At 40.0% G+C, this 144,179-nt stretch overlaps 5 protein-coding genes and 1 pseudogene across 6 annotated transcripts in view; 5 read left to right on the forward strand and 1 right to left on the reverse strand.

Moving 5' to 3' along the window:
• Positions 1–4,001: 4,001 nt before the first annotated feature.
• Positions 4,002–10,075, forward strand: LOC139475324 (carbohydrate sulfotransferase 15-like; annotated as a pseudogene).
• A 3,413-nt stretch (positions 10,076–13,488) lies between these two features.
• On the forward strand, positions 13,489–47,551 carry LOC139475325 (carbohydrate sulfotransferase 15-like). The gene is made up of 8 exons (XM_071258550.1): positions 13,489–13,500; positions 17,487–17,717; positions 20,117–20,336; positions 42,670–42,795; positions 43,070–43,226; positions 46,696–46,846; positions 46,995–47,142; positions 47,370–47,551. The coding sequence occupies exons 1-8, from the start codon at positions 13,489–13,491 to the stop codon at positions 47,549–47,551; spliced, it is 1,227 nt and encodes a 408-aa protein (XP_071114651.1).
• Positions 47,552–51,351: 3,800 nt separating this feature from the next.
• LOC139474001 (multidrug resistance-associated protein 1-like) lies at positions 51,352–80,001 on the reverse strand. Its single transcript, XM_071256861.1, has 26 exons — positions 79,857–80,001; positions 78,135–78,199; positions 76,824–76,958; positions 75,193–75,519; positions 73,829–74,006; positions 71,705–72,025; positions 71,002–71,139; positions 68,384–68,530; positions 67,956–68,040; positions 66,536–66,602; positions 66,271–66,397; positions 65,828–66,004; positions 63,905–64,066; positions 63,105–63,288; positions 62,259–62,325; positions 61,785–61,935; positions 60,473–60,719; positions 59,205–59,515; positions 57,681–57,880; positions 56,515–56,641; positions 56,221–56,322; positions 55,888–56,034; positions 54,827–54,985; positions 54,448–54,614; positions 53,221–53,415; positions 51,352–51,852 (listed from the first exon to the last, which is right to left on the reverse strand). The coding sequence occupies exons 1-26, from the start codon at positions 79,878–79,880 to the stop codon at positions 51,738–51,740; spliced, it is 4,125 nt and encodes a 1,374-aa protein (XP_071112962.1). The 5' UTR covers positions 79,881–80,001; the 3' UTR covers positions 51,352–51,737.
• Positions 80,002–91,752: 11,751 nt separating this feature from the next.
• Positions 91,753–124,648, forward strand: LOC139474646 (multidrug resistance-associated protein 1-like). 2 transcript variants are annotated; one of them, XM_071257741.1, is made up of 26 exons: positions 91,753–91,881; positions 96,307–96,371; positions 96,902–97,030; positions 97,880–98,089; positions 98,366–98,543; positions 99,699–100,019; positions 100,781–100,918; positions 101,809–101,955; positions 102,845–102,929; positions 103,510–103,576; positions 103,759–103,885; positions 104,375–104,551; positions 105,449–105,616; positions 107,279–107,441; positions 107,783–107,828; positions 108,905–108,986; positions 110,416–110,647; positions 112,497–112,807; positions 114,735–114,934; positions 116,232–116,358; positions 117,451–117,552; positions 118,624–118,770; positions 119,466–119,624; positions 120,363–120,529; positions 121,461–121,655; positions 122,114–124,648. In XM_071257741.1, exons 1-26 carry the CDS (start codon positions 91,864–91,866, stop codon positions 122,223–122,225), a joined length of 3,873 nt encoding a protein of 1,290 aa, XP_071113842.1. In that variant the 5' UTR covers positions 91,753–91,863; the 3' UTR covers positions 122,226–124,648. The 2 variants fall into 2 exon arrangements, with proteins under 2 accessions (XP_071113842.1, XP_071113843.1); XM_071257742.1 differs by having other exon boundaries at positions 91,864–91,881; positions 96,910–97,030.
• Positions 124,649–126,210: 1,562 nt separating this feature from the next.
• LOC139474358 (uncharacterized) lies at positions 126,211–131,704 on the forward strand. The gene is made up of 3 exons (XM_071257344.1): positions 126,211–126,454; positions 129,391–129,607; positions 130,550–131,704. Exons 1-3 carry the CDS (start codon positions 126,251–126,253, stop codon positions 130,945–130,947), a joined length of 819 nt encoding a protein of 272 aa, XP_071113445.1. The 5' UTR covers positions 126,211–126,250; the 3' UTR covers positions 130,948–131,704.
• An 11,386-nt stretch (positions 131,705–143,090) lies between these two features.
• Positions 143,091–144,179, forward strand: part of LOC139476092 (carbohydrate sulfotransferase 15-like) — a 5,394-nt gene continuing 4,305 nt past the window's right edge. Inside the window, exons 1-2 of the mRNA XM_071259343.1 lie at positions 143,091–143,312; positions 143,899–144,118. Of these exons, the coding sequence (XP_071115444.1) occupies positions 143,094–143,312; positions 143,899–144,118 (439 nt within the window). The 5' untranslated portion in view covers positions 143,091–143,093. The remainder of the gene's footprint in view (positions 143,313–143,898; positions 144,119–144,179) is intronic.

Raw genomic sequence — 144,179 nt, forward strand, 5'->3', positions numbered from 1 at the left:
CTAAGGCGCCGCGATTCGATGTGCAGAGTTGCGTCCCTTGGACACGCCAGAAACCTATGATTGTGGGTTCGAATCCCGATTATGTTTCTAGGTTTGTCAGTGGTAAACGTCTGAGACCTGCATCACTTCGGGCTTTCCTCCCACATTAAGCTGACACGCCGCGATATAACTGGAATACTGTTAAAAGCGGCGTTAAACCCAACTCACTCACTCCACTATTGTAAAGTAATGCTGTCGTTTGAAACATCAACATCTTCGTGTATGAGTGCGGAAGTAAAATATTGCTCACAAAGACAAGACAATTGTCATCGTGGGAATGTACCAAAGAAGAAGTAAGTGGACTGAAATGAGTTTCAGTGAATACTGGAAAGTGATCACTACCAAGTGCATCGTCTGGGTTACATTTAGATGCTCATGAGGATGATGCCATGGGAAGGTCCAAGTGAGTGAGTGAGTGAGTGAGTGAGTGAGTATGGTTTTACGCCACTTTTAGCAATATTCCAGCAATATCACGGCGGGGGACACCGGAAATGGGCTTCACACATTGTACCCATGTCGGGAATCGAACCCGGGTCTTCGACATGACGAGCCAACGCTTTAACCACTAGGCTACCCAAGGGAAAAAAACCCACCTGTCTCCTCAGATCCACTTTACCATCATTTAATCTACAAGTCAGATTCATCCAAAACCTTTTCAGCAACTGTTCCGTTGTAGTCTGTTGTATTACTTCCCCATCAAACACTGTGACTGTTAAAATTGCCACAAATGAATAAGAGCTCGTGACATCCTCTGTTAATATCATATAATCGTTAAACTCGCCCACCAGTGTCGTATACATTCATCACTGTTATTGATTTATTCATCAAAGTAAATCTTAACTGTATTGACTCCAAAAACAGTTTTTGGCAACTTGTGCACTTTGAAGGAAAAGTCCGATTTTACAAAAATTACACAGCCTCTGCTACAAGGATTAACGGCATTTCGATGGATCATTATTCAACCCTGTCGGAAACTGGTGTAACCCTTGATATCAAAATTACTCTCTGGCCACATGAATGTGCCCGGTGTGAGGTGAGGTGAGGTTAGTTGAGGTTAGGTGAGGTGAGGTGAGGTGAAGTGAGGTAAGATGGGATTTAAAATCGTATTTAGTATTTAGATGAGCTTCAGCAGCTGAAAAAATCGAACTATTTGATCTTCCTTGAACAAAAAGGTCATGACTGATATTGAGGAAGTATCAAAACAGTGACTCTGACGTCAGTTACCTCAGAAAAGGGGCGGTCGGGTAGCCTAGTGGTTAAAGCGTTCGCTCGTCACGCCGAAGACCCGGGTTCGATTCCCGACATGGGTACAATGTGTGAAGCCCATTTCTGGTGTCCCCCGCCGTGATATTGCTGGAATATTGCTAAAAGCGGCGTGAAACCATACTCACTCACTCACTATCTCAGAAAATGTCAGCCACTGCCCCATTTTATCCATGGGAATGGCATAGCTCACCATGGCAGCGCGTACATATAGGCTTTGCAGATAGTATCATGTTGTTGGTAATAAAAATAACGGCCTGAAGTTTCTAAAGGACAACATTTGCTCGATATGGAATTCCTGAACAAATAGGGTATGACAAAGGACCTCGATATTTTTCGCCTTAATTTTCTGACTTTGTCATGAAAAATGGTATCAAGAAAACTTCACCATACCATTCAGCATCAAATGTATTAGCTCAACGTTTTGCCCACATCTTGAGTGAGTGTGTGAGTAAGTTCGATTTAACGCCGCTTTTAACAGTATTACAGTTATTTCGCGCGTGTCAGCTTTATGTGGGGAGGAAAGCCCGAAGTGATGCAGGTCTCAGACGTTTACCACTTCGGTGAAACCACGAGCACGGGGTATGGTGCTGACAAACCTAGAAGTTGAGTCTCCGTTCTATGAAGTTGGAGAGTGAGACAATGCAGAGTAATTCCTCCTGTCTTATAGGAATTCAGTCTACCACTGTTGAAACATCAGCTCGGGTGGATATGAACAGACACCCGAGGAATCGTTTTTCTGCGGCAGAATGTGTGACAAGCAACGTCGACCTCGGTACTTCGGAGTTCGAGAGAAAGTTCCCGTTCCAGATTAAAGAACTCGTGGACATAAAGTGACACCCTGAAGTGGACACCTTGTGTTGCAAGCACTTGAGATGGTCCGCTTTCTTATCAAGGTGTGTGTGTGTGGTGGGGGGGGGGGGGGGGGGGGGGGGGGGGGGGGGGGGGGGGGGGGGGGGGGGGGGGGGGGGGGACGGGTGGCCCAGTCGTCTAAGGCGCCCGCGATTCGCTGTGCGGAGTTGCGTCACTTGGGCACGCTCCGTGGGTTTCACCGAAGTGGTGGCCTCTGCGCCATTATTTTTTAAGGAATGGAGAGTTATACTCGGACATTCCCCTTTACGTCTCAGTGGTTTAATGGAAAGAATGTCTACCCAGAGCAGAAGGTCGGGGTTCGATACCTGGCCGCCTCATATCAAAATACGCCAAAGGATGGTACTTGTTGTTACCCTGCCCTGCCCCGATGGCAACGGGGGCTAAAACAAGGATTGGTCAGCTCTGAGTCAGTATACTGTGTCTGAGTGTAGTATTATGTGGCATGGTATCTCAGTGGGCTGGTACTATAAAAACGACAAAAAAAAGCTAGTACAAGCAGCCCCAAACACATGCACGTGCGCGCACACCACACCACACACGCACGCACGCACGCACACACACACACACACACACACTCAGTCACTCACGTGAATCACGTCGCTGTATACGTGCAATAATCTTTAACGCGAAATTAAACCCCATTTCACCTCACCCCCATCTTTAATTGAAGTACATTTGTTCATCTTAATGTGGGGCGGTCCGGGTAGCCTAGTTGTTAAAGCGTTCGCTCGTCACGCCGAAGACCTGGGTTCCTATTCCCGACATGGGTACAATGTGTGAAGCCCATTTCTGGTGTTCCCCGCCTTGATATTGCTGGAATATTTGCTAAAAGCGTCGTAAAAACCAAACTCACTCACCCATCTTAATGTTCTGCTTACTTAGCTTGCTGCTGGGGTACGGGCTGGAACGCCATGCAATGGAACAGAGGTATTTTAAGTCTCCATGGTCACAAGCATGCCAATCTACCCATGGTTGCTGACGATCTACATTTTTTATTGTACTGTCTAGAAATAATTACATCTTAATAATGATCTAATACCTGCTTTACCTAAAATCTGTGACATTCAAGTTATTATACTGTCCATCGTCGACAGGGTTTAATATGTTATTACTTAATCACTCGTTCTAGTCACGATATATGGCTGGAATACTGCCAATGTGTCACTCGCTCATTCACTCCAATATCATATCCGAACATGGATCGGGGGGCCAGCGGTGGCCCAGTCGTCTACGGCGCCGCGATTCGATGTGCAGAGTTGCGTCCCTTGGACACGCCAGAAACCTATGATTGTGGCTTCGAATCCCGATTTGTTTCTAGGTTTGTCACACCATACCCCGTGCTCGTGGGTTCTTCACCGAAGTGGTAAACGTCTGAGGACCTGCATCACTTCGGGCTTTCTTCCCACATCAAGCTGACACGCCGCGATATAACTGGAATAGTGTTATAAAAGCGGCGTTAAACCCAACTCACTCACTCACTCCCACTATTGTAAAGTAATGCTGGTCGTTTGAAACATCAAGAACTTCGTGTATGAGTGCGGAAGTAAAGTATTGCTCACAAAGACAAGACAATTGTCAAACCCAACTCATTCACTCACTCACTCACTCTAACATGGATCTCTTTCCAGCAAGTCATTATGAGGTTGGCATCAGGACGGATGGGTGTTATTGGATGCTGTGTCTGTGTGTGTGCCTTTGGGCTTGTGGCACGGTATAACAGTCGAATGGACCATTATGAAATTAGCACGAATATGCGTTCACATGGATACGTGGTCGGGATCCAATACAGCGAAGCTTGACATTCAGTGTGTGGGAGCAGGACCGCGATGAGGCAGAAGATTCTGTTCTGTATGGTATGTAAAGGGTTTGGTTTATTTCTGCAATCATATCAGTGAAGAATGTCTACACTTTCTATTGAGGAGATTGATGGCTGATACGATTCCATTCCAAAGATTCGTCCAAAACCTCTAATAATATATTCATTTTAACTTTGCAAATATATCCATCACTTGCTCAAAAAGTGCTTTATGCTTTTCACACTTTATTTTAAAAGGCCATATTGTTTTAATCATTTCATTCAGATTTTGAAATTAGCTTCTATTTGATTTTTTTTTTTATAATCGAGTCCGATTTCCAACAATATAACATGTAAGGTGAGGTGAGATAGGGCTTAATGCATTTTTTTAAAGCGTTAGCTATAGTGTGGATGCTTGTACTAGTCCGGGCTAATGCCGATTTTATATAGTGCTAGCCCACTGAGATACCGTGCCCCGCAGTTTAGTATGAAAACACCCCACTCAGACACAGTTTACTGACCAGTTCTTTATGTAACAAATGTCATATTTGGGATAACACTTTCTTATTAAAGTACAGATTCTCGTACTTTTTGGGGTTGAGGTCCCGTCCGGGATTCGAACCCGCACTTGCCAGAGTGAGGGCACCTAATCGCCTAGCACACAAAGTCAGCGATCTAACACACTCAGCCACCGAGGCTTCCACAAAAATGAAAGTTCTTGTTTTGGCCAATTAATGCCGAGCACCATGCAAGGTAAAAAACAAGTACCATATTTTTGGAATGACGCGGTTGGGGATCGAACCCCTGACTTTCGGTTCTCCGGGCGGACGCTCTACCATTAGACCACGTAGGCTCCTGAACAATATAACAGTGATCACACTGAAACTGAGAGTAGATAATAATAATAATAATAATAATGATAATTATAATTATAATTATAATAATGATGACAATAATAATAAGTTATTTTAAAGGCCTAAGATTCTTTGAGTTGTGTTTGACACCCACTTTGTGCACTTTCGCTATTATTGGCAATACTTATCGAAATAATGAAATATTGTTAATCAGAAACTAGATCTACTTTATCAAATTTAAAATCACATTAATTGCGGTCATCAAATCGCTGTTTGTGGTGGTAAGAGTACATATTCTTGTTCATTTTCTTGTACCCAGACAAAGATTAGTTGTTAATTTAGAAGAAGTGTGTTGCACACTTGTTTGAACCGCCGAAGAATAAGAACAGCATGTGTTTTCAGATTTACAGCGTTGTGAGGTTTTCAATTTCACCTGGAACCAAAATTGTTATATGCTAAGCGTCCATGTGTGTTTGTTTGTATGATGTTTAACGCCCGCACTCAGGCAATATTCCAGCTATATGACGGAAGTCTGTAAATAATCAAGTCTGGACCAGACAATCCACTGATTGACAACATCATCATCGACCCACGGCAATTGGGATCGATGACATGCATCAAGCAAGTCAGCGAGCCTGACCACCCGATCCCGTTAGTCGCCTCTTACGACAAGCATGGTCGCCTTTTACGGCAAGCATGGGTTGCTGAAGACCTTATTCTATCCCGGATCTTCCCGGGCCCTAAGCGTCCATGAAGTGGATGCCTCCTTTACGAATCATGTCATATAAATAACATGATATGTTTTTTTGTAATACTGTCTTATATCATAGAAAAGACCACGACATCTGCCGGACTTTAAGAACCCCTGCTGGTACACAAAGGAAGATGGGAAGTTACGTCTCAAGTGCATCCCTTACTACATATTCTGGGGGTGTGCAAATCGGGGACCACCGACCTCGCCTACCGCATAAGGGGCCATGAAGATGTCCTCGGATGCAATAATTGTCTCGGGAAGAAGGAATGTTTTTACCTGGTGCCGCAGAAGATATGTAATGCTGTCATTAAATTAATACGGCTGTGTATAGATGGGTGTATGACTGGAAAGGATTTTACGTATATTGACTTTCAAAGTGTATTGGAGCATACATGCCAGAACATTGAGTGAGTGAACTAACATGGTACAAATCACTCGATATTTCAAATCGCTGACGTTTCCACAGGTTATGAATTTTCCATGAAAGAGAGGACACCCTGCAACTTCAGCTGCTTTCAACAAATGTTTGCTGACGCTGCGCAAAAGATAGAACGGACAACTACGGAAACAGGCTATCACAATATGATTACAGGTAAGTGCCCCTGAATATATTTCCGAATTATTTGACACAATGAAAATTCTCCATAATCAAGACATTTGACAGAGGACACCAAAAGACGGTCTGAAACAATTCTGCTTATGTATAGAATTCCACATCCCATCGATTATATTTCTTCTACATTTAACTTGATACATATAAATTTATAACGTCAAGGCCAGAGAATAACCAGTCTCAGATATCTGAACAAAAAATCAATTGGGCGTAAAGGGAAAAATGACTGACTGACTCATATAGGAGATTAAACGTGCGCTTTCCTACTGTAGCGTATTTCGCACACGGGCTTGGCCGGACCATTCAGTGTATTCCGAAAAGGGTGAAAGTAGTGTGTGCAACCCAAGAGGGAGCTTTTAGGGAGTTGCTTATATTGAATTTTTGGAATTTTTAAATTTGGAATAAATTAAAGGGAAAATACAGGGTGTCAAATTTATATAAGCGGATCACTTAAAAATCAGTGATGACACCAGGTTGTTCGCGAAAAGGGTAAGCTTACCGCGCCCCTACCGTTAGGTCCCGCCACTCTCCAAATTTGCTCTAAAAGTATATGCTTGCTGCCCCGACACCGCACAGCAGTACGCCACCCATGCGACGGGTGGCAGGTAAACAAACCCGATAAACAAGTGATGGACCAAAACTCCAGTCACACGATAGAGAAGTTTTAATGTGTCGGCCAAACATTTCTTTTATAGTTGTCTCAGCATAACTGATAAACTGCTCAGGGTTAGACCACCAGCAAAAACATCGACCCAGTTCAAATAAACATAAAGCGTCAACTCCAGAGAATAACCAGTTTCGATTATCCAACGGAATATAAAATCAGCGGTGAAAACTTATGAATGGGATGACTGAAAGAGCTAAGTGATGATAAAAAATCTGTTGAATCAATATTGTACTTATCAAAAGCCATGTACGGAATTTGCATGCCAGAAACCTATGGTTGCAGGATCGAATCCCGGTTCTTGTGACGATTATGTTTCTCCGTTTGCCAGCATTGTTCCCCTGGGTTTAGCAAAGTGGTAAACGTCTAAGACTTGCATCACTTTAGCCCCCCCCCCCCCCCCCCAAATCAAACTGACACGCCGTGATATACATGATTTCAACAAACTCGTAAATGCCTTTGACTTGCATCACACTAAGATCGGGCGGCCTCCAGCATGTAGCTAATTAATATAACTAATAATATAACTAAAATATTGTGCTCAGCGGCGTTAAAACAAACTACCTCACTCCATCACTCTCCCTATTCGTCTAGGTGATGCAACTCCTTCAGATTTTAGTGATTTCCGAGGATGGCCAAAAATACCACAAAATGCAGGCTTGGAGAAACCAGCGGTTTTGACACCCCATCTTATGAGACACGTGTATACAGATCCGAAGTTTATTCTCATCTTCAGAAATCCAACTGACAGGTAGGTACCTGTTTTTTGTTTGCAGACACAGTCTTTTTTATTTTTTACAGTCGCATACTGCAGTGTAAATGAGTTAGTGTATGATGTTTAATGCTGAAGTAATATTCTCTGTTGAAATGCGATTACCTGTTAATAATCGATTGGTTGGTTGGTTTGTTGTTTAACGTCGCACTCAGCAATATTCCAGCTATATGACGGCGGTCTGTGAATAATCGAGTCTGGACCAGACAATCCAGTGGTTAATATCATGAGCATCGATCCACGCAATTGGGATACAATGACATGAATTGAGCAAGTCAGCGAGGCTGACAATCCTATCCCGTTAGTCGCCTCTTACGACAATCATAGTCGCCTTTACGACAGGAATGGGTTGGTTAATAATCGAATCGCGGCAAGGCTAACTAGTGTCCGGAAGCATGAGCAAATATGCATGCCATGGGTTCTAATCAGCGAAGTCACAGGGACTCACCACATGAACCCCAGAGCAAATACGCACGCAATGACTTCTAATCAGTGAACTCAACAGGGACTGACTCCCAGAGCTAATATGACTTCTAATCAGTGAACTCATCGGGACTGCCTCTCAGAGCAAATATACACGCCATGGCTTCTAATCAGCGAAGTCACAGGGACTGACTCCCAGAGCAAACACGTATACATAGACATCTAATCAGTGAACTCATAGGGACTGACTCTCAGAGCAAATATACAAGCCATGGCTTCTAATCAGCGAAGTCACAGGGACTGACTCTCAGAGCAAATATACACGCCATGGCTTCTAATCAGCGAAGTCACAGGGACTGACTCTCAGTGCAAATATACAAGCCATGGCTTCTAATCAGCGAAGTCACAGGGACTGACAAACTGACCCCCAGTGCAAATATGCACGCCATGACTTCAAATTAGCGAAGTCACAGGGACCGACTCTCAGAACAAATATGCACGCCAAGATTTCTAATTAGCCAAGTCACAGGGACTGGCCCTCAGAGCAAATATGCATGCCATGACTTCTAATCAAGTATCTGATCCTGATTTGAGTTGACTCTTACAAGCATCAGGATTTATTCTGAACCGGAATCCACAAAGGGTAACTGTATGCAAACATTGGAAACAAATATTGAAATGTGACCTAAGCATGCCTATTTTTCTTGTGACGTATGCGTTGGGACTGTAACTACAACTTACCTGTCATGGACAAACACAATTCATATTCCTTATATTCATAAACGGGGCGGTCGGGTAGCCTTGTGGTTAAAGCGTTCGCTCGTCACGCCGAAGACCCGGGTTCGATTCCCGACATGATTACAATGTGTGAAGCCAATTTCTGGTGTCCCCCGCCGTGATATTCCTGGAATATTGCTAAAAGCGGCTTAAAACCATACTCACTCACTCACTATCTCAGAAAATGCCAGCCACTGCCCCACTTTATCCATGGGAATGGCATAGCTCACCATGGCAGCGCGTACATATAGGCTTTGCAGATAGAAAGCCATAGTCACTCACACACTCACTGTTCAAATGCGTAAAATGAGAACTTGAAAATGTCAATGAAATAAGATATTTATGTTTTTTGGAAGAATGGTTTGAACAAAAAAAAATACTTGTTCATAACATCCAGACCTCTCAAGTCGGCTTCCGTACTGGTTATTTACGTGCACGCGTGTGCCATGTGATATGATTGCAGGTTGTATTCTGACTACATGATGCTGGGCGGAAGATCAGCTGAGGATTTCGACAAAACTGTGAGAAAAGATATCAAGACCGAGGAGACCTGCATGAAGAACCACACGGTGGAACAATGTCTGTACAGCCTGGAGATAGCACGAACACTTCGGGTAGGAAAAGTTTGTTATTACATAAGTCTGAAGCACATTCTCACAACTGACGAAATGTTATCGCATATTACAATGGCTATTCTTTTTTCACAGACTCGGATTTTCTTAGGGTGCTATTCAGTTTACATGCGAGAATGGCTGAAGGTTTTTCCAAGAGAGCAATTCCTTATCTTGCGAACAGAGGACCACGATGAAGATCCAAAAGCTCAGCTGAGAAAAGTGTACAACTATCTGAAACTAAGTGAGTTTTTATCTTTTTTTCCCGTTCCGTAAGTAAAATCTTTCCAACTATTGACCCAGAAGAGCGATGCTGAGTTTCATGATAACACAATCTTTATTTTATGTTTGGGATACATCAACATCCTGGATCGGCGGATCAACTCTATCAATACTATCATACACATATCCCTTCGTCAGGACAACTCATTCAAAGAGCCATTGTATTTCAGATTATACAGAAGACTGGCTGACGTCCATCGCCAATATGCCCCATATGCGGGTCAGTTCGAAGAGCATTAGGGAAGGACCTATGCTTGAAAAGACCCGTGTCTTGCTGGACAATTTTTACAGCAGATACAAGCAGGATTTGGCAAATCTGCTACAGGATAAGAGATTTCTGTGGTTAACAGTTTAAATGATATAACATACAAACAAGCAGTTCAAAGGAATACACCCTTAAAACAATTATTACTAATTCGTTTTATCGTAATGGTGGAATAAACATTTTTACAGCCAATACAAGCAAACGGACCTGGGCCTGGTTATCTGTTATTCACAACAGGATATCTTAGCCTCTCCGTTAGGGGCGTACTTGAAACAGTCCACCTACCAGCAGCTTGCGTGGATGATGATGCAGCAAAGACAGTGACCTACTGGAGTATCCTGAGGCCACTTGGAAGATTGTTCATTTAACCAATCAAGTTTATTGATTAAGCTTCGGCCCAGAACAAAAAATATATATATTATTGGCTCAGGCCAGCAGATGATCAAAGGTTATTCTTTTACATGCATTTCAAAAACGCTTAAAGTATTTTACAATCTCCTCGAATATTTAAAAACACATTCACTTGGGTATAGGCAAAACCTTTGGGTATTGACTCGTTTGAAAAGATACATTTTGAGGGACAATCTAATTACGTAACGTACATGTATATATCAATTTTGCAGTGTAAACATTGGATACTGGATAAATCTTACCTATGTTAGGACATGAGGACCAGAAGGTCATGGACTTTCAAATTTGCATTCTGAATAAGCAATCCATTTGTTTAAATGATACGAATTTGGTTGGCCTAAATTACACAATAGTGCAGTTTGAGATGCATCGGTTGTGAGGATGAAGGGTTGGTTTTGGTCAGGCTATGCAAGAGCGGGGGAAATTGTAATGGATTGCTTTAGGTTTTCTAATGCCTGTTCACCAATGTCAGACCCTTCGGAAGATGCGTCTTGTTTTAACATGTTGTGTAGAAGGGTGGGCGATGCCACAAAAGTCTTTCCAAATTTGAGATAATAAGTTGCTAAACCTAAGCAATGAAGCCCCTCATGGACCTGTTCAGGGAATGGGATTTGATTGACTGTATCTATGTTTGAAGGATCTGTACATGTGCGGGTTTAGGCCTGCTGTGTAAGTGAGGCCTGCTTCTTTGATCGTTTTGAATATTGCTTTGATGCAGTTCAAAGTACCTAAATGGTTTGCGAGAAGATCATGTTAGCCATATACATGTATATGGAACTATAACGCCAAACCATTTCTATTGCTTGATGGATTGATGACGGGCGATTTGTGGAGTGGAGTGGAGTGGAGTGGAGTGGAGTGGAGTGGAGTGGAGTGGTATTTTTCCAAAAAAAACCACAAGCACAATCAAAAGCGAAAACAGCTATGGATACAAAGATGGCATTAAGCACACATCATAAAGGGATAAATATGTTGATCGAGTTCGAATATCCCCACAGTAATAAAGATTAATGGAATACAGAGTTATGGCCCTTAATTGTTTTACAAGGTGCACAATACAGCCAATTTCTCGGTAAGCGCAACAGATAAATCTTTGGCCATGGTTACCCTTTTAAATGACATTTTCTGGTGCTAGTCCTTTCGTTATTTCTCAATAAAACTTTGCAAATTTGTAGGGGGAATTTGTTTTAATGCCTGTCATTATCGCAGAAATCAAAGTTACAATTGTAAGCATGCAAAACACGTATTCAGGGGTTCTTGTTGAACGACGAAGCAATAATATACACACAGACTCATTTGTTTGCTTATAATAAAAACGCTTCCCTAATTTTCCCTATCTATTCCAAGAGCTGCATCATCGACCATCAAAAGGTTCGACTGAAGGTGTTTCTGACACTGTTATCTCCTGAAATAAATAATATCTTAAGCACGATTTATGTCTTTTCTCATCCCTGACTGTCCTTGCTGATATTTGTGCTCTGGGTTTGTCCCCTGTACTTTGTGCATCGAGCGACAATAACTAAAACGTTCAATCAGAGTTATGCACATATTTAGTTGTCAGAGATGTATGTGGCAACAACAGGGGAAGACCATGACTCTAGCTGATCTGAATGCCGCTACCTTGTACAGCAGTATACAGCGGCAATCTGTCACCAAGTGATCATGCAGTGATAAAGTCTTGGAGCAACACAGACACATCCTGTTCACGGACCCGTGTTGCATTTCATGCGTGCTGACAGGTAAGTTTCATTATCATATAATGGGTAGGTTTCTCGGCAGGATAAAGCCAACAGATAAAAATGATATCCGTTGGGATCATATGCGGATAAAGAAGCAAATATCAAAGGTCAAGTAGGGACTACTTTCACTGTTTATAAACAAACATGGCGTCGCCCTCGTCATTTGGCGATCGAGGCAGAATTAACCATCGGGAATCTGGATAAACTACAGGGATAATTGCTATCATTTTCAAAAGAACAGTCTAATGTACTGAAAATCAGTGTCTAACTGTGACGTATCTAAGGCATTTTCTAAGTTTGGGCAACTTTGGAGATATAAATTTCGAAACAATTTTGCGAGGGCACGAGGCCTAGCCAAGCGGGATCAGTAGCCATATCTGTGCTTGTAGACCTCTGCGGCTTGAAACCTTCTCTACAAATTAAAATAGTTGGATTTGGAACCAAATATGTTTGAATTGTTACCTTGTTCCGTTTTGTCGCTGTGTGTATATCTGACTACACTTCTTAACGTTATGACAGACCGACTGTCAACAACGTCTGACCGTGGCCGTGACGTCTCATAGACTAGGGTTAGAGTAGCTTCCCTTTGACAAAGGGCAGTTACTCTAGCGGACAGACAGATGGATTGCCGCGAAAGGAAATTAAAAAAAACTGTTGTTTTGCGTATATGTTACTTCGCCACTGTATAAGAAACAGATTTCAGTTGGAACTATATTTGCTACTGTCACTGTCCGACTGACACATCACTTACCCTATGACGTAACATATATTAATGCGCGCATTCCAGGAAAACTCGCAATGTTTCGGTAATGTTTGTGAGAGAGGGAAAGCGATTTTGAAGCACAGAATTAAAGAATGACATTATATGATAAAGAGGTTATCACACTTGTGTGTTTGGGGATGGTAAATATCCTGTATTAGGAATAAACACTGTGTATTTAGCTCGCCAAGGCTCGCTAAATACAATGTTTATTCCTAATGCTGGATATTTACCATCCCCAAACACACTCGCGTGATAACTATATATATCTATTCATGCTTTAAATTAAGTAAAGCTTTTTATTCAATCTGGTAAAGGTACTTTGTAGCACAAGATAAGGTGTATACATTTTCAAGTTGAAAAATTAAAGTCTGGGAGTATTTGCAAAATGTTTGCAGATACACGATGTATATACTGAACCGCAAAAGAAACGTCAGCATGGATAGATATATGAGAAACCTTATTTGTCCAAACACTGTAAACACACTTTGAGACAATAATAAACAGATGAAGCTTGGTAGAGCTGATCATCAAGGTTGAAATTATGATGTCAAATGTACTTAAAGTGAAACACAACACTAGTCTCTGGGAAAATGGCATTACAAGTCAGTATCTCGTGTGTCCTCCATGTGCATTGATGACTGCCGTGCAACGTCGATACATGGAATGGATGAGGCGGTTGATGAAGGCCATAGGCACTTGAGCCCACACGCTGAGGAACGCCTGACGCAGTTCAGCTGCAGTTGTCGGCCTTCGTCGGAAGCTTGACCTATGAAACATATTATCGGCGTGAATGGTCGTATTCATAAACACTATTGTCATGAATGCTGTGATCGTATTTACAAAAGAAATCCAAGCATGGCTTCCGAAGTTAGAACCCAAGTAAATACTTGCTCAAAGCGTATTTCAAATGCAGTATTTTTGTGATATGTTCGAAAATTTGTTACCGCTTTCCGTAAGGTTTGAAATATGAGCATTTTCTTAGCCGGAGAAACACTTATTAATTGTTCACTTCGGATTTCATGGGTATGTATTTGAATAGTTTTTATATGCTCCTATTACCCGCCGTAAAACAAGATGATCACAGATGAAGAAGGGAGATAGTTCTATGGATATACGACTTCTTTTTTTTACAACGAATGCGACGTTTCGTTGCAGATACCAACACCGTCAGCAAGTCACTTCATGCATATAGAACCGCCCCCGGGGTACTCTAGTGACGTATTGTATTAACTAGGGACCCTCCTGAGCACACGTCCGTCACCATGGTACTCTAGTGACTTATTTTATTAACTAGGTACCCTCCTGTATACAGGACTGTCACCATGGTACTCTAGTGACGTATTGTATTAACAAGGTACCCTCTTGTACACAAGACCGTCACCATGGTACTTTAGTGACGTATTGTATTAACAAGGTACCCTCCTGTACACAAGACCGTCACCATGGTACTTTAGTGGCGTATTGTATTAACAAGGTACCCTCCTGTACACAAGACCGTCACCATGGTACTTTAGTGACGTATTGTATTAACAAGGTACCCTCTTGTACACAAGACCGTCACCATGGTACTTTAGTGACTTATTGTATTAACAAGGTACCCTCCTGTACACAAGACCGTCACCATGGTACTCTAGTGACTTATTGTAATAACAAGGTACCCTCCTGTATACCCGGGGTACACTGATATTCGTCCTTACAATGATTGTATGCATTTCATGTTAAGCATTTAAAAAAAAACAATACTTAATGCTGTCAATTTAGTTCAAATCATATTGATAAATCTGTCAAAATAACATGTTCCATGTAATAGATGTATTGACAAGCACTGCTTGGAAGCCTAGACATCCGATGACCTATGTCGATCATGCATCTCTATCATTCACAGCTGACGATGTTCTTGACAGTTAGTGATTCATAACTTCACCTTTTGAAAATCCATTATTGAAAGCTGACATTGGAGTTCACATCATATTGATCACTATCTAGCTAGTTAATACTTCAGCATGCGCGTGGAATAGGTAACAAAAGTACAATACAATGTGTATTAAAACCATAAATACAAAAGTTCCATGTCACATTGTTATATACTATTTGGAAGTATGTACATCACTATCATATTATATTTTTACTGAAACGACTACATAATCTGCATGATGAGTGAATGTTCTGGTTCGCCCAATTTAGCTCTGTACCTGCTGTGTAATGTGAATGTTGAGTGAACGATCCGGTTCGCCTCATTTAGCTCAGTACCTGCTGTGTAATATGAATGTGAAGTGAACGATCCGGTTCGCCTCATTTAGCTATATACACGCTGTGTGATACGAATGTTGAGTAAATGACCCTGTTCGCCTCATTTAGCTCTGTACATGCTGCGTAATATGAATGTTGAGGGAACGATCCGGTTCGCCTCATTTAGCTATATACACGCTGTGTAATATGAATGTTGAGTAAATGACCCTGTTCGCCTCATTCAGCTCTGTACATGCTGCGTAATATGAATGTTGAGGGAACGATCCGGTTCGCCTCATTTAGCTTTGTACATGCTATGTAATATGAATGTTGAGTGAACGATCCGGTTCGCCTCATTTAGCTTTGTACATGCTATGTGATATGAATGTTGAGTGAACGATCCGGTTCGCCTCATTTAGCTATATACACGCTGTGTAATATGAATGTTGAGTAAATGACCCTGTTCGCCTGATTTAGCTATATACACGCTGTGTAATATGAATGTTGAGTGAACGATCCGGTTCGCCTCATTTAGCTATATACACGCTGTGTGATATGAATGTTGAGTAAATGACCCTGTTGCGTTCATTAAGCTCTGTACATGCTGTGTAATATGAATGTTGAGTGAACGATTCGGTTCGCCTCATTTAGCTATACACACGCTGTGTAATATGAATGTTGAGTAAACGATCCGGTTCGCCTCATTTAGCTCTGTACCTGCTGTGTAATATGAATATGAAGTGAACGATCCGGTTCGCCTCATTTAGCTATATACACGCTGTGTGATATGAATGTTGAGTAAATGACCATGTTCGCCTGATTTAGCTCTGTAAATGGTGTGTAATATGAATGTTGAATGAACGATCCGGTTCGCCTCATTTAGCTATATACTCGCTGTGAAATATGAATGTTGAGTGAACGATCCGGTTCGCCTCATTTAGCTATATACACACTGTGTAATATGAATGTTGATTGTGAACGATCCGGTTTGCCTCATTTAGCTATATACACGCTGTGTAATATGAATGTTGAGTAAATGACCCTGTTCGCCTCATTTAGCTCTGTACACACTGTGTAATATGAATGTTGAGTGAACGATCCGGTTCGCCTCATTTAGCTCTGTACCTGCTATGAAATATGAATGTTGAGTGAACGATCCGGTTCGCCTCATTTAGCTATGTACTCGCTGTGAAATATGAATGTTTAGGAAATGACCCTGTTCGCCTCATTTAGCTCTGTACACACTGTGTAATATGAATGTTGAGTGAACGATCCGGTTCGCCTCATTTAGCTCTGTACCTGCTGTGTAATATGAATGTTGAATGAACGATCCGGTTCGCCTCATTTAGCTATATATTCGCTGTGTGATATGAATGTTGAGTAAATGACCCTGTTCGCCTCATTTAGCTTTGTACATGCTTTGAAAGATGAATGTTGAGTTAACGATCCGGTTCGCTTCATTTAGCTATCACTAACAAATAGTGATAATACAAACATGTGTTCACCATCCGGTCGGAAATGTTGCCTAAAGTGAACCTTTACCGGTTATATAATATTAACGTAGCCCCCTAGTACTAAAGTACTCATGGAAATAAAAAAAACACCTGTTTTGCTGGATTTAATAATCGACACAAAGCACTACGTAGATGTAAATACGAATAAACAAAACAACTGGAAAAGAACTAGTCTGGATTTGCTAGTTTTATCTCAGTGCTCAATACAAAATGTACTTTACACGAGGTAATTTGTAGGCACATTCAACATTCAAAAATATAACTAAGTCCAAATTGACATGGCAGAAACAGGCTATAGGCATTATGCAAATTAGCCTGGAAAAAAGTTATCAAAACAACAATAAAAATAACAGCTATGTTAATGTACATGATAATAATGACATGTTAGTTGTTGTTTGAGAAGGGAATATGTTACTTTTACGTTCTGATATTTTGACGATGATTCAGTATCCAACAATGCTACTCACAAATCACTAACCACTGACACGTGAGTTTCAATCACCTGTTTTCAACTGTCGTCAAGGTGTCATAGGTCATGGACATTCGCCTTGATCTACTTACACCTGGTTATGCTCAGTTTCACAATAGTCTGTTTTGTTCATATTTTTACACACTTTTACGTGTAAAAAGACATAAAAACCTTTGATACGCTGTATTTGTGCCAAGGCCCAATTAGTACTAATTGAGTTGTTTGAATATTTATATATTTTGTATATTAACTGCATTTATGTAAAATCTGAGATCGAAAAAACAGTTTATTTCCATTTCCGTGAGTACTTTAGTATCTTAGGTGGGGAAACATATTTAAACATATTTATAAATTCACAACATGTATCTCTTTCCAGCAAGTCACGATGAGGTTGGAATCAAGCCGATGGGTGTTATTGATGCTGGGTCTGTGTGTTTCATTGTATCTTGTGACACGGTATGGCAGTCGAATGGACCATATAATCAGCCCACACATGCTTTCGCATGGATATGTACCAGAAGCAAACAGAGTAGACGACACATCAGTGAAACTTGACATTCAGTGTGTAGGAGCAGGGCCACATGAGGGAGAAGATCTGTTCTGTATGGTATGTAAAGGGTTTGCTTCGTTGCCACAACCACCTGGAGAAAATATATCATAAGTTTCTATTGAGGAGATTCATGATAAAGAATTGTGTGTTCACTAATCAAACGCTATCTAGTATTTTACAAGAGGTGCTTTATGCCCATGATAATTACTATCTTAAATTTCCAAAACGACATTTAGATGTAAAATCTTCATCTTTTTTTCCTATAACTGAAAAGAATGTCCGTGTCTAAAAATATCACACTGATCAAGCCAAAACTTACTTTGTTCGCTTTGGCTGTTATTGTCTAAATGAAATATAATCAAATGCACTGATGGTTTCACATATTTGTTACCATACACAATTCTTTTCAAATTCATCAGAAATCGTATGTCAGGCTAGACTGCGTGAATAATGAAATATATAAAGGGATAGTTGACCACTGGAAAGTAGAAGTGATCCCTCTTGTCTGCACGAAGGTGTGTGTGTGTGTGTGTGTGTGTGTGTGTGTGTGTGTGTGTGTGTGTGTGTGTGTGTGTGTGTGTGTGTGTGTGTGTGTGTCGTCTAAGGCGCCGCGATTCGCTGTGCAGAGTTGCGTCCCTTGGGCACGCCAGAAACCTATGATTGTGGGTTCGAATCCCGGTTCGCCCCAATTATGTTTCTAGGTTTGTCAGCACCATACTCGTGCTCGTGGGTTTCACCGAAGTGGTAAACGTCAGAGACCTGCATCACTTCGGGCTTTCCTCCCACATTAAGCTGACACGCCGCGATATAACTGGAATACGGCGTTAAACTCAACTCATTCACTCACTCACTGCACGAAGGGGATCCTAGTTGGTGCCCATGCAGATGCCAACTTATTGCCTGAATGTCTTGCTCCCAAATCATGACACAGATGTTATCAATGAGAAAGTTCAACATTTCACATATTGTTTTATCAGTAAACTTCCTGATGACATTTGCTTTAATTACTGACAAATTGTCCTGAACCCTTGAAGACAGATATGTAACTATATCTATCATCCTTATGTTTAGTAACAACTGCCCCATGGATCAAGGCATGGAGTGTTTCCTTAAGTGTGTTATGTGGGATAGTGGTGTACAAAGTTGAACAGAATTGAACTTGGTTCTTCTCTGAGATTTCAAAAATTAAAGCAAATCCTGGGAGCTTTTGAGACTCCACATGGTATTAATTCCACTTCTTTTGTCCTTCCTTTGAGACAGGGAGTTGGTACATATGCGTGTTTTTTTGTAGAGCTTTGGAATCCAGTACAAAAGAGGAATGGACTTATCGTCAGTGTTTAGAGTCAAGCATACGATTATGGTACTGATGCATGGTTTTGTCAGGTTTCTCACTCAGTTAACATACAGGCCTTAAATGTGGCATTATTATCCCCCGCCACAAAGTACCACATTTCTTCACCCAACTTGGCACATAGATAGGTCTAGTGGTAAACTGGTGCCTTTTGATAGTTTGGGATTTAAAAAAAACATTTCGAGTTTCCATGGCAACGACTTTGACTCAGACTGAAAATGGCGGTGGTCCAAGTACATTTCCTTTCTTGTTGGTAAGTTCTGCATTGCTTGAGCGTATGTTCCTCCAAAAGTGTCATGGACACAGTTGTTGCATTCACTGACTAACTTCATGCAGAAACACAACTCATTACAAATACAACAGTGTAACTGATCTTAAACCTACTCAATTGTATAAACACTGCCTCCTATCCTGTATATATTCTTGTCAACTATACTCTGTACTTCACTTGCTTGATAATGGTGTTAGAACCTACACCGAAACCATCGCTCCTAATTGTAATAAAGAAGTCGTTCGTCCATATGTCTCATCCTTACTCATATAAATACAGTGACATATTCTATCATAAACTGCAGATGGCTCAACAACACCAGTAATAACTTTGTTTAGTGCTGAAATTAGGCCATTTACAAAAAGGCCCAGTGAACATAGTTTACAGGAGCTAATGCATTGCATGTCATATTGGCGGGGGATACTAGTATGAATATTTCATGCTTGTTTGATATGTCACGTATGTCGAGTTGTTTGATCAAACGATTCATGTTGTGATGTTTACATATAATGGTCATGCTCTTTGAGTTCTTGTCAGTGGCAACAACTACCAAGATTCCGTGTAGGGCAGCCAGACTTTGTATAACAGCCAGCTGGGACAGAATGGGTTTATTCCAATTCTGTTTCCTCTTTTTCAGTTTGTGCATTCTAACATTTACAAGATCATTCTACCATTTACTTAACCCACACATGAAGACATTCAACAGGTTCCTCTTCTATTTTGGCCCATTTTCTGGCATATGGTTTGACAGCATCCATGATGACTTTAAAGTTACCAATTGAAAATAAACACATGAATGATCACCGTTTTGTAATGCTCTGTTTTAAATCATAGGAGAGACCCAAATATCTGCCGGAATTTAAGAACCCCTGCTGGTACGCGAAAGAGGATGGGAAGTTACGTCTCAAGTGCATCCCTTACTACCATATTCTGGGTGTGTGCAAGGCGGGAACCACCGACCTCGCCTACCGCATAAGGGCCCATGAAGACGTCCTCGGATGCAATGATTGTTTCAATCAGAAGGAAATCTTTTACTGGTGCCGTAGCAGATATGGTAATGCAAGCATTATATTAATACTTCTGTGTGTGGATGGGTGAATGATTGACAAGGGTTTTAAGATCACTGATCATGTGTATTGGTACATATAAACCAGTAGGATCGGTCTTTACAATTTATTTGTTTCACTTTAGACATACCTCTCAGACAAATGTTGGTATAGGCGAGTACCCAAAGGGTCACGGTTACGACGACTTAATTTGAAAATACACTGGCCAAAAAAAGAAACGCACAACAGAATAATCAGTGTTTCATTACATGTTTAATGAAATAGGACTACACAATACATAATGAAGATACAACAGCCAAATCCTACACAGGATGAGACACATGTTTCCTTCACTACAAACATCCTTTTAATGTTCTAAGGGACATCTGTGTCTGTGATAGCACTGTCCCAAAGTCAGTACCGGGTGTTACCACCACGAGCATCGATCACAGCTCTGCACCGTCTGGGCATGGACTGTATGAGTCGTCGAATCTGGCGTTTTGGAATTCTTCTCCACTCATCCTGCAATGTATGGTTCAGCTGTTGAAGCGTCTGTGGTTGAGGCTGTCGGCGTCGTACACGTCTGTCTAGCAGATCCCACAAATGTTAGATGAGGTTTAGATCAGGCGATTTGGAGGGCCATGGCAGCACAATAACATTGTTGATGGCAAGATAATCCATGGTAACACGTGCAGTATGCGGTCTTGCGTTGTCTTGCTGGAAAATCTCTTCTGACGTCAATGGCGGGAATAAGGTGACGTTGAAGGATTTCATCACGGTAGCTTACAGCATTTAAATTTCCCTGCACTTGCACCAGAGCTGGCCTACCAATCACGGATATGCCTGCCAACATCATTACACTTCCACCACCGTATCGGTCGACTTCATGAATACAGTGTCGAGTATAGCGTTCATTTCTCCGTCTGTAGACATGTATCCTACCATCATGGCGATACAGCATGAACCGCGACTCATCACTGAACCATATCCTTCTCCAGTGCACTAGGGTCCATGGTAGAACATTTCTGCTCCATTGCCGATATGCACGACGATGATGTTGCCGCGGAACGGGCGTTGTATATGGTCTCATTAGCCGTATCCCATGCTGTCTTAGAGGATTTCTGATGGTTTGCGCTGAGACTCCACGAAGACCAGGAACATTGTTAGCTGTGTATGCTGCACTGATTGTCCGGTTGCGAAGATGCAACACCCGGATGAAGCGGTCCTGCGCCACAGTTGTGACTCTGGGTCTTCCTATTCTCGGTCGATCTCTTGTAGAGTTGTCGAGTCTGTAGCACTGCCACATAGGAGAAATGGTACTCTGCCTCGCGTTAAAGTGCCTGGCTACTGATGTCTGACGTTCTCCAGTTTCTAGACGTCCAATGGCTCTGTTTCTACAGTCTTCATTCAGTCTTGTCATCATGAGAGTCAGAACATCGGAGAGTGATTCGCAGCAGGACTGCCAAATTTTTATACCCATCGGTATGAAGGTTAATAAGCCGTATTTGCACGTGCAGCTTTTTCTTCATGCAATGTCTACCAGTTTGGTTTCAAGATGCTGTATTTTGGCGACAAGTCACCAAATGTTGTGTTCGGGTGCAATTAGTGTAAGGTCAATAATCACAGTTAGCAATGACATTTACATTGAGTTCAAGCCTTCATCTTTAAGAACAGTCAAGTTTGAAAAACAGATTTCAGCTATGCGTTTATTTTTTTGGTCAGTATATTTTCAACAACACAAATGGTCTACACGGAGATAACTTAAAATTTTCAGAATTGTAAAATATATTAGTTTCTTGTAACTGTTGTATGGTAATAAGGAATGAATTGGGAATGCATCATCCGCCTGCAATTGTGTCATGAGGTTGACATTGGCTTGACGTTTATTTCGACGTAGCCAGACACGACCACGCCTGTCAAAGATGTGCAGAGTGAATCGGAAAGTTATGTGTTACAGACATCAACGATCTTGCATAGTATTTTGTCATCAACAGTTATCTTTGATCTAATTCTTGGTATTAACATTTATATTTCAAGATCCCCTTTTTAAAAAAAGAGAATGATGTAAATTAAATGGGCAAAATCATATCCTTAATCGTAAAAAGTTTTGCTAAAAGTAGAGTCGATTGCAGGAGTCCGACTATATCATGACCAAAACACGTCTTTATGAATCACTATGAATGTGGGATAACACCAGGTGTCTCCATATCCCTCTTGCAATACAGTCTTGAGGATAGTGTTTTGTCACTCTGAATTTTTATGCACAGATCTAAATATCAAACAGGGCTCATTAAGCCTTGTTCAGGTGGGTAAATCAGTGGAAGGTAATTGGCTATTTCACCATTCTAGAACGATATACCTGAACAACTTCTTGTTCTTCTTGTGAAAGTTCAGCATTTCACATACTGTTTTCTCGGTTAACTTCAGGTGACATTTGCATTTGAAGTTGAGAGATATATATCATTGGTCACCGTGTTTAGTGACAAATGTTTGTTTGTTGTATATACATTTATATACCGCAGACATCCAGGTACTAGTTTCTTTCTAATACGGTTTTATTTGGTCCCCGACCAGTGGGCCCGTTTGCATTCTCAACTCCCTGGGGAGTATACAACCCTAGCTGCTTGGCGGCGCTCCAGTTTTTTTTAATTCATCAATTTACATATCTAGTACCTATTTCCTGCTGGGTGAACAGAGGTACATTTAAACAAAGTCACCAAGGGTGACATCAGACGTTTTGACACTTGTGTTTCGGGTAAATGTACGTATTCGTGTTTTCACCATCTAGTCATCTACCATTCGACGAGTGGGTTCTTTTGTATGTCCTGTACACTAAGGGTATTGACAACACTGTAAAGACCTGTTAACATTGTTGGTCCCAAGGCTGATTAACGTCACTATTTTGATACGATCTCAAGACCTGCCGCTTGCTGGCCTGGCGCTTTTTACCCTACCCGCCCAAATCCCCCATGAATCTAGAGCTGATGTCTTCCTTAGGTTTGTCGTGCTTGATAGTGGTGTACAAACTTAAAAAATCAAATGTTTTCACATAACTGAACTTGGTTCCTCTCTGAGATTGCAGAACTTCCAGGGGATTGCCTCAAAGTCAGGCCAAGAAAAGTCGGGCCGGGCCGGGCCAGCGGGTAATACTAAAAATGGATTGTAGAATAATACTTACTTACTTACTTACTTACTTTGGAGATTTAACGTGCGCTTTCCGACTGATGCGTATTTCGCACACGTGCCAGGCCAGGCCATTTAATGTGTTTCCGAAAGGGGCGAAGGTGGTCTGTGCAACCCAAGAGGGGGCTTTAGGGGTTGCTTATATAGAATTTGGGAATTTTGAGATTTGGAATAGATGCCGACGGGGTTGGGGAGGAGAACTAAGGGAGCTGGGTATGGTGGATGATTGTTTGTTTATGTGATTTTGATTTGGTAGGTTATTATGGTTTTAGATGCGTTTTATTAGTTCCGTTTTTATTAAGAATACGCCTAAGTCCTTGAAGTTTTCTAGTTTATTTTGTGGGTTTAGTATTGCTTCTAGCGTGAGAGCCTTTAGATTGAGTGTGGTTTGTAATGCGGTTCGATGTGTTAGGTAGTGTGTGCAGTGGATGAGTGCGTGTTCTGGGGTTTCTGGTTGTTTGCAGTGTGGGCAGTTACCTGTATTGTGTTTTTTAATTTTTTTTAGGTGGTTATTTAGGTTGGTGTGTCCTGTTTGGAGTTTAGTGATTACTCTGTCGATTTTTTTTGATGGATGGAGAATTTTTGGTTTGGTTAGTGGTTTGCTGAGCACTCTTTTGATTTGGCTATTTGAGTTTAGATATAGGTTATGCCATTTTTTTGTGATTTTTTGTTTGTTTACACTTTTAATTTCTGATTTTGAGATGGGTAAGTTTAAGCTTATTTCTGGGATTTTGAGGGATAGTTTAGCTGCTTTATCGGCGTTTTCATTACCGTATATTCCTACGTGGGCGGGTATCCACAAGAAGGTTATTTGTTTGCCTGCCTTAGTTAGGTCGTTGGAGCTTTTAAGTATTTGATTTATTAATTTAGGTCGGTTTTTGGTATTTTTGTTTTGGAGGGCTTGTAGTCCACTTAGGGAGTCAGTAAGTATTAGGATTTTTTGGTGGTTTTTGGATACTTGATTGTGGAGGGCTGAGGCCATGCCCATTAGTTCTGCCGTGACTATTGATTGGTTATTTGGGAGTCGGAAGGATTGTGTGGTTTTAGTTGGTTGTACGGTATGGACTCCGAAACCCGTGTGTTTGGAGGTCGGATCTGAGGATCCGTCCGTGTAAATGTGACACCAATTTGGCCAATTTTTGTGTATGTATGCTAGTGTGGTAGTTTTAGCTATGTTTGGGTCGGTTTGTTTATTTATTTGGCTAACTAGTGTTGTGTCTATTTTGGGTATTTTAAGTTTAGGGGTGAAGATATTTGATTGTTTGCAGTTTTGTTTAAGATTTTTAATTTGGTGTTCATTTAGGTAGTTTGTTATTCTTTGGGATATTGGGGTAAGTAAGGGGTGTTTACGAGCTAGAGCTTGGTTTTTAGGGCTGATGTTTTGGTTTATAAAGTTTTGGATGAGAGGGTTTGATTGGGACGCGGCCCAGAAATTTAAGCTTAGCTGTTCCCTGCGTCGACTTAGTGGCATTTCTCCTGTTAAGGCCTGAAGTGAGGTGTAGGAGGTGCCATGTTGGGTGCGTGTAATGAGTTTGAGAGCCTGATATTGTACTGGGAGTTGTTTAGGGTGTTGTATATGGCGCAGCCGTAGTCTAGTTTTGATCTAATTAGGGATATGTAGAGAGAGAGGAGAGTATCTTTGGAGGCTCCCCAGTTAGAGCCAGTTAGGCATCTTAGGGTGTTTAGGTCTTTACTACATTTAGTTGTTAGGTTTTGGATGTGAGCATCCCAGGTGAGATGTTCATCGAAAATAAGTCCTAAGAATTTGGTTTGTTTTTTAAATTTGATTGTTTGATTGTTTAGCTGGAGGATTGGGGAGGCGGGTTTCATGTTTTTATGTTTGAATACTATTCCTGTTGTTTTTTTTCTGAGTTAAGGGAGAAGCCCCATTTGTCCGTCCATTGTTGTATTTTATTAAGAGATTTTTGGAGTAGATTTTGGCCATTTTCATGCTTTTAGTGCGGATCCAGATGGCTCCATCATCCGCGAATTTTGATGTGTTTACTTTAGGGGATAGACCCTCGAATAGATCGTTTATCATTATATTGAAGAGGGTGGGGCTGAGGATACTGCCCTGTGGAGTGCCATTTTCTAGGGGACATTGGTCCGATAGAGTTCGGTCTATACCCACGGTTATTTTACGATTGTTTAGGAAGTCCTGGATGTAGTTTATTATCTGACCTTTGAGTCCTATTTTTTAAGTTTTTGTATTAGCCCATCGTGCCATACCATGTCGAAAGCTTCAGAGAAGTCTAAGAAGATGCCTGTGGTATATTGTTTATTTAGTTGTCCTGTCTTAATGTTGGTCTATATGAGTTAGCTTGATTAGCTGGTTTATTAGGTTTAGGGATTGGTATGACTAGGGCCTGTTTCCAGGGAGTAGGAACCTGTCCGTTTAGGTAGATGAGATTGTATAGTTTGAGTAGTGCCTGGAGTAGTTTTAGGGGGGGGGGGGGGGGTGTGTGTAATTATTTGGTAAGAGGTTAGGTCTAATCCTGGGGCTGGTTTGGACAAAGAAGAATGGGAAAACGGGAGGGCTTCCGAACACCTATTTATTCGATCTGATGACGGAGTTCTGAAAACAATTGACAAATAATGAATCTCTTTGTTTTAACACCAAATATTCATACAATCACTAAATATATAAAATACACCTCTTAGTGAAAGTCTCTTGGCATTAAATTAATTACTCTCAATTGTACAATGACTCGGTGTTACTAATTTTCTCTGAAATGCCTTATATTATTTATGAAATAATTATCAAATAAATATATAAAATAGTGTAACAAAATATCAGGAAACCCATAATATATAATCTCTTTTGCACTTACTCAAAAATAAAGTGCACGCAAAAATCTCTGGAAGCTTTCATACACTTGTTGCTTACAAAAAAAAAACTCAATTGAAAATTCACTTTTCTTACGAAAATAATTGCAAAATACTCGGAAATATCTTTAGATATTCTATAAGATACCAAAATAGCGAAAGAATTAACGCTTTTGAATATATAACAACATTTACCTGACTCCAAAATGTAAACAAACACTGAAACTAGTGTGACACTGCCAGTCGGCCTAATGCCGAGATTTGGACTAATCTATTTTACTCGAGGGGAAATTGGTTGTGCGCTCAAGTAAATGTACTCAAAAAGGAAAGCCTAACAAACGCCTAAATAAAGCGAATACGCTAAACATTACAAATATTGGAAAGAAATTGAAAATAGAGTGACTTTGGCTCTAATAAATGTACATTTAAGAAAACATCCCTACGCTAGAATATAATGGACTGTTCCATGAGTCAACAGTTGTCAAAATCCTACACTTTTCCTTCAAATATGCATAAATATTAAATTACATGAAATAATACATGAAAAACTACTCTAAGCATTAATAAACAATATAAAGTACAATTAATTACCTGAAGAGTAAACCTCCCATATTTTTGACATTCTCTCTCGCTCGCTCGCTTGACTCTTTCTGTTGGAAAGCATGTGATCAAGTGCTCGTGCCGCACGGGCGGAAATACATTGAGTTAAAAAATACTATCTACCCGAAACAATCGTTATAGTTAGAATTTATTGATGATTCTCTGTCGACAAAAGAAATAATATGACTTTCGACCGAGAAGTACAAAAAGACAACTTAAGCTTTTAAAATAGAAAATGTATTACAAAATTATAAATTGAATCTTTTCTTAACAAAATTAATTCAATCCAGGGGCTGTGCCCTTTTTCCTGTTTTGGATTACGTAGAGGAGCTCCTCCATTGTGTAGAGTTGATTTATTTCTAGATTGTTATTGTTTGGTTCTTTTGTGGGTTTGTTTTCTGTTTTAAGTTTATCTTGGAATTTTTGGCTGAAGTTGCTATTACTGCTAACGGCCGAAAAGTGGTTGGCGAGATTATTTGCTTTTTGGGCGGGGTTGGTTGAGTTGTTAATGTTAGGGTTTTTTTTATGTCGTTTTAAGCCTCTAATGAGGTGGATTTTGCGCCAGACCATTCTGGCATCTGTACGGTTATTTATACCTTCGCAGAATTTTTTCCAGTCTCTACTTTTGGCTATTTGGACTAGTTTTTGAACCTGGTGGTTTAGTTCGTGGGCTATGTTTAAATATTTGTAGTCGCGTTTTGCTTTATTGAAGGCTGATTTACGTTTTCGTCTAGTCTGTTCTATTTCCTGATTCCACCATGGTACCCTCGGTTTGCCTGTCTTAGATGCTAAATGTCCCTGACCGTTTTCAGGACAGATTCACGTTCTCAGGAACTAAAAACAAAGACATTATCAATTATGGGCTCAAGGCATGCTTAAACGCAAACAGCCTCAATCTAGCCCACCTAAGGCTAAAATGGTACAGAAAAGACAAAAATGGTCTCATCAGAATCAAAGACACAACAAAATAGAAGACCACAAACCAAATGTGATAAAGTAGTCTTTAGCGCAGACTACTCCCAAGATCTTAATAAGATCCTAACAGCTCAAGATATTGCCAAAGAGCTGAAGCACAAAAATATTATTCGAATAAATAAGTGTGGAAGAGGGTGTGTTGTTGTCGGGGACAACCTCACAGAGTCAATTGATATGCCCAAAAGCATAAACGGGATCAAACTAAAATGGGATACCCCAAAGTGGCTTAGCAATGTCAATCAATCAATCTTTATTGTATGAAAGGCCATTGGCCCATATACACATACAGATAAACAATATTATTTACAGCTGTACAGCGCATTTTATAATTATTTGATAACTAATATGATGCTTGACATATAATAAAGGTATTGTAATAACATTGGTAATAACCACAGTGGCAGCAGTAGTAGTAAAAAATACAAGAGGAATACAAAAGGAATGGAATGGAAATATGAAGTTTTACGTCGCAAAGGCTTTCAGCCATAGCGCGACATTCAATACAAAAGGATCTATCAGAAATATACTCATCATGTCAGGACAATTTGACAATTTAAATGTATATGCATTTCTAGTAGAAACAAACAGACACAAATGAAAATGTAGATACTCCTGATCTAGAGGAAAAAGTGTCAAAACAACTTATTATTTCTGGACATATCGGATTTACTAAGTAGTTTACTACGCACTCGTAGACTTTGATAGATGTATTGTAATATCTTAGTTAATTTTTTACTAGAGATACCATTAAAAGATAATATTTTGTTCATGGAATAGTGGTTCTTAGTTATATCAGGCATATATTTCAATCTTAGGTTGTCGTAAATTGGACATATAAACAAAAAAGTGTAATTCGTTTTCAATATGGTTTTCGCAGAATGGACAAAACGCATATCCTTAGGAATAGAGGAGAAAGCGACCCCTAATGCACATCAAATCATGTAACCCTAGCCTAAGTTTAATAAATGTGTCTCTAATTTTTCTCTCTGTTATAGTATGCAGGTAAAACCTCTGGTGTTAGACAATATTTAAAGGTTTTATAAACGTCGTAGCGTGTACTGTTATCTAGTGACGACCTCCATTTTGAGTAAACATTATCAATTGCTACCTGCTTAAAAGAGCTAAGAAAATACATTTTGTCTCCAACGCTTTGATTAAGCCAAACATATCCTAAATCCGTGAGAGAAGAGTAAATGCTTAATGTTTGATGCCCAGGTTACGTAACCAACACTATCACGATAGACAAGCATTTCGTAGCATTTGGGGGGGGGGGGGGGGGGGGGGGGGGGGGGGTTCATTCCCGCGACATCTCTGTTATTTTGAGCCAGTATCTGGGTAAACGTAAATATGAACAAATATATAACGGGTATCTGCCACATTCGCCATAGACCATATGATTTGGAGCCGATTTAGAAACATTTAGAAATCTTTTACATGCAGTTAAGAGCACCTTTTCAATATTGTAATAGGTTTCAAAACCCCAGACCTCTGATCCATATAATAAGATTGGTTGAACTTGAGCATCAAACATTTTGAAGAAGATAGTAGGTGAGATAACACGCAATTTATCGTAGAACGACAAACAGATTTATTAGGGCCTTTTTTTGCTCGTAGGGCGAGATCGTTAACGAGATGTTTAAGATTAAGGTTAAACGGTAAAACAACACCGAGGTATTTATACATTATTTGTAACATTTATAGGTTGGTTATTAATGAACCATTTATCTCTCGATGCAAGAGGACCTCCCCTCCTAAATACGATAATATTAGTTTTTTTCCAAGTTAACAGATAGCTTCCATGTAACAGTGTAACTGTATAGTATATCAATTTTGTTTCTACAAAATCTACAAAGGCAATATAAAGTTTTCGTTTTCGGCATCCGAGATATCTCTGAACAATAGCATAAAGTGTGAAAAATATTATCAGCTGGTGAATATGATTTTCTAAAGCCAGCTTGAGTTGGTGGGATTTTGTCAAAAACATTAGCCCAGGTAGAAAGACGACTGTTTAGAATTTTAGCAAACAGTTTACCTAAGATGCTTGTTAGAGAAACTGCTCTATAGTTATCGGGGTTAGTCACGTCTCCCTTTTTGAATACAGGCACAATGACAGATCTAGACCATGCATTTGGGAATATACCCTTTCTGAATATTTCGTTAAAACATTTGTGCAAAAAGGGAGTAATGATATGTTTTGAACTTTTTAACATTTCAGCTAGGACATCATCGGGGCCTGGAGATTTACCTGTTTTAAGTGTATTTATGGCATCGTGTATTTCAGCGACTTCAATTTCCGATTCTAAAATATCTCGCTCAACATCAGATAAAATTTACATCATTAGCAACATCATGGATGTTATCGTCGAAAATATGGTTATTTCCAAAAAACCTGTTTGAAATGGAGAAGCCATTCAGGACCTGTAAAATTATTACGTGCAATGACTGGATTACGTAGAGATTTTATCTCTTTCCAAAAAAGCTTTGAGTTGTTTAATGAGTTGGTTAATTTATTCAATTTCAGATGTCTTAAAGAGTTAAGGTGTTGTCTGCATTCTGTTTTATATTTGTTTCTCAGTTTACAATAACTTCTTCTATTTAGTTCTGATCTATTTCGACGAAACTCGCGAAGTGCTCTTCTGGCTGATCTCTTGTGTTCTTTACATTTACCGTTTAAACTAAACAGCTTTATAGGAACTAAATTTGAACACGAGCCTCGTTTCATACAGATGTGCGGTACATCTAGACAAAAAAATTAATGACGACGAGCTTTATCAAATTGTCTGTCAAGCTTAAAAGAAAGTCACTCACCCTACAATATCCTGTCGGCATTCAGGATCAAATCAATGGGCACAAACAACACACGAGTAGTAATACTCACATTACTTGGACAGTCCCCGGCCACCTTAATCTAGGTGGTAAGGACATAGAAACCATGCCATACAGGAAAAGACCAACCCAATGCACAAACTGTATGCTCTATGGACATACGAAAACATCATGTAACCAGCCACCCAAGTGCAAAAACTGGTCCCGAGCTTCTTGCAAAGAAAACTGCAACACATGGTGTACAAACTGCAGGAAAGAGGGTCATTCATCCTTGGCGCCGAAATGTCCTAAACGCTTGCTCATCAGCAAACGTATAAATAAAATACCTACTCAGCAATCTGAATCCAAATCTATTCAACCCACTGAGGTCGAAAAAACCCAAGCGACTACTGATCACTCTACTGAGCAAACAATCGAATCTGTGAGCACTGAGCAAACAATCGAATCTGTGAGCACTGATCCGCCTGCTCACAGGCACAAAGCCACTGCAAAACGCAAGAGGAAAAAGACCCAAGCTCCCCAATCAAACCCCATGCCTTCTAATCCTCAAACTGAGGAACACAGCAAACGAATCAGTCAGGCAAAGAAAACACCAGCTCATGGTAAACAAAAGGCTCAGAACACAAACAAAGTTGTAGAGTTCATTGCCACGGCATTGATCCAAATTACAAGCAGAAAAACGAGTGTCAAAGCCACCTGCATCCTCAAACTGGCTTCCAAAATAATGAAATACAAAGGAACAAAGAAACAGTTCCTAAATAGGGTATGCCCTAAAACTCAATAAGCGCTCATCTATAAATTATCATGGACTTGCTTTTACTAAAATCTCTCCTTTATTAATCGCAGTCCAAGAAACTAAATTATCTCCCAAAAAGACCTTCAAAATCCCAGGCTATGTTTTCATTCAGAAAGATAGACCCCGACCCACTAACTGCCCCGGACCACCACACGGTGGCCTGGGCATCTTCATAAAAAAACCATCTTGATTATGACACAATAGATATTCCCACCCCAAATCTTGAATGCCTGGCCATCAAAACAACCATAAACCAAACTAAAATCAGTATAATTAATGTCTACCATAGTAAATCAAAACCCTTCACAGGTGAAGACCTTAATGTCTTAACCAAATTTATTGACCAAAACACCATCTTTCTAGGCGATTTCAATGCTCATCATCCACTGTGGGGCACAAAAAACTATACAGATAGATTTGGCAAACTAATCCAAGAATGGACAGAATCAAACAATCTTATTTGCTTAAACGATAACCAACCCACTAGGTACCCCACAAGCCATCTTCATTCCCCCACAGCAATCGACCTTACCTTCACCAACCCCCATCTCCACTCTAAACTCTGCTGGGAGGCCCACTCGGACACATGGGGCAGTGATCACACGCCCATCAAAATTTCTTTATCCCTACCCACCCAAATCCCACCCCTATCCCAAACCCAAACCCAATCCCAATCCGCCCCCCCCCCCCTCCAGACCACACCCCCCAACAATCCAAATTCAATCTTAAAAAGGCTGACTGGAAAACATTCCACACACTCTGCAATCAAATAAACACACACCATATACACAACATCGACAACGACATTTTCAACACAAACTTTACAAATACAATACATAATATAGCCCTTAAATGCATCCCAACAGTCAAAATCTCACCGCACCATATCACTGTCCCCTGATGGAGCTCAGAAATAGAAAACTCTAGAAAACTTACGAAAAAAGCACTAAATAAAGCCAAGCGGGACATAACCAAACTCCCCTTGGCAAAAAATCTCAGAAATTCAACTACACAACTTATAAGAGCAGCCAAAAGAAAACATTGGGAAACATTTACCAGCTCCTTGAAAATGGGGGGAAAAAAAATACCAAAATTCTATGGAAAAAACTTAAAGCCATAAAGGGCACTTCAAAAACCTTCTCAGACCCATCTTTTCCTAACCTAAATACCGACAAAGAAAAGGCTAATGCCATGGCTGCTCACTTCTCGGCCACTAGCAGCTCCGCCAACCACACTCCCATCATGCAAGACACTATTAAAAACCACCCCACCTACTCTCACAGACCACCCCTCACAGGCATGTCATACAATAAAATAATAAACATTTATGAACTACAAACAGTCATCAATAACAAAAATACAGCCCCAGCCACAGGCCCAGATAACATTAGCTACACTATCCTTAACCACCTTCCCCTTAAAATTCAAAAACTCCTTCTTCAATTATTTAACCAAATCTGGACTTCTGGCTCCCTCCCCCATTCTTGGAAAACAGCCCTAGTGGTACCGGTTCTTAAACCAGGCAAGCCCCCCAAAGAACCGGATTCCTATCGCCCCATCTCATTAACTTCCCATATTTGCAAAATAATGGAATCCGTCATAAATAACAGACTAAAATTCCAAATTTCATCCCAAAAATTACTCAATGAGGACCAGAGTGGTTTTATGTCTAATCGACAAACTTTAGACCACGTTTTACATTTAGAACATGACGTAAAAACAGCACTCTCCCAAAAACAATACACTGTGGCCATTTTCATCGACTTTAGTAAAGCATTTGACATGGTTTGGCATCATGGCCTAATCCAAAAACTTAAAGCAAAAACCATAGATGGTAGAATTTTAAATTTCATACACTCTTTCCTAACAGACAGAAATATTACAGTTAAAACCAAAAACACTCTATCTGACCCACATCCTTTAGACAACGGCACCCCACAGGGTAGTATAATCTCTCCAACACTCTTCAATTTTATGATTGACGACATTTTCCCATCTAAAACTAAAAATATAACCACTGCAAAATTCGCAGATGACATTTCTTTCTGGACGTCGTCAACATCTCTAAAACAGATTAAAAAAAAGAATTCAACCCCTCCTTAAACATATAGAACTGGGGCAACCCAGTGGGGATTCCAAATTAACACTAATAAAACCATCGGCTTACTCTTCAAAAACAGACATATGCCAATTTGTACACCCAAACTCACCCTTAATGATCAAACCATCTCATTTAAAAAGGAAGCTAAATTTCTGGGAATTACTTTTGACCAGCACCTAACATGGGCCCCCCATATTCATAATTTGGTCACATCTTGTCAAAAAGACCTAAATCTAATGAGAGCCATCAGCGGCACTGATTGGGGCGCTGACAAACAAACATTACTAAATATATACAAGTCATTAATTCAATCTAAGATTGACTATGCTGCTCCAGTCCTCAACTCCATATCAGAAACACTAAATAATAAACTAAACTCCATTCAATATAAAGCCCTTAAAACAGCCCTGGGCACTAGAACCGGTACAGCCCTAAACACTCTCCAGCTAATATCAGGAACCACTTCCATCCAACTCCGGCGCAACCAAACCATTCTCAACTACTGGGCTGGGGCCCAACAAAACCCTACCCTAAAACAAATCATCACTAAATACAACAATCTTAGACCTGCGACCCTAAAAAAATTCAAAAACAATCACACACTAGCCCCCTATCTCACACATCTCTACCAACTTATTAAAACCTATAAGCTAGAAAACATCAAACACCCCCCAAACATATTCATAAATGACAACCCCCCCCCCCCCCCCCCCCGAAACAGATCTCTCACTCCATAAAACATTCATTTCACACCCTGACCCCCAAAACCTAGACAAAAAAGTAATCTCAAATAACTACACCAAAACTGGCCCAACCATACCCATATCTACACCGATGCATCACAGACAAATAACGACATAACAGGACTAGGCATACAGATCACATAACCTACACCAATCAACACAAATTTCCATTATACCAACTACACACATATCATCACAGCGGAACTACTGGCTATACAATGTGCATATCACTACATTAAAATATCTACTGACTCAAACTTCCTTATAATTTCAGACTCATTAGGTGCATTAACTCAAATTCATAATAAAAAATCTAAATCAAGGCAAGACATAATAAACAATATCATAGACATTCACACAAAACTCACAGAATCCAACAAAACAATAACTCTCCTATGGGCACCTGCACACACTGGCATAACAGGCAACCAACTAGCAGACACAGCAGCAAAACTAGCCACCACCCAACCATCACCAAGTATTAACTTCACCACCAGAAAAGCCGAGATAAAATCACTAATCAAAAGAAATACATTATCTCAAAATTTCAAAACAAATATTCAAAACTGTAAGTCAATCCTGACAAAATCCCTTCTCAATAAGCCAGTCACAAAGTGTCGGAACTTCACAAAGTCTATTTTAGCAGATAAAATCATAAATAGAATGTTAAGCTGCCAAACTAATTTACACGAAACACTCCACAAACAAAACAGACACCCACATCCAAACTGCACACACTGCAACACACCTGAAACCCTAGACCATATATTCAACCACTGTTCACAATATAAACAACAACAAGCACAACTATACAACTCTCTTCCCCCACAGCTCAAAAACAACATCCAACTGCTCCTAGACCCTTTTAACCATACCGCTAAATTCTCCCATATAGCTACATTCCTTAAAACAACAAATCTAATAAGCAAACTTTAGAAAAATCCCAACAAATTACAGCTTAACTACTACATCTAAAATCCACACTTTTACAATTTAGGATCGGGATCCAAATTCTCAGCGCGGACCGACTTCTCCGACGTCCGCGCGATAAATTCGCCCATATCCATACTATAATAAACATGACCGTTCAACCAGCTACCAACCCAAGCCCAGCTTCCACGCTCACGGCCAATACTCACCCCACCCCCTCTCCTGACTCCCTACCCCAGCCAGTAAGCCCAAACTTTTTATAATAGGTTTCTCACCCTCCCCACCGTTATTTTTCATTTTATAGTACATATTATTACATAGCATATCAGCTTAACTGATTATATACTATTCTAAGTCTCTACATTAGTTACTTCCCTTAGACTAGGTTTCTTACAGCTCTACATCTCCACTGCTAAACCTCTCTCCCCTTCACACCCCTTTACTATATTTCTTTCTTCTTTAACCCCCCTAATTTACATTTTTTGGGGCCAGCCGATTACTTACGTATTTCCCACTATTGTTTATTACTGTTTAACCCGTCTGGCCCCGACTGCGAAATAGCCGACGGCTGAAGCGGTCGTAAAATCATCAATACTACTACTACTTTACTACAGTGGAACGCAAATGGCCTTAAGAGCCACGGCAATGAACTGACTGCAATCGTCAAAAAAAAGGTGATCAAGCCTCATGTCATTCTAATACAGGAGACTAAACTCAGTGAAAAAGCCAAATTCACACTACCTGGGTACACCCAATATAGAAAAGACAGGAAAAGACTTATGCCTGGCAATAAGGGAGGAGGACTAATCACCCTTGTCCACGACGGCTGTACCTCCAAAAATATTGAAGCAAACGTAGGAAACCTTGAAACCCAAGTAATCTCCCTAAAACTGGCAAATGGCAACGAATTACGCATAGCTAACATATATCACACGGTTACCCATGAAACGAACATGGAAGAGCTAACAAGACTAGCTGAAATAGTAGGCAAAAATGGGATAATCCTTGGTGACTTTAATACCCACAGCCCTCTATTGGAAGACAGGAATGATTCATGCAAATACGGCAAAATGGTAGAGAAATGGGTTGAGGACGACAATCTCATAACTCTGAACAACGGCAGTCACACACGTTATGACCAAGTTTTCTTTTGATCTTTTTTGCCAAAATCTCACCTCAGCAATTATTGCCGCAGCTGAAAAATCAATTAAAAAAAAGACCACAAAACTGGCAAAACGCCGGTACCATGGTGGAACAGGGAAATAGCAAAAGCTAGGAGAGTGAGAAAGAAAGCCCTAAATAGGTCAAAAAGGGATAAATCAGCCTTTGCCAAAGTCCGAGCAGCCAGGAAGAAAGTAAGACAACTCATAGACGATTCTAAAAAAGAGTCATGGCAGACCCTCTGCAAATCCCTTAATGAGAAAACAAATGCTAAAACAGTCTGGAGCAAAATACACGCAATCAGGGGTAAGCGGAAACCCACAAAAATTCCCAAGTTAGCCAACGCCCATACAGTCAAAGAAAAGGCCAACATTCTAGCTGGGAAAAATGTTTATGCCTAAGATCTCAAAACGGCCGCTAAGCAAGCATCTGGTATACAATATACCATTTACTGTGACAGAGTTTGATGATGCGATACAACATAGAAAAGGCACAGCACCTGGTCTTACCACAACCAGCTACGAGATATTGAAAAACCTACCTGATCAAACCAAAGGCTTACTCACTGAGTTGTATAACACGATATGGTCCAAAGGAGAAGTCCCAAAAGCATGGAAACATGCTGCGGTTATCCCGCTGCTAAAGCAAGGGAAAGAAGAAGCCCTACCAAACTCTTATCGACCGATCTCACTCACCTCAAACATGTGCAAAGCCATGGAAGCCATGGTTACACAAAGGCTCATGCATCATCTTGAAACTGGCAATCACATAAAACCTGACCAAAGTGGCTCCAGGAAGGGACACTCGTGTCTAGATCATATTCTAAGACCGGAAAATGAAATAAAAAAAGCCCAATTAAACAGACAATACCTAGCCGCAGTATTTCTGGACTTCAGCAAAGCCTTCGACATGGTATGGCATGACGGACTCCTCTCAAAACTAGCACAAAATGGAGTAGAAGGGAACATGGCAAACTTCATAGACAGCTTCCTGCAAGACAGGTCACTATCAGTTAAAATAGGGAACAATCGATCGGATCCTATGGCACTGGACAATGGCACGCCACAAGGCAGCATCATAAGCCCAACCCTGTTTAATATCATGATCAATGATCTTTTTGACCATGTCAACTCTCCTACCCAAACTTCTAAGTTCGCTGATGACGGAGCAATATGGGTAAAGCACAGAGATATCTCACAAATCAGAAAAAAACTCCAGTCAGCCCTGGACGGAGTAGATCAATGGTGCAATAAATGGGGATTCACCCTTTCAAGTGAAAAAACGGTTGGAGTTCTATTCAAACGCCGGGGGAAAGATGCTATGATACCCCGTGTCTCCATAAAAGGCAAACCTATCAAATTCCAAAAATCTGCAATATTTCTTGGAGTTATCCTTGATCAACACCTCACTTGGCGCAAGCATATAGAATATGTGGAAAACAGATGTCAAAAAGACCTGAACGTATTACGGGCAATTTCAGGCACATCTTGGGGCACATCGAGGGACACTCAGCTGGACCTCTACAAAGCTCTTATCAGATCAAAAAATGACTATGGTTGTGAGGCTTTTCACTCAGCATCAAATACTGTCTTGAGGCGCCTAGACAGAATACAATACAAAGCCCTAATGCTGGCCACAGGCGCAGCGACAGGCACCTCACTAGAAGCACTACAAGTAGAAACGGGAGAATTCCCATTGAAACTATGAAGAGAGCAGGCAATATTATCGTTCTGGGGACGAACATCAAACCCTTTGGTTAAAAAGATATGGCAAGACAAAAACACTCGAGATGAAGCCCTAGCTCGAAAAAATCCCTCACTAAAGCCATCTGGGATATTAGTACGTGAACTCATTCGAAGTCACAATTGTCATGACATTCAGCCTCCAGAAAGTCACTACAAAGGGTTACACCCTCCCTGGACTTTACAAACTCCCAAAGTTGACACTGCTTTAACATCAGAAGTCACTAAAAGAGAAAACCCAACCCTACTACGATCAGTAGCTATCACTAAAATTCAAACTACCTGGGACAGCTGGGCCCATATATACACTGATGGATCCAAGAATCCTATCAACAACAGTGCTGGTTACGGGATCCATATCCACAGCTCCAAACCCCAAGCACATTCAGTTCGCTTGCCTGATGGTCAGTCAGTATTCACGGCTGAATTGGAGGCAATTGATCATGTACTCAAACTCATACCGGAACTCCCGGAAGCAAAGGCAGTCGTCCTATCAGACTCGCTAAGTGCACTTCAGGCCATCAGTGGGAGAAACTCAAACTCCAGGCCAAACACAGTCAACAATATTCTATACGAATATACAAAACTATCGGACCAAGGGCAACAGGTGGAGCTGTGTTGGATCCCCTCTCACATAGATATTCATGGAAATGAAAAAGCAGACTCACTGGCGAAGCTAGCTCTCGACAAAGCGGATATACAGCCTATTCCCTTTAGTAAACTAGAGATAAAAAGCAAAATCAAAGCCTCCATAGCAAAAAGATGGCAAGCCCAATGGGACGCAAGTAAGATCGGCAGATGGCTTTACAAAATTCAACCCAAGGTCCAACAAAAGCCAAACTCATACTCAAATGGTCACAAAAAGCACTATGACAAGGTTTGTTCATCTTGCAATCAGGCTGAAACCATTGACCACCTGTTACTAGAATGTCAAGACCATGCCCCAGCCCGGGCTAGGTTAAAACAAGAATTGCAGTTAGATCCGCTATCTGTCATAGATCTCCTAAAGCCAAGATATGCCATAGCGAAGGCCAAACTAACTCTATTTCTGAGAGATGGACAGCTGCTCGAACGTATATAAACAGAGCAGCCAAGGATAAAAATGAAATGATATCAATATAAAAAATAGAAATCATATCAATGCAAAAACAGAAATTATGTGAACACCGAACTCACAATAGATATGTGAACCCTTCTCACACTCAGGACTCCCAAAGAGGGACAGGTCAGCCGAAATTGCCTAGGCAGAAGGCGACCTCTTAAACACCTAATGCAACAACAACAACAACCCTCACTCAGTCTTGCTTGACAACGGTATAAGGATCTATACCGAAACGTCGCCTTTTACAGTATTAAAGAAGTTGTTATCCATAAAAATTGTGTCTATCTTGCTCTTTTACATGTTACCTAGATCAGCGACGCTTACACACAGCTCCACTTTCTGGATTTCAAGCCATTTACTCCGAATACCTAATTATGTTTTACGTTTTTTGTTGGTGATTGTTCATTAATGTCTTGTGTGTATGTTGCATCAATAATATGTAGGTATGATCGCCGATAATGAAGTAATTAGCCAATAACACTTTGGCCCGTCTTGGCCCGGCCCGACTTTTAGGCAATGCCAACTTCCAGCCCCTTTTAAGCACTGGGGCACGGGTGGCCCAGTCGTCTAAGGCGCCGCGATTCGCTGTGCAGAGTTGCGTCAGAAACCTATGATTGTGGGTTCGAATCCCGGTTGGCCCCAATTATGTTTCTAGGTTTGTCAGCATCATACCCGTGCTCGTGGGTTTCACCGAAGTGGTAAAAGTCTGAGACATGCATCCCTTCGGGCTTTCCTCCCACATAAAGCTGACACGCTGTAATATAACTGGAATTCTGTTAAAAGCGGCGTTAAACCCAACTCACTCACTCACTCACTTTGCCCAGTGCTGAAGGGATTCTATCGGAAAACACCGATTTTTCTGCCTGCTTCCAACACTATTCCCGCAGCTCCTGTCTCATCCAGAACATTCAACTGTGACTTATGCGTGACTATTGTGTAATAGGCCCTAACATTGTATTGTCGAAATGATTGTAAGCCTTATCCTGTGTATTTCAAAATAATTTGTCGATTGTTTATTGATCTTGTGTGGTAATTTACTGGTTTGACAATTTAGTTCTAGATGTACCGATTTCGAGTTAAACCTTCGCGTTTCAGTTTCGGAAGCACCACCAACAGATGTCACCTAGATGCAAGAGGTAAACTGATTGCACTACAACCATATACTGGATATACATGATAGATCTCATGAATGCCTATAGGAGCGTGTCAGAAGACCCGGACTTTTATCAGTCGCTAGGACTAAAGGGGAAATTTAGTGATTGTGATACTCTACGTAAATGTTTGATACCTTTTGGTGCGGTTAAGATTCCGGAGATATTTCAACAATTAAAAGGTATGGTGTACCTTGATGACTTTCGAGTAATCGTAGAAACAACAGCAGACGAGTGTGAAATAGCTGTGGAAACTCTAGATTTCACAGTCAACTTTGCACCCCTTACGCAAAATTGTGTATTTCTTGAGATAGAGATTGATAGCGTTATGCAAAATCTAACCTTGCTCTAAGTTATGTGAATCAAAGACGGGCAAACTCAACTTGGTGACGTACGTTTCTGCTCTGCTCAATGCACCTCTGTAACAGTGTTCGATACAAATGTCATCATGTCAATACGGCAGCGAAGTCAGATATGCTTTAGTACTGTTGTGCGGCGTCAGGCAATAAACACTTACTGTTTTATGCAAAAATTATGTCTATTGTGTGACTATTATGTGAGTGCTTGTGCCACCGGTAGGACAGGATGTGCTTATCCTATTCGCGAACACCTGGGGTCATCACTGATTTTCAGTGTTCCAGTCATAGAATTTTCACAGCTATTTTGCCCATTACACCAAATGTGACTTGGGGTCACACATTGTCAGGTCGACATATCATAGCCTATATATACATATAATAGTGTTATATGTACAACACCAATAAGGGTTCATCACCCAACCCATATGCCGTTGACATACAGTAAACTACGGTTATAACGAACACGCTTATAACGAACTGACGGATATAACGAACTTATTTTTTGGTCCCAACTATTTGCTGTAGTTATGCTGTATATATGCTTATAACAAACTACGGTTATAACGAACTAAAATTAGTAGTCCCTTTGAGTTCGTTATAACCGTACTTTACTGTACTGTCATCTGGTTTGTTTGGAAAGTGAATATTGCATATTGAAAGATAACTGGCTCTGGAAAATAATATGGTAACTCGTGTATTATGTGACCACATGTCATTCGCTTCGTTAATCCAGCTGACACTGTGTAGACATATCTACCCGTCAGATGATGAAGTTGTCATGTACAAGAGATTAGCACATGCGAATAGAACCAAGCGGACAAACTCTTCCAGGATGACAACATTTTCAGATTCTGCCTATACTTTGGCTTTACACCTGTGCGGACAACAGTGTCGACAGTGCATCAATATTGTTGCTTGTGCTGCTAGATCATTGAACCTATGGCCATGGCAATGCATTGATCGAATGATCACTGGCTTGGTCAAGGCATCACAGGACGTAAAGAAAAAAACCTGTTCAAAAGCTGCCGATCGCACCAAACTCTGTTTAGAAATGAATTAAAAACTGGACTTTACTAATCCCCTTTACAGTTTTTGGTACACCTGTCCAGTTGCATTTAACTGCATTCTCCTACAACGAACCCTACTACCACCCAGACGTCATAACTCTATCTCAAATAAACAGATCTACATACAAGACCTGGAATAGCAAGATGGCAAGTGCGGTTGTGACTATTACACAATAAAACTATCAGTTTGGACAGCGTGTACTCTCCATTCCTCTCTCTGAGACACCGGGGTCGCCTAAGACACCTACAGCATGATCTACCTGTTAGTAACCACCTGATTGCCTGTGCTGACACCCAGCATCAGTGAACTTCTAACGAATGACATGTTTTGAAGGCCTTGAAAAGTGTGCTTCAAATATGTGGTTACTGTGCCACTGCACATATATTTATGTTGGAGGGACCTCAGCTCTTCTGTCCTTAGCTTGGGGGTTTACCCATTTATTATTGAATTGCAGGGCGACTGGAAATCTAGTGCTTTTGAGAGGTACATAACCATTAACATGTTGTGCACTATACAGGACTTCTCAGCGTTGGGGATTGTTGGAGGTTTCTGTTTAAAATTATGATGTATTTGCCTGTACTCCCAACACCTATCATGTTATCTTTGTTAATTTGATTTGCTATAATTCATTAGAAAAGGTACATACAGGAAAAGTGGGAACAGTACCGTCAATGTTATTGACCCAATATGGAAATGCGGTAGAACATGTTTGTTCATGATGAAAGATATCGTTGCAGCCAATGAACAGTAGAATATAAATCATCTGACATCTACACAGGTTATACACATGGCATGCGAGCACGGGCACCATGCAACTTCAGCTGCTTTCAACAAAAGTTCGATACTGCTGCGCTCCGGATAAAACACACAACTACAGAAACAGGCTACCACAACATGATTACAGGTAAACATACCTGATGAATATATTTAATGAATAATTTGAGTCGCTATATGGCTGAAATAATGCCGATGCGACACTCATGCATGAATATTTTGACAATTTAAAAATTCCCTGTTCACAGTACGATTATATTTCTAGGTTTGTCAGCATTATACCCATGGGTTTCAACAAACTGGTAAATGTCTAAGACTTGCATCACTTAAGCGTCAGGTTTCCTCCAACATGAAGCAAACACGCCGTGATATAACTCCCTCTAGCACTATGTCTATTCGTCTAGGTGAGGCAACTCCTGAAGATTTTTGTGATTTTCGAGGATGGCCAAAAATTCCACAAAATGCAGGTTTAGAGAAACCAGTGGTTCTGACTCCCCATCTCATGAGACACGTGTATACAGATCCGAAGTTCATTGTCCTCTTCAGAAATCCAACTGATAGGTAGGTACATGTTTTGTGTTTGCAGACACATGGTTATTTTTTTAACAGTCGCATAAATGAGTTAGAGTATGACGTTTAATGCTGAAGTCAGTAATATCTCTACTCTCTAAACACTGCCTCCTACCTGGAGTGAGTGAGTGAGTGAGTATGGTTTTACGCTGCTTTTAGCAATATTCCAGCAATATCACGGCGGATGACACCAGAAACGGGCTTGTCACACTGTAACCATGTGGGGAATCGAACCCGGGTCTTCGGCGTGACGAGCGAACGCTTTTAACCCCCTCCTAACTGTATATATATTTGTCAACCATACTCTGTACACCAGTTCCTTTATTACGGTGTTAGAACCTACATCGAAACGTCGCTCCTAACTGTAACAAAGACGTTGTTCATCCTTGTATCTTATCCTTACTAATACTCCAACTTCTAAATGCCTCTCAAAGAAGTAAGCCTCATGTAGGGACCAACTTATCCCCAGATTAAATATGCATTCCGTGACTTCAAAACAGCTTAGTTACAGGGACTGACCTACTGATCCCTGCAAGCAGACATTGTGTGTTTTAGGAAAAGGAATATTGAAATGTGACCATATGCATGTCTTTTTTTCTTGCTGTGTATACATTACGCTGCAGATATGTATGTTATTGGTCAAATAAAATGGATAATAATATTACATTTTTTTGGTTAGGGTTTGATAGCTATAATTGTTATCTCAATCTCCATTGTGTCGTTTTCACGTGTTTAGAAACTGTTCATAACAACTTTCTTTATGAAGACGTTAGATGTTAGCTTTTACAAGGCTTCAAGTAATATAACCATTATAGTTAAGCATCACAGCGTAAATTGATTGATCAAAGAACTTGGTATAAATGACATGTCAAAGACCAGTATGTTTACTGAGAAGGAAATCTGCAAAAACAACCCATCAGTACAATTAGTACTTTTGGTCCGATGCTGAATCCTAAAGAAAAGTCCATTAATATGTATTGATGGGTCCATCAACTGTACCACCTGTCTCGAAGATTAACCATATTCTTTAATACAATCTATGAGGGTTCTTCTGTATATTCACAGAATATATTTTAGACAATTCAATTTTGTCAAAATATTTGATATTCCAACTTTGTGCACACCACACGAGAAACTTAAGGACACGCATACTTTCTTGATCCATGAGGCACCAATACGTGGTGACCATAGATCTAGTGAAATCTCTATCTCCAAAGGTTCAGGACAAATTGTCAAAAATGAAAGTTTACTGAGAAAAAATATATGAAATGTTGAGACTTCCTCATTGATAAAATCTGGTAAAATTTGAGGGTTAGACATCTTGACCAGAAATAGGCACCAATTGTGCTCCCCTTCTTGCTGATCTGTTTTTTTATGCACATGAATCGGAATTTCAAAACAAGGTATTCTGGCCAAGACGTTTAACTTTTGTCAGGTATAGTGATGATCTGATATGCACGTCGTTCAATAACCTTCAAACAGCCAGTTCCCTTCCACTGACTTACCAACATGAACAAGAAACAAAAGCGATACGTGAGATCGCCTCGTATGTTTCATGTTTAGATCCATGCTTAGATTCAAAGTGACAAAAAACCTCTTCATGAGACTGTAAGCAAGAGATGACTTCAACCTTCCAATTGTCAGACCCGTGAAGATTCCGGGGTAGAATAGGTCTTCAGCAACCCATGCTTGCCCTAAAAGGCGACTATGCTTGTCGTAAAAGGCGACTAACCGGACCGGGTGGTCAGGCTCGCTGACTTGGTCGATGCATGTCATCGATCCCAATTGCGTGGATCGATGCTCATGATATTAATCACTGGATTGTCTGGTCCAAACTCGATTATTTACAGAGTGCGGCGTTAACCAACAAACCAACCAACCAACCAATCCAATTGTCAACTTTTCCTTTATTTCGAGCAGTATTCTAACAGCTCCAGCCCACATTTCACAACTTTTCAGATTCAATTGAGCATGCTCTTTATACCAAAATTTCAAAGTGCGTCATATCATTCTTGTTAAAACCGTTCTTTATCAGGTTTATACAATTCAAGGCCTCAGTAAAGATTGAAAATAATGTTAAGGTAGATCGCTAAATGATAGTGATTAATAAACACATGCTTATGGTATGGTCGGAATCACAGAAAGGATTGTTTGAGCAGAAATTTCAGATCTTTAAAACTATTGCTTATTTCGCTTTTATTTGAAAAATAGCTGGATTTATACTTATTTGACAAAGGGTGTGTGAATAACGGTTGTCTCTCCAGGCATATGATCTAAAGACTTTAAAGGTCATGGTCACTACGCATGAAATTAGTACACAAACAGCTGATGGACTTGAGGTTTTTTAATTTTAGCATAATCTGTAGGCATACGTGACCTCTAAGAAGGGGTATACAATGGTTGTTTGTTGGTTTGTTGTTTAACGCCGCACGGTCTGTAAATAATCGAGACTACACCAGACACGCCAGTGATTGACATCATGAGCATCGATCCACGCAATTGGGATCTATGACATGTATCAACCAAGTCAGCGAGCCTGACCACCCGATCCCGTTAGTCGCCTCTTACGACAAGCATAGTCGCCTTTTACGGCAAGCATGGGTTGCTGAAGACCTTAACTACCCGGATCTTCACGGGTCGTATCCAATGGTATTTTGACAGAACCTTCAAAGGGGGGGTTGAAGTAACGTAAATTAATTGTACCCCCTTTTAAAGTCCCATTTCATTCAAAGTATTTTTCATTATCCATGGTTTTAATCGTAGAATGATTGTAGGTTGTAAATGTTTGGGCTTAAACTTTCTAACAATCCCAAGTGGCATGCATGCAGGAAGCACATGTACCGTACGTCCCCATGGTTCCTAGTATGGTGGCCTAACTTTGGTTGCTGGTGATCTCTAGCCCATTTTTTATGATGTATCGTTTGAAATAGTTATTTTTTATGGTTACATACTAGTTTAAAGTCTATACCTGTGATAATCTAGTACTCTTACTCTCCTTTGTCGACAGCTTTTATAATCGATAATTATGTATTATTACTGAACAACTTGATTTAGTCACGATATGGCTGAAATATTGCCGATGTGACTTTAAATCTAAACTCACTTACTCACTATTGAAAACTTATCTCATATTTGTGGAAATTCAACATTTGATCTTGTTTTCATATGAAGGCTACAAACAAATATTGACTATTTTTCAAATTATTACTACTTTGAAGGTACTTGTACATTTCCTAAACATACTTAAATAACTTTGCATTGCATGAACATACCAAGTGCAATCAATATACATAGACATGTTTGTATTTATTCAACAAATATCAGTCCTTTGAAATTTAAATAAGTATTATATTATAACTTAAGAATTGAGACAGTAAAACGGATTTGGCTAATTATCTATACATAACATATATACATAAAGTATTTACGTTTGCGTGTATGCCAGATGACATCATTGCAGGTTATATTCTGACTATATGATGCGGAACAGAAAATCAGCGGAGGATTTCCATGAAGCTGTGAGAAGAGATGTCCAGATCGAGGAAACCTGCATGAAGAACCACACGGTGGAACATTGTCTGTACAGCCTGGACATAGCACGAACACTTCGGGTAGGAATATCTCTTGACCAGTGAACAGTTCAGAGATGTGATATATTAACTTATGTGTACATCTGTAATGCTGAATGACATAGTGATGCTATGAGGAGTTAAATTGATGTCGTTATCGCATATTACAATTCGCATTTTTCTTTCCCAGACTTTCATTTTCTTAGGGTGCTATTCAGTGTACATGCGAGAATGGCTGAAGGTTTTTCCAAGACAGCAATTTCTAATCTTGCGAACAGACGACCACGATCAAGACCCAAAAGCTCGGCTGAGAAAAGTGTACAACTATTTGAAACTAAGTGAGTTTTTATCTTTTTCTTTCCGGCTGCGTAAGTTTCCTTTCGATTAGTGACGCAGATGAACGATGCTCAGTTTTATGAAATGTAAACAAGTATGAAAGGAAAGATAACATTGTCATAATTATGTGTTTGGGATATGTCAACATAATTCCCCAGACCAACTCAGCGACTGCCATACACATATTCCGACTTTAGGATAACTCATACAAAGGCACATTGTATTTCAGATTACACTGAAGAGTGGTTGTCTACCATCGCTAGTGTGCCTCATCTCAATGTCAGCAAGAAGAAGAGACGTACAGAACCCATGCTTGAAAAAACCCGTGTCTTACTGGACACTTTTTACGGCAGATACAATAGGGATTTGGCAGATGTACTACAAGACAAGAAGTTTCTGTGGCTGACATAATATCGGTTATAAGAAGACTCGAACAAACAAACAGTTCATAGGAGTATACTCTTCAAAACATTATTTCTAATTCATTTTTATCATAATTGTGAAATTGTTACTGTCGATATTTTGAGAATATCTAGTACAAAGGGGTTTAAAAATAAGCTTATTCTGCATGTCATGTTACTTATCCTGAAAATGTATTTGAAAAGAGGGATCAAAATCAAAGAATCAAAATTGACGTCTTCAACATGTAATACCAGTATGCTGCATGGGATTCAATGGAGATTCGATCTTCCCCAGCTTCAGCTGCAAAACCACATATTTGATCAATTAAAACTAAATTGCAAAAATGTATTTTTTATGGCAGAAAATTACTTTTTAGCAGCCGGAGGCATAAATATTTTTATCAAGAATTTTATGGTACAATGTATTTTTTCGAAAAAAAATCCCCTGTCCCCGAATATAAAATGGTCGAATCCTTACGATAAAGAAACTTTTTTCTTGAAGGGGAAATAGACTATTACTATCCATAGACAGTCATGAGCTCTTGTCAATGGTACAAATCCTTGAACAAAGGTACACTGTTCCATCTACATCAAGTACAACTGACGTCATTGGGCAAAACCTTACTGAGGAACAATCTGAATATCGTAGTTTCCCATAGTAATACAGAGGATATTGTTGATGCATTACAAATATCTTTTTGGCAACGGAAACGTTAGTTCCTTGACACAGAAGAACTGTTTCTTTGGAAAAGATAATCATAATTGAAAATGCTTATTGCCGAGTCGTTACTCGGTTTCATTGGCTTCACCCTGCATCTTTTGGGTTTCCCCCATCATCAGACTAACACTGAAATACTGGGACACTGCGATATTTTTAGCAAAGACCCACACAATCAACAAAGAACAACTGTTCCATTTGGACACCCAGTATATGTTGCTGGGGACCTTATTCTAACCTGAAATCTCCTCAGGGGTCTGACAAATGTAATAGGACACTGTAGCGTTAACAGAGAGCTCTTTGTCTTAAGACTGAAAAAAACACAAGGCCAATGAAAAGAACAGTGAGATATAAACTTTGATATTTAATTGCGACCAGATATTGAAGGCTACCATTGCATGCACTGTTGCTTTGAGTGGGACACATTCTCGTTTATTCTGTATGAAGTAATAACCAACACATGTCGCTTGCAAATAATAACCAAAAGTTTTACTACCGACAAAAAATAAGGGAACTGAAGAAATAATTGTGAAAATGTCTGAAAAATTAATTTCGGGCGTGAAGATCAATATCTGGTGTGTCCACCATGTTGGCGATACATGCAACACATCTTGGTGGCATGGTGTTGATTAACATGTGTATGGTTGCCCTTGGTATCGAACGTCATTTCACCTGAAGGGCTGACATGACACAAACACATGCAAAGGGGAGTCAATTGTTCACCTGATGAAAACACGGAAACATACGGTACAAGTCAAAATGGGGAATTGCATCGGACATTTCTTTTGGCACTGATGCGTCAATTTTAGAAATGTCCTCCACATGTCTACCATAAAACTTATCTGAGGCCTTGAATGTTGGAACCCTCATCAAACAAATTTTGAGCAACAGTCGCATGATTTTCTTTGAAGACTTTGTCGACGGAACATGCTCTATTGTACTTCAAAAGTTGTGAAATGTAGGCACTAAAGGCTAGAGCTGCAGGAATATTGTTCGACATAAAGGGAAAGTTATATTTTAAAGTAGAAATCACCCATCTTGTCATACTGTTTTGTAAAGAGGTATTTGTCAATCTTTATGCATAGATCTGAACATGAAACACGTGAGGCGGTCTCACTGGTCTCTTTTATTTCTAGCTAAGGTGGGTAAGTTAGTGGAAGGGAATTGGCTATTTGATGGTTATTTAATCATATCATTTCATGTGTAGATCTGAAGGGTCAAGGCCGTAGTTAACGTTTCTTGACGGGGGGCAAGAGAGAGAGAGAGAGAGAGAGAGAGAGAGAGAGAGAGAGAGAAGAGAGAGAGAGAGAGAGAGAGAGAGAGAGAGAGAGAGAGAGAGAGAGAGAGAGCACCCCAATGGCTGGCTACGGCACTGAGGGTAGTTTGAGGATATTCAAGTCGGCCATATATGTATCTGAGAGAAACATTCATAAACTAGAATATGCACATATGTCCTATCACTGCCTTTCCTCTATCAGAATCTTGACCTACACCTTTTCATAGAAGAAGTTATCATATTCCAATATGAAGTTACATACCAAATCTAGTGATAAAAACATAAATGCCTTAATCTAATAAACGTGTTGGCCTCGGACATAATAACATTATGTATATTCCTTGTAAGTCACAAAATGTTTCGGGGGCACGGGTGGCCCAGTCGTCTAAGGCGCCGCGATTCGCTGTGCAGAGTTGCGTCCCTTGGGCATACCAGAAACCTATGATTGTGGGTTCGAATCCCGGTTCGCCCTGATTATGTTTCTAGGTTTGTCAGCACCTTATCCGTGCTCGTGGGTTTCACCAAAGTGGTAAACGTCTGAGACCTGCATCACTTCGAGCTTTCCTCCAACATAAAGCTGACACACCACGATAAAACTGGAATACTGTTAAAAGCGGTGTTAAACCCAACTCACTCACTCACAAAATGTTTCTATGTTCTTGGATGTATGCTTTCTGAAGACAAGCTGTTAAATATAAATGAATTGTAAATAGTTTTTGTATATTTTGTAAAAATAGTAATTAGTAAAAGTTTTTATTTGATGAGGCGTTAAACTTATTATGGTAGGGACACCAATGCCAGCAATATTGGTGCAATAAATTATAGGACAAATTAAACTTGCAATACCACCAATGTTAATATCATTTTAGAACATTTGGTAAAATACATTCTTAGAAAATTGTCAACCGCACTGAATTATGCTGATCACGATGCCTTGAACAGTCTTGAATCTACCTATATACAGTCATACAAAGTTCCAGCTTTGTAATCATTGTGGTTCTTCTGAAGATTTACTATTTAAATTTTTTATAAATGATGTATTTACAAAATTACCAGCAGTAAATTCATATTAATATGAACAAAATATGCTATTATCATTATAAGAAACATCAGTGTCAAATTTCCGCTTCATCAGTGTCAAGCAGTTTCAAAATAGAAGATATTAAAAAATAGACCAAAAGGACACAGCCTCTTCACTGTATGGTCAGTGTCGGGACTACCATTAGTCACAGGGCCATGTACTTTCAAGATGTCCATCTCACGAGAGAGACGTCGACCCCTCTTTGAAGGGCTGTAGGTTTCTTATCCCTGTCTTGACAGCGGTGGGGTCTAAATTATGCCTTTCCAATTTTGCACTACCTTGGCTATATGGTTATTATAACTGGATGTTTTCTAAATTAGTAAAGTAACTTATGAGTTTTAATGATTTTACTATTATTCCATTGTTATGGTGATCAACTGCGCCTACTCCTCAATATGTTTTTTTTTCATATCAATTTTCAACGATGACAACGGAGCTCTGGTGTTTGACGTCATTATGAAACTTGACTTGGGGACGGGTACAGATAACGTTCAATATTGGAGGTTATCGTGCTATCTAGTGACTGACTGGATCAGTTTAAAGTCGCAGCATCATAGGTTACCTAGACTGATTTGGTATCTGCATTATTGCTTATGTTATAATATAATTGGGTACCAGTGGGCTCACTCAAAACATAACATATATAACTGTGTCCATTAAAATGACGAAAACCATTAGCAGATGCTTGTTATTAAAAAGTATATGCCAACAAAACACGTAGATTGAATTCCAGAATATATTTATTGGCAATGATGACATGTGCTATATTTGTGTTACTGATTTCGAATGACATAAGCATGACATTACAATGCTGGGATAACCATTATTGGACTGTGTGAAAAATGATTGGAATACCAGTATTGTCCAAGAATTCCCGGAAACAAAACGTAAATTTGTATTTGTAGTTTCATGTATGTCTACACCCTGAAGAACCATAAAGATTGATAACATCAAGTGATGATTTAATTCTTTCCAAGTATTATTATAAAATAACCATACACGTTCAGAGCTAATATATGGAATGGTGTACGGTCTATCACGTCAAACACTGACAGAGTACCGTACTGTATCTAAAACAATCTCTTCTTTGCAACATACACATTCTGTCAACTCTCTGAACATTACGAGATCAACCCTGCAGCTTTGGCCATGTTGTAGAAGATGCTGTCAGGCTGTTGCAGCAGGGAGGAGGGTGTGTCAAACTCACACACACAACCGTTGTCCAGGACCAGGATCCTGAAAGATGCATGTTAGATTTAATCAACATACAGTGTATAAAGCCCAAAGGTTTTGTACTAGGAGGTCAACCAAGCAGCTTTGGCCATGTTGTAGAAGATGCTGTCAGGCTGTTGCAACAGAGGGGTGTGTGGCAAACTCACACACACAACCGTTGTCCTGAAAGATTAATTTCAAAGTTACATGTTTCTAACATTTTCTTTTCTTCCATCCAAGACCGTCTCAGTGGTGTCGAGAAGAGAGCGTTTGCCCGGAGAGCGTATGGTTGTTGGTTCGATTCCCTGCCCGGTCAAAAGACATCAACAGATTGGACTTGTTTTTAATCTGCCTCGCGCTCGGCATTAAACATCTTCCCGAGGCAAGTGAGTTAACTGACTATAAAAGTCCAGTTTCCACCCTTGCCGAACTAGACTGGTATAATGGAGTTACAATTTGGATGGACTAACGAGTCTGCATAGTCCAATCAATATCGCACAACGAAATCGAAATGCGGTTCGTAAACTGTCATGCAGATTTCGGTCGATATTGCAGGATCTGCGAAGCATGTGCAACGCCAACTCGTTGTCAACAGATATTTTCAAAATCTTGTCATGTTTTCAATCAAGGTGCTCACGTGATTTGGTGCATTTCGCGATGTAAGAACCGTTTGATCACAATATAGATCTTGAGTATCGAGCAGATCGTCCTGACTTGGCGCCGCCATTTTGTTTGAAGCAAATGCAAGTGATACGAAACGTGGAATCTGATTGGTCCATAGGAGAGGCTTAGAAGGGAAATAACTGGTAATAGCCACTGGTGACGCTACAATCGAGCCCAGGAATTCCAGGCTAGTTCGACAAGGGTGGAAAATGGACTTTTAAAGCCAATTAACTCTCTTGCCTCGGGGAGATGGGCATTAAAGGGATAATGGACTGGCCAGCTCGGTGTCATCATCATGTGTGAATGGGACCTCAATGTTATACTGCAACACGGTATCTCAATGGACATAAAAAACGACATTAGTCCAGACTAGCACAAGAAGCCGTGCCTTCACATGCTTGCACGTCCCTATATGAATGAAATAACCTTCATTGCAATGTTAAACCCCATTTCCCCTCATATTACTTCCATACTAACAGTCTTATTCCATAATAATACACTTGTGTACTGTGTTAATCATTACCGTGAAATACATCCAACGTGTAATCACTTCATATTTAGAAGAACAAGAGCATGGACAAGAAGATTGACTGCTTCATTCGAAGATCTAGTTGTCGCCCTTTTTGACTTTGGTAACTCGAAAATGACACATATTACAACTATTTCATACACTTATATATTTACATACTTTCCTTAGCACATTCAGCAATATCTACAATTTCACCCCACCTGTCGTAGTCCATGACGGTGTTGAGTCTGTGGGCGATGGTCAGCACCGTGCAGTCCTTGAACTCTGACCTGATGGTCTGCTGGATCAGGTCATCTGTTTCCATATCAACGGCTGCTGTAGCTTCGTCCAGAACAAGGATCTTGGATTTCTTCAAGAGCGTTCTGGTCATACAGAATAGTTGACGTTGTCCGACACTGTAATAAATAAATTAGTCATGAACAGTCATCAACTGTTTCAAAAGTAGTCTGACTGGGTCAAAACAGAAGAGAACTAGAAAGATGTGTTATATGTCATCAAGGTGCTTTTATTTACCTTTTAACTGCTTGTATACTTTGTAAATCGTTAAAAAGATAAAGTCATTTCACGAGATGATTGCTGTAGTTGCTAACCATCACCTCAACAGACACCAGAGTAATAAATATTTGTATCATAAATAGATAATGACGAAACCTTTTATAGTGACAATGCGGTGCGAGACGGTTGTCCAAGGAACTTTACAATTGCCTTTTGAAAACAACCCACAACGCCCAAGTGTGGGAAATAATTCTCCAATTACACACATTCTTGTTGTTTGTTTGTTGTTTTTAACGCCACACTCAGATATATTCCAGCAATATGACGGCGGTCTGTAAATAATCGAGTCTGGACCAGGCAATCCAGAGACTGACATCATGGTAATCGATCCACGCACTGGGATACGATGTAAGCATAAGTGATCATATAACAAGAGACAACACCCTAGATTATGACGCCATGGCAACTTCTGTGGGAAACTGATTATATACTACTCAAAAGAAGTTAAGGATCACCTGATTCTTTCATATTACTATAGTTAATCTCTCATGTCATGACAGATTAACTTTACCATTATGAAAGAATCGGGTGATCCTTAACTTCTTTTGAGTAGTATATATACATATACATACATACATATGTGTGTGTGTGTGTGTGTGTGTGTGTGTGTGTGTGTGAGTGAGAGAGAGAGAGAGAGAGAGAGAGAGAGAGAGAGAGAGAGAGCTGGAGTGATACTGAGCTGTGTCAATGGAATTTCAGGGAAAGGAGAGCACAAAGACCGTTACCTAAAAATAACAGAAAGAGCAAACCAAGAATCATATATAATGTTGGCGACCTTGGTCTGCACATTAACGTTCAGTGACAACGACAGGTTGTAACTGTGAACTATTAGGAAAGCTTAATGCGTCCTACACATAATCATTAGGGCCTACCTGAAGTTGGTTCCTCCCTCTCCACAGTCACTCTGCAATAGGTCAGGCAAGGACTCGACAAACTGGCGGATGTGGGTGTGGTCCAAGGCCGACCATATGTCCTGGTCCGAGTACAGGTCTTGGGGGTCAAGGTTCAGCCTTAACGGACCCGTAAACAACACAGGGTCCTAAAAGAAGATAGCATGGAGAAATATTAACGAAAATACAATTTGGGTTGCAAAATGATAATTTCCTAAATTGTCGATTGTCTCGATTTGGTATATTGAAATCAGATAGAGAAGTCGATGAGAAATCAATGAGAGCTGTTTCTGATAAGGATGTCGATATGCAAGTTACTAATATCAATACCGTGCGGATATGCTTATAAGGCAGATACTACCTGTGGTATGATAGCAAGTTTCTCCCTGAGATCATGAAGTCCGATGTCAGCAATGTCTACACTGTCTATGACAATAGCGCCATCTGCTGGCTCCACCAGACGGAAAAGGGAGAGCATCAGGGAGGATTTACCCGCTCCTGTTCTGCCGACAACACCGACCTGGACATATGACAGATAACAATAATGCAACAGTATGTGAATGGAAATAGCATAAGTTCAGCAAATGAGATATTTCACCTACCTTCTCCCCTCCATGTACAGTAAATGAGACATTCCACCCACCTTCTCCCCTCCATGTACAGTAAATGAGTCATTTCACCTACCTTCTCCCCTTCATGTACAGTAAATGAGACATTCCACCCACCTTCTCCCCTCCATGTACAGTAAATGAGACATTCCACCCACCTTCTCCCCTCCATGTACAGTAAATGAGACATTCCACCTACCTTCTCCCCTCCATGTACAGTAAATGAGTCATTTCACCTACCTTCTCCCCTTCATGTACAGTAAATGAGACATTCCACCCACCTTCTCCCCTCCATGTACAGTAAATGAGACATTCCACCCACCTTCTCCCATCCATGTACAGTAAATGAGACATTCCACCCACCTTCTCCCCTCCATGTACAGTAAATGAGACATTTCACCTACCTTCTCCCCTTCATGTACAGTAAATGAGACATTCCACCCACCTTCTCCCCTTCATGTACAGTAAATGAGACATTCCACCCACCTTCTCCCCTCCATGTACAGTAAATGAGTCATTTCACCCACCTTCTCCCCTCCATGTACAGTAAATGAGTCATTTCACCCACCTTCTCCCCTCCATGTACAGTAAATGAATCATTCCACCCACCTTCTCCCCTCCATGTACAGTAAATGAGACATTCCACCCACTTTCTCCCCTTCATGTACAGTAAATGAGACATTCCACCCACCTTCTCCCCTCCATGTACAGTAAATGAGTCATTTCACCTACCTTCTCCCCTCCATGTACAGTAAATGAGACGTCCCACCCACCTTCTCCCCTCCATGTACGATAAATGAGACATTCCACCCACCTTCTCCCCTCCATGTACGGTAAATGAGATGTTCCTCAGCACCAGGTCCCCGCCCCGACTGTATCGGAGGCTGTAGTTGTGGAACTCCAGCCTGCCTCTTTCCGGCCAGTTCCGTGGAAGCTGAGAACCATTCTTCCTCCACGAATCCTGTCAAAGGGGCATTGAATTTCTTTGAATTTTTGTGTTAAGGATACTAAGTGGCTCTTCGTAAGCATATTCCTGACAAAATAGCACTTCTTTATTCTTCACTGAGCAACTACAGCTTTGAACTCAGTAATCGCAATTAAAGTAGCTTTTTTATACTTTCTGAGGACCATGAGTGATCGGACATACCTCATTAGGACTGTGAATATACTGTGTGATTCTCTCCATTGATATTAAATTGGTTTCCAGGTCACTCTGCAAGCTCATAAGCCATCTCATGTCCCCTTTCAACTGAAAAACATAGTATATAAAACGGGTAAGATTTCAGAACTGGGGGCAGACCATTTAATATTCAGGTTGGTGTAGGTGGTTGGGATTTTTTGTTCTTAATACAAAAACAATTATTTTCTTGACACTCTTGAACACTTCGGGTGTTCTTATGATGTTTTATTCTTATACCTTGTCTATGTTGTTCTGTACTACCTGTAATGAGAATGTAGTCCCCAGACCCATCATGGCTGCTGATGTGGCTCCTTTCGTAAAACTCCTCAGTAGACAGGAGGCTCCACATAGTGCATTACCAACGCCGATCATCTGGACCCCAATCCATCTACACAATACATACCATATAGCTTTGGAAAAATGAATAGTTTCCCAACTGTTGAAGTACAGGATCTATGACAGGAGTGAGTGAGTGAGGTTTTACGCCGCTTTTAGCAATATTCCAGCAATATCACGGCGGGGGACACCAGAAATGGGCTTCACACATTGTACCCATGTCGGGAATCGAACCCGGGTCTTCGGCGTGACGAGCTAACGCTTTAACCACTAGGCTATCCGACCGCCCCCTATGACAGGAGGGCAGGTGGATGGATGTGAAGTTAAATGGGGTTTAACGTCGCGTTTAAGATTATTGCACTTAAACAGCGACGTGCATGTGCCGATTTAATAGTGCCAGCCCACCGAGATACCATGTCGCAGTTTAACATGATTACCCCACTCACACAAAGTATACTGACTCCGAGCCCACCAGTCCTTGCTTTACTCCTTAAATTCCGGGCGCCAGGCAGGGTAACAACAAGTACCATCTTTTAACGCCTTTTGGTATGACGCGGCGGGGGATCGAACCCCGACCTTCCGCTCTCCGAGTAGACGCTCTACCACTTGACCACGGATGCGGTAAAGGTTGGTGGAGGCTAGGCTTATCGCTGCTTTGAACATTATTTCAGTTACATCAGTGAGTGAGTGAGTATGGTTTTACACCGCATTTAACAACATTCCAGCAATATCACGGCGGGGGACACCAGAAATGGGCTTCACACATTGTACCCATGTCGGGAATCGAACCCGGGTCTTCGGCGTGACGATCGAACGCTTTAACCACTAGGCTACCCGACCGCCCCGGTTACATCATGGCAATATGGCTTGGAAACTCTGATGTGATACAGGTCCTCGACGTTTGTCACTTTAATCAAAGTCACGGAGAAAGGTTAATTCTCAGATTTACCCCCAAACCAATAATTCACTGGACGTACTGGACTTTTTGAAAATTAATGCGTTCAGGTTAACTGAAATATTGTGGCTCCTCCCTCTGAGAGAAAGGGAATGAATGTATTGAAGCACTGATTGAAAACAATAGTCTCACTTACCTGTAAGCGACTCTCCCACAGATTCTCATTTTGTGATAATGGTCAATGGTATCTTGCATCTTGTTAGCAAACCTTTGTTGATCACCAAAAGCACGAATGATCTCTGCCCCCATGACGGACTCAGTGAAGTGGCTCTCCATGGGAGACTTTGCCGTTACCGTTAATCTGCTGAGTCGGTTTTTGGCAGTGTTGTAATATTTCTGTAAGTGAATCGGAACTAAGCGTGTGAACAGTCAGTCACTCACTCACTCTATGAATACAACAAGTACATTGTAAAGGCCTGGGATAGTCAACAGTAGGATGAATAATGTCATCCTCATCACGTGGTCAACATGTGTATGTCTGTTACAAATAAAGAGAAAAGGTGAAAGGAAAATTTCAAAAGCCTACTTTGGTAATAATTAATAAAATACAGTGATACGTAGCAACAGGTATTCGTGAAACAGGTCAGCATTCAAAGACGTCTATGTCCCTCTTGTAATAGCTGTCCATCTTACAGTTGGGAGTAGGAATATTTGTGAGGAACGAGTCTCCACTCGATTGAGGCATCGGGATTCGCTGTTCCGAGTTGTGCATGTATGGTCCCAGAATCCAATGATTGATGGTTCGAATCCCATATTCGCCCTGAATGTGATTCGTTGTATGTTAGCATCATACCTATGCTCGTAGGCTTTACCAAAGTGGAAAACATGTGGGCTCATCACCCTGTAATGACATACTCATCACTTTAGTGCTGTCAATATTCGTACGCTGGTGAAAGGACAAATAAAAGAACGTCCTTTAGGAACAACTAAAAAATACAGTGCAACAGGTATTCGTGAAACTGGTCGGAGTTCAATGACGTATAATTGCCCAACCAATTGTGGTCGGGATGCCAGAGTTGCGTACAGTGTCCATCAGGTGCAAGAAACCAACAATTGTTGGGTGAAATCCCAGATGCACGTCCTAATTGGCTTCACCAAAGTGATATTCACTGCGGGCTCCCCTTCCATATATACCAGACAAGCCGTGATTAACTGAGATACTTATCAAAGCGACGTAACACTAAGCCACCCACCGATACATGAGTCGTTGCTACGGTCGCTTTGTGCAGATGGCTAGGAAATAATCCCCTCTGCAGTAACTTGAAGATGACGTATTATCATTGGTTGGTTGGATTTGTTTTTTAACGCCGCACTCAGCAATATTCCAGCTATATGACGGCGGTTTGTAAATAATCGAGTCTGGACCAGACAATCCAGTGATTAATATCATGAGCATCGTTTCATACAATTGGAATCGATGACATGTATCAACCAAGTCAGCGGGTCTGACCACCCGATCCCGTTAGATGCCTCTTACGACAAGCATAGTCGCCTTTTACGGCAAGCATGGGTTGCTGAAGACCTATTCTACCCCGGATCTTCACAGGTCACGTATTATCAAAGAATGAAAGCAAGTCATTAAGTAGCTTAGAAGATAGAATACTACTAATGGTTCAAGGAATTCTGGTTTGAAAAAGACATGACATTGCAGCATACATACATGCAGTGACCTGTAGACGTACAAGACAGGAATGAGAACTAACACCGTCTGTGGCGTGCTGTACACCACCACCATCATTGACGTCACAACGTTGACCGTGCCGTCAAGCCAGAACTCCAGACACATGGGCATCTCGTCGTCAATGACCTTCATGTCATGTGAGAAACGATTGGTTATTCTGCCAACTGGAGTTGTGTCGAAGAATTCCATTGGTGACTTGAGAATATTCGTCAGCATCTTACTGTGGAGATCTTTGGAGGCACGCACGACGCCACGGGACATCATGTAGGCGTAAAGAAGAATAAAGACGGCTGAAATATGAAGGCGACAATATGGCTTTCAGACACATATAAACAATATGTGTTAGATTGTTGGATATCCATTTGCGGTGATGTGAAGTGAGTATGTGTGGCGGGGTAGGGGCGGAGGTGTTTTGACACATGAACCTACTTTGGTTGGCAAAGTAGAAATGATTTATGGATAACAACTTCATTATTTACTATAAAGGCAACGTTTCGGTACAGATCCTTATACCGTATTCCCAGAGCTTATGAAGCCCCAATTTTCCGGGAATGCTCTGATCACCTGTAAAGGCCTATACATATGTAGTGACCTGTAATTGCTGACTAACGTAGTTACCTATATTCTAGTTACCTAGTTCCTTGCACTTTTCTGTAATTATAGCTCTTATAGTTATAGTTATTGACCGTAACATTACCTCTGGTATCACGCAATAACTGCAGCCTCTTGCATCTTAAGTTGTAATATTAGGTTATATCAAGTTCTTTCAAGGTGGGGGCACGAGTGGCCCAGTCGTATAAGGCGCTGCGATTCGCTGTTTAGAGTAGCGTCCTTTGGGCATACCAGAAACCTATGAGTGTGGGTTCGAATCCCGGTTCGCCCCAATTATGTTTCTAGGTTTGTCAGCACCATACCCGTGCTCGTGGGTTTCACTGAAGTGGTAAACGTCTGAGACCTGCATCGCTTCGGGTTTCCTCCCACATTAAGCTGACACGCCGTCATATAACTGGAATACTGTTAAAAGTGGCGTTAAACCCAACTCACTCACTCACTCTTTCATGGCACACATCCGGCGGAGAGGTAGCCTGGTGCTTAGAGCGTTTGCCCATCAGGAAGAAGATCCGGGTTCAGTTCCCCATAAGGGATACAAAGAGTGAAGCCCATTTCGGGCCCGTTTCGGATGTCCCCGCCTGACAAATTGCTAAAAGCGGCGTGAAAACCAACTAACTCACTCACAGTATACTTACACAATGCAACTCCGAGAGAGCTGTAGATGCTGAGGTAGATCATGTTTGTCCTCCACACAACGTCTCTATCCAAAACGCTGCGGTTACTGTCGTTGACGTGTTGGAGACGAGGATCATTTGTCCATCTTACAAGCATCAAGTTGGCTCCCACCCATGAGATGTAGTACATGGCATAAAACACAAGCAGAAACACTAAGTTCCACTCGCCATAAGCGTAGATGTACTTGCGAAGCATTGACCACTTCTCCTACAAAGGAACGCGAATACCATATATGTTGGTTAACATATGAAGAATTGCTCATATTCAAGAGATATATAAGATTGATTTGATGCATAAACGAACATACTGTTATGTTGTGTAAACAGACGCCCATGAACCGACGAGTAAGGTTTTGAGCCGCTTTCAGCCTCAGTTGAGCTATTAGTCCACAAAGCTTGGGTATGGTATCACGCTAAGGTGAGTGAGTATGGTTTTGAGCCGCTTTCAGCCTCAGTTGAGCTATTAGTCCACAAAGCATGGGTAGAGTATCACGCTAAGGTGAGTGAGTATGGTTTTGAGCCGCTTTCAGCCTCAGTTGAGCTATTAGTCCACAAAGCATGGGTATGGTATCACGCTAAGGTGAGTGAGTATGGTTTTGAGCCGCTTTCAGCCTCAGTTGAGCTATTAGTCCAAAAAGCATGGGTATGGTATCACGCTAAGGTGAGTGAGTATTGTTTTGAGCCGCTCTCAGCCTCAGTTTAGCTATTAGTCCACAAAGCATTGGTATGGTATCACGCTAAGGTGAGTGAGTATGGTTTTGAGCTGCTTTCAGACTCAGTTGAGCTGTTAGTCCACAAAGCATGGGTATGGTATCACGCTAAGGTGAGTGAGTATGGTTTTGAGCCGCTTTCAGCAATGTTCCAGAAATATCACTGCGGGGATCCTCACACTGTGTCCATGTGGGGAATCGAACCTTGACTTCGGTGTAACGAGCTTGAGCCTAAACCATTTGGCTACTCCGCCGCACCCTCACTTACAACTGACGTTAACAGATTTCCTTAGCGCTATTACAACATGAAGTAATATCATTTTGTCAAAATAAACAGGAAATACTGACCCGGGGAGATTCTGGGAGGGACTATAGATCCCAAGCAACCAATGCTTGTCGTAAGAGGCAACTAAATAGATTGCATGGTCAGACTCCGTGAATTGGTTGATTCTTTGTCATCGTATCCCAATTGCGCTGATCGAAGTTTTTAATATCAATCACTGGAATGGCTGGTCCAAACTCGATATTTTACAGTCCATCGCCGATAAGTATTTATTACATACCTTGGCATCTGGTTCAGCGATTTCTTCTTCCTTCACATAACGACCAGTAGTCTCTGGTTTGTCTTCAGACGAAGTTGACAGATGTCTGGGGCCCTGTCTGGAAATCTTTGAAGCCTGACGTCTGAAGTGTTGGTTTTCAGACAGATCTTCACTTGAAAGGAAACATACACATAGAACACACCGCACTCAAGGTAACGAACGCTGGAGTTGGTGGGCGGTGACACGTCGATTATGGTAGATGTACATTTGAATCATGCTGACAGTTGACCAGGGACGGTTGTACAAAACAACCATAGCGCTAAGACTGTCGTAAGCCTATGTTAAGGTACGGGAGTTACGATCATCTTAGCACTAAGATCGCTTTGTAATCGGCACCCAGTTGTGTAATACATGTAAAATGTGCCCATATAAATATTTGTTGAAGACTAATATCACACATGATTCAATATCACACATATAAACAGTTTTACCAACCTGTCCAATCTTTTCAACTTCGACTTTAGGTCTGAATCTAGATTGATGTTACCTTCAGATTCAAAATCTGCGATGGAAATGTAAAACAACGTAAAACATAAAAAAATAAAATTATTAAATTAACATACACTCATGAACTATTCGTGTTTTCATGTATACATAAAACGTCAATGCCAGAGAGTAACCAGTCTCGATTATCCGACGAAACAGATTCAATTGGGCGTAAGAGAAGAAATAAATAGCGGTGTAAAGTATGTCAGTGGATCAAAATTATATCTCATTCCATTGTTTCATTGTTGAAAATCAGGGAACGTGTGTTACTGTCATCCTATAGCTAGAAACAGCAAAAGTTCCAACAACATTTAGGTTTAGGTTTTATGCAAGTAACATAGACATGATTTAGTTACCATTTTGTAATAATATGCGATATTATCTTACAAAACAATAAATATCAAAATAATACATAAATCTTTTTAAATTTGTTTTTAAATAATAATTTGCTGTTAAAAGACTTCACAGCTCCTCAACGAAAACAGTTGTTTGATCTATGGGATTACGTGGTGAAACCTGCCCATCCGCTGATTAAACAAGCGGGGTCGTGGTTCATCAGAATAACATACGGATTTGACAGTTCAGTAATTAAGAACATCAAATAAACTTGACTCTCACAGCAGGGGCAGGGAGAACTCTTCTGTTTAGCTAACACTTGGTGCAGTCTTTAAAGAGATTCCTGGGGTGTTCGTTCGTGAATGGATGGATCCTTTGTGATGACATACCAATACATTCTGCTTTACAAGTATACATACACTAGAATTTTGCTCCTTTTTTGCATTATTCTCTATTCACCTTCAATACATGTTCGGTTGTCCTCATAATCCACCAAGTAGGATCGCAGCACACGTGTGAACACACCGTCACTGTTGAGGAGGTCGCGGAACGACCCCGTCTCTGCAACTGTGCCGTCCCCCACAACCACGATGTTGTCAACGCCAGGTAGGTAACGCAGATTGTGGGTTACCAACACCACGACCTGCAATCATATGTCAAAATGAAAGTAGTGATGCTGGTACTATGTATTTTAATGAGTAAGCCATGTCAATAACATGCATTTACAAAGCTCCTGACTTCCAACTTGGCAGGTGCTTGGATACACGATAGTATTACCCCAGGCAATGGAGCACTGTGAAAAACACTCATTCTCATCAGCCTGGGTCGTATTCAGCCCAAGCGGCCAATGAGGTGCTGAAAGGTTAACAGTAACATTCCGATCTCACCCTACCGGGTACCCATTTACTGCTGAGTGAACAGAGGCATATTTCGAACAAAGTCACTTGCCTAGTAGACACCATATGTATCATGTGCTTCAGTGTGGGTAAGGACTGAGGCAAGCTGAACGTTACCCATCCACCTACTATCCGTTCCCAACGTTGCTTTACGTCACCAGATTTGTGACCTGTGCGTTGTACACAGTCCTCGTCTCATCACTCTTATTTAAATCCTCCAACAAAAAATCATAATGTTAAGGTTCAAGAACTCCACATTATCATGACACAATAACACAATGTGAAGTCATGTAAACACGAACTGAATGGACCACTGGATACTGTTTTTTAAACAACTGGTACAAATAGTTTTCATAATCTCACTTTATTCCTAAGTATCCCTTTAATGACTTTGTCAAAGATGTGTTTCCCCACATGACTGTCGACAGCACTGAGTGGGTCATCCAGCAGATAGATGTCAGCATCGTTGTAGACAGCTCTGGCTAGAGACACTCTCTGCTTCTGTCCTCCACTCAAGTTGATGCCCTGAAGACAAGACAGGAAACAAATACAAAACAAGACAATGTTGTTGACAGATCTGGCTGTAAATACTCTCTGCTTCTGTCTTGAATTGGGGGCGGTCGGGTAGCCTAGTGGTTAAAGCGTTTGCTCGTCACGCCGAAGACCCGGGTTCGATTCCCGAGATGGGTACAATGCGTGAAGCCCATTTCTGGTGTCCTTTGCCGTGATATTGCTGTTATATTGCTAAAAGTAGCGTAAAACCAAACTCACTCACACACTCAATGTCTACTGATAAAGGGCATTTATCATATAATCATCTCTTCGATGAACACATAACCAACTGAAATTTTCTTACCAATAGAATGTATCAAGTCTGGACACCTTTGCCTCTTTCGTGATAAACTGCACAGTTGTGTTGTAAAACACAACTGTTATACATTTCTAAATATATTAAATCCTGCTTACAGTAAATATGAAATAGTGTCCTACCTCCATTGTCAATATATATATTTTTGTTGTATCTGTTAGACGAGGGGCCAAAGCCCAAGTCTTTTTCATGAATAAATTTCTGTTCTGTTCTGTTCATATTCTTATGCTGAAGAGAACAACGAAATTAAGAGCAACTTTGAAGAAGACGATGTACAGATAGATGTATTGAAATCTTTATTAATTGTATGGTATCTGCATTGCCATACATGTACAAATGGGTCATATACCTGATGATGTATTTTAAGTAGACCTCTTCAGTATACCTTGACTGTATGTAACAAGTGGCATATATCTCTAACTGGAGAATTCAACAATAGATGTTGATAGCCTTTTGCAAGATAAACATAATACACAAATGAAAAATGATTTTGATATTCATGGAGACAGGGACTATGTCACTCTGTCCAATACTTACGTGGATATAATGATGACTTTATAGATTATCACTTTATAAATAGGTCACCTTTATTTGTAACCATGCCACATACGTAGTTGGTTATTAATTCTAAATATACAGTGCCACTATGTAAAATGTATGCCTTATTTACAGCGATGTATACTACTCAAAAGAAAGAAGTAAAGGATCACCCGATTCTTTCATAATGGAAAAGTTAATCTGTCATGACATGAGAGATTAACTACATGTATAGTAATACGAAATAATCAGGTGATCCTTAACTTCTTTTGAGTAGTATACCTACCTTTCTTCACCAGTTACTTCTGAAAACTCCCACACTATTTATTTTATCAATCATTATGCAATATAACCCGTCTACGACAGAGAATAACCAGTCTCGATTATCCGACGAAACCCATTTCATTGGGCGTAAAAGGCAAAATAGCAGGAAAAACTATAGGAGTGGATCACAGAAAATCAGTGATGACACCAAGTGTTTGCGAAAAGTGTAGCATGTTTTCTGCAATACTTGTATTTCAAGTGTAAATAGCTCATATTACTGGTATCATTTATTGACAATATATAGTATATATTTTCTTAACAAGCAAGGCACAAGCGTATGTTCTCACACGGAGTTACTGTCATAATATCGTGATTTATACAGCAGAATGTTTGATACCTTAAAATGCACATGGGCCAGTTTAATTTGTATTATATTGCAATGTTAATCACATTAGAAAAAAATAAATTAAATGAACACTAGCCCATTGCTTAAAATATGTGCCAATATATGTTCCCCTTCCTTGTTGAAGCATTGGAGAAATCCTTATATCATTTTGAAAAGAATGAATATTTGCCTTCACAATCCTTTTCCTTGTGTAAACAATATGACTACTCACTCTTTCCCCGATCTCCGTGAGATCTCCAGCAGATAGCATATCTATATCAGGTTGAAGAGCACATGCCTGGATCACTGTTTTATACAGCTGCCTGTTCATGGGTTTCCCAAACAGGATGTTGTTCTGCAAGGTGTCGTTCTGGATCCAGGCTTGTTGGGGCACATAGGCTACACGACCCTGCACGGTGGATAAACGTTATTCTATCAGTTTCTCTTGTCATGAAAAAAATGGAAACCTAAGATGTGAACATAAAATTTGGTAAATTATTTTACAGAAATGTCACAGTGGGTATTAAGAAAACGTACTGAAGATGTTTGATTTTTTAACCCTTTTTTTGCATAGCGCTTATAGCAAATGAACATACCTGGGCATTGAGAAGATACTACGTATTCTACGTATTTTGATGAAAATATTTTGTTTGAGCTCTTATTTTTTTAGCATACCTGGACACTGAGATGGCCTTTAACCTTCTGGATCTCCCCCAGCACTGCTGCTACCAGTGAAGATTTGCCCGCCCCCACATGCCCGACCACAGCCACCAGACTCCCCTCGGGGATGCTCAGGTTCACACTGGCAAGAAATTCATATATCTGTGTTCATATTGGTCAAACGTGTTTGTGTACGTATTTACAGATATCTTTCAAAGATAGAATAAAAGGTCAAGAAAGTTTGTTTGTTGAAATAATATTTTTTTTATAAATAACATACTTGCTTAACGTTTGTGCTGTATTTGAATCCCAAGTAAAATGGCCGTTTGTAATCTCGATTGCAGCATCTGTAATGATAGCAAGAATACTAATAAGCAATGTCCAAATGGTTGACAAATGAAAAAAAATGATAAAACTTAAGCCTCCATGCATGTTCAAACAAATGACAAATTATTTACCCAGTGAAAAGATCACTGCGCATTTAAATTGTATGCCTGCGAAATATCTAACCTCCAATAATATTACGGACTGCCTCCGTGGTCTAGTGGTAGAGCGTCCGCCCGGAGAGCGGTAGGTCCGGGATTCGATCCCCGGCCGCGTCATACCAAAAGACGTTAATAGATGGTACTTGTTCTTACCCTGTCTGGTGCTCGGCATTAAGGGGCTAAAACAAGGACTGGTCGGCTCGGAGTCAGTATACTGTGTCTGAGTCGGGTATTCCTGTTAAACTGGGCATGGTATCTCAGTGAGCTAGCACTATAAATCACCATCAGTCCGGACTAGTACAAGCAGCCACACACACACACACACTATATATAAGTGCATTAATCTTCGACGCGACGTTAAACCCAATTTCACCTCACCTCTAATAATATTCTCCACTGTGTTTGTATACTTAGCAAATAAGAATATACATTCTATACAAAGTAAAACAAGAAAAACCGGAAGTCTTCCTTTCTGGTATAAAAGAGACAATAAGAAACATGTGTAACAGATTGTAAGTTCGAATCCCACCATACGCGATACCTGTGGTAAACTACTATCACTTGCTTTATTTCAAGGGGTTGGTGGTTACAGTGTACGCTCTTCATGGTACAAGGTGTGTTACCCATTTCTGGTGTCCTCCGCTGGTAAATTGTTAAAACCACACCCACCCACTTGAGTGAGTTGGGATCAACGCCACATAGAGAGAATTTCAGTTATACCTCGACCTGACAGCTTCATATCGGAGATAGGCCCAAAGCGATGCTGGTACAGAGGTGTGATGTGACCAAGGGTGTGGTTCTAACAGACCATGAATTATAAACAGTGCGAATCTTGGATTCGAACCCAAGATTATCTGATTCTTGCTCGACTCGGGGGCACGGGTGGCCAAGTCATCTAAAGCGCCGCGATTGACAAAACTATGATTGTGGGTTCGAATCCCGGTTCGTCCCGATTATGTTTCTAGGTTTGTCAGCACCATACCCGTGCTCGTGGGTTTCACCGAAGTGGTAAACGTCTGAGACCTGCATCACTTCGGGCTTTCCTCCCACATTAAGCCGACACGCCTTTATATAACTGGAATACTGTTAAAGGCGGCGTTAAACCCAACTCACTCACTCACTCACTCACTCATTCTTGCTCGACTCAGCGATGAAACTGCAACTCTGCTTGAGAGACCCGTGCTCCCTACACAAATGGTACACCAGTGTTTTTACCGCTTGGTTCTGTATCGCCACCTCTGACAGACTTGAAGTCACTCTCACACAAGAAGGTTTCTATTCTTTTGATTGAAAGATTAATCTGAAATGAAGATATATAGAAACACACGTAAGTAACAATATTCATATTTGTTTCGTCAGATTATTAAAAGTGGTATTAATCACGAAATTTAAGGTCATTACATCCACGAAAATCTCTTCACATAAATGATAAAACACAAACCGACATTTCTCAATTAAAGTAAGAAATTGAATTAATATCCCGTATAACTCACCGCCCATTAAATAAAACATAAAACGTCTATAAAATAAAATAATTAGTCTCGAAAATGTACCATTGGGCTTAAATAGTGGTAGCACCCCCGTAGCACCCAAATAAGTATACATACCGTGGAAGAGAAAGAAGGATAAGGGATTTCACTTACACAGTGAATATCGTTCATTATATCCGGGGCCTGGTTAATAGCAAGCCGAAGAAGATTGAGTGCAGATATTACGGCAAACGCGGTCCTGGCTGTAAACATTGGGTCATCGTCAAGGAGGAAATACCCCGTGAATATCACCATTGAAATCTGAAATAATTTGTGAAAAGCACGTGAGGCGTATGATTGGCAGTTAGAAATTAGAAGACATGATGTCAGCTCTATTATTTGGCACCTAAAAGCAGTGTCCCATCGGGTATGTGAAGAGTGAGTTACACCGCCTTTAACAGTGTGTTCCAGGTTCACCACACCAACCACGGTGTGTTGATTAAAGCTTGTTCAAAGTAAAGTCAAATGTGACCCAAGCTGTACATGCTAGAATGACAAGGGTGAGGTGAGGTGAAATGGGGTTTAACGTCACTTATATAACGACGTGCATGTACGTGTGTGTGTTTGTGTGGCTGCTTGTACTAGTCCGGACTGATGCCGATTTATAGTGCTAGCTCACTGAGATACCATGCCCAGTTTTAACATGAATACCCCACTCAGACACAGTATACTGACTCCGAGCCGACTAGTCCTTGTATTAACCCCTTAATGCCGAGCACCAGACAGGGCAACAACAAGTACTATCTTTTAACGTATGACGCGGCCGTGGATCGAACCCCGGACCCTCCGCTCTCCGGGCGGACGCTCTACCACTTGACCACGGAGGCTGTCCATGTCGGGAATTGAACCCGGGTCGAGCGAACGCTTGAACCACTTGGCTACCCGACCGCCCCACTCATGTTTGAAGGAACATATCACATTTGTATCAGGATGAAGGACGTAATGACTATTTGAGAAGATCTCCCATACACTCACGGACCTTTACTTTAGGGACTGACTATTTGAGAAGATCTCCCATACACTCACGGACGTTCACTTTATGGACGGACTATTTGAGAAGATCTCCCATACACTCACGGACCTTCACTATAGGGACTGACTATTTGAGAAGATCCCCCATACACTCACGGACCTTCACTTTATGGACTGACTATTTGAGAAGATCTCCCATACACTCACGGACCTTCACTTTATGGACTGACTATTTGAGAAGATCTCCCATACACTCACGGACCTTCACTTTATGGACGGACTATTTGAGAAGATCTCCCATACACTCACGGACCTTCACTATAGGGACTGACTATTTGAGAAGATCTCCCATACACTCACGGACCTTCACTTTATGGACTGACTATTTGAGAAGATCTCCCATACACTCACGGACCTTCACTTTATGGACGGACTATTTGAGAAGATCTCCCATACACTCACGGACCTTTACTTTATGGACTGACTATTTGAGAAGATCCCCCATACACTCACGGACCTTCACTATAGGGACGGACTATTTGATATTCGGGTTGGGGCATGTTGTTTTAGACCAGATATTGTTTTTCAGCTACAGCTGCAAAACCAGATATTTTTTACTAATTAAAAGTATAAGCCAAAATATACACCGTCACTGTATTCCGGTTCTGAAAACCAATAGCTTTATACATGTATGTTATTTCAGCATAGCAAAATTCACTTTACATTTTGGGTTCTATGTCGTCGTAAGAACAGGTGCGTGTTTCAATATGTTGGTGCGATGTTTAGTTTGATTATTTCGGCATGGAGGTGCACGGAGAAATGAAGATGCGGAGGGAAATGGCCCTTGCTGGCTCATCGAGGTTGCAAAATGATTGTAAATATAAACCTGGAGACAGAAGTTCAAGAAATATCCCGATAGTAAATGTGTTTGCTTGTTGATATGACGGCATGTCAGTTTATAAGTCAGAGGCGAGTCTCACATGGACAACCGCCTCCAGGGCAATTGGACCTTGTCACCTTGCCAGAGCCGTATATCGTGAGTGAGCCGTAACTGACAGTAACCATGGGAGAACGACACATATATGCCGGAAAGGTTTCTGTCACGTAAGTTGAGGTGAGGTGAGGTGAAATTGGGTTTAACGTCGCGTCCAAGATTATTGCACTTATATAGCGACGTGCATGTACATGTGTGTGTTTGTGTGGCTGCTTGTACTAGTCCGGACTGATGCCAATTTATAGTGCTAGCTCACTGAGATACCATGCCGCAGTTTAACATGAATACCCCACTCAGACACAGTATACTGACTCCGAGCCGACCAGTCCTTGTTTTAGCCCCTTAATGCCGAGCGCCAGACAGGGTAACAACAAGTACAATCTTTTAACGTCTTTTTGTATGACGTGGCCCGGGATCGAACCCTGGACCTTCCGCTCTCCGGGCGGACGCTCTACCACAGAACTCAGGTAAGTTGAACACTAACAAAGAATACTTGCAATGTATAACACCGATCTATCAGGGGGACACCTTAAACGAATCATTAACTAAAAATGGAAGGTTTTTGTAAAAATATATGTGCACCTAACATTTAGAGCCTTCTGAATTTTCAGAGGCATCAAACGTAGGGCGTGGGACTTTGGGCTTTAGGTAATCAGCTTTAAAATGTTATTTTGCAAATTGTGCTCTCTTTTGAGTTTGTGTGAATCGGTGCACAGTTGACATATATTTCTGTGGTACTCCTGATTAGTTAGTATCCTCCACACACCAGATAGGGCACTGTGTTCCAGCTGAAGATATGCAGGGCCCTGTAATACGTCATGCGTGTCAGGACGTCCATCTCCCTCTCCCGACAGGCCGACAACTTGGCCCCGAAACATGGCTCCCATGCATTAAGTTTCAGCACCTGCAGGTTAAGAATGATGTCGTCATGAATGAGAGACGAGTTGAATAGCAGTGGAAAGGGTTTCATTGTCATCATCGTCACGCTACCAGCACGCTATATAGGTTACTCTAAAGTCTTCCAAAGCGTAACTTCAGCTTTCTTTGCGAAAACATCCGCTACAGGTTCGAATCTTAGTGTAGAAGTTTTATATCATGCAAGATGGTTCGCGTTAAGCCTAATTTGGAAATGATGATAGGAACACAAGCGTGGTCTCTATATTTCCATATTAAATATATAATTAACGTAAACTACTTTATGTAAACATAAATTAACTTAAACATATTTCAAAGAACAAAATTTGAAATATTTCTATATTAGTAAGCATATACCTTCAAATTCCAACAGTTAAAGTTTAACTAAAACAATGAATAGTTTTTGCGTAACACTATACCATAAACAAAGAAAGCGCTGTAAAGTCACCTTGAAGTGTTCCTCAAATAAATTTGTGAACAAATATGTTCCTATATGTCTTAACACAATGTTGACAACTTTACAAACAGGTAAATACACTCAGATCAAACATTACCTTCATCCCTGTCAAGACCTCGTTGAGAAGTTTCATTTTCTCATCTTTGTGTTTAGCGTTCTTTGCAAAAAGGTCGGTGATTTTGTCCGATATATGCATGTTGATGGGCACAAGGATGAGGACGACGAGGAAACCGAGCCCCGCCGCAGGACCCAGGAGGGAAAACAGTTGCAGGAAGATGACAACGATGTGGATAGGTGTGAACAATATGAAGATCATGTTTGAGAATTTGGCAGCAATAGTCGAAACATCACCTGACACCAAGTTTGTCATGTGGCCCATAGAGTAGAGTTTTCTGGCACTTGTGTGGAGGTTTATTGCCTGTGGAAGGACAACAGAATAGGAGTCAGTTAAGTCATAACGTTGCATTGTACAGTACAGTAAACTACGGTTATAACGAACTCAAAGGGACTACTATTTTCAGTTCGTTATAACCGTAGTTCGTTATAAGCATATATACAGTATAACTACAGCAAATAGTCGGGACTAAAAAGTTAGTTCGTTATATCCGTCAGTTCGTTATAAGCGTGTTCGTTATAACCGTAGTTTACTGTATTTCAGTTACATACGTTTGTTTAATGCCACTTAGCAATATTCAAGCTGAATATATATACTAGTAATCTAATCTGGACCAGACAATCCAGTGACTGATGTTATGAGCAAAGAACCACGCGGTAGGGGTACAATTACACACCATCAACCAAGTCGCCGAGCTTGGCCAACCGATATCCATTAAGTTGCCTCTTACGACTGGCATAGACTGTTGCATCTTCCCGAGGCAAGGGAGTTAACTGACTAAAAAAGACCAGTTTCCACCCTTGCCGAACTAGGCTGGAATTTCCAAACTCGATCGTCGCGCCACCCGTGGCTATTACGAGTTATATCCTTCTATGCCCCTCCCATTGACAAGATTCCACCTCTCATAGCACTTGCATTTGCTCCAAACAAAATGGCGGGGACAATTCAAGACGATCTGATTCTTAATCAAGATCTATATTGTAATAAAACTGGTCTTACCTCGCGAAGTGCACTTGAGCCTCTTGATTAAAATCACGAAAAGATTTGCAAAATATCTGTCGACGCCGAGATGACGTTACACCTGCTTTGCAAATCATGCAGTCGACCGAAATCGGCATGTTAAAATACACGTGAAATCTAGTGTTTTGATTGGACTATGCATCGACTCACTAGTCCAGCCAAATAACGCAAGGGTGGAATCTGGACTTTTATAGTCATTTAACGCCCTTGCCTCGGGAAGATGAAGCCGCTGGAGAAATTTTAACCTGGAATTAATCCTGCAAATGCTGGACATGAAAGCTACGAGAACGGATATGAAGCCGACATATCAATTATCAGTGTCGGGGCTTATCAACGACAGGGGATCTCGGTATCAGCAACGTACAGTATGATCATCAGGAATGGGGGGCACGGGTGGCCCAGTCGTCTAAGGCGCCGCGATTCGCTGTGCAGAGTTGCGTCCCTTGGGCACGCCAGAAACCTATGATTGTGGGTTCGAATCCCGGTTCGACCCAATTATGTTTCTAGGTTTGTCAGCACCATACCCGTGCTCGTTGGTTTCACCGAAGTGGTAAACGTCTAAGACCTGCATCACTTCGGGCTTTCCTCCCACATTAAGCTGACACGCCGTGATATAACTGGAATAATGTTAAAAGCGGAGTTAAAACCCAACTCACTCACTCACTCACTCATCAGGAATATTTCTCAACTTAAATATTTTGGTTTTGCTTTGGTTCGTTGTTTTACGCCGCACTCAGCAATATTCCAGCTATATGACGGCGGTATGAAAATAATCGAGTCTGGACCAGACAATCCACTGATTGGTATTATGAGCATCGATCCACGCAATTGGGATCGATGACATGCATCTACCAAGTCAGCGAGCCTGACCATCCGATCCCGTTAGTCACCTTTTACGACAAGCATAGTCGCCTTTTACGACAAGCATGGGTTGCTGAAGACCTATTCTACCCCGGATCTTCACGGGGCCTCAACTTAAATAATGTCCGCATCATTTCAATACCCGGTTAAAACACCATAGTTAAAACCGGTAATGCTCTCTTTTGATAATTTTGTATGAAAACGAGAGGCAAGAATGTAACGTACCTTTCTGAAAATTGCATTTTTTAAAGCTGATTCTATATGCATGTTGTTCCTCTGTCTCAAATATGACGACTGTTCATCAATTATACTCCCTATCATCATGACTGTAACCATGGTGACGGACAAGGCCACGCCCTGCCAGACGCTAGTGTGCGTGTCAGCTGTGACGTCTATCAGGAGTCTGGATATAATGGATAGGGAAATATGTTATTTCTCAAAACAGAAGAACCCATAAGACAAAAACACATAACAGAATCAAAGCATAAACCGTCATTGGATACACAAATAACACGAAGTGTTTGCGTTGCATTAAAGAACATTCAAACCTGTCCTAACCTTTGGGTAAAACAAGGACTGGTCGGCTCGGAATCAGTATACTGTGTCTGAGTTGGGTATTCATGGTATCTCATTGGGCTAGGACTATAAAATCGGCATCAGTCCGGACTAAAGTACTAACGGAAATGAAAAAACCCTGTTTTTCTCAATTTAAAAATCGACACAAAGTGTTATGTAGCTGTAAACACGAAATAACAAAACAACTCGAAAAGTACTAGTCCGGATTTGCTAGTTTGATCTCTGTGAACAATACAAAATGTATTTTACAGGAGGTAATTTGTCGGCACTTTCAACATTCAAAAATAAAACTAAGTCCAAATTGACATAGCAGAAACAGACTATAGGCATTATGCACCTGTTCTCACCTGTCGTCAAGGTGTTATAGGTCACCTTGATCTACTCACATCTGGTTATGCCCTGTTTCACAATAGTCTGTTTTATTCACATTTTTACACACTTTTACGTGTAAAAAGGCATAAAAACATTTGATACGCTGTATTTGTGCCACGGCCCAATTAGTACTAATTTAGTTGTTTGAATATTTACATATTTTGTATATTAACTGCATTTATTAAAGATCTGAGGTCGAAAAAACAGTTTTTTTCCATTTCCGTGAGTACTTTAGTACAAGCAGCCACACACACACACACACAGACACCCACACCCACACACGTTGCTATATAAGTGCACTAATCTTGAACGCGACGTTAAACTCCACGTCACCTCACGTCTGAGAATTTCCATGCATCCATTCCTTACCACGCAATGCTATTTCAAATTGATAAAATGTCAGTATCAGTCAAACGCAATATACTAGTATAATGTCTGTGATACTCCGAATGCCATGCCTTATGCAGCAGTGTTCTAGGGATAAGCTTCTTATCAGGAAGACAACCCATGCACAGTGAATAGTCCAGATTTCCTGTCTTCAAATTTCATGTATTTAACATCAACTGCACCACACTACCTTAAGTTTGACACCACTGCAATAAATGTAGGTGTTTGAGTCATATGATTGAGACATTTCCTACCCAAGTAAGAAAGGACTTGATATCCACAAGGAAACAAACTTCATCAGTTTCAACCCAACTGACAGGAGAAGTTCTTGCGAGAATGACTTCAAGATGGCAGCAAGAAGAGAAGGCCTTCTGGCACCACCATGTCCTTCTTCTCCATGGCTCTGCGATGGCTTTGTGTTGAGAGGAGGCGGCTGAAATCGACTTGAATTAATGGTATGTGTACCCTTGTTGGCATCGCCTTCACTGTGTGGTATCCCTGTGATATTTCTTTGTCGAACACTGGCATCCGACGGAGTGCGAGTAGATTTGGTCGACTTGACATCGTGATTGGAGTCACTTCTGAAGTACATTTATGAACATATTATTTGTTTGTTTTGTGTGTTTGTTGTTTAACGCCGCACTCAGCAATTTTCCAGCTATATGACGGCGGTCTGTAAAATAATCGAGTCTGGACCAGACAATCCAGTGATTGACATCATGAGCATCGATCCACGCAATTGGGATCGATGACATGTAGCAAACACCCGATCCCCTTAGTCGCCTTCTACGACAAGCATAGTCGCCTTTTACGGCAAGTATGGGTTGCTGAAGACCTATTCTACCCCGGAATTTTCACGGGTTGTGAACATATTATTTAACACTTGAACAGTGGCTGCCTTAAAGAGCAACTTTGATAGTTTGAAGATTTTAATAGTTGAGAGCATACTTATTCACAAATACTTGACCAAAAATAGATTTAAAAAAGTGAAAAAGCGTAAAACAGACGGTAAAAAGACAAGCAAAATCGTTCCCAAACGAAAATCCGCCACTCAGGGGATTCCCCTTGCTGGGGTTAAAACGGGTACCCGGTGTTTGACGCATTGCGCAATTTCAACGATCATGACGATCAGGCCAACGCCCAGTCTGCTGCTTCTGTCTCGGATGTTTTAATACATTAAATCATTTTTCTGTCTGTTCCTTCAATTGATTCAACACTGAAAATACCTTCGGGGGGTAAATCCTTGACGGTCATTTATGGTGTGGACTAAGGCTGTGGGCAGCTGATGTTTATCACCCAAACAGGATGATCGTAATAAAATGCTGGTAACCGATTGATAATTGTTATAATAATTATTCACAATGTCAAGATCAAGGGTCGTTTCACACATTCAACAATATATGCAATGTTGTTATTTTTGTAGGTTTAACATAAATAGCAGCCACAGTGTATGTAGAACGGCTATGAAGCGCCGATAGCTTTAGGACACTAGGACACTTAAATACCTTCTACGAATATTATGAATTTTTCATTCTCGGAAATTGACTAAAAGTATCTTGGAAAATTTATATTCGTAACAAAATCGCAATCATGTATTTTCTCACCTTACTTAATAAGTAAGTGTCTTACAGACTCGTTGAATGAAAGTACAAACAAAATTGTTGCATAACAAAAAGAACAGATAAAACGTAGTATGAAATGAAGATCCTTTTGTGATTCTAAAAAGACCTTCCACCAGGCTGCGGACGATGATCGTTTCGTTTGTTTCATTTGTCGTTTAACGCCACATAGACTCGCTCAAATACGTCAGAATCAGATTTTAAAATGATATTTAGAGCCCGTCAATAATCATGATCTCAAGTTGACAGGAGGACGTTGGCTTTACCTGATGTAGTTGCTGGGGGAGTTCCTCTTCCAAGCACTGTCAAAGACTGGGGACACAGTATGCGTCTTGTCCCTGACGTTCAGATCCCATACGTCATGTTCCGCCAGGGGCTTTTCGTTGGCCTTTTTAATCAAGCTATGTAGGAAATATAACACAAGCGTATCTACATAAGACACCCTAGTTGTCAGTCTATTCGAATAGTTTCTGTTACAGCTTCAAGACCTACATATCTATTGAGAACACGCGTGTTTTGATTTTACTGCTTTGGTTAAAATATGAGGGAAGGGTTTTTTCTAGTATTTATTTGTGGAGGAAGGTACAGTTACATAAGTAAACAATACATTCTGGAGGTGGAGGTTGTTACTTCATGATAAATTGGGTGGGTCGATGCTCATAGTGTTAAAACTTGTTTATCTGTTTCACATTTTCTTAAACCACCATCATTTACCTGGAATATTATTGGGTGCACTGTGATAAATGTGTTTAGATCCTAAACACAAATCTTAACACGTTCCTTGTCCCATTATTTTGATAGGTTTAGATTTAAACATGCTGAGTGTGGTGTTTAACAGCTAAACACGTTTAGAGTCTGAATGTCCTACACCCCCCTTTAAATTCGTTGTGGGTAATTTAAAAAAACCCGCGCTTTCTGTGTTTTTTTAGCCTTTAATGGGGACACTGAAGGTCTATCATAGTAATTAGATAACTTCCATCGTCAGCTTCAGTTTCCTGTATGAGAGAAATACTATTTGTCATACAACAATTTACGAACACAACTTTATAACCTGGGCGGGATGACCTGCATCCTGGTGATTTGTAGTCATTCACGCTATCACGTGTGCTACGGAGACTGCTGACGTCACAAATCTCAATTCTCCTAGTCATCATTAGCATAGCTTGATAAATTTGTACATTTTTATGATAATATTGTACCAAGTTCGTTGGAAGTCCTGGTGACACATGTGTCATGCAAGTGCCTGTGATTCCGATTTGCAAACCTAATTTTAATGTATATTAAACATCATATCAATATTTAACTTATTGCCTATCAATGTGAATTTTATTTCAATATGTTTAAATTCTAAACATGTTTAGATAACGGTGTTGTTTAGGCTGTGAGGCGATAGCTCATTTCATGTGTTAAGGCCTACGTGTTTAAATACACACCAAATGGGTATTACGTTTAGGATTCAAACACATTTCTAAACATGTTTAGATCTAAATATGCCTTGTATGTGTTTACTTTCTAAACACATTTTTTAACAATGTGGGTCATTAAACTAACAAACAAGAAAACACACTAAAACCTACCTTCCAACCCAGAGGAAGAAGAACCGAGACAGGGCAGATGCATTTTCCTCCGGGCATCTGAGATCCTTTATCAACAAAATGAAACCACAAATTGGACCAAACAGTGATGTATGTCAACTACCTTACCAAGCATGTGTGACTGGTTAAACGCAGATGTTTAGTAATAATGATTGATAGCTTGAAAACCCTCACCTAAAATGACACATCGAAACACACTGTATACCGAAAGACTATATCATGTTAGGAGTTTTGATACAGTCGTTTTAACTTGATCTTCAGAAATCTGATACAGTAAACTACGGAAGATGCAACAGTCTATGCCAGTCGTAAGAAGCAACTTAATGGATATCGGTTGGCCAAGCTCGGCGACTTGGTTGATGGTGTTTAATTGTACCCCTACCACGTGGTTCTTTGCTCATAACATCAGTCACTGGATTGTCTGGTCCAGATTCGATTACTAGTATATATATTCAGCTTGAATATTGCTAAGTGGCATTAAACAAACGTATGTAACTGAAATACAGTAAACTACGGTTATAACGAACACGCTTATAACGAACTGACGGATATAACGAACTAACTTTTTAGTCCCGACTATTTGCTGTAGTTATGCTGTATATATGCTTATAACGAATTACGGTTATAACGAACTAAAAATAGTAGTCCCTTTGAGTTCGTTATAACCGTAGTTTACTGTATTCATATAAAGAGAGATTATTGTACGAACATGTGTGTCATAACCGAGCGAGGGTGATACATGAATTCTTACACGAGTTTCGTAAAATCAGTATGACACACATGTGAGTGTACACATTTCATTACCCATTCTACAATGTGTTGAGTATATACTCGATTCTGATAGGTTAATCAAAATCAATCAGAGATATATAATCACATTATACAGGTCTCTGATTTTCAGTGGGCAACTATACATATTTTACGGTAATGCACTATTTTCGTTTGGCGGACGAAACCACTTGAGATAGGAATGCGAGGCCTCATCACGTACTGACACCGAAGCTGTGAAAGAGTCTCAACTAAAATGGTTAATACAGTTGTCATGGTAGAATGGAGATAAACATTCTGTGTTTTGAAATAACGAATTTATCCTAGCTCTAGTCTTAATTAAAAACTGAACGCGTTATCTCCTAATTATTTCTTTATCCTTTTGAGCTCCCCTTTTATCCTTTTGGGCTCCCCTTTAGATTGGTTGGTTTGTTGTTTTACGCCGCATTCAGCATTATTCCAGCTTTATGACGGCGGTCTGTAAATAATGGAATCTGGACCAGACAATCCAGTGATTGATATCATGAGCATCGTTCCACGATATTAGGATCGATAACTTGTATCAACCAAGTCAGCGAGCCTGACCACCCGATCCCGTTAGTCGCCTCTTACGACAAGCATAGAAGCCTTTACGGCAAGCATGGGTTGCTGAAGACCTATTCTACCCCGGATCTTCACGTGTCCATCTCAATTGTTTTAATAATATATATCTGGAACTTAATTAATTGCGCACAGTACAATCGAAAAACATACCTGTTCAAGTCCTTTAAATTTATCCATTTGAAAAAGACAGCTAGAAACTACAACTTGTTTGAGAAAAACCGTTTTTCTCTCATTACGATTCCAAAATAGGTCGGTGCATATTCCGGCAACTACCGACTTCAAGTAGTGTACGATACATGTCATTCGTCGCTCAAGTAAGCATGTTTAACGTACCTGATGAGATGGAGATTTTCTCATTGTCGATCATCTGTTGGAATTTTGATTGTGATCGCTTATTTATAAAACATTGTAAAGTGGAAATACACTGAGTGTAAGTCTCCGTCAAAACATCCGCTCCCCGCTGATGACACGGTCATGTGGTCGTACACCGGGAATAGTGATAGTGAAACCGGTGTTTCGTGACATTGTCACCTGTTGAAAAGTGTTACCCATAATAATGCCTGACAATGCATACATTTGATTAAGCCGTGGTGACCCGTGAAAATCCGTGTTAGAATAAGTCTTCAGCAACCCATGCTTGCCGTAGAAGGCGACTGTGTTTGTTGTAAGAGGCGACTAACAGGATTGGGTTGATAGGCGCTGACTTGGTTGATGCATGTCATGTCTCGATGCTCATGGTGTCAATCACTGGGTTGTCTGGTCCAGACTCGATTATTTACAGACCGCCGTCGTATAGCTGGAATATTGCTGAGTGCGGCGTTCAAAAACAAACAAACCACACTGCGGCAATAGTTGTACAACCGGAATTTTTCCACTTTTATCAACTCGTGTTGATATATTTGATATCAAAAGACACTTGGGTGAGATTCTCTATTTATCATCCAAAAACTAGCTCCCACAGGAGATATCACTTGGGTGAGATCAAGCGATATCTATACTGTAGATATCGCTGCAATGAAATTGCATCACAATGCTTTGCAGACCATTGTTACGTCATTGTTACCATGACGTCACAATCAAATGACATCACTAATGGCTCTGCTACTGAAGCTGTTAGCTGTACTTTTCACACTTAGGACGCTGCTTATTACTTTCTACAAACTGAAAAAAGTTAGAAGAATGATGTTGGATGATAAATAAAATCTCACCCTCGTGTCTTTTGATATCAAATATATCAACACTCGTTGATAAAAGTGGAAAAAACATCGGCAAGCCTCGGAGTTTCCCCACTTTTATCCCCACTATGAAAAGACACTCGGGTGAGATTCTAATGGCTCTGCTACTGAAGCTGTTAGCTGTACTTTTCACACTTAAGACGCTGCTTATTACTTTCTACAAACTGAAAAAAGTTAGAAGAATGATGTTGGATGATAAATAAAATCTCACCCTCGTGTCTTTTGATATCAAATATATCAACACTCGTTGATAAAAGTGGAAAAAAACATCGGCAAGCCTCGGAGTTTCCCCACTTTTATCCCCACTATGAAAAGACACTCGGGTGAGATTCTCTATATAGCTGGAATACTGCTGAGTGCCGCGTTGAACAACAAACAAACTAACAAACAACAAACAAACAACATAATATTACACTATCACAAACTACAAATATATTCACAATAAGTGCAAACACACACAGGTAAATTGAAAATTCAAAGGAGGTACATTATAACAATTTTATTTAAAAAAAGTGTATTATAATGATATGGAAACAATGTGAGAATTGAGCAAAACGATGGTAATGTTGTACATACAAGGAATTGGTTTATAATTGTAGATATGATAACATATCTTCGAAATTGCTTCTGGATAACTGTTGTTAAAATTATTAAGAATGGTTCCTTTTAACAGAGTGTACCTAATTCTGGATCATGACTGAGGATTATTTGTGATTTTCTTTCTTGGTTGTATCTAGACCTTATACAAGACAGTACATAATGTTGCTCATCTTCTAAGACAACACATGTTTCCACAGAGACGTTGTTCCAATGGGGTAGTGGTGTCCCCCGCCGTGATATTGCTGGAATATTGGTAAAAGCGGCGTAAAATCATGGTGTTTTTGTATATATCCCCCAGTTTCAATTTTTAGTTTGTGATTACTTAAATGAAGTTTGGAGAATTGTGACCTATGAACTTTGTTTTTACAAAATGTAAGATAATTCTCAATATTTGCAGATGACCTGACCAACCGGGTATGTTCCTAATTTGCTTTGGATAAACAGGACTCCCTGAATGAATGCGTGAACATTTCTAACATGTGGACTGAAGTTTATTGACAGTGGATTCATTACATTATTTGTGTTATTTATGTAGGACTTGTAATCAATTATTTTTTATATAATGTGTACTAATAGTGTGTATATATGAAGTTCTGCCTGACAGGCCAAGTTATGTGTTTTTTTCCCTTGGTTTTTCATGTGCTGACCATTTAAAAACACTGTTTTTTCCCAATGATAACTACATCTACAACAACCAATTTGAACTTTACACCAATCCTGTCTTCCCATTGCTTACACTTCCTTCCTCTGCATATGGCATTATATGGCGGGGATCAATTGATGCTCTGCGACAATCTCTACTTATTAAATATCGTCATTGACCTGAAGAAGTCATGCCACGGCTCTAGACTAAGGGAAGTAACTCTTCCCGTACACGTTATCCTCGTCTGCTAACGCATTGTGATAAAAATAGAAGACCTGTGTACTGTTTCACGAACAGGACGGTCACTTCAGACTGATCCGAACATTTTGGTCTTAGGTCAAACAGAATTTTGGGATGAGATCGACACCTCTGTCACCCCTGACTTTGTACAACTGTATTGTAGATATATATTTTTCAGTACTTGCACATGTTCCGATTGTTATGAACGACCACGACCGCTTATCGCGTACGAAACACCGGTGTCACCTGATATTGTGACATGTGAAAAACATTGTCTGCACCTACCGCAGCAACTAATAGGGTTTAAACCATGGCTCCTTTGTCTTTGACCGTGGTCTAACAAACTGAATTGTCAGTTAAACACCTGTTGGCAATGATGGAACTTCTTTATCCCCTATCATTTGATAATAGAACAATTTCATGAAAAACGTTTGTCGCCAGCGGGATTCGAACCCGTGAAGTCCGCACAGAAGGATAACGAATGTAGTCTTCTGCCACGGCGACATGGGAGAAAGGGTGTGAAATTAACTAAATATCTACTTACAAATATCTACTAAATATCAACATGGGCAAATAACATTTCACGTGCTTCACGCAGGGCCGACTACCACAGTGTTCTCACAGTTGAGCATAGAGTTCCTGAATATCTTCCAAAATACCTTTAACAAAACAATGTTTTTTAAGCAAATGTTGGACATGGTTTAAATAAATTACATCCCTCCAAGCCGGGATCAAACTTTTAAAATTTGACAGTTAGACCCTGCGGGCTGCGAGCTTAGGGATCTAACTGTCAAATTTTAAAAGTTAGATCCCTGCTTGGAGGGATCTAATTTATTCATCAACCCGCTTCGTCTAATTTCTAAAAACAAGTAAACAGTAGCTGTTAGACAACCCAGGGATAGTCAGGGATGAGTGACTTCGCTGTGCCCCGTTCCTCAAAGCGATCTTAGCGCTACGATGATCGTAAGCCTATGTTAAAGTATGGGACTTACGATCACCTCAGCGCCAAGATCGCTTGGTGGAACGGGGCCCTGGTTAGACAAAGTAGGCATGTGGATTCACCCATTTTACTGTGAACAAGGGTGCACGAAATTTAAACAAAAGACATATTTTCTTGCATCGTTTATTTATTTCTCTTACCACTTAATTCGCTGTGCAGAGTTGCGTCCCTTGGGCACGCCAGAAACCTATGATTGTGGGTTCGAATCCCGGTTCACCCCGATTATGTTTCTAGGTTTGTCAGCACCATACTCGTGCCCGTGGATTTCACTGAAGTGGTAAACGTCTGAGACCTGCATCACTTCGGGCTTTCCTCCCACATTAAGCTGACACGCCGTGATGTAACTGGAATACTGTTAAAAGCGGCATTAAATCCAACTCACTCACTCCAAACATCAACATAAAAACATCACTGTTCTGGTCAATGGAGACGCACGATCATCGACTGAACACATGTATCAGCGAAGACGTGACTACAAAAGGAATATTCAACCATGAGGCACTATTTTAACAGGCCTGCGAATTCAATGACTGCAAACTTTTAATGTATAGGGTGTGGAAGATACACAGGCTTATAGGCCTACGTATGCGGTAACTTGTGCATACGTCATCGAGAGTTGGAATTAATTTCTTATAGCTTTCTGTTCGTTAGTGAAGAGATTTAAGGAGTGGGTGATTTGAGAAGCGTTTCAGTGCTATTCATCGTTCTTTGTGACCATTGTTAACGACAGTTTCTAATATGATGGCCGCGCTAATGATTGAAGCTGTCTTAACATATCACCGACACAATATTAAACTTCGCAAAAAGATCCAACTGTGAAAATAATTTATAATTTGTCTCTGAAATTTTATGTTTCAGTGCCGTTTCAATTTATGATTTATTTATGTTTCAAGGAAACAACACGCATGCTTAAACATTCTTATTATGAGATGCGTATATCTCACCCCTTTACTTCATAAGTTCCTAGCATTATAGGCAATACTTCCCCACGAAGTGGAAACAGTGAGTGAGTGAGTATGGTTTTCCGCCGCTTTTAGCAATATTCCAGCCATATCACGGCGGGGGACACCAGAAATGGGCTTCACACATTGTACCCATGTCGGGAATCGAACCCGGATCTTCAGCGTGACGAGCGAACGCTTTAACCACTAGGCTACCCGACCGCCCCCGTAGTGGAAACAAGTATAGTGGCAAGGGATTGCTTTGATATGTATGCCGAAATATTCAAAGAATTCAATCGCAAATTCTCTGATTAGTGTAGAACACTGAACAACATTCTAGAATGAATTATTGCAGTTTTGCAGGTCCTGCGTTGAAAACTCTTATGACGATATTGATAAATTTCAATTGGTGACATTTGATCCGTCAGTTCTATACTCGATTCACCGTAGTGGCAAAATACGTCCTTTTTCACTTTAGGCTTTCTTCCGACATTAAGCTGACACATGGTGATATGACTGATATGACTAACATCCTCGCCATTATGTACTGTATTAACTGAGTGCAGCATTTCAACAATGGTGGGTCATTTTGTAAACAGTTGTCAGGATTTGCCCAATGCCTTGTCTCAGCAACAGGTACAGCTTCAAACACGAATGCATTAAACATGTAACATTTACCATTAAGGTCCTATGGGGATTAAGTGAGTGAGTGAGTGAGTTTGGTTTAACGCCGCTTTTAACACTATTCCAGTTATATCGCGGCGTGTCAGCTTAATGTGGGAGGAAAGCCTGAAGTGATGCAGGTCTCAGACGTTTACCACTTCGGTAAAACCCAGGAGCACGGGTATGGTGCTGACAAACCTAGAAACATAATCGTGGCGAACCGGGATTCGAACCCACAATCATAGGTTGCTGGCGTGCCCAAGGGACGCAACTCTGCGCATCGAATCGCGGCGCCTTAGACGACTGGGCCACCCGTGCCCCCTTGTGGGGATTAAGGTAAATATAGACTACATGTATGTTTGTAGTAAGAGACGACTTAATTGATCGGGTGGTCAGGATCGATGATTTGGCTGATTGCGTACCATGTACTCGTCGTCGATTCTTGCTCATGATATCAATCACTGGGTTGTTTGGTCGATTAGATGATTTTCAGGCCGCTGTCATATAGCGAGAATATTGCTGACGGAGACTAACAAATTAACAAACTAACAACAAACATTAAGGGATGTTATCCAGGAAATGAGGGAACAGTTTATTACTTTGCAGTTTTCAGAAACTAATACGTACGTTTGTGTAGTGTGTCATGAGTGTGAATGTCCATGTATATCCATGTGTCCGGTAGGATTAAGTATAGGGTTGGAATCATGGCTGCGTTAAATAATATATGTCTCTGGGGCATAGTTTTCTGAAAAAAAAAACGAGGACGGAGAGGATGTTTTTATGTTTTTATTGGAAATATGGTGATGAGGGAGGATTTGGGTTTGTTTCTCGCCAAGAATACCAACACGCACAGCTTGGTATACATTTAACTCGGCTCGTTATGTCAGTTGTCAATCATATCTCCCTCATGTGATGAGGGAAATTGGAAACAAATAGTTTTATTGTCAATAAAAATTCCTGTCGTGACACGCGGATATCTGAGCCACATTTCCCCTTTTTAGCCTTAAAACAGAGTGACATACTGTTATTCTCTTAGGCCGGACACGGCTGGCCGAGTCGGCTTAGGCGTCGCAATGCGCTGTGTGGAGTTGCGTCCCAGAAACCTAGGTTCGAGGGTGATCGTGGGTTTGAATCTAGTGTGTCCTGATTAAGTTTCTAGGGCAGCACCATACCTATGCTCGTGTGTTCCATCAAAGTGACAACGTCTAATACCTGCGTTATGTCGACGCGGAGATGACGCGATAGAACATCCAACTAGAAGCTGGTAGCATTCTTCCATGTTGTTATGAATACATACAAGTACCAAGACGCAAACATACAGCTTGCCATTTACCGTATTGTGGGCATACCTGTCAGGATTGTCTTCCGTCTTGGAACTTAACTAATTCTGGGAACATGGTTACAGCTTCTTTCTCATATAATACGCTTTTTATGGCAGTTACTCTCGTTGTCTGGGAACCAGATCTGGAAAAATATTCTTCACCTCTGAGATAACGTGCGGATCAGGTTGCACCGCATAACTCTGAAACGCAACGCTAACTCATGACTTGGTTTCACTTTTGCATCACGCCGACTATCTTGAAACACTCGCGAATCCCCCAAACCACAGTGGGCCCGCTAAGATTCCGGGGTAGAATAGGTCTTCAGCAACCTATGCTTGCCGTAAAAGGCGATTATGCTTGTCGTAAGAGGCGACCAACGGGATCGGGTGGTCAGGTTCGCTGACTTGGTTGATGCATGTCATCGATCCCAATTGCGTGGCTCGATGCTCATGGTGTCAATCACTGGATTGTCTGGTCAAGACTCGATTATTTGCAGACCGCCGTTAAACAACAAACAAGCAAACAAACCACACTGCGGCAAACCTATGCCACAACGAATATCTCGAAAAAATCTCTTGCATATAAAAATAGTCAACAGGTTGTACAAACCCTACCACCACAAAAAAACACTAATATTAAAAAAATATGATCAACCCTAGAGCTATACCACTTCATCTTAATAGACTCTTTGACATACACATTTAATGACCCATAGTATGAAAAATACTATCACACTTCATCAATCGAAATACTTACCAAACGACTAACCCTCGGCATAATTGCATAACCCCATACATATGCTCTAACCTCGAAATAATATTAAACACCAATCACTTTGTTGGACTGTGTTCAACAAAATACCATAATGATTTCGTTTATCTCGAAACGCCTTTCCCGAAATAAAAAACAACAACTACAAAGTTCAATCAGTAGCAACCAACAACACTACCTATACCACTTCGTCACACTGACAGTACTCTTTAACCACCAATCATCCAGCGGGTTGCATTTAGGTTATGCAATGGTATCCATATCAATTCTCCAAGCTGACAATACCACCGACCAACCAGCGGTGTAGATATACGTCTGGCAACGTGTCCCTATTTGTCTTTCTGGCAATACAGGGGGCACGGGTAGTCCGTTTAAGGCGCTGCGATTCGCTGTGCAGAGTTGCATCCCTTGGGCACGCCAGAAACCTATGATTGTGGGTTCGAATCCCGGTTCGCCCCGATTATGTTTCTAGGTTTGTCAGCACCATACCCGTACTCGTAGGTTTCACCGAAGTGGTAAACGTCTTAGACCTGCATCACTTCATTAAGCTGACACACCGTGATATGACTGGAATACTGTTAAAAGCGGTGTTAAACCCAACTCACTCACTCTCACTTACTGGCAATACTCTCTATAGCCTTGCCACTTGTAATAGAATAAAGAATATCGCATTGACTAATTAATGAACTATAACCTTTCGCAGTCACCTGTCGATTCCTATCCGGATTGTAACCACGTGTTCAAAACTCAACGACGATATTAATTGCTAAGATGGACATGGACATTTCTTGAAAAGCGCACTTTTCGGGTTTTAACATTACTGAAGTGATATTCCTTACCACGGAATGGCTTTTTTACTGTAAAAGTATCAGCACTCGTGCAGCTGTCTTCGTTAATTCTTGCGGTATTTCAAGTGGCAAGGAATATAACCCTCTTCACCACTTCGTCCATGTCGCAAATCAAAACAAATCAACACTCTTCGATTCGCACTCTCTCAAACCTAAAAAGTCTGTCTCTCACTCAACCACCATCTGTAGCATAACTGGAGTACCGGTATCATTAATACCAGCTGTTGTGTGCTTCAGCTGCAGGTCTTTAATAGACAGAGTTGCCTCCCTTGTATTACTTATCATTGTCTATCCTGAATGCACGTGAATACATTATGAAGATGTAATGCAATAGCTGCAAACAGTAAAAAGAAGAAGTAATTTTAACATAAATGGCATTGGTTGTAGATTGAAATGAAGTACATGAAAAGCATTTGAATTATTATAGATAGATAGATAGATAGATAGATAGATAGATAGATAGATAGATAGATAGATATATAACCGCAGCTCGTTAAAAGCATGTACATTTATACAGCAAACAGCAAACAAACGGGATAAAAAAGTAAGTTCGTTATAAGCGTGTTCGATATAAACGTAATTTAGTGTATTTGTGTAATTTGTGCAATCAAATAGTTCATCAAAAAGATATTCGTAAAATAATCCTAAGTTTAATTTATTTGAATTGTTTATTAATGTGAGAATGTTCCACAATATTTTATGATTATTCACATCGCCAGGAATTAAAACGAAAACGATCAATCGACATAGAGTACATTTATATCATAGAACTTAGTTTCATCTAATTAAAGGAAATTGTGAAAAAATATGTGGGTTGACAAAGCCAACTCACTCACTCTCACTTACTGGCAATACTCTCTATAGCCTTGCCACTTGTAATAGAATAAAGAATATCGCATTGACTAATTAATGAACTATAACCTTTCGCAGTCACCTGTCGATTCCTATCCGGATTGTAACCACGTGTTCAAAACTCAACGACGATATTAATTGCTAAGATGGACATGGACATTTCTTGAAAAGCGCACTTTTCGGGTTTTAACATTACTGAAGTGATATTCCTTACCACGGAATGGCTTTTTTACTGTAAAAGTATCAGCACTCGTGCAGCTGTCTTCGTTAATTCTTGCGGTATTTCAAGTGGCAAGGAATATAACCCTCTTCACCACTTCGTCCATGTCGCAAATCAAAACAAATCAACACTCTTCGATTCGCACTCTCTCAAACCTAAAAAGTCTGTCTCTCACTCAACCACCATCTGTAGCATAACTGGAGTACCGGTATCATTAATACCAGCTGTTGTGTGCTTCAGCTGCAGGTCTTTAATAGACAGAGTTGCCTCCCTTGTATTACTTATCATTGTCTATCCTGAATGCACGTGAATACATTATGAAGATGTAATGCAATAGCTGCAAACAGTAAAAAGAAGAAGTAATTTTAACATAAATGGCATTGGTTGTAGATTGAAATGAAGTACATGAAAAGCATTTGAATTATTATAGATAGATAGATAGATAGATAGATAGATAGATAGATAGATATATAACCGCAGCTCGTTAAAAGCATGTACATTTATACAGCAAACAGCAAACAAACGGGATAAAAAAGTAAGTTCGTTATAAGCGTGTTCGATATAAACGTAATTTAGTGTATTTGTGTAATTTGTGCAATCAAATAGTTCATCAAAAAGATATTCGTAAAATAATCCTAAGTTTAATTTATTTGAATTGTTTATTAATGTGAGAATGTTCCACAATATTTTATGATTATTCACATCGCCAGGAATTAAAACGAAAACGATCAATCGACATAGAGTACATTTATATCATAGAACTTAGTTTCATCTAATTAAAGGAAATTGTGAAAAAATATGTGGGTTGACAAAGCCCTGGAAGATTCGTGCAGTAGTGCTTGAACTTCCATTCAAAACTGAATAGGATTCAATATTGACAGGGTGAATGAGTGAGTTGGGTTTAACGCCACTTTTAACAGTATTCCAGTTATATCGCGGCGTGTCAGCTTAATTTGGGAGGAAAGCCCGAAGTGATGCAGGTCTCAGACGTTTACCACTTCTGTGAAAGCACGGGTATGGTTCTGACAAATCTAGAAACATAATAGGGGCGAACCGGGATTCGAACCCACAATCATAGGTTTCTGGCGTGCCCAAGGGACGCAACTCTGCACAGCGAATCGCAGCGCCTAATACGACTGGGCCATCCGTGCCCAAAATATTGACAGGGATTACCAGCGGTGGTGTAATTGATGTACATATATGTATCTCATATTTTATTAATAAAATGCTCAGTTTATTGAATCTATTTGTGCCGGTATGTCTTTGCATGTTTTTGAGTTGAGATGGAAAAATGATGATTGAAAACAACTCTCTCTTGGATTTTATGATGCCTTTGTAGAAATAAAATATCACGCTAAAATGCAATAAGATGCGTGAAGATCCTGGTAGAGAATAGGTCTTCAGCAACCTTTGCTTGTTGTAAGAGGCGACAAACGGGATCGGGTGGTCAGGCTCGTTGACTTGGTTGATGCATGGCATCGTATCGCAATTGCGTAGATCGATGCTCATGATGTCAATCACTTGGTGTTCTGGTCGAGACTCGATTATTTTCAGACCGCCGTCACATAGCTGGAATATTGTTGAGCGCCGCGTTAAACAACAAAGAAACAAATAAAATGCAATAAGGTCAACAACAACATCAACAATAGCATGATGAACAGCATCAATCATTGTGTCAACACAGTATACCCAGGACTAAATACCACGAATACCTCCCTAATTAATCCACTTGAAAGCATTGGCCCAAAGTTGGTACAAAGTTGGACTGATGTCATGTTGCCAACCAACGATTAAGCACTGTGGGCAAATTATATTGGATCATTTTTTTGTTTTGTTTGTTGGTTCGATGTTAAACGCCACACTCTAGCAATATTCTAGCTATGGGACGGAGGTCTGTAAATAATCGTGTCTGGACTAGACAATCCAGTGATTAATTTCATGAGCATCGATCCACGCAATTGGGATCGATGACATGCATCAACCATGTCAGCAAGCCTGACCACCCGATCCCGTTAGTCGCCCTTTACGACAAGCATAGTCGCCTTTAACGGCCAGCATGGGTTGCTGAAGACCCATTCTACCCCGGATCTTCACGGGTCTCATTGGATCAGTATCATCTGTCATCACAGTATCATCTGCCAACATTGGACAACGTTAAGCGTGACATTGGGGCAACATTGATCCAATATCATTGCTGGGAGGAGGTTAGGTTTGGGGACCTGGTTGATTGGGTTTGATCTTACCCTAGTGGCGTGGTGCTTTGCTCATAATATCAATCATCTGTTATCTGGTCCAGACTCGATTATTTGCATGCCGCCGTCATATAGGTGGAATATTGTCGAGTTCAATGTTATACAGCAAATGAAGAGTGAGCCGCTTTTTATAATATTCCAGCAATATCACGGCGGGGGACACCAGAAATGGGCTTCACACATTGTACCCATGTCGGGATTCGAACCCGGGCCTTCGGCGTGACGAGCGAACGCTTTAACCACTAGGCTACCCGACCGCCCCGCAAATGAAGAACTAAACTATTAATCTGTTACCCTACTCTCCAACATGCATGATTTGTTTCTAATGTGAAAATCTTTTAAGATAAAGGTAATACATTGCTTAACCACACGACTGATACGTTTACTCAGGAGATAAGCTAAAGCACACGGGAGATACCTGTTGACACGTTAAATACGCGCCAGATGGGAATCTACAACAGAACAAACAGTCGACCTTTCACAAAGGTGAGGTTTTGAATACGGGCCAATATCCTACACAGCAGATGCAAGTCTGATGTACTATGGCACTAGCATCTTGTGCTATATATACTAAGCTTGTTCTGCACGTTAACCATTTATGTAATAACGGGGAGGGGGTATTCTTAGCCGCCGGTACAACGAGGATCTGGGAGCACAATATTTGACACAGGAGCTTCTGAGAGGACATTCACAATCGGTGAAGGTGACGGTGTGTCCCATGTGATAATTCGCCCGGGGGTGCGGCGTGGGGATATGGACCACGATACGAGGGTAAGGCATGCAATAATTGTATCATTATCGGGTTCAAGGAGAAACGATTGGGTAGTTTAGTGCCAACTTGCCATTTTTATGCTGAAAGCAGATACCGTTGCTTTAGTCGTTATTTACCAATAAAAGTCATAACTGTAAACATATTATCCTTTAATAGTTTTCTTACACTATTTGAAATCTGATTCAAATGAAGCGTGGTCTTATAATAGATTAAATGGTCAGCTTCCATTGTTATCACAGGCGTTGATAACACCTGCTAAATATGTGTATGATTAATGTACACATGATATGAAAATTACTTACTACGAGTATATGTCCTATGTATTTGTTAATTGCATCTTTTAAATGCCCTGAAAAATATTACGCAGTTAAATCATTGAGTGATCTGTTGCCGCCCTGGTTTTACAATGAAAAAATATAATAGTAATATTCATATATTAATTCTTGTTGTATATGTCACTATAAGATTTCATACCACTAAGACAATGTAAATATGAGATATATTCAATACCACAGATTGGATATAATTCTTTCACCCGGCCCCAGTGGGTGTACAATTACACAAAAATATGATTTTGTTTCAAAATATACCGAACAAACGCATTCAATGTTGAAAACAATAGTTGAAAGTGTTGCAGCTGCAATGCAAGATATTGTTTCCTTTAAGTCTCCATATCATAGCTTTGGCAGTGGCGAACATTCCGCCTGCAAGGTTATTACAGTGGTTGTACGGCCATGGTTGTACGACTGTAGAACAGCATGCCTGATAGCCTGCCCACAGTCTAACCGCAGCGGGATGTCGACAATGATGCATGAGTTGGCCATGTGTGCGAACGCGTGGGCTGTTTACCGGTGTGATTCAACAAGGAGATGAAAGCAGAGACCATATAATTATATGGTCTTTGATGAAAAGGTGACTTTAAAAATATTTCAGTTATAATCGTGTTGATTTTGGAGGAAGGCCCTAGTGAAGACCCGAGGCAAACGTGTCCACTAGCCAATATCAAAGTCTGATTCAAACTAGGCTTTGGAAAAGGCTAGTGGACAATCTTGCCTCTCGAAGACGTTTACCACTTTTGTTAAAACACGGAAGCACCGGCATAGTGCTGACAGTGCCATGGCAATACGCCACAACCATTAAAACCATGCTATTAACAAAAGAAGCGGCTTTGCTTCTCGTAAGAGGCAACTAACGGGATCAGGTGGTCAGGCTCGCTGACTTGGTTAATGCATGTCATCGTATCCCAATTGCGAGGATCGATGCTGGATTGTCTGGTCCAGACTCGATTATTTACAGACCGCCGCCCTATAGCTGGAATATTGCTGAGTGCGGCGTTAAACAACAAACAAACAAACAAACAACAACAAAAGAGGATAAACATACCGTGGTTTGTGTTGAAAAGTGATAATTATAAAACTAACGCCCTGTTGAAAGTTTCAAATGTTACATGTTGTGCCGATTTTGCAGGAAGTATGTTAATTGCTATGGAAACATGAAACATGAAAGTACACCAAACGTCATTACGCATTTCTATTCCAGGCCACTCCAGCCTCTCCCCCACTCTACAATATATTCATACACCTGACATATCATCCTGTTTGATGTAAACAAACACTCGCTATCAATGCGCAGCACACACACTTACAGTGTTATTTATATATATATTCACAAGTGTATGTCATAAAGTAGTCCTGTTATCTCTGACAGGCTTAGCGTTGAGAAGATATGAACAATGTACGTTGCGAACCTGATATTGATAGCTGTTATCAGTTGTTATAATTATCGGAAACACGTTAAGCTGGACTATCTACTGGAATCTTCAGTTTGGGAGATGGTGTGTGTGTGTGTGTGTGTGTGTGTGTGTGTGTGTGTGTGTGTGGTGCTAGCCAACCGAGATACCATGCCGTCATACTAGGTCAGGTTCGCTGACTTGGTTGATGCATGTCATCGTATCCCAATTGCGTGGATCGATGCTCACGATGTCAATCACTGGATTGTCTGGTCCTGGTCCTATTTACAGACCGTTTATTCATATAGCTTGAATATTGATGAGTGCGGCGTTAAACAACAAACAAACAAACAAACATTCCCAATAACGAATAAGTAATTATTTCTTCGGACTCGACGTCTGTGTTCTGCCTTTGAAGGAGAGCAAGGGCCTGTCACTCTGATTGGTTATCATAACTTTCCCAAACCGGAAGTATGTCAAGCCTTGTCCCCTGCAGTGGTGCTGTTGAAATTGGCTTGTGATCATACTCGATGTAGCTCTTGTGTTCTTGGATAATTCCTATGAAGTTCCAATCAAAGTATAGTCTCGAAAATACATTTGTGAAGGAGTAAGGGAATTAATGTTATTAAACTCCACAGTCAGCAATACCCCAGCTATATCAGTGTAACCTGAAAAAAACTCAGACCACACAAACCTATGATTGGTACTGTCGAACCCCGTTGTGTCGAACATGGATGTGTCGAATACCCGGTTGTCTCGAACTCATTTTGGATTCCGGAGTATCCAAATTAAGCATAAGATTTTCCTGATGTCTCGAACCCCGGATAGCTCGACCTTTTTTCAGGTAGCCATGAGTTCGTTAAGCGTTTAACGCCGCACTCAGCAATATTCCAGCTATATGGCAGCGGCCTGTAAATAGACCACCTCTATGGTCTAGTGTTAGAGTGTCTGTAAATAGACCGACTCCGTGGTCTAGTGGTAGTGTGTCCGCCCGGAGAGCGGAAGGTCCGGGGTTCATTCCCCGGCCACGTCTGACCAACAGAGGTTAAAAGATGGTATTTGTTGTTACCCTTCCTGGCGCTCGACATTAGGGGATAAAACAAGGACTGGTCGGCTCGAAACAGTATACGATGTTTGAGTGGGGCACCATGTTACACTGCTGCATGATATCTCAGTGAGCTGGCACTATAAATCGGCATTAATCCGGACTAGTGCATGTAGCCACACACACCCACGCACGCACGCACGCACGCACGCACGCACGCACGCACGCACACGTGCATGCACGTCGTTATATAAGTGCAATAATCTTGGACGCGACGTTAAACCCCATTTCACCGCCCCCACCTCAATGTAGAGGTATGTTACTTGCGAATTTAACGGTACTATATTGAATTTGGAACCGAACCTGCAGGGTTTGTTTATTGCCATTACATTTATTATTGTATTAAACGTTGTTGTAATACTATATATTTAGCGAAGCCACTGTTTGAGATGAGGTGAGATGAAGGGAAATATAACGTCGCCTTCAAGAGTATTGCACCTACGTAACGACGTGTATTTAAGTATATGTGGCTGCTTGCACTGGTCCGGCATATGTGGGTTTTATAGTGCTAGCCCACTGAGCTTGATATACTATATATCATTTCCACATGGACCACCGACTTTCCATTCTCCGGGCGCTCTATCCACTAGGCCAAGGAGAAGGTGTTTGATATGGTACAGGTATCTGAGAAGCTACAGTAATACTTTACTATCGTTATCATGACTCCCGAGCTACAGAAATACTCTCTACTTTGCACTCCATATATAGTTCCATCCATTTCATAACACTCTCGAACCCCAAAACTAACCTGCGCACAGGTTGCACCACGCTATACCTCTACACCTGTTCAGCTCGAAATACTCTCAAAGATTAAGATAACCCATAGCTTGCATACAGCTATCTCCAATTACTCTGTAATATATAGATAACCAATAGGTTTCACAACACCTTATCCCTTCACCTATGTAAAAATACTCTCTATCCCCTTAATAACACACACTTCTATTATATATATATATATATATATATATATATATATATATATATATATATATATATATGAGTGTATGTGTGTGTGTGTATATATATATATATATATATATATATATATATATATATATATATATATATATATATATAAATATAAATAAATATATACACACACACCTTTCAATAGAGTGAGTGAGTATGGTTTTACCCCGCTTTTAACAGTATTCCTTCAATATCACGGCGGGGGACACCATAAATGGGATTCACTCATTGTACCCATGTGGGGAAGCAAACCTGGGTCTTTGGCGTGACGAGCGAACGCTTTATCAACTTGGCTACCCATCCGCCCACTTCAATATACATGACAAAACATGAAGATTATCAAGAGCCAACCAAATCTACTCTCGCAGAACACAATTTTGATGTGTAATGGTCTGTCTGTGTTTCATTTCGCGAACACATTGTAATAAAAACAACATTACAAATTTAATTTATTCAAGTTACCATATTCCATCTAAATCAATTAAACATATTCAAAAGATGCATTGTATACCATTCATTACATACTGTTATGATATAACACACAAAGATTTTTACAAGATATTCACTTCCTAGCCAATAGGTATAAGTAATCTGCCGTACATAATTTACCTTTTTCAGACCAACACCTGTCCAGAAAACAACGCGTCATGGCTGTCAAGAATCTTCTTTACCTGGCCAAACAGGTAAATTTAAATGTATAGAACCAAAACTCAGCTATAGAATTTCAGGGTTCCATTTGTCCTGACTATAAAGTTTAGATGGCCTATATATTAATATTGTAATTGAAGCAGACAAAAGTTATCACTGCACACGTCTTTAAGGGATATGCTGATTTAAAAAAATCGTTTTACGGAAAGAAAAAGCAGTGCACCCCCCCCCCCCCCCCTGCCCCCAACACAGACACTCTTGGTTCCTCTGTCTGTCTCTCTCATTCTGTCTGTATGTCTCTCTTTTTGTATGTCTGTCTGTATGTCTGTCTGTCCGTCTCTGCGCCCCCCCCCCCCCCCCCCCCCCCCCCCCCCCCCGTTCTCTATCTCTCTCTTTCTCTATCCCTCTTCCATGCTCATCCTTACCAGGAATATTAAATGATCGGTACCTCAGAGAATACAGTTCAATTGCAGACAAGGTGCACTGCTTCAAACAGCAAAGAATGGACCGCGCCATGTTTCAGTTGTCTCCCTTTGTCTACTCTGTAATTCCTTTGTTCTGTCAGTCTGTTAGAACTTGGCAGTAAGAAGATTCTGAGCAATGAGGATATCCCCGACCTGTGTCCCCCCTGCACCTGCAAGACCACCTACCCCCGGTTTGAGAAGGAATGGGAGAAAGAACTCCATGCGTCAAGGTAAGGGCCATCTGTATACTCCCCCACCCGAAACGTGCAGAATATCTCTGTTTTATTGTGGGACTTCATAAGACCTAGTTTCCCAAATGTCTTGTCAAAATACCCCAATGTTGTCAGGTTAATGTCATGGCTATGTCAATAAGTAAAAAACATATCATACTATTTGCTTCTTTTAATGACGTATATACATTGTATGTACGTGTATATATCTTTCCATATCATGCTACAAAAAGTCTGATTACTTAATGTTTTAATATGTATACTGATTTCCCCCATCTCTGCACAGCGATACATGGTCCCTTACTGAAAGCAAACGAACACCTCTGAAGTGTTAAAGTGACACATTCTCGTCATACACTTCATAAAATCTAGCTGATCATGGCCCCTTACTGAAAGGATAATAACGAACACCTCTGAAGTGCAGAGGTGACACATTCCCATCATACACTTCATAAAATCTTGCTAATCTTAAATGTAATTTAATAGGCCATGTAACCGCTTTGTAACCACCCATAAAAGTCGGATGATCGACCTGAACGAATACATGCGTTTGATACAACGACGATTACTTGCCATCGTCACATCACAATTTACCCTGTTCTCACTTTAAGTTGCTTTAATAAGAGTCCACAGGCGGTGACAAAGGTTTAACCAGAAAAGATTTGTAAATAAGACCACGCAATCATAAAATCCGTTTCCTGTGCCAATATCGGGATATAAAATTATGGAAATTTACCAGCTACCACGATACCCTTTCAATTGAGGAAGTATTTAAAAATCATTCATTATATCTCTATTGTTATTTTGTTAACGCAATGTATGGTATTATGATGAAACTCCGATATCCAGGTATTATGACGCTGTGAACACCACACAAGTCTCAAACGGCCACGTCTACCACGAAAAATCCCCGCCCGACAACGGACCTCGATCCTCTTCTAACCACACCGCGTCGCTAGTATGGGCTTTACTGAGAACCTTCAGGTGGCGATTCACCGCCATCCAGTTCCTTCACTTTCTCTGCTTCTCCTTACTATGGATAGCCCCGATACATCTCAGGTACCGTCTAACTATTTTACACCAGCAATTGGTGGTGTGTAACTGTTTTGACTTACTTCTGAACATTCTTTATTTGTCATCCCCACAGATTATACACTAGTATATGCTGTATGAAACCTTGTCTCAACAAACACACATTTCAGAATCTTCAGTACCTATATGTCGTCTATCAATTCAAAAATAATAATGTTAAGTTCATGCATGTATTTCGCCTATAATGTCAAACATGACGCCTATGTTCATATGTTCATCATCATGGTAAATGCCCTTCTTCAGGACATTAATCTCCTACGTTGAAAAGCCCTGGGGTGGGGCGTGGCAGGGCGGAGTTCTGGTGGCCTCTCTGTTCCTCACTCAGGTTTTGGACAGCATCTTCTACCAACAGTTCATCTATATGAGGAACAAGCTGGAAATATCAACGCAGAATATACTAATGGCAGCCATATTTAAAAAGGTATATATAGTTGTATTTAATATAACCAGAGGGCCTACTTGTCTAAGACGCCATGTTCTCTTAACCGTGCCGAGGTTCTGGGTTTGAATCCCAGAATCTCTTTGATTAATCCTTGGTTTGTCAGTATCATCACTATTATTCGTGAGAGAATATAGAAGATTTAAATTTCACAAATTGACAGTTGTATTCACATGAAACACAGATATGTCTCTCTCCTGTGCTTTAAATCCTTCACCTTGTGTTTGCGTTCCGTTATTATTCTGTTTTTCTTCGTGAACAACTTACAGTCGCTCGTAACCCGAGCCATGCGTTTTCTTACCAAGGGAACTAACTCCCAAACAGTCCCAGGGAGTACCACAAAATATAATTACTACCCTCCTGAAGCTATCGCTAAAACTACAGAACAACCTTGCTCATGGGTTTCATCATCGGTATAAACATCTGAGACCTACATATCTCCCACATTTCGTGATATAACTGGAATGATGTATATAGCGGCGTTACACCAGATTCACTCACTTTAAATTTACTGATCGGACAAGATGTGCTGATTGCCAAAGCGTTCAATGCATTTTTAATGAATGCTTCAACAAACACACTACACCAATCTATACTATGTAAGAATATTAAATTTTGAGCATTAGATACCGTATTCGACGTAATAAGCACCCAGAGCGCTCTCAAATTTAGAAATAAGGGGCTCTTATTAGAATATTATTTTGGTGGAGAAAACAGAGTTGAAAGATAAATTTCGTGGTTTATGCTGACAGCCTGAAATGTTTATATACGACAGATATATTTCTCTAGAATCTAATTGCCCATAATTAAGGGTGCATATAACACACTAGTGCGTATTATACACGAATAAATAAGCCTTGTGTACATTGATCAATCGGAAGGGGTGCTAATTGGGATTGTTCACTAGCCAATATGTTTTTATCCTCATGGGCGCTTATTAGAGCGGGGCGCATATTACGTCGAATACGGTATATCACCTCTCAAATCGGGACATACGTGTGGTTCTTGGATATTGAAAGGGTAATGAAATATAATTGGTTCGGGAGTTTTAAATTATACTGATCCTGGTGACAACATGTGACCTCGCAATATCTATGGAAATGGTGATGAACTGAATATTTTTGTTGCATCTTTCAGTCCCTCCGTCTGTCTTCTGCGGGAAGGAAGAATTACCCAATAGGAAAGATGTTGACTCTGGTTTCCACGGACGCTGCTGAGGCTGGCCTCGCCTTCAACTACGTCTCCTTCTCCTTCCTCAGCCCGCTCAACATCGTCGTGGTGTTTGTGCAGCTGTTCCTCCTGTTAGGCCCCGCCTCCGCCTTATCCCTGTTGGGGAGTCTTGTTCTAGTCATCACCCACATCCAGATAGCAGGGGCCATGCAGAAACTTCTAAAGAGTCGCATGGAGAAACAGGATAGCCGTATGAAGCTGCTGACAGAGGTGCTGACGGGGATAAAGGTGGGATAGAGGCCCTTCTCCAAATGGTTAAAGTAAAATTATTAAACAATAACAAAAATTCCTGCCAATGCTAAAGTAATAATGGTTTCATTGTTGACCTACATGTACCATTCAGTGACCTCACACAAAGAATGGTGTTACAAGTTTTCCTTCGTGACGCCACGTTCAACTGGTTAAATCTGTACATGGGTTAAATACAAAAGACGTTTCCCTTCACCTACAGTAAACTACGGTTAACGATCTCAAAGAGACTACTAGATTTTAGTTCGTTATAACAATAGTTCGTCATAAGCACATGTACAGCATATGGACGGGACCAAAAAACAGTTCGTTGTATCGGCCAGTTCGCTATAAACGTAGTTTACTGTTATTATAAAATAAGGGAAATAATGAACTTATGGCATAATTGATGTAACGAAATTGTGATAAAACCACTGATATTCATGTGAATACTCGTCTGACATGACACAATGTGTAAACCTTTAGCTGTCAATTGATGAACAGGGCGAAGAACCACATTGTAGTGTTGCTATAGGCGTTTGACTTTTCCCTATTTTCTTTGGACTCTGTCCTCTTACCTTTTATTGTCAAACCAGTTGTATTTAGGTATCGCGTGGTTTGGAATCAGCAGTTTCATCGTTGATAAAGATAATGGCGGTTTCACATCGTGATTATTTGCTGTCGTTGTTTCACTATGGTAACTTCTTTGGAATACAATGAATAATTACTTTAATTGTGTACTTTTGAATTGTTTCCTCCAGGCTATAAAGCTGCATGCCTGGGAGGTGTGTTTCGGTGGCCGGGTAACAGACAGGAGGGACAAGGAACTGCAAGTTTTGTCGGACGTGTTTCTGTGGAAGATTCCCTTATTGCTCTCAACTACTGTAGCCCCGTTCATGGTTAGTACAGTGGTTGTAGCAGTAGTTCAGCAGTCTGTTGTATAGGCCTTATATGTATATCAGAGAAGTGGCACTGGGACACTGCGATCTGTTCAGTCATTTTCAGTTCCAGTGTACAATTGGCTATTTTCGAAAAATAAATATTTTTATTATATTATTCAAAATATCTAATCAACAATATTTATATATACCTGGACGAGCCCCAATTCAAAATATTAGCACTCAGACATAAACAATAAGAAACATATCACATTTCTAACCTAAGTGCTCAATTTTTCTGGGTACAATACATTATGTCTCTAAACTGTTTCATTAATGTGCATTGTGTTCCTTAAACCTGATTAATTCAACTTACGTACAATACAAAACAATCACGATAGCAACAAAATGTTCAGATCCTTTTTGGTATATAGTGAACATTTGCATTTTTCGCATTATAATTATTGCCTGGATTTTAATTGTATTTTCGCACAAAGCCGTCCATATTATAATCTTTAGAATATTGAACGACCAATGTCAATGTAGTCTAGTTATTCACTTTCCATGAACTAACACAATTGTGGACCCAACAGTATTTACTCTATCAACCGCTCATTCTCTCTCTCTTACAGCCAGCGAGCATTATACTCGAACCAACATGACCAACGTAGGGAATGTCTATGACGTGTGTCACTCATCCACCATCCCACCCCACCCAATCCTCACCCCTAATCTCTACACGCATAAAGTTAACGATTGCTTATCTTTGACACACAAACATATTGATCATGTTCAAATACCAAAGAAGCTGATAATATTATTTATAAAAATCTATTTAAGCATAAGGTAAAATAGTATTTGTCAATTTGAATATTTGTTAAATATAGCTTGGAATGGTTCTCACATTGCAGGTATCGGCTCTAACCCTGGCCATGTATGTCTTCTGGTACGATGACGTCCATCTCGATGCCGCAATCATATTCTCGACTGTCTCACTACTCAAGATACTCCGTCGTGGGCTGAACATGACGCCAGACTTCTTTCATGACCTTGCTAGGGTATGTGTAGAACTGAACCAACACATGACCTATAATTGAGTGAGTGAATGAGTATGGTTTTACGCCGCTTTAAGCAATATTCCAGCAATATCACAGCGGGGGACACCAGAAATGGGCTTCACACATTGTACCCATGTCGGTATTCGAACTCGGGTCTTCGGCGTGACGAGCGAACGCTTTAACCACTAGGCTACACGACCGCCCCTGAACTATAGTTGGCACATGTTGATGCATATGCAGATACCGATCAAAAGTTCGTATTTCAGTCGACAACTGTAAAGCTTGAATTCAACATCCCTTTATAAGATTAGCTTCTTTCTTACCACCAATGGATAAAGTTGGTGATGCTGGACATGCATGTGAATATAGGAATAAAATAGAAATGTTTATTGTGATCTATTGAATTACTTCAGGTTGAAGCTATATTTCATGTATATATCAGCTGATTATTAGTAATACATGATAATAATGATAAAGCTTATACCATACCTATATATGGGATCAAATAACACTCACAGATTCACTGATTACTATTGGTCATCTATGTATTAAGTATTAACGACTACTCCACACGGGGGCCCAGTCGTCTAAGGCGCCGCGATTCGCTGTTCAGAGTTGCGTCCCTTGGACACGCCAGAAACCTACGATTGTGGGTTCGAATCCCGGATGGCCCCGATTATGTTTCTAGGTTTGTCAGCACCATACCCGGGCCCGTGGGTTTCACCGAAGTGGTAAACGTCTGAGACCTGCATCACTTCGGGCTTTCCTCTCACATTAGGCTGGCACGCCGCGATATATCTAGAATGATGTTACAAGCGGCGTTAAACCCAACTCACTCATTCACTACTCCACATATTGCGACAATTGACTTATCCATGTTTATCCACAGCTTCACACGCATGTGGGTAGGATACAACAGTTTCTTCTTCAGGATGAACAACCACAGCATCCCATTGAACACAAGACATATACAGGTGAATGGGGACAACTGTATGTAGTCTTTGATTGGCATTTAGACGCTGAAGGGGCATAAGGACAATACTCTTTCTTTATGGATTACAACTTCTGTATTGATTGCAACGACATATTCAAAGCTGCGTCTACCCCCTCAGTGGATGATGAAGGCATAGTTATAGAAGCAAGAAATATCCCTGGAACGTCGTTATACAAAAGAGACGTTATCCCCCAAAGGTTTTATGCTTTCATTACATAAGATAAAGCTCAAACCATATTTAAGTATTGCGGAACTGTGTATTATTTTCCGGTTCAGAACATTTGAATACTGATTTTAGCGCTGGGGTGATATAATTATAACTCTTGCTTGATGGTGGACCCAGGGGTCATCAATTGCCAGTCATCTGAAGCTGTGTATTGGCTGTAGAAATATGCGTCTTTGAAGCGGGGCGGAATCGTGTTATCGTGGCATAGCCGAAACAAATGTACAATCAACGTCTTGTCCAAATAAACGTCAACTCTCTTATTCATCTCCCCATTGTAAGGCGTTTCTGATTTTCAACGACGAAATCGTATTAACTAATCTCGTTTTCTTTACAGATTATGCCATACAAATAAAAGGAGGGACCTTTTCCTGGGACAGAACAATACCGCCAGTTTTAAAGGAGTATGTTCATGTCTTACTATAAAATTATGATAGAAATGTATATATGTCTGTACATGTATATATACGACGAGTGTCGTATCATTTATGAGTTTTTGAATTACAGTAAAAACCGGTGTAATTTAGGTAGGGATTGCTTCTTTCAAAAATGTTTCATGTCTGTGATAATGTTCTGCTGACGTCAGTATTTCAGTGAGTGTGTCGAGAGGAGGCTTGGTGGCGGTGGTGGGACAGGTTGGTGAGGGGAAGTCGTCACTGATTAATGCCATTCTCAGGGAGATGGTCGTCATCACAGGCACTACAGACGTGCAGGTACCACTTCAATGTCCCCGGTTCAGTTCACCAACTGTAAAGTGTTCATACTTTAATTTACAACACTCTAATGACTCTAAATAGGGTTGAATCTTTTTTACTCGAACCCCATCCATTTAAGAGGATGTGATGGTATGGTCACGGTATAATAATTATCAGCACTAATGTTTCATATCTATGTGTGTTCTTCAGGAGTTCGATTGACAAGGTTACACTGTAAGGAATCGCGACATTCTGAAATTGGAATTTCAAATTGTACTCAATTCTGCCGAATACAGTTTAATTCTCTTTTACCTACCGTTAATATGGCATTTAAATGATATTGAAAATAACTAGACATTCAATTACTAAATTGGTGCATTAACATCATGCATGAACTAATCTGAATAATGCGCTATGCTTGGTTTACCTTTATGACCAGTTGGTCTGTTGTCGCAATTGTGAAGATAGCCTCTAGTGTTTAAAACGTTAGTACATGTTATTACATAGGGCAGCATCGCGTATGTCCCCCAACAAGCCTGGGTTCAGAACGACACCTTGGAGCAGAACATCCTTTTCGGAGCCCACTTCGACAGAGAACGGTATGACGCAGTCCTGGAGGCTTGCGCACTGGGGCCGGATCTTGAATTACTCCCTGGCGGAGATCAGACAGAAATTGGGGAGAAGGTAATCGGAATAAGGAATTTTCATGTACAACCATTGGTATTTTAAACATCTCTTAGTGACATTTTGACAGACTGATTGAATTTCTGTTTATAGTTTAAGCCGATTTTTGCACTATACAAGAAGCTAACACGGAGGAGACGCCGAGAACTGGTTCCATATATTGTTCCCCTTTGAAGAATCGAACCTGTGCATTTTAGGTCCCATTCCCAGAAGTGTTAAAACAAATAGCATCATCAATGCCCTCTCCAATTCATGTTTAAAAGACGCTAAAAGATGGCACTGGCTGATACCCTGTCTGGCGCTCCGCATTAAGGGGCTAAAACAAGAACTGATTTGTCTGAGTGGGGTAGTATGTTCAACTCAGCGTGTTAGCACTATGAAATCGGCATTAGTCCGGACTAGTACAAGCAACCACACACAAACACACATACAAACACACACACACACACACACACACACACACGCACGCACGCACGCGCGCGCAGACATGCACGTCTGTATATAAGTAATAATCTTGAACTCAACGTTAAACCCGTCACTTCAGCTCACCTTGTTACGCGTTTTTGGTTGTTTTTTTCGAAATAAGTAACTTTTAAGTAACATCATTCTTTGATTGAGAGTGAAAACAGTTTGGGTGCGACCAAATCTTGTTGCTTGTCAATCCAGTTGGAACATGACATCCGCTAGAGGAGGATAGAAGCAGATTGTGTCTCAATCCAAAGCTACATGTACGTACAAACTCAATCCAAAGCTACATGTACGTACAAACTCAATCCAATTAAAGCTACATGTACGTACAAACTCAATCCAAAGCTACATGTACGTACAAACACTAGCCAAACCTACATGTACCTACAAAGTCTGTTGTATTATATTTGTTTCCTATCTTGTCTTCAGGGTATCAACTTGAGTGGAGGACAGAAGCAGAGAGTGTCTCTAGCCAGAGCTGTGTACAACGATGCTGACATCTATCTCTTTGATGACCCCCTAAGTGCCGTTGACAGTCATGTTGGAAAGCATATCTTTGACAAAGTCATTAGTAACAAAGGGCGACTAAGTGACAAAGTGAGTATGTAAGGCACAGATTATTTTTCAAAAGAAAAGATTGCTTTCATTCCAGATTGAAGATGTTTAATTACATTAAATCCAAATGGTTCTTCTGTCAGATGTGCTTGTGAATATATAACATACCTTCCATCGGATCGGTATTTAAAACACATCTGTGACGGCATTCTATTGTTTGAACGCTCCATTATTTTTCAGGAATGGAGAGTTGCTTGTCAACTGTACATTATCTTGAAGCGGCATTCGAATTTTTCAAATATTTTCAACTACAGAATATTTTGTTAAAGAGTAAAAGTAGGGATGAGTTTTAAGTAGGGGAATATCCTCGTCACCCTTGCGGGGCCTCTGCTTCATTATTTTTATCATCACCATAATGTTATCACATACTTCCTTGTGAACATATGAATAATACATTCTTCTGATCACCATCAGTTATTATCAGCTCAATGTCCTGTCTCGGACACGTGTAACTGATAACAAATCTCAAAATTTCATCTTCGGTTCAACATCAATACATATGATAACGTTAACCCAAAATCATCCTTCAATGGGTGTTCTTGTGAACATGTAAGACATTAGTTCTTTTGATTACCACCAAAACATATCAAACGAGTATCATAGTGTTAACCCGATGATATGCTTTAGACAAGCGTCCTTTGAGCATATGTTCGGGAGCGGAGTGGGCAAGCTGTCAAAAAACCTGCATCTGGCAGGTGCTGAGATCGTATCCCGCTAGTCACCAAGGTTGTTATTCAGCCTTGGGACCAACAATGTTTACAGGTCTTTACAGTGTTGTCACTACCCCTAGTGTACAGTACATACACCCTGTGCACTCAAAAGAACCCACTCGCCCAATGGTAGATGACAAGATGGTTGAAACACGAATGCGTGCATACACCCGAAACACACGTGTCAAAACTTGTGATGTCACCCAAGGCAGATGACTTCACTTAGTTCAAATGTACCTCTGTTCACCTACATGTAGCAGAGAATGGGTGCCCGATGTGTGAGGTGGATGTAAAAACCTTCTAGCGCCCCTTGGCAGCTTGGGTTGTATAATTAAGAGACAAACGACCAATGGGAGTTGTTCATGGTACAATAAAACACTGCAGGGAGATTAAACAATGAGGTAAATGATATATCAACATTATGTACAGCCTCTTTAAGGATGTTGATAAATTGTACAAGCGTTAAAAATATTTACCCAAATTCTAATAATGATGACTCCCTGAATACTAAGTCCATTTTACCAGGTGGGTCAATTTTAGTATTTCCCATATTTTCTCACAATTCTCTCGTAGATCATCTGTACCTTTTCTCCTCATGCCTATTGTCATACCTCCCCGACTTTTGGATACGATCGTTCGGTCACTGCGTTTATCTGCTTAGCCCAGCTTCATCCAAGGGGAACAACTTAGCAGACACTTCCCTTTCAAATATTACGTCGTCCAAAATATGACGTCATCAAGTTGAGAGCTCATATTTGATTTTCTAGAAATGACGTCATGATAGAACAATGTTTTATCGTGAAATAAACCACACTTCGTTCCTCATTGTTCTTTGCATTTTTTCGCGTAGCTATCTTATAAAAAATGTATGAAAGGTATCAATTAATCCACATGTAAACATCCATCAACATGGTGACGCAATTCCATTCTTCAGACTCGTGTCCTGGTGACCCACAACGTGGCCGTGCTGTCCCGAGTGGACACGATCCTGGTCATCAGCAACAAGTGTGTCCAGGAGCGGGGGTCCTATGAGGAACTCATGTCAAGAAACAGTGTCCTGAAGCAGGTGGTGTCCTCCTCGCCTGTAGCAGATATAGGTAAGAGGCCTGACTGAGGTTGGTTTAACGCAGCTTTTAACAGTATTTCAGTTATATCAATGCGTGCCAGCTTAATGTGGCAACCCGAAGTGATGCAGGTCTCAGACGAATACCACTTTGGTGAAACTCCTGAGCACGGGTGTGATGTTGACAAACCTAGAAACATAATTGGGGCGAACTGGATTCGAACCCATGAACATACATGTAGCTTTCTGAAGTGCAACGGACGCAATTCTGCATAGCGACTTGCGGCGCCTTATACAACTGGGCCATCCGTGATTATAATTGCTATGTCAATGTTCATTTCATTGCGTTTTAATATCATAAATATATGATTTCAGATCAACAATCGTGGGACACAGAAAATAAACCGACAGATGACCAGCGGTAAATACAATACATGGCATTTGGTTAGAAACGCACTTTAGAATGTATTTGAGAAATATTGAACTTCAGTTATTTATTCAGTCCTGCATATTGTAACCTCAACTTATCACACTGCATTTAATCAAATACAAACAAAACGCCAACACAAGAGAACACTTAGCCCGAACCTTCCTCCGATTCAGACCCGTGAAGATTCCGGGGTAGAATTGGTCTTCAGCAACCCATGCTTGCCGTAAAAGGTGACTATGCTTGTCGTAAAAGGCGACTTACGGGATCGGGTGGTCAGGCTCGCTGACTTGGTTGATGCATGTCATCGATCCCAATTGCGTGGATCGATGCTCATGATATTAATCACTGGTCCAGACTCGATTATTACAGACCGCCCTCATATAGCTGGAATATTGCTGAGTGCGGCGTTGAACAACAAACCAACCAAACCAATCCTCCGATCCAGATTCCACCGAGAGCAATCAAATATAAAACGTCAATGCCAGAGATTAACCATCCTCGATTATTCAACGAAACAGATTCCATTGAGTGTGAAAGACAAAATAGCCGTGAAGTTTAAATGAATGGAAATCTGAAAATTAGTGATGGCAGCGGGTGTTTGCGAAAAGGGTAAATATAACCTGCCTACGTGTAGCACCCGCCATTCACCAAATTTGCAGTGTAAATTTGCATTGCATTACAGGCTGTCGTCATATACCTTGAATACTGCTGAGTGTGCGTTCTTTACTTATCATTAGCTTTGTTAGCTTTGTTGGAGCAATGATTTTTAATTTCACATTCTCTTTCAACAATTCTTATTTATATGGAAAAGCTTTTGTCACTTTTATTAATTCCAAAATTAAAGACGAAATTAAAGGAGAATGGCCAATTTTGATTTGTCCTGTAAAACACATATGTCAATCTACAGTTGAATTGAAGTGAAGTGAATTGATTCAGCCCCTCTCTTCTTCGGTAACCACGTTCGGTAACTCTAAAAATATGTGTTTGCCTGACACTGCACAGCACTCCTGCCATGCATGGCAAAAGTAACAGCCAACCCTAAAACGGTCTAAAATGCTTGTTTTCAGTGTTCCTGCTTACAAGCAAAACGACTCTAAACAGAAGGGTCTGGGGAAGCTGATCGAGGAGGAGAGCGTAGGGTTGGGAGGAGTGAGTAGTTCACGTATGTTTATCATCCTTCATTCTTCCTTCACTGTCAAATACAACGCATTGACTACCTTCCTGTTCCATCTTCCATTCCTTCGAGTCATATATTGTCATATATTGCATGACAACATATGACAATATTAATTTTATGGCATTGCAGATTGAACAATAAAAGGTTTTTCGAAACTATGTTGTTATGCGAGCGTTTCCATGACCGATGATAACATTCACCATATGAACTGTCTTTACATATATCACTCAAGAAAATCAAAATAAACATACACACGCGCGCACGCACGCACGTACGTACGCACGCACACATACGCACACACACGTACACACTCACACGCACATTGTTTTCTTACATTTGGTGTTCCTGAAAGTCTACAACATGCATGTGTTGAATAGATCAATGTCTAAATTCTCTATCATCTGATTCTTTCGTAATCATAAACCTTTCTCATTTCTTGAATTAAATGTATATATCTAGAGGTCCAAAAAGGCCCCCCTTCAAACCTGAACTGCACAATCTTCAATTCTTTATTCATATACATGTGTAGGCCAGCGGCCCATGGTACAATATTTGGTCCATCATTAACATTTATAGGCTTAGTGTTTGGAGTCTAACATTCAAAGCATGGTATATAAAAGTTGCAACATTTCTAATTACAGTTCCATTGTTTACCGCCATAAGCATATTGAATTTAGCAAGAGTACAAAATACTTCTGTGGTAAATACTGAAGACGAAGTTCATCATAAGCGTTACAAATTAATAAAAAATGTAATTCATTCTCGACATATCTTTGGTTGCAACTATTGCACAATCTCTGCTCTCGTGGAGTATTAACGTATCTTCCAGTCTCTATGTGGAGAGTGTGGTAGCTACAGCGAAACTGGGCTAGTGCAACACGAAATTTGTTGATAGTGATAGCAGACAAATACAACTCTAGACTAAATGAATTTTTGAAAAGTGTATAATGGAACATTTTAGAACTATTTGCTAAAGACCAATGCCAGTCCTGTTCGAAAGCAAATTTTAACCGATCTTCACATTCGGAAATAAATGATTCGGGGCAAATAACATATTGGTTCTCCCATATATATCCAAATCCAAGGCTGTATAAAAGTGTTTTGACTTTTGTAGCCCAATTAGTTTTACCATGTGTGGCTAGCTGAAATAACATATCATAACATGTCTTAGGATATCGTGAATTTGGGAGGGACATAAGTTTACCCCAATATTTTATACAGCGTTTATACGCAGAAATGTACAGTGGGTATCTTCCACACTCTCCTCGCACAACATGATTTGGAGTAGACGTTTTAACACCTAGCAGACGTTTACAACTGTATAATCGAACACGATATTACACCTTGAATGTGAATAGAAGTTGTTGTGAAATGTATACTATTGGAAAGTCACACTTGTAGATGAGGATGAACGTCTTCTCCAAGTTCCTGAACGCCTTTGGTTCCAGCCATTGGTTGCTGATAGGAGGGAGCTACTTCTTGTATTACGTCACAGTGTCTTTGGCCAACATCTGGCTGAGCGTGTGGGCCGAGGGCACGGTGCACCATAACTCCACCATACACCTAACACAGGGACAGAAGCCGTCAAACACCTGGTACATAGGCATCTACTTTGCCCTGGGAATACTGCAAGGTCAGCAAATGTTCATGCTATTCACTTGTCTATGAATTATATACATTTCAAAATGAGACGCATCAATGACATAAAACATGCATGCTCGCTCTCCCAGTTCTCTATTTTGGCTTTTACCTTATATTCGCAAGTCTGTTTCTGGTCAGCAGTTGACTTACCTTGGCATCTGTTTGTGACGGGTGCAATTGGTGGGGCAGGATACGCTCACCTTTTCGCAAACACGTCGTATCATCACGAGTAGATAGCGATTCATAAAGACATGCTTATGATATCGTCGGGATCGTACAATGGACCTTTTGTAACCAAGATTTGTTTATGATTTTTGAAATGGTTTGTGTCGCCTTAACATATATATTTATGTGAAGTGAAATCCCCGGAGCTTTTTAAAACCCTGCTTTCTGGACAATCAATTTTAGTACGTGTTCATATATGAACATATGATTAATACTTGGCACGCTTTGTGGATTCCGGGTTAGAATGACCCATAGCAACGTAATATGCTGGTCGTAAGAGGCGACAAAATGGATAGAGTGGTCGGGTTTGGTGACTTGGTTATTAGTGTCCTCTTACAACAACGGGATGGATCACAATATCCATGCCTGTCCCAGCGTCGATTGTTTACAGGCTGTCGTCATATAGCTTGAATACTGCTGAGTGTGGCGTTCTATACTTATCATTAGCTTTGTTAGCTTTGTTGGCTTCGTTAGAGCAATGGTTTTTAATTTCACATTTGTCTTTCAACAATTCTTATTTATATGGAAAGGCTTTTGTCACTTTTATTTATTCCAAAATTAATGACGTAATTAAAGGAGAATGACCCATTTTGATTTGTCCTGTAAAACACATATATAAATCTACAGTTTAGTGAATTGATTCAGCCCCTCTCTTCTTCGGCAACGCATGCTTGCCCTGGAGGGGGGGGGGGGGGGGGGGGGGGGGGTTGTTTGCTTGTCGTAAGAGGCGACAAACGGGTTCGGATTGTCAGGCACGCTGACATGGTTGATGCATATAATCGTATCCCGTAGATCGATACTCATAATGTCAATCACTGGATTGTCTGGTCCAGACTCCATTATTCACAGACCGCCGTCCTATAACTGGAACTGGAATATTGCTGAGTGTGGCGATGAACAACCAACAAACAGACCCTCTATTACCTGTATTTAATGGTGATTCTTCTTCCTACGCCCTTCCCTAATTTGAAGCCAATCAGTCTTCCCTTTTAATTAATACACGTAACAGACACAGAGCCCTTATGGTCTCATTTGCTTGTTATCATGAGGTCAACAGCTGTATTTTATGGCCAAAGTACGGGAAGTCGATGAACACTGCGTTGATAAACGAGCAGGTCAAACGTGTGCTCGAGCCCTCCGACAATACTGTCAAATTAGCACTTACTATCACCTTGAAAGAGACATATGATCGCAAGAAATCTTTTCTGAACGCAGAGTCCATTATTACAATTCCGACTTTATCATAAGCATGTGTTTATGAATCGCTATCAAATAGCGATGATACCAAGTGTTCGCTCCAAGGTGAGCGTATACTCTCCATACAGATGGCACATGTTACAAATACATGCAAAGGCAAGACAACTGTACCTGAAAAATACGAGAACATATGGAACAATTAAAATTTGGGCGTTGCACCAGACATAATGTTTGTTACAGATGCGTTAAATTTGGAAACATCCTCACCATGTTTACAATTTAACGTTTTGAAAGAATACACATATGCATATATGTGTAATTTTCTTTGCATAATGTATTCTAACATACATTATTTCTGTCGAATATGTCGTAAATATCCTTATTTTACCTTACTTTTCATAATTATTTTGTATTTGCAGCTGCGCTTGTCCTTGGTTACAGTGTTGTTCTCAGGGACTTTACGGTAGTGGCTTCACGAAAGCTACATTCAAATATGCTGGAAACGGTGTTGAAGTCACCAATGAAATTCTTTGACACAACTCCTTTAGGAAGAATAACCAATCGGTTTTCACAAGACATAAACACCATCGATAAAGAACTACCCTTTACCTTTGAGATTTGGATGGATTCATGCTTTCAGACTTTGTGCTCTATGTGTATAGTGTTTTATAGTGCTCCTGGCGTTGTGATTCTGCTCATTCCACTGATATATTGTTGTATTGTTATACAGGTATGTATAGCAGGGTCTTTTCGTCCTAGAATGCATTTAATAATAATGTGTGTACTTACATCCCGGTCGTCTAAGGCGCCGCAAGTCGCTGTGCAGAATTGTATGGAAGCATAGTAGTGCCACAGTCTAAAATATTTGTTTCATCTCCGTGGATTATACTTACATCTATTTAGATGATACTTAAATCTACGCAGATGATATTCAAAACTACGTAGATGATACTTTCATCTACGTAGATGATACTTTCATCTACGTAGATGATACTTTCATCTACGTAGATGATACCTAAATCTTCGTAGATGATACTTAAATCTACGTAGATGATACTTATATCTACGTGGATTATACTTACATTTTTTTAGATGATACTTAAATCTACGTAGACGATACTTAAATCTACGTAGACGATACTTTCATTTACGAAGATGATACTTAAATCTACGTAGATGATACCTAAATCTTCGTAGATGATACTTAAATCTACGCACATGATACTAAATCTACGTAGATGATACTTACATCTACTTAGATTATACTTAAATCTACGTAGATGATACCTAAATCTACGTTGATGATACTAACATCTACTTAGATGATACTTAAATCTACGTAGATGATACTAAATCTACGTAGATGATAATTACATCTACTTAGATTATACTTAAATCTGCGTAGATGATACCTAAATCTTCGTAGATGATACTTAAATCTACGTAGATGATAATTACATCTACTTAGATGATACTTATATCTACGTGGATTATACTTACATTTTTTTAGATGATACTTAAATCTACGTAGATGATACTTAAATCTACGTAGACGATACTTTCATTTACGAAGATGATACTTAAATCTACGTAGATGATACCTAAATCTTCGTAGATGATACTTAAATCTACGCACATGATACTAAATCTACGTAGATGATACTTACATCTACTTAGATTATACTTAAATCTACGTAGATGATACCTAAATCTACGTAGATGATAATTGCATCTACTTAGATGATACTTAAATCTACGTAGATGATACTAACATCTACTTAGATGATACATAAATCTACGTAGATGATACTAAATCTACGTAGATGATACTAAATCTACGTAGATGATAATTACATCTACTTAGATTATACTTAAATCTGCGTAGATGATACCTAAATCTTCGTAGATGATACCTAAATCTACGTAGATGATAATTACATCTACTTAGATGATACTTAAATCTACGTAGATGATACTTTCATCTACGTAGATGATACTTTCATCTACGTAGATGATACTTAAATCTACGTAGATGATACCTAAATCTTCGTAGATGATACTTGAATCTACGTAGATGATACTTACATCTACTTAGATGATACTTAAATCTAAGTAGATGATTCTTTCGGACTTTTCACAACGAATGAATATTCTTCTCATTCCCAAATCCAAAATTCGTCTTTGCGAATAGATACAACTTTAATTAAATAATAAATATTAAGTGTGATCAATATTTACACAATAACTTCGCTGTAGTTGTTCCTTTTTCCAAATTCTGATAAACAGGGTGGAGGTTATCGAGGAAGCCTGTGACGTGGTCAAGTGTTACACGAAGTCATATCATTCCAGAATGACGTCATATCTGTCTCACATGTTTAAAGGTTCAAATAAAAAGGATTTGTTTCAGAACATGTCTGATAACGTTTGTATTTGACATTGTCGACAAACATGTATTTTCAGATTTGCAGGTTTTATTGAGTTATCGAAAAAGGGTTATCTCCCAAATGACGCCAAATGACACCTTTAACTGAAATGGTTATATATTACCTGTAATAACTTGTTCGAGGTTACACATATTTATAAACATTATGAACTGTAAGGTTAGATTTTGCCCTCTTTCAGAATTAACATATATTTGGAAATATCTTGTCTGTTAGAGATATTTCATCAGTACATCACGTCAGCTGAAGCGGGCCTATGTCAAGTCGCTATCCGACGTGTTGAGTTTCTTCAGTGAGACCTCCCAGGGAGTTGAGCTAATCCGGGCATTCAAGGAGCATGAGAGATTTGCCACACGCTTCGTTCACCTCGCTGAGACGCACCAGAAGTTTAACTACTACAACTTTATATCAAACAGGTAAAACATTCCTATATTCTATAAAAATATCTTCCAGTTGTAATGCCATCGTTTGTGTCTGTCGGTTTAGTCTGGAAAAAAGAAGCTAATTCTGTATTTGTGTTAACGGAATACTGTTACATGCCCCACAAAAATGGTTTAGGGAACATGTATAAAACGTGGTTGTTAAATCAGGGAATATTAATAAATTTCGAAAATTATCTATTTTGCTTGCGTAAATCAGACTTTAATATTTTCCTGGACATTCCAGGGTTATGTGTATTTCCTAAACATAGACATTGACTATAACCTATAACCGTCCTTCAGAGACGTCTTTTATCTCATCATGTGGCGTTCTCACGGTCTCAGACCATATATACAATATTATGAATTTGATAAACCGTTATATGAAAAGCTAACAGTTATGTTTGTTTGAGTGATCTTTTTATTCCATTAAAGATTTATGTTCATTTTTTGGATAAGAGAGTTTCGAACCCGTCGACCAAAAAATGTGAAAAGTGTTGTCTGACTTTAACGCACAATTTATGCTAACGGCATGATATGGTCTTTATAGAGGATATTTCATGTGTCGAGCGAAATATCATGTTCCTGTTATCGAGTGATAGGGGGAAAGGAGACATTTTCACGAGTGGCATACCCCCCACGAGTAAATATATCTTCTTTCCCTCGGCACGAGATGAGAGAAACATGAGATTTCACGAGACACATGGAATATCATATTTATAATATACTTTTTGTGTAGTTGCGACTTATAAATAAGTAGTTCTGAGTTTGCAAAATCTAAAAAAATATAGATAATATTTGAGGTCACTAAAATTATTTATCATACTTTTGGATATGATGACATACGAGTCAACTTAATATATATTTTTAAAAGCTACGAGAACGATGTTGGAAGCGAAAGAATACACGCTGGTTAAGTAACAAAAATGGAGCTTGGGGAAACGTAAAGCCTCGATTGACGAATTAAATGAAACATTTTACAGTTTATAACGAAACATTTTCAAGAAAATAACAAACGGGAAGAAGCGACATTAACTCCATCTATAACCAACTGTCATTAGTTTGCCTTGTCAATGTGGAACTAACGTAAAACATAAGTCAACAATTTGTGTACGGGCCAGACACGATAAAGTGAGACAAGTTGCAGACAATTTGTACGTGTTGCATTCACTGCAATGAAAATATCACTTTTCTCAACTTCAAAAAACTCAAATTTTATCTCTGAAGTATAGAATAAGTAAAAGAGGTGTGAGTGTGTAAACCTACGTTTTGATCACTGTGGTGTTCGTTGTAGATGGCTGAGCATGCGTCTAAGCTTCGTGTGCCACTTGATCCTTGCTTCCACGGCGTTGCTGATCTTTCTGGAAGGGGATGCCGTCAGCAGCGGCGTGATGGGGCTTGCCTTGTCCTTTGCATATGAGGTGGGAGAATAACGTTCACCTTTATCTAGTCATTACGAAATTCTATGATTCTTTTCGACCTCTACGGCCAAATGAACGTTTTCTATGATATTCCTAGCACGAGTTTCACTTGTGTAGCGTAAGCTGCGAAGAGTTTGGCATTTCGGTTTCTTCAAAGAGGCAGCGCCATCTAAAACTCAAAGATACGATACACGATTCATAAGATACAATGTAATTCATACGATCTGAAAATGGCCACTTTTTACCGCTTTGGGCGGTGGAGCGGCGCAAAGGAACGATGATGCGATATGAAGAAACGATGGATCAATGAAGTGAAACTGTGGAGATATGGTGAATGTGATGAAACTGTGTAGAAATAGTGCGGATGTAGTGAAACTATGGAGATGTGGTGAATGTGATGAAACTGTGAAGAAATAGTGCGGATGCAGTGAAACGAGGGAGATGAGGTGAAAATGATGAAACTGTGTTGAAATAGTGTGGATATTGTGAATGTGATGAAACTGTAGAAATAGTGTGGATATGGTGAAACTATGGAGATGTGGTGAATGTGATGAAACTGTGAACAAATAGTGCGGATGTGGTGAATGTGATGAAACGGTGTAGAAATAGAGCGGATGTAGTGAAACGAGGGGGATGAGGTGAAAATGATGAAACTGTGTTGAAAAAGTGTGGATATTGTGAATGTGATGAAACTGTAGAAATAGTGCGGATATGGTGAAACTAGGGAGATGAGGTGAATGTGATGAAACTGTGTAGAAATAGTGCGGATATGTTGAAACTAGGGAGAGATGGAGCGATGTATTAGAGCGAGAGTAGTAAGATAATATAGAGCTTTGATGGACACAGGTTTTAAATGTGAGGTAACAGCTTGCTCTCTGGTCAGTATCAAAAGATAAATAAGATGAACATGGAGCTGCCTTAACCTTTTCTTCGTGGCATTTGTTCCAGGAGTTTTAGTGATATCGATAATATTTTGATTTTCTCAACGTTCAAGTTGTCAATATTATCATCTGATATTTCATGTAGACCCAGTGATTATAAATTTTCACACCTACATGCTAAAGATATAAATATTTTTTGATATTTTTCCAGACAAGCAATGATCTCCGGATGTTTATCATTAGAAGCACAAAACTTGATCTCATGAGTGTTTCCGTTGAAAAGATAATGGAGTATGTTTCCATGGAAACAGAGGTACGTTGGTCAAGCTAAGATCCCTGTGTTACGGTATAAACTATCCAATTACAGGCATGTCATCATTTACCTGGCTGCCACACTGTGATATAACTATTTTAGTGTTAAAGTAGTGGTAACCTATTCTCCATCAGACCTTTAACTGGTCGTACATGACAAGCGAAACGCTAGTATTTGGTAAAATGTTCTATCTGCTTTTAGTTACAATACTTCAAAATGTAAGACGTTCCTTTATCAGGATGTTGTAAGATATTTGAGATTGAAAGTAATCTTGTAAATCAGTGGAGTTCGCTCGTCGTACTCCGTTACGTAAATAATTCTTAGATCACAATGTAATAGTATTGTTTTAAATTGCAATCAGCGCACTGAGAGACATGTAACCCGTCCAATAACTTGCATCATGGTCAAAAGAAATCAGGTATACGATTTGATACGAGCAACATCCATAAGAAGATCACACTGAACCATAGTGAGTGAGTATGGTTTTACGCCACTTTTAGCAATATTCCAGCAATATCACGGCGGGGGACACCAGAAATGGGCCTCACACATTGTACCCAGTGTCGGGAATCGAATGCGGGTCTTCGGCGTGACACTGAACCAAAAGGTACATGTGGTGTCACCATAAACTTGGTTTGAAGTATGCACAAGTTCACACAGAATTAAATTGGTACCTGTCGCGATGAGATTGTAATGCGACCTTAATCCTTCTAGTATGGTTGTGTACTCCAGGTGTAATACTTATCTGGACAATGAAGCATCCACTTGGTGAATAGAATCTAGCGCATTATTAATGGACTTATTAGTTTGGGGTGGTGTGGCTTTCTATTTATACCGACCAAAAGGAATTAGGGGTCATAAATATTTAGGACATATATTTACAGTGTATGAGATTGTGTGTTCAGTCTTCACTACAAAAATGTACCTCAAATATTCATATTTGTTTGGTTCAATATACAAAGACGTACATGTACTTATTAAAGTTGCCCTAAAGGATTGGTTTCCGGACTAACGGGTGTTTGCTGTACGAAGGAACAATGCCGCTTTCTTCATTCTTTGTTCTGTTGTCAGGTAGACTGCTTTAACGGGGGTCAGAGCATCCCTCCGACATGGCCGAACCAGGGAGACATACGATATCGGAACTTTTCTCTAAGGTACCGGTCTGGTTTACAGCTGGCGCTGCATGACATCAATCTATCAGTCAAACCAGGAGAGAAGGTTAGTTTAACCGAGGTGAGGTGAGGTGAGGTGAGGTGAGGTGAAGTGAAGTGAGGTGAGGTGAGGTGAGGTGAGGTGAGGTGAGGTGAGGTGGGGTGAGGCGATTTATTAACGTGTGTGTCAGTGTGTGTGTTTGTAGTCCGGACTAATTTCGGTGTATAGCCCTAGCCCACTGAGACCGCAGTTATAACACGAATACTCCATTCAGATACTGTATACTGACACGTACCATCTTTTAAGATATTTTGGTATGTCGTATTCGGGAATCGAAACGCCGACCTTCCGCTCTCTGTCTCTGGGCAGAAGTTCTCGCCACTAGGCCACGGAGGCGGTCGGTGGGACAAGAACATTGTTTGCAACTGTAATTAAAATAATGGTGTTGATTGAGACAGTCAGTCCGTAAATTAATCGGTTCGTTAAAAAGGAAGAATGAGAATGGTTTTACGATGTTTTATTCCAGCCTTATCTCAATGGAGAACACTAATTATAATTTTTACTTTTACACGGTGTATCTGTGTGGAGAGTGTGTGATGAGCGAGCAATGTAACCATTATAATTAGGGTGTCTAACTCTTCATTCGGTTACAGAAGCAACGTTTCCACTAGTACACAAAGCACTAGTCACAAGTTTATTGTTCCTTGGAAGACTGATATCTGTGCTGATTGAGACATTCTACTTTGTGGATTATTTTGCAGGTGGGAGTCGTTGGAAGGACAGGGGCAGGTAAATCGTCCATGATGCTCTCCCTTTTCCGTCTCATCGATCCTGTAGAGGGCGCTATCGTCATTGACGACATAAACATCGCCGATGTCCAGCTCTCCGAGGTCAGGTCAAGGTTGACGATAATCCCACAGGTGACCATTGCAATGCTTAGCAAATGTATATACATCTAACTACAATTCCGTATTGATAATGTTTCTAATGATTTACTTTCAAACGAAGTGTCTATCTGGTACCGCAAAAAAAAACACACGCTGGACAAAGGAAATTACACACTTCACAATTGGACTTCACCAAAAAGAAGAAACGTTGTGAAAACGTTGATATAGCTGAAGACATTCGCCGAAACACCTCACACTTAAGGTTAAAAAAACAACTGTGATTCAAATAAATGGAATAATTATTTCTCGTCATTTGGGAGATAAACCTAGTGTGGAACCGAGCGCTTAAGCAACGCTTAGAAAACGGTGTTCTCTTGCAACGCGTAACAATACAGGGTACAAAGCTCCGCAATCTTAGAACATTATGAAAAGTGGTCACAGGTAGTTATAAGTGTAACAAATATTACTCAAGTTCAACATTATAATACCCATAGTCTTGAGTAGTTCAAAATAGGTGTTCAAAACACATAGATTTGACAAATAACCGTCCAAACGTTGTCCAAATATAGATGATTTAATTTCATCGCAACCTGCAGTGCACTGGTTGGAATTCACCATGTCATTTCCTAAAAATCAGCAAGAGAATTCATTTTTGTAAATGTGTGTATAGCTTCTTTTGCCCGGCAGTGTAGTAATTGGTTTCACATGGACACTTGTTTGTTTTTCAAAAGATTGAAATTTAGATCACAATTCCGTTTCCTATTACTGTAGGATCCGATGCTATTTTCGGAAACACTTCGTGTGAACCTTGATCCAATCGAGGCTTACGATGACCAGGAGATCTGGACTGCTCTGAGACACGCCCACCTTCACACACTGGTCAAGTCTCTACCTGGTCAACTTCTCTACAAATGTCAGGAGGGGGGCAAGAACTTCAGGTACGATACAATAATGAGTGAGTGAATGTATAACCGATGAGGATTTTTAGCCAGAATAAGTTAAAAAAAACAAACCTATGCTTCCCCGAGAGCCATAGGGACTCGGTGATAGCGTGTCTGGCATAATATATTTGTATAGAAAAAAAATCACACCCTCATACATATAGACAAGGAGTTACACCCGCCATCTTGGTCCTTATTCAAGATTTCACACTCGGTTCGAATCACAGCTCGATATTGCTTAAATATGAATGTCACTTATTTCAACCTATTGGCACTTGCTAGACAAACTATAGCTTACACAATCGTGTTCATCTATTGTCACCTTACCTCGTATATATTATAAAACAACCATCAAATCTCAACCCTAAGCTTCGCCGCCGAGGTAAACAAGAAAAATGTGGCCAGGAATTACTGCGCTACACAGGCTTAACTCATGATCAGTAAATGTAGACTAATCAGAAACGTTTACTGAGGTCATAATTTCCCCTTTTTGTTATTATGCCAGACACGCTATCATCGAGTTCCTGTGCCGAGAGTCGTTGGACGTTGCTTATGGTTGCAATTGCTGGTTTATCTGGTCAAGGTTGTTTATATGGCCACAGTAATATACCTGGAATAGTGTTGAGTGCAGCTTCAAACAACAACCAAATTCAACACAACATTCAAGAAGTTTCAAACTAGTTCCAACGACGAACTGAAAATAACGATTTAGACCTGGTAATCCAGTGAGGAAAGGGAAAGATCAACGCCATGAGGGATATTAGTCGAGTCAGCGACCACTCAATATTTTTTCGCCAAGTCTCGCGAAACACAAGGTGCCCTAAGTCACATATCTTCCGTGGACTCGACTGAGATGCAAAATAGTTGCATGATAAGTTTGGAGGCGAGACAACTTAGCTTGTCTTCTATTTTGTATCTATCGTTCTAGTATTGGACAGAGGCAGCTTCTTTGCCTTGCAAGGACTCTTCTACGAAAATCCAAAATTTTGGTACTGGACGAGGCAACAGCAGCCGTTGACATGGAAACAGATGACCTGATCCAGCAGACAATCAGATCAGAGTTCAAGGAGTGCACGGTGCTGACCATCGCCCACAGACTCAACACGGTCATGGATTACGACAGGTCAGTAATATTGCAAACAAGGACCCTCCACTGAATCAATCTGATACAGTTTGCGAAAATAATCCTGATAGTGTGTCATGTGTAATGTTTTGTTCCACAACAAAGTAATATTACATGCCAAATTACCATCTTGTCCAGAGACATGGGCAGTTGTGTGTAGTCACAGGTTAACAGATTGGGAGTATATTATACCATCTGGAATGTTTTCAGTAAATAATAACTAACTATATAAGTATTGTATTCATCTGATAAATTATATACGATTGGATATACTGTTCCCTATGAATGCTCAGTCAAACATGACTTTGATGGATGGTTTGGATGTGAAAGGGTCAGGGTAGGGTATAAGCCTCAGGCTGAAGCCCTTTTAATTTATCTCAAGGATATATAAGGAACTGTCTCATTTAAGTTGACTAACTATTTTGGACGGACAATTAGAATATTCTTATTTTTTACAGAATATTGGTGCTGAACAAAGGGATTGTTGAGGCGTATGACACTCCAGAGAGACTACTGCAGGACACGAAGGGAATTTTTTATGCCCTCGCCAGACATGCTGGCATCGTTTGACGAAGAATGCAAGAAGGAATAACAATATTCAGCAACTCCGATTTCCAAGAAACAACAATATTTCACATAGTATCATACAGTTGTAATAATTCTAAACTGAAATGTGTAATTCAACCTTGTTGATCATTAAAAGTTCAGATGAAATATAAACTCGGGGTCAAAAGAAAGTATAGGTCGGGTTTCAAATATGGATAAAATATCGAAAACAAAACATTTTTGTGTCAAAGAAATTTTAGCATATTATTCCTGGATGTTCGTCATTTAGACAGGCATGGTGGTATTCCCAACATCCCCAAGATAAAATAAGAACTTAAACGCACGTGGGGCAAAGGAAATTGACATTTCTCCAACATGTGAACTGGACGCATCTAATCGTTATTTTATGAATCAATCTTAGCACTAATAATGTGTGTGAGCTCCCGCTGCATTAGTACACGCATCAACACATCTTCTCATGGATGACGTCAAGCATAGGATGACGTGATTTGGTCTTCGCTGCCATTCTTCTCTCAGTGCTTGTTCCATCTCTTGTCTGCTCTTTGGAACTTGGGAACGACAACGAATTCGTCTGCGAAGTTGATCCCACAGATGTTCTATCGGATTCATAGCCAGGGAACATGCAGTCCAGGGAAGAACATTGACATTGTGCTGATCATGATTTTGAACATCTTGTGTCACTCTGCGAGGATGGGGTCTGGCGTTATCGTTCTGAAGAATTATCCCCTTTGACTGATTCTGTAAGAAAGGGAGTGCGACTGGTTGCCAAACTTGATGCCTGCACTGATAGGCATTCATATTGCCCTGAATTATCACTTAGCGCGTCTTCTCGTTGCCACAAATGTCGCCTCATACCATGACGCTTCTACGGCCGTATGGATGCACTTCTCGATCGCACTCTCGTGCCAAATGTTAACGTTCTCCCCGACGTCTGTAAACTCTCTGTCTACCGTCACATAATAAACAAAACCGACATTGACAGTTTTGAACTTGCCATCGATGGATTTGTCCTGCCCAGCGTAGTCTGTCATGTCGACACTGTTGAGTCAAAGCCATGCTTCGGAAAGGACGATATGCTCGGAATCCTGTAGATCTTAGTTATTGACGTTGACGTGACGAATCTGTTCCGGAGTTGACATTTCTGGTGTCCCCCGCCGTGATATTGCTGGATTATTGCTAAAAGCGGCGTAAAACCACACTCACACACTCACCTTTCCGGAGATATATCGTGCGAATATAGCGGTCTTCTTGAGCTGTTATGACACGTGGTCTACAACTTTGCGGTCTGTCTTGGGTCCCTCCCGTCTGCCTGTGTCGTTACAAATTTCTCTACCGTCAGTAGGGTATATCCAAACGTTTTGGAAAATATGGACTTGCGTAGCAGCCATTTGTGCCATACAAATTGCCTTCTCTCTGTGCACCGAAGTCAATCTGGCCATATTATGTGTGTGCTTTTCTTAGATGTGATACTAAAGCTTCATTTAAGCCAATTTATACCCGATTTCAGCACGTGCATTTCCTGCTACGAGCAGAAAACATATTTTACACAGTTTTCATAACGTCAGCTGTACGGTAACGCGTTTTGTGTTTTGTTGATTTTTTATCTGTACTTGGACGATTCTAGTAAAAAAGTTTACTGTCCATTAACTATTAAATGGTTATAAAAAATGAACAATATCAGCCTTTACTTTCTTTTGCCTCTTAGCTTTGTTCATCATTATTCATGACGGGATTTGTCTCGTAAATAACTCATTTAATATTTATTCTGGAAATTTCAAACTTATACTTTTAAGTTATTTGCCCTTGAATAAGATTTTCCGCCATGTCTGCTGATGAATTTGAATGAAATTGTATGCCTACTGAGACTAAACGGAAAATGCTTGATGAGAACAAGGCCTTACATAGAGAAATTGTCATCTGATTTTAGATTTATTTTGGTAACGAGATCTTTAGATGAGATGTGTGAGTAGAGATGACAGACCAACATAATAGATCAGATGCTTCAGACCACTCATGAAAGTTAGAAATAGTCCCATTCGATAGAACAACATGTCTTGGAAATACCGTTCCGACATGAAAGGATTCATGTGTTGCTCACCCCTGTTACAATGTACGTAAAACAAACCATTCTCATGAACATGTATTTCACATAATGTTGAAGATGAGACTGAAGAGAAATTTACAAAAGTTTAATGCTTTGAACTTCCTAGTAACACAGTTACATCCATAGATTAGAATGTATTTTGTAATGATTATTACTTGATTTGTTTGTTCGTAGATAACAATAGGTAAATTACTAGAACTTTCTAAAGTAGCACTTCGATACACACACGCCTTCTTATGAATGGAGCTGCGATGTCTGTCAGATACGAATATGTCGAATGAACCAGACAGACTTGTCTGCTAGATTGAAGTGTTAAACAGTATTAAGGATGTATATTTTTAATAAAAATGTGAAATCGATTGTCGTTAATATTCCTTGGGTAATACTTTCAAGCCGATGTACATTCATGACATCAAGAACATTGCAATTACATACAACAGGTATCAAACACATATAAATAACTTTCTTCCACCCAAAATGCATACATTGCTCTTGTAATACACTTAAACTTCAGCTTCTTCCGCATTCCAAGAAATAAAACAGTATATGAGGTGAGGTGAAATTAGGTTTAACGTCGCGTGCAAGATTATTTCACTTATATGGCGATGTGCAGGAATGTGTGTGTGTGGCTGCTTGTACTAATTCGGACTGATGCCAATTTATGTGCTAGCTCACTGAGATACCATGCCGCAGTTTAACATGAATACCCCACTCAGACACAGTATACTGACCCCGAGCCGACCACTCCTTGTTTTAGCCCTTTAATGCCGAGCGCCAGACAGGGTAACAACAAGTACCATCTTTTAACGTCTTTTGGTAAGACGCGGCCGGGGATCGAACCCCGGACCTTAAGAAAAGAATTCCTCTCATGGTATCCTTTCGTGGTTAATTTGCAATTAATTTCTGTAAGGTAAAAACCATTCATTTAGCGAATATGCTAATAACACTGCTGATAGGTTTAGAAAACTCACGTGACTTTGTTTTAACACCGCGATCAAATGACAGCAACAACCAAAGCATATTCTGACAGACAAAACATTGATGTTACATTCATAAAAGTTTTGTTTAACCATGATGTGACAACAGTATTGTCCTCGGGGAATCTGGAGCAGAATAACACCAGTACCCCATACCTGTGTCGAATGTCATCAGGCTGATTGTGTGTCCTAACGAAACATGGCTGTTCACCATAGTTTGCCTGATGTCAACCACTGGTTCGCGAACACCTGGTATCATCATTATTTGATAGTGATTCATAAAAAAAGACGTTTGGGAAGCTCATATTGTACAAGATACTATGGAATGATACTGACGGATGCAAAGCAATATTCACTCACACACACACACACACACACACACACACACACACACACACACACACACACACACACACACACACACACACACACACACACACACACACACACTCTCGCTATTACATTTATATTAAGCCAAAGATATCTAAAGATAGACAGTACAAAATTAGGACATGAGAGTGCTGACACAAACGCTAGCATACACAGCTGGCCATGTATATAGGGCAATTTGTAGACACACGTGTTCTGTAACATCTGCACGATGGACAAGAGCCTAATCTGTACTTTAACTGCACTTACATGTACTTCTAGATATAGACATGGATTCGACCTGAATAATGGTGGTAATCGCAGCACCAACGAAGTTGAGATGTGTTTTCTTGATACTGAACACAGACACTTTTGACCATATGTTACATAACCTGTTTTTGATAAGAGATATTTAATTTGTTGGCATCTTCTTATCACGCTATATTCTCCCGTAGGATTGGTGCAGATTTCACTCTGCTAAATCTTATCATCTGGAACAAACAGGTCATTTATTTTTGTCCTGATGATAGTCTACAGTCTTCAGTACAGAACCGTTGGCCACATTATCACTGAATGCCATGATGTTAAGACATATTGTTCTTGGGTTTCTCTTGTCCTCTCGTGCATTTGGTCTCATCGCACCTCTGACAAATCCCGGTGGGGAGACAGATATTGCTAACTTAGTGAGCCATGTGACCCTGCTGGAACAGTTGGTACAGAAACTTCAGGCAGACCAGACATCAACAACAACACAGATGGTGGCCACACAGTCTCAACTGAAGGTAGCACAATTAAGGGTCTTGAGGGTTATAAGCGGGAGAGTCTTTTGGTTATGAGGCGTTCACTCGTCACATCGAGGGCGCGGGTTCGATATCCCAAATGTGTCCATGTTAAGCCCAATTCTGGTGTATAAATGCAGCCTAGACCAATACTCTTCCAGCAAAGAGTTTGATTGTCAATATGTTTTGTTGAATTCTTCCCTTTGCATTTTTATATTGATTCCAATCCATTTTATGTATGTTCAAATCCTTATTTAATAAAATATAGGTTTATGTGTTGATTCAAAATGGACATGCTCAAAGATAACCTTTGTAAGACATTAGTAGGCATCCTCATAGGCACAAATAATTTTTCTTGCTGATCTGTTTCTTTCAACTTTAGCTTGCAGATCATTTGATGGGTTTCTGAATGTCCAGTCAGTATAGGTCCTTATCATGTTCTATATGTGTCTCAGCCTTATGGGTGGAGTGAAAAGAAATGTCCCTGTAAACATGAATACCCTTGTCAGATGTATTTTATCCTGTGTGCCACACCTCCTGACTTTTTATCACCTTATGAGGTTTATTTTCACATACATGTTCTCCCGCAAACCTGTTTTTTTCCCTTGTATGCAATCACAACTTCATCAGCTGGTGCATCACAAGGTCAGTTGGTGTGTTTAGAAGTGCCCTTGCCCTGAAACAAGAATTGCAAAAAACAAAACTATTTGCAATAAAATAAAACACATTTGTCTTTCCTTAAATAATCTCCTATTTAGTGCTTGAAATTTTCAGTGTCATAAATTATTTTAAAAGAATTTCATAAGTATTTTTCTTTGATAGACAAGTTAGATAGAATTATAACTTTAAAAGCCCTCATTTCTGATGTGTCCATACTATTAAGTGGTTTTTTTTACTTTTAGGACAAAACATGAGCCGTCTACCTGAGTTTGGTTACGTAAACGTATATACTTACGTAAATACTTGTTTTAAAATGTGAAAAGGAATTTCACTGATTAGAAATATTTTTTCCCAATCGTTCCACGAAATCCATTTGAAATGTGCTTTTGGAATGTAAAATTTCTTGAGAGTTTTTATCGAAGCGGTATGTGCTTTTGTACCCAAAATCAATTTGCATTACAGTTTTGTAGTTTCAAGGACACACAATACTTTTTGTATGAAAAAGTAAATTTATTATCACTTTCTGTCAAAAACTACAATTAACTTACGGTTTACAAATTTACTGACCTCTTGTTCAGTGACAAGAATGTATTACTTTCCTATCACAATCCATCAATTTGACTGACTTCACTCAAGGACCACGTACATTTAGGTAAGTCATTTTGTTAACTTGATGAAATGTCAGCTCATTAATTGTTTGCAATGAACATGAAAAGATATATATAATCATACAGACTTAGTTAAGTTTTCTTTGGTACAAAATCATCAAGTACTCGGGTACAATTTTGTTTTGGGTACAAAATCACTTAGGCCCTACATTCCTCCAGTCGACGTGTACCTAGTTTCATCCGTTCTGAAGGTTGGGGCAATGACAGACCAATAACAATATCATGTTGTTATTATTATGGCATATCAATATGTTACATCGCTCTCAGCTGTTGTCGTTTTCAGAAAATAATTTTCAAATCATCAAGCGTGGAATCCTTTACGGTTTCGGATTTAGACTTACAAATTTGATGTTACGCACCAGCAGCAAGCACGAATGAATACAAAAGCAAATAGGAGTGAAGACTGCTATCCAGATCAGTAATTTTGTTTATGATAGCTTACCAACTTATTTCGCCTCGATGTGTCATGCGGTACATGCTACCAGTATCAGAAATGGTAGCTAAAATTGCAAGTATTTTGATTATTTTTCGTAAACTGCATTATTTTTCTGTTGATTGGTTTACCTCTAATATATATCATTTCAGATTTTGCGGATCATCCAATATCTGTCATTATTTGCAGTGTTTGTTGACATTTTTGCATACCATACTTAAAATATACGCAGAGCCTACTCGTTAAACAGTTATAGCGAGTTTCATTTGGCGATGTCCTTCTCGACTTTGCGCCTGTCGAATGGGTTCGACAGTACTATTGAGAGCATTAAGCATATGAAAATAATAGCACAAAAGCTTCAGAAACATCAATGATTTGATATTGCTGATACGTCACCAGCCTGAGCTGGAAAAAGAAGAGACCGGGTACACAGCCTTATTTGTTTCATATTTAGATGTACGCATAAAGATGCAAGATGACAAAACACTATCTGTGGGACTAAATGACAAGAAAGATGACTTCAACATTTCAATAGACAACTTTCCCTTTATATCAAGCAATATTCCAGCAGCTCCAGACTTATGGTAGATATTTCCAAAATTAACGCATCAGAGACAACTGATATCTGATGCAATTTCCAATTTTGACTTGAATAAATGTTCCCGTGTTCTTTTTCCAGGCGAATAATCACTTTGCCTTATCATGTGTATGAAGGGTGCCACAGGACGGGCTGACCTCAATGGGCCTGGTGTCATCACTGTTCGATAGGGATTCATAAACACTTGCTTATGATATAGTCGGAATCTACAATAGACTAACATTGGTGTTTAAACTTGAAAATTGTGTGATAGCATACGCAAAAGGCATGGATTGTGGTCGTGCTATCAAACACCAGTTGGTCTGGTCCATATTCGCTGGGCGTCAATAAATATGACGACGGGTTCGAATAAGAGGTCCGTCCAACTTATTATCATTGTCTCTTGCAATTGATATGAATGAAAAATATTTATGATACATTGTATTGATTTTATCAGAGTTTAATTAATATATGATCAAAATCTAAAGTAGTTTGTCCGATACGTTTACCCATTGTCAGGATACATGAATAATCTACTTGAAAATCCCTCTGTAAATTAAGACAGTCACTCCAATGGTAGTGTACGTACGTTTCGTCACAGGGAGCAACTGCTGAACTGAACACCGTCAAAACAGAGCTCCACGCAGCACAAGCAGAGCTGGGCGTAGTCAAGTTTCAACTGAGTAAACTGCCCACGTCCATCGAGCTGAAAGACCTTGTGACTAAACTCCACAGTACTGCCAGTGCCTTAAATGTCACGAATCAGGACCTTGCTTCTGTCAAACAAACAGTTTCAAGCATAGCACAGAACAATGAAGGTAATATTAAATATAATACTAGTGGAGCTTGCATTAGCATATATATTATTATTATTTGATGTGTGTGTTTGGAAATGATTTTTCTTACCAGCTGTCAACTACACGAATTCTAACTTGAGTATGGTTATATCATTATGTTACACATACGAAAGTGAAACTGTCTTTGTTATCATCATAAGTGGTTATATTTATTTAAAATGTATTGTTTACATTGGAAAGCGTGTCTGGAAAAAGAGTCAGGATGGCATGGACTTTGGTGTTCATACAACTATGGAAGCAAAAGTCTCTGTATATCTATACGTCAATATTGTGTCTGTGTTGCGTCACACTCACTTCACACGGTCCAGCACTGATGTGGAATCCATATTTACTAGTTTCACTCGTTCACTTGACCCTCACATAACATAAAACAATGTGATTCTCATGTGGTTTTTGTTTGATGACATATATATATTTCGTTTCTATTATTAACCACCAAATACTTATTTGGTTTGCTGGGGATGTCTGTATTATGGTGTTTCCAAAGATAATAAACTTTTCTTAACAACCACCAAGGGTTGTAAGGACTCACTGCCGAACACCACAGCAATGGAGACTCAATCCCGAAACAGTGACGTGGCAAGTAAATATTGGTTGAGAGTTTTTTGTAAGCATTAACGGGAATCCACATTAGGATGTGAATCCATCCAACTTAAGTATGAGTGTGGTTGTTTGTGGATTTGAGTTGAATTTTGTATACCCACACGCCTGTGTTCATTGCGTACCGCCGGGCTTGTCATGTTTGGGATATGAAGGCTTCAGTTTTGTGTGTTATCTCTAATTTTCTGAAGGGCATTGGAAATAGTTTTCTGCTTTCGTATTCACCTCATCTCACCTCACAAATGTGGCCTTAACAAGGTCACTCACAAGTAGTATTAATCAAGCATTCTCTCTTTTCTTCAGTCGCTGCATACGAAGTTCGACTGTCTGCCCAGATTAGACCTGCATTAAACACGGTCATCAAGTTCGACGATGTTCAGTACAACCACGGGGGTGGCTTCAACGCGACGACAGGCGTCTTCACTGCTCCCCTCGCCGGGACATACATACTGTGGGCCAACATGGTAGCATATGACTACTCCGACTCTCTGGGCATCTCGCTGTACAAGGGGGTGGAAAGGATCGCCCGAGCATGGGGCGAGAACCCCTCGTCTGAGAAGAATGAAGATGACACCGTGATCCTGACGGTGGTGTATCTGGATGTGGGGGACCAGACATGGTACATTAGAGACGCGGGAACGGCACTGATCGAGGGAGACTACTCCAGCTACGGCGGGGCACTTCTACAGGCCCACAGTTAGAATCTCATCAGATTTCCACTGGTCTGAAGGCACGTGGGCCCCTGTCATTGTAAAACTGAAAAGTACGAAGTATAGCATCGTGATGCAATTACTAACCCGATCCCCCATTACCAGTAAAATTAGCCAATTAGCGATACTTGCACAGCAACATATACTTAGTGTAACACACTAACATATCTCAAGTGGAATACAAGTTATTCGACTTTAGTGGTTCATTATATCTCCAAGTACCTATAAATGTCTTCATAGCTTCTGAGATTGTTTAGATTACAAATGTTCTGCATATTCATTTTAATATGGATCTGGCTCAGTATTATACCTGATACTGACCACAATGACATATATTTAGGCACCTTATATTCTCGTGAAGCAATAGATTAATCCACACACAGTTGCGGGATGGTTCTTAGATTCGCTGTTGGTTTGATAAGTTACATAATACGGCCCTCAGTGATGAACGTATTATCTATGTTCATAAGTAACAAAGCTCTGTAAATCAAATATCGCCCCAGAAAGTCAATCTCAGGGTGAACTCCAGCAGGATCGATGATACATAAGCTCGAACAATATGTAATATTATCATGCCTCAAGTCGAGATTGACCAATCAGAGAACAGAACTACTGACCCAATATGAATACCGTCAATAATAATCTAAAATGGTTGTTACTGACCTAACATGAGCTGTAAACCGTCAATAACAGCCATCTTGGATTTGAATTGGATACTTCACATGAAATGCTTGTACAGAAATTCGCTATTCGAATATTCGAAGTCTTGTGTTTTGATATTAATTGTGGATAACAATTAAAACAATTAAAAACTATTGTTAATTTTTTCAATGTACATATGAGTCACCGCAAAGAATATATTCGTGTGGAGCCAGTAACCTTTTTTAGACTGTACAACATTAAACCAACATGAAGGTTTTTGTATTGTCCTGCGGATGTCACATACAATGATGGTGTACTTGTGGGGACTTTTATGCATGTCTCAAGAGTTGATTTAAGAGATCTGGTGGTTACCACGAGCGATGGTGCTGATGGCGTGCCATCAAACTCGACATCGAAGCTCGACATCGCTTGATGTTCTGGTTCATACTTTTCTTCATACACATTCTTATTAACAAGAAGTCGACTAACTTCTGGGTTGTGGCGATATTTGTCATGAGAGATGGTACTTGTTGTTAGCTTGGCGTTAAGGGGCTAACACAAGAACGGGTCGGCTCGGAGTCAGTGGACTGTGTCTGAGAGGTATTCGCGTTAAAGTGCGGCATGGTTTCTCATCGGGCAGGCACGATATTATCGGCATTAGTCCAGATTACTACAAGCGGCCACACACACACACACACACACACACCAGCATATGTACGCATGCACGCGCGTACATGCACGTCGTTTAATCTAAGTGCAACAATCTTGAACGCGACGTTAAACCTCACCGCACCTCACCTCACCTTCATGGTGAACGTTCCTTGGAATCACTTATATTTTCCAGCTGATTAATGTACCCGAAACCAGTAATCTAAACTATTCGTCAAACATATCTTCCACACTAAAACCATAAACATATTATACGCGTAATGTCCTCCTCGTTCGTAAGCTTATGTCACATTCCGAGGAATAAAACAGTATGTAGGCCACTTTATGTCCTTTTCGTTTGTTGGACATGACAATTCATCATAGTACTGGATTACAAACATCAATAAAAATCCGCACAAAGCGAGAGATATTACTGGGAACACCAAATATACAACCCCTGTTTATATTCACAGAAAGTATTTGAGACAAATGGAATTAAAACCACGTTGATTTTCAAAAACTCAAAGGAATTGCTTGAATTTCTGTAATGTCAGAGACCCGTGAAGAATCCGGGGTAAAAAAGGGCTTCAGCAACCCATGTGTGCGGCGTTAAACAACAAACCAACCAAGCAACCAACTGTAATGTCAGAAAATAACCAAGTTCAATTATGTCAAAACACTTGATGTTCCAACTTGTACACACACACATAACATTTCCAAGCGGAATTGATCACTAAATGTGTTGACTTTAGGTACAGTTACATATTTATCTTCAGAGGTTCAGGACAAATTGTCAAAAATGACAGCAGATGTCATCTGAAATTTCCTACAAAAACAGTTTCGAAAATTAAGATAGACCTCCTCATAGATAACATATCTGTTAGATTTGGAGATAATACTTTTGGACATGAAGTATGCACCCTTACGATCAAGGGCAAAGATTGTGCATCCCTCCTCGGTGATCTTTTTTCTTCATGCATACATCTTGGAAAAATAAAAAACGGAGCACTTCGTCATGAAGTGTAACTTACGAGTGCTTTAGATATATAGCGATGATCTTCTATCGTTCAATATTATTTTTTTTTTCCTATGATTCACCATCCTGAGCTAAAAGTAAAAGAGACCAGTGAAGCTGCCTCGTCTGTTTCATATTTAGATCAATGCATAAAAGTTTAGAGTGACAAAACAAATCTCCACAAGGCTCCACAAGAGATGACTTCCAAAACTCAGCTTTCTCTTTATGTGGACTATGCACAAGCAGATCCAGCCTTTGGTGTCTACGTTTCACAACTTATGAGGTACAATCGAGCATGATCTTTCTCTGAAGATATATTTTAAAGAGACTCTTGCTCAAAATTGTTGATCAGCGTTGCAACATTGAATCCCTTTAGCAAAAGCTTTCAAAATGTTTTATGGAAGACATGTGGATGAAAATGATAAATATTACTTATATATCTGTAATAAATAAAACCTTATATAAAAACTAATAATTTCGAATAAATTAACTAATGATACATCTCAATTTTTTCAGATGCTTTTACAAAATTTCGGGGCCAAAAATGCAAATGATTAAACAATTTGACATCTTTCTGTAATGTAAACCAGTGGAAGTAGCGGAAGTTTCATTAGTTCACAGGGAACGAAAAATTACTGATGAGCTGACTGCCGTCGAAACAGAGATTCACGTAGCACAAACAGGGCTGGGCTTAGTCAAGTATCAACTCACGAAACTGTCCACGTCCATTGAGCTGAATGAACTTGTGGCTAAACTCAACAGCACGGCCAGTGCCTTAAATGCAACTAATCAGGACCTTGCTTCTGTCCAACTGTTTCAAGCATAGCACAAAACAATGAAGATAATATTTGATCAAATAACAGTGGGACATGCATGAGCACAGATATTAACACATTCAAGTATGTGTATCGTAATGGTTTTTCAAACCAACTGTCAACTGCTCGAATTCTAACGTGAGTATCGTAACATTAGCATATTATACACGTGAATGCAAAACTGTATTTGTTATCATCTTCAGTCTTGATATGTAGTTGAGATATAGTGTTAAAGCCCCACCCTGACTATAAATAGCCCGCAAGGTGGCGGTGTTTCAGTTTCGAACAAAAACTGACAATGTGAATATAACCGAGTGTCGGGAGAAGCTTTTCCCCAAAGAAGATCACCATTGACCGTCAAACTTCGAATAAACTTGAATGACAGACCCTGGATACCACAAATGGCTCCATATCTAGATATAATTTGATCTTTCAGTTCAGTCCGAAAATTACAGATATTTGTTTAGTTTTGGTCATTTGGATTCTACAGTCATATATGAATATGTCATGTGTATCAACATAACAATGCACATAAGCAACTAATAAATAAGTAACGAAATATCCTTGATGTTTTGGCTTACATTAGGCCTATCCAGATAATATTGTACTTACGATAAACGAAAACTCCAATACACATATTCCAAGACAACTTTAGTTATAGATTTCCTTCCTTTTCACAGAATTTTCACACACAAAACTGAGTTTGAACATTAGATCCACACTTGTCCCATGTATTTTTAGTTCGGGGTACTGGAACACATTTTGCACACAAGTTTTAAAATACAATCTGGGATCCCTTTCCTGTTTTGTCCTCACCGATCCTTCATCTGCTGCAACGTTTAATATCCGTTTCTTCAAGTCTGAGTATCTACGATCTCTCCCAAAACATCAGTCCAGAAAAATTGGAAGCTCTGTTTTCGAGTTGACGAATTTATGTAACATGGTAGTCGCACCAGTACCTAACTGCAATTGCCTGTGCTGTGTCACGCATGGTTGACAAAAGAGGTGTGAACATACATATTCGGCTTCATCTTGTTCCACAATGAAATCTCGCTGTGACATTGATTCACTAATCCCAAGAATCGGCACTGAATTTGTCAAAGTTTCTGTTGCACTTGCAAGGGTGCGAAGAGAGGCGCCATCTTGTCGATTCGAGTTGACAGTCGGGATGTCATCATCTTGAATTGAAACTTTCTCCACGATAAAGTCACCAATGTCATAATCTAAATGACCAAAGGCTCCCTGATCATCTCGAACAACTCTCCTTCAAATTAAGCGTCACATTAAAATGTTTTGTTGCTCATGTTGAAGACAAGCTAACTTGCAAAGTTCCTGACAGTTGAAAGCGGATGCGTTCATGGGGCGTGGTTGCTAGAAGATCGGGTGGTCAGAAAGGGGGAAAACAAAAAGTTATAGAAAGTAATAAAAGAAATCCGCAGTGCAATCAAAAAGTACCATGTGCAAGATGTTTTTTATTAATAATATTCAGGATAACATTTCTTTTCTAAAAATGCAAATTAATTTATTAATTCATCCCAAGGTCGTAACCCTGATCACGTGGTGGGTATTTGGAAGGAATTTTATCATGACGCCGTGAATGAGGCCGTGTGTATTACATTGTTGAATTCAACTGACCAGGAAGATTGTCGAGGCATTGACATTATGACAGATACTCGTCATGGATGGAGAAAAAATTGCATCTGAGAGAAACATTGTTGTTTTGAGCTTCGAGACAAAACATGTCTTCATGCTGAATTAGTTTTCATGAGAGGATGATCTGTGTAACCAGCGACATGAATAAGCTTGATGAAAATAATGTTGAAATCCATTTTCAGGCACATACTAGAATTAATGTGAACAAATATTTATCTGAAGATGTTTTTGAAGTATGTGAGGCTGTTCGTATTTTCATAGTTTTATCTCCATTCCGACTTAAAATGATATAAAGTGTTTGTGTCTCAATTTTGCTGCCGCTGTGGAAAATTGCGCTCCGAACTTATAAAAGAAATGCTACTAGATCTACCATTGCATCGTCATTAAAGAAGCAGGCCAACTTTATCTTTCTTCAGTTGTTAATTTAAAATTCGTTTCCGAAGCAAAGCGAATCGCACAGGTTTTTACTAAAACTTTTAAATTGATTGCTTTATTTTAAGACCATATTTGCAGGCACACTACCTGTATTTAACCCGACTTTTCTCTCTCCCTCAAACGTATGTCATACCGAGGTTCTATAGAATGATGTTTAGTGTTGCTTTAGTTTCTTGGCTACAGCAAAAAACGCTGCATCATCGTTCATGTTTTCGTGAACATCTTAACTGTTTAGCACACTTATGCTAAACAGTTAACTGGTAATTTCACGTGTATGACATTCTTTCTCATGAACACACCAACCTCCCTTTATGATTTGGGAAGCAGCAAGGTAAGGTGAGGTGAGGTGAGGTGAGGTGAGGTGAAATGGAGTTTGTTGTGCTTGCCCACTGAGACACAATGCCACAGTTTAACAAGGATACCCCACTAAGACACAGTATATTGAATCCGAGGCGAGCAGTTCTTTTTCTATCCCATTAATGCTGAGCGCCAGGCAGGGAAACCTTTTAATGGCATCCAGGTGGGCTCTCCATCCAATATATCAGGGACTGGATTACGATAAGCAGCCGTAGGGATGAAGTAAAACACTTCTTCAGGTGTTCCAAGTATATATTTTTGTGACGAGGGAGTAATATGGTGTAGCACGTTGATCGGCATATATTTGTCCTGACAAATTAGTTTTCGTAAAAAAAGGCATGGGTAAAAAGGAAAGAGCTGAAATGAAACAAGAAAGAACTGTCATGTTAGCATTGATTACAGTGTTTGTTAAATGAACTTGGTCACATTTCAGCTGGGGATTATGTCAGTTCTTCTTTGCAGAATCTGATTATGAATTTGAAATATGTTATTATTCTCTTATCTGTTATAAAGTATCTGTGTGAAATGTAAAACGGCATAACCCTGACACATTAATTTAATTACAATTCTCACCAAGAAATTATATACCTAAACTGTTTTTGAAAAAAAATACTTTAATTATAAAGAGTGGATAAATAGATGAGTGTACGAAAACAGACTGATTTAGTTCTCGGTTATCAAGCTGATATTGAAGGCCTTAATAACGGGTTCATCCAATTATTGCTTAACTCTATCCAGTCGCTTGTATAGGTTTTCGATGGAACGTGGATGATGGACGTTACTGAACTACTGGGTATGAGTATTTGCTTTTTGATTGGAAATCTAATCCTGTGTATATCAATATAATTTGTCGGTTGTTTATTGATTTTGTGTGGTTATTTATTGATTTCACAATCTAATTCTGTACATACAGATTTCTGGGTTTCAATTTTGGAATTTTCAGTTGTGCTAACTTTGAAACAATTACATACAAATGTTCATAAACTGAAACGCCACCATTAACAAGCTACGGAACACAACTCTAAACCAAGATTGTCTATGTTCTCTAAGGTGAAGTGAGGTGAAATTGGGTTGAACGTTGCGTCCAAGATTACTGCACTTATATAGCGACGTCCAGGTTCTCTAAGAGTATCTGTCAGGTATATGTTTAGTGCATTTGGATCGTGTGATTTAGCCCCATGTGGCAACATTGAATTATTGAATCAGTATACTAATTCGTCTTTGTGACACATGTCCCTGTTAACGGGTGGGTGCTCTGCTAGACTGCAGGTTGTTTATAAGTACATGAAAAAAAGATATTGTAGGAAGTTTGGTACTATTATTTACAATACAACTTTTGATGAGTTGCATAAACACGGCGGCAAACTCTTTGTTCTTCTGATTAAAATTACAATACAATATTTTCCCCAAAATAATAAACTTCCACTGGCAGGTTTAAAACAGTATCTGAAAAATGTTTTTACTACTATGTGGTTTATTGTATGTTTGTTTGTTATTTAACGCAATATTTCTGCAAAATGACGGCGGTGTGTAAATAATCGAGTCTGGACAATCCAGTAATTGACATCATGAGCATCGTTCTACACAAATGAGATACGATGACATCAACCAAGTCAGCGAGCCTCACCACCAGATCCCGCTAGTCGCCTTTTACGGCAAGCACGGTTTGCTGAAGATCTATTCTAAGCCGGATCTTCCCGGGTGTACTCTGTGATTTAGCAGAGGCGGATCCTGGAGGGTTTAAATGAGGAGGGTCCAAATACACTACAATTTTGTAGTGTCACAGTCGTGTTGATTCGAACTCTGGCAACTGCATATATAAACAATTCTACAAAGCTGTTACACGCAGTTTGAGAAATTAGGCACCTGCCATTTATTACACAAAGGGGACGAGGTGAAGGGTTTGGGTTGCAGTCACAGGTTTTTAATGCACTAATGTCCTCAAAATAATGACCCTCCCCAATGCTTGTAATATTTTTCGATGACCCTCCATATGTCCTTGTACACTTTGTTGAAGACCCCCTTGAAAAAGACATGATGCAAAATCACTTTATGTTTTACTAAACAATGTCATGTTTTTCATAACCCTCCCCAAATATGTGTATTCGTTTTTATGAGCCTCCCCTAAAGACTGTTATATTTGTGGTGACTCTCCCCTTATTCCCTCTGACCCGCCCCTCCTTTACCAAACCACAGGTCCCTTCATTTTAGTTTTACTTTTCCCATCATGGGAAAGTGGCGCTTTAGATGCCAACTTACCAAGCAACAATCAGTGTTAGAGGTCAACAGTGACAGTGATGTGACTACATGGAATTATTCCGATTCCGACGTGATAGAATAAGATGAAGGTAGTGAATGAACTGTTCAAAGCAAAGTCCTCTCTCGTAGTGGGAATCCAACTGATGTGTTATTTCGCACTCAAGCGCAAAGTAGAAATTGAAAGTCGAATAAGTATATGTCGTTGACTTTGCATTCACTGGAGTCTATTTTCGTCTGATATTATGAAGTTGGGCCATGAAGAACATTCACTTGATAAAGTCATTGTTCTCCATAGTCATCAAAACGTTTGATGTTTAACCGAGAAAATTCTGTATTAACGAAGACTGTCCAGCTGATTCAGTTATAGCTTTATGTTCGTATCAGTTTTAATATTATGACATTCCACCACGGCATTGAGGAATGATTCAATTTGAATGGTAAAAAAGTTGTATCAATTTTCTAATTGCTACCTCTATTAAATCAAGCCTTTTCCTGTAAAAACTTTGCATACGAATACACCGATAGAGTACATATCGATCCATACAGATACGACTGCCGATCACCCATGGGAGCGCTTATCGATGCTTTGGGCGACGACAATTTTGAGATCAAAGCGATACATTTTTAACAATTAATAATGCTTTATTCATGGCATTTTCTTACGGATATTCGAAATATGTATATTTTACCTGTAATGCATTTATTTACATGAGGGTCCGACACAGTCTTGACAGAAGCGACTAGGCCTACACTGGCTACCGTGACGGTCCACGCAACACTTGATAATTTCAAACTTTATTTTTGGAAGATGTAAAGCTTGAAAGACCTACGCCGCATCCTACCTCTCGGTTTCGAAATTATTTGTTTTAGATGGAAGCTTGAAAACTCAACACCGCTTCCAATTTATGGGATGATTAATCCGCCCCTAACTGTCACCATCTGTCACCAAGCGATTATTCAGTAAGGTACATTTATGGAGCAACGCAGACGCACATCCAGTTTACGGACAGTTGTTACATTTTATGCGTGCTGACAGGTAAGTTTTGATATAAATCCATTGAAATAAGCACAGGTTTTCACTAAAACTGTCAAATTGAAAACTTTTTACAGGATCATTTCCACACTGGTTTTTAGGTACACTGCCTGTGGTTAACCCGGCTTTTCTCTCCCTCAAACGTATGTCATACAGAGGTTCTATAGATTGATGTTTAGTGTTCTAGTAGTTGTTTTAGCTACATTAAGAAACGGTGCATCATGGTTCTTGTTTTCGTGAACATGTTAGATATTAGCATAAGTGTGCTATACAGTTTATTCGTAATTTCACGTTTATGACACATACCACAGTTTAACATGGATACCCCACTAAGACACAGTATTATGAATCCGAGGCGACCAGTTCTTGTTCTTTCCAATTAATATTGAGTGCCAGGCAGGGAAAAAACGAGTGCCATCTTTTAATGGTCTCCAGGCGGGCTCTCTATCCAACAGATCAGGGAATCGGTCGAGTAAGGTAAGTAGCGGCAGGGATTAAGTGAAAAAGTTCTTCAGGTGTCCCACGTACATATATATTCATTCCTGTAGATACAATCAATATATACAAACGTGCCGATAGCCAGATGTGTGGCTGAAATAAATTATCACAGATAATAAGGTATTTAAAAAACAATAAAGTTAGATTAAATCTTATAGTTTCGTGACCATGGAGTGATATGGTGTAGTATGTTGATCGGTACATTTTTGTCCTAACAAATTAGTTTTTGCAAAAAGCATCAAAAAGGAATTACTAGTAACTCAAATGAAACAAGAAAGAACTGTCATGTTAGCATTTATGACAGTGTTGGTTAAATGCACATGGTCACTTTTCTGCTGGGGATTATATCAGTTTTTCTTGGAAGAATTATGAATTTGAAATATATTTATTATTATTTATTGCTGTATCTATTTAAAGTATCGGTGCGAAATGTAAAACGGCATACCCCTGAAACATATGTCGTATTTAATTAGAATTCTGACCAAGAAATATATTTATACCTCCATTTGTTTTGGAAAAATAGGTTAAATTTGTTATATGGAGTGGATAAACAGACTGATTTAGTTCACGGTTATCAAGCTGATATTGAAGGCCTTAATAACAGGTACATGCAATTATTGCTTCACCCTATCAAGTCGCTTGTATTGGTTTTCGATGGAACGTAGATGATGGACGTAAATGAACTACGGGGTATGAGTAATTGCTTTTTGATTGGAAATCTAATCCTGTGTATTTCAATATAATTTGTCGGTTGTTTATTGATCTTGCTATTCGATATATGTGCATTTTACCTGTAACGCATTTACTTACATGAGGGCCCAACACTGTCTTGACAGAAGCGACTAGGCCTACACTGGCTACCGAGACGGTCATGGTAACACTTGACAATTCATCTTTCAAACTTTATTTTTGGAACTTTTTGGAAGATGTAATGTTTGAAAGCCCTACGCCGCATCCTACTTCTCGGTTTCGAAATAATGTGCTGTAGATGGAAGCTTGAGAACTCAACACCGCTTCCAACTTCTTACTTCAGTACACCATTTTCGAAGGATGGAGGCTCGAAGCTCTACTTCGCGTCTCACTTGCCACTTCCGTTAATATGTTTAGGAAGCGTACAATATGATGATAAAACAGAGGCAATGATAATCGCTCCACCCTCAACACAATATAAAACTCAGCAAACCCACCTCACAATTGGACAATCCTTGACGACTTTTTCCTCACCTTGTCAAAAACCTTGGTGTTTTTATTGACTCCTCCCTAACTATGGAAACACACGTAAAGTCCTTCAGTGCTCGATTAAATTGAATTGAGATGTTTAGAATACTTCCTGCATGAGTTTCATAATATATGAATTATAAAGATATAACACAAAACATTTCATCAAGACCTATTTATTTTAAAATGACTTAACATTAATTGTAATTAATGCGCATGACGTCTATGAATGACTAAAGTCAACGTATGCTAACAACTGGCGACTGATATGTGAATAACTGGGCTATGTTCTATCGTACAAATACCAACTATGACTCGTGTCCTCGGAATGTATTTCTCTATTGAATGCAGCAATTCAAATTACGAAATGTTATAACTGTTGAGTTACATACCAGATTAATGACATTGAAAAATGTTATCATCCTTTAATAATATGCAATGATATTAGTTGTAGTGTGCGTGTTATAACCATGTTGTAACCACATACCCGTTTACATATGTTGAAGTATTTAAAATTCTAACAAGCATAACTTCCAAAGTATTTAAGTTTCAAATATATACATCAATATCCGTTCATATATATATATGTAGCCTACTTGACATGGATTCTGATCAAATGGTCCGCTAACAGTACATTTAGCTAAAACTTGTTGATACAACTTATCTTGATTAAGTTTAATGAAAAGGCATATTTTTTTTTAAATGTTCAGTATACACTTGGGAACATGGGTTCGCATCTTCCCTTTTTGTCAAAACCCCTTCTCAAGCCAACCCACCCTTCTTCCAAAATACCTGAAACGCCCCTGATCATTTTTAAGTATGAAGAATTTGATACTTGCTTCAAGTACACCTTCACTAAAACAAGTAATGGCACTTGATCAACCCCCGACAGGCACTGCGCACGCATAAATGAAATGTGTCAAGCATCAGATTAGTTTAATGAGTTGGCTAAAAGCGGTACGCTAACCGCGCGTACTACCAATAGAACCAGTTGAGAGCAATTGCCCTTCGTAAACAAGAATGTAGGCCGTAAACCCCCATGTTTCTCATTTTAAAAAGAGGGGCGGTGGGGTAGTCCAGTTGTTAAAGCGTTCGCTCGTCACACACAAGACCCGGGTTCAATTCCCCACATGGATCCATTGTGTGAAGCTCATTTCAGGGAATCCCCCGCCGAGATAGTGCGGGAATTTTGATAGAAGATGCATAAAACTATACTCACTCACTCACTCACCAAGTTTAAAAGACAAACGCCTCCGTAGTTTTAGATTTTGCAATCTATGAAATATAGAGTTGAAAATTTGCAGAACATTCGAGGTTTTAATGTTTTTATCTCCTAAAACATGTTACCGAAGTGGGCAGTGAGACGCGATGTAGAGCGTGGAGCATTCCATCTTTCCAAAACGTTGTACGGAAGTAAGAAGTTGGAAGCTTTCAAGCTTCCATTTTTCACAACTAAACTTTGAAAAAAGAAATTTTTTGAAGTGTCACCCGGACCGAGACAATGACGTCTGTTAAATGTGGCGTTAAATCCAACTCACTCACTCACTCATTTCAGCAAGTCACGATGAAGTTCAAGTTATGGATGTTAATCATAATGGTTCTTTGTGTTTCACTGTGGCTTGTGACTCGGCATGGCATTCCAAGCGAATATAATGAAATCAGCAAGCACCCGTTTTCACATGGAAATGTACCAGAAGCAAACAGAGTAGACGACACATTAGTGAAACTTGGCATTCAGTGTGTGGGAACAGGACCACATGAGGGAGAAGATCTGTTCTGTATGGTATGTAAAGGGTTCAACTTGGCTTCGATACTGCAATCACCTGAGGAAACGTGTCGATGTTAAGAATTATGAGTTGTTTTGTACCCCACATTGTCCACTTCCGCCATTATTGGCAATGTCACCATAGAAATTATATTATCAAATGCTTTGATGTATACATTTTACACGAATGTATTTTACCATACAATATTCTTAAGAGTATTACATTCATATTAAAGAGCTAAGTAATGTTTCTTTCCGGACAATGTCTCAACATCAAGAAACTTCCGGCACACACATTGAACGTTAATTGAAGAGATGTATTTCTCTACCTATATAAAGGACATTTAATGGCGGTTGTCAAATCGTTGTTAGCGTGGTTAGAAATTAGAAGTTATGTTATCACTCCAAGCCCTTTTGATAACATTTTATAGTCGGAATAAAGAGCAGTTGGTGATTTAGAAGAAAATCTTGTTGATAGGCAATGTTACTGGGTTTTCAATGTTCACAGTGTTATGTGCTGTGAGTCAACGAAGAGGATACCGCCTTTTGTGTTACAAAACATAAATGAAGTGCTGTTTTTTTAATACTGAGTCTTATATCACAGAAAAGACCCCAATATCTGCCAGACTTTAAGAACCCCTGCTGGTACGCAACAGAGGACGGGAAGTTACGCCTGAAGTGTATACCTTACTTCCATCTTCTGGGTGTGTGCAAATCGGGGACCACCGACCTCGCCTACCGCATAAGGGCCCATGAAGACGTCCTCGGATGCAATAATTGTCTCGGAGAAAAGGAAAGTTTTTACTGGTGCCGCAGAAGATATGGTAATGCTGTGATTACATTAATACTAAAATAATTTTGTACGGATGAGTGAACGACTGAAAA

The sequence above is a fragment of the Haliotis cracherodii genome, unplaced genomic scaffold (genome assembly GCF_022045235.1).
Source record: "Haliotis cracherodii isolate W230 unplaced genomic scaffold, xgHalCrac1.p SCAF_3, whole genome shotgun sequence".
Lineage (NCBI taxonomy): Eukaryota > Metazoa > Mollusca > Gastropoda > Lepetellida > Haliotidae > Haliotis > Haliotis cracherodii.

What these genes read in the sequence shown, in the direction of transcription:
- LOC139474001 (XM_071256861.1), bottom strand. Translation starts at nt 79,880, where the DNA reads ATGAGAAAATCTCCATCTCATCAG. An exon ending in TCCCCCAGCAACTACATCAG is followed by an intron (nt 75,520 to 76,823) that starts GTAAAGCCAACG and finishes AATGTACTTCAG; the next exon opens with AAGTGACTCCAATCACGATG. An exon ending in AAGTTGAAAAGATTGGACAG is followed by an intron (nt 61,936 to 62,258) that starts GTTGGTAAAACT and finishes TTTCCTTTCAAG; the next exon opens with TGAAGATCTGTCTGAAAACC.
- LOC139475325 (XM_071258550.1), top strand. An exon ending in CTGGTGCCGTAGCAGATATG is followed by an intron (nt 20,337 to 42,669) that starts GTAATGCAAGCA and finishes ACATCTACACAG; the next exon opens with GTTATACACATGGCATGCGA. An exon ending in GTACAACTATTTGAAACTAA is followed by an intron (nt 47,143 to 47,369) that starts GTGAGTTTTTAT and finishes ATTGTATTTCAG; the next exon opens with ATTACACTGAAGAGTGGTTG.
- LOC139474358 (XM_071257344.1), top strand. Translation starts at nt 126,251, where the DNA reads ATGATGTTAAGACATATTGTTCTTGGGTTTCTCTTGTCCTCTCGTGCA. An exon ending in CCACACAGTCTCAACTGAAG is followed by an intron (nt 126,455 to 129,390) that starts GTAGCACAATTA and finishes GTTTCGTCACAG; the next exon opens with GGAGCAACTGCTGAACTGAA. An exon ending in CATAGCACAGAACAATGAAG is followed by an intron (nt 129,608 to 130,549) that starts GTAATATTAAAT and finishes TCTTTTCTTCAG; the next exon opens with TCGCTGCATACGAAGTTCGA.
- LOC139474646 (XM_071257741.1), top strand. An exon ending in AAAGAACTCCATGCGTCAAG is followed by an intron (nt 97,031 to 97,879) that starts GTAAGGGCCATC and finishes TCCGATATCCAG; the next exon opens with GTATTATGACGCTGTGAACA. An exon ending in TACAACTTTATATCAAACAG is followed by an intron (nt 114,935 to 116,231) that starts GTAAAACATTCC and finishes TGTTCGTTGTAG; the next exon opens with ATGGCTGAGCATGCGTCTAA.